Below are 143,611 nucleotides of genomic sequence, written 5' to 3' on the forward strand. Positions count from 1 at the left end.
GTGTTCACTTAATACATTTACGGCACTGTGATACCACTTGGAACACTCATGGCTCCCCCAATAAATTCAAACTACAGCTCCCAGAATTCTTTGGGGGAAGCCGTGAGCCATGACTGTTCAAAGAGGTATCATAGTCCTTTAAATGTATGGTGTGAAATGTGGCCACAGAATGATCGGAGCTTGAGGTAAAGCAACAAATTGTGTCCTCCCCCGGGGGCCAGTCAAATTATTTTGGCACCTTGGACAGAAAATCCAACATGTGCCCCTCTGTAGCAGTAAAAATGCACTAATATGAAACTTCAATAGTAGCCATTTGCTCCCCTTTCAATGAAGCCCAAATCAGGAGATACATTATAGTGGATTGAGAGACTAGAACTGGGACTGCCATTCAATCTTCATTCAGCTGTGAAGCTTCCTGCGTTGACCTTGGGCAAGTCAGCCTAACCTACTTCACAGGGTTGTTGTTGGGATAAAATGGAAGACAGGCAAACTACCTGCTCCTTGGAGGAAACGTGGCAGGGGAAGCAAAGTAACTTGCAAAGAAGAAAAAGAAAAGGAAACTTGCATTTCACTATGAAAGCTTTGGAATAAGGGTGATGCATCTGCTGGCAATGTATTAGCACCATCTGTGGGTACATAAAGACTCTTTGAACTCCTAAAAAAGCCACATTCAAAACCAGAAGCGGAAACATTCAAATCACACACAAAAGAGAAAGGCTAAGGAGCAAAGAGTCTCCCTTCTCCTCTTCAACCAGCAGGGCGTTCTGGATTGATCACATTCAAGTTATTTGGTTTTCTAGTTTGGGAAAGACTTTCTAAATATAATTGTTATTATTGTTTTGTTTTGTTTGGCAGCCTGCTGCAATCTGAGGCAACAAAGAGACAGGAATGTGCAAACAAAGGAGGCAAGATCGGAGAGAGAGATTCTGCCACACCCATCAAAGAAAGTTCAGGTTCTACAATCTCTCTGGCTCTGTACACCAGATGGGAAACTAAAATAATAATAATAATCAGAGACTCTAGACAGGGTGGCCAATCTTTTACCCAGTCTCCTCCTGACATAACAACAACAAATATTTATTACACTCCACCTATCTGCCTAGGTTGCTCCAGCCACTCTGAGTGGCTTCCAGCAAAAATACAGAGAGAAAGAGGGTGGGGGAACATGGACAGCAATCTACTTTGAGTTAAATAGGGCAGTCAAAGCAGAGAACAGTGCAAATTTGCAGAAGTACAATTGCTTCTAAGCAAATGAGCAAATGGCATCAGGAGAGTACTGAAACTGGAAGAGGAGGAGTCCTTTGAAGCACCTCCTACAGCACCAGGACCCATAGAGCCGGAGCCAGGGTCCCGGTGGATGCCTGACCCTGGACCAGAGGAACTGAGTGCCCCCCACAATTACTCCTCAGTCCACCTAGGCAGGGAAGGCACCAGCCAGAAGGCCCTGGAATGCAGGACAAGTGACCTTTCTTGACAAGTGCCCAGAGGGTTGGCTCCCCAGGGCACAGCCTAGGAGAGGTAAATTGAAGGCAGGGACTCAGAAGGGACTGGTTTGCTTCTGACCTTTGGAGCTCTCCGTGGTGCTGCAACCACAAACTCCTTCCTCTGTGCGCTCCTAGGGAACATCAATCAGAAAAGGGCAGCAGCATGTATGAAGTTATGGAAGATATTATTCTTTTATCATTTGTTACCATTATTCTATAATATGGATCTATATTTAACTGATGCTGGAAGCCGCCGTGCAGCAAAGACTGGACAGCTTTAAAATACGATGAGACAGATTCATGGAGGAGAAGGACTGTTGGCTAACAGTGATATCTTCACCACCAGAGGCAGTAGGCCCACATCCACATCCTACATGCAAAGCACGTGGTTCCCCACAAAGAATCATGAGAAATGTAGTTTGTTAAGGGTGCTGGGAATTGAAGCTCTGTGAGGGGTAAACCGCAGTTCCCAGGGTTGTAAGTCATGGGCTTCAAACAGATGGTGTGGGAGTGACCTTGCCAGTTGCTCAGGGAACGTGGAAAGTGCTGTTGCCCTCAGGTGCTGCTGGTGGTCTTCTCAGAGGCATCATGTTTGGTCCCTGTGGGAACAGGATGCTGGACTAGATGGGCCTGTGGTTTGCTCCAGTGGGAGTCGTTCTTGGGTCTTTAAAGCCAGGGTATTAATGTTTGGGACGCGGGTGGCGCTGTGGGTAAAACCTCAGTGCCTAGGGCTTGCCGATCGCATGGTCGGCGGTTCAAATCCCCGTGGCGAGGTGAGCTCCCGTCTCTTGGTCCCAGCTCCTGCCCACCTAGCAGTTCGAAAGCACCCTTAAGTGCAAGTAGATAAATAGGTACCACTTTATAGCGGGAAGGTAAACGGCGTTTCCGTGTGCTGCGCTGGTGCTGGCTCGCCAGATCAGCTTCGTCACGCTAGCCACGTGACCCGGAAGTGTCTCCAGACAGCGCTGGCCCCCGGCCTCTTAAGTGAGATGGGCGCACAACCCTAGAGTCTGACACGACTGGCCCATACTTTACCTTTACCTATTAATGTTTTGAGTAAATTATATAAATAAATAATCTGCTGCTGCCTGTTGGGATGGGAGGGATGGCAGTGAGCCCCAGAGGGAGTGCCAGACTGGCCATGATCCCACTAGCAAAAGCCCAATGGCCCAACCTTGCAACCGCCTCAGCCTCCGCAGCAAAACCACCCACATTGGGAGGGAGGCTTCACCCTGCACCCCCACTGTTATGGCCAGATGCTGCCTCTTGACAGTATTCACTGAGGTGAGATTCTGCCATTCCCATCTAGGGGTTTGTAGAATTTGGGGGCTGGTTGCTGAACTGATAAAGCTTTCTCTCTGGAATGCTTCATGACTTCACCCAGGAATGAGAGTGAGAAGTCCCAGCTTCCACTCAGACCATAAATCAGGGAGAACCACAGTCACTGGTTGTGCAAAGCTACGAGGAAGGAAATGTAGAGAATTAACCCCAGAGGCATCTGCTAGAGATCTTCTCCGGGGAGGGATGTCTCAGTGAAAACTATTTCATGCACACCTGAGGGCTGAAACTGATGCAAGTCTGGAGGTCCGTGATCAGAGCTCCCTTCCTGGCCTCCAGTTAAAGCAGCGTGTGGGTTGCAGGGGCTCAGTATCAGAGCACTGGGGAAGGGAGCATTTCACCCCAGAACTTGATGAAGGGTGGAATAGAAGGGTGGTGTCCACCTAAGTTAAGAGTAGACTCAATGATATCAGTTGACTTGCTTACAAGGCTACCCTAAATCCATGAAATGAAACAAACAAAACAACCCATGCCCTCACCCTGGCTCCCTGATCAAAATTGCCCCTCTGAAGCTGATATTATACGCACAGCAGATTTTAAAAAGTATGGCACCATACAGGTATTTGCCAGGCTAGCAGCAGATTCTGGGAGGGAGGTTTCGATGATCAGGGAAATAATGTGGTTGGTGGGGTTATTTATTTACTCACTTCATTTATATAGCCGCCCCATAATTAAATCACAAGCAAACAGCTCCCTTCCACCAACTGCCTTGACCCAAATAAATGGTGGGGGGGTGTCTGGGGGGAAATTAAGGGAACTGTGCCTTGTTTTTGTCTCTAAGACAAAATGTAAGTGTATTGTAAATGTATTGACCTCAAAATGTAAAGCATAAATGTGATGGACCAATGCTTGAAGAAGTTTGTACCATACAGGTTCACTCATCCAGCACTCAAGACTGGTGGGCTGCCACTGAATGAGAGGGAGAAACTTTGTGATGGCTGATGTGTAATGTAGGAAAGAGTTTAACACCAAGATAGATGTGACGATTAACCAGAAAATGGTGAATAACTGGTCATACCTGCTGAACTCAAATGACAAATTACCAAGTGGTCATGTAGAGAAAATATTTTTGAATCTTGAAGAGGACAGCCCTGCAGTCATGCAGATATATGATATGGAATAGCCTAATGCTTGTTTTGACGTATAAAGTAAGTTCAAGGGCATATACACTTTAGTTCTTTTTGAATTACTGTATCTGATGGTGCTGTGTTCCAGGCTTCTGTGCAAACAAAGAACTAAGAGCAGACTTCAGCACTGTTGTGGAATGTGCATGGTCAGTGATACATTGCCGTGTAAGCAGAGCAATTTCACCATATAAAGACACTCTGGGAGCAACTAGGGCAAACGCTCCTCACCACTTGGGACAACGCTGCCATCTTGCTAAGTGATTTACTGCACAATGCTATGCATGTCTACTCATAAATAAGTCCATTGAGTTCAATGGGATTCACTCCTAGGAAACTGTATATGCTTGCATCCCTAATATACAACATGGTAAGTTGCCATTTGGGGAATGATTATGAGTATCATTTGAAAACAAACATGGTGGGGGAGGGGGTATGCTAGAAGTTTATAAAATTACAGTTGTGCCTCAGAAGTTGAACAGAATCTGTTCCAGAAGTCCGTTTGACTTCCAAAATGTTCGGAAACCAAGGCGTGGCTTCCGATTGGTTGCAGGAAGCTCCTGCAGCCAATTGGAAGCCGCGGAAGCGTTTGGGAGCCAAAACATTCAACTTGCGAAGTGTTCAACTTCCAAGGTATGACTGTACAGTATAGAGAGAAGACCATTTTCTGCTTCTCTCATAATAATATAGCCCAATGAAGATCATAGGCAATAGATTCAGGACAGACCAAAAAAAGCACTTCCTCCTGTATCACATGGTTAATTTGGGGAGCTCATTACTGCAAGATGGATTGGTGGCAGATTTGAGAGAGAGAGAGAGATTTCCTGGAACTGGAATGAGCAATTGGATGATGGACTCAAGGGCATCCTGATCAAATTTGCAGATGACACCAAACTGGGAGGGGTGGCTAACACCCCAGAGGACAGGATCACACTTCAAAACGACCTTGACAGATTAGAGAACTGGGCAAAAACAAACAAGATGAATTTTAACAGGGAGAAATGTAAAGTATTGCACTTGGGCAAAAAAAATGAGAGGCACAAATACAAGATGGGTGACACCTGGCTTGAGAGCAGTACATGTGAAAAGGATCTAGGAGTCTTGGTTGACCACAAACTTGACATGAGCCAACAGTGTGACGCGGCAGCTAAAAAAGCCAATGCAATTCTGGGCTGCATCAATAGGAGTATAGCATCTAGATCAAGGGAAGTAATAGTGCCACTGTATTCTGCTCTGGTCAGACCACACCTGGAGTACTGTGTCCAGTTCTGGGCACCACAATTCAAGAGGGACACTGACAAACTGGAACGTGTCCAGAGGAGGGCAACCAAAATGGTCAAAGGCCTGGAAACGATGCCTTATGAGGAACGGCTAAGGGAGCTGGGCATGTTTAGCCTGCAGAAGAGGAGGTTAAGGGGTGATATGATAGCCATGTTCAAATATATAAAAGGATGTCACATAGAGGAGGGAGAAAGGTTGTTTTCTGCTGCTCCAGAGAAGCGGACACGGAGCAATGGATCCAAACTACAAGAAAGAAGATTCCACCTAAACATTCGGAAGAACTTCCTGACAGTAAGAGCTGTTCGACAGTGGAATTTGCTGCCAAGGAGTGTGGTGGAGTCTCCTCCTTTGGAGGTCTTTAAGCAGAGGCTTGACAACCATATGTCAGGAGTGCTCTGATGGTGTTTCCTGCTTGGCAGGGGGTTGGACTCGATGGCCCTTGTGGTCTCTTCCAACTCTATGATTCTATGATTCTATGAATCTCTTATTTCCGCTTGAGAGCTGCTTTCCCTCATGGCTAACCTGCTAGAGGCCACATGACAATAGAAAGCAGGGCCAAAGCAAAGTGGCCAGCACTCCCACACACAACCACACACAAGCATATAAACATCCATTTATTCACATCCACTCCCATTTATTCATTTCACTCACCATACACACATTTTCAGACTGACTTCCCAGCTGCAATATCCAGGAAGATTCTGCCATCTTCCCATGGAGCAATTAGGCTTGGGGAGACGGAAGCCTATCCCACTGAAAACTACAATGACCCATCATGTACCACACACAGAATGCCTCTAAATGCCGGCTGCTAAATGCCTCTAAATGCCGCCCTGATTGTGAGCTTCCCAAGGGCACCTGGCTGGGCTGTTGTTGGAAAAGAGCTGCTGGATAAACGGCAAGGCAATTCTCGTGGCCTTTTAAGAAGAGAACAAATATAACAAAACAATACAGTTCTGGGCACTTTCCATTATTTGTGCTGTCCAGAAACAAGAGGTCAAGCCTTATTCTTTACATTGCTTGTGGACACACCCCAGAATACTATGCATTATTCTGAGCAACTCTTTGACCTCTCCGAAACCTGTAGGGCTATCCAAAAGAAGAACAGCTTAACATGCATTTTTAAACGCTCAAGGGATGAGAAGATCAAGAAACAAATCTGTCCGGTTGCACAAAGGAGCTGACCAGGGAGAGAGAGATTGCAAATATTTGCAGTATAAACACTCAGAAAGGAGTGGAGCTGGCCGTGATGGGTGTGGTGAGGGAAGTGGTGGAGAAGATCTGTGATGAGACTGCAAAATCCAGCAGGGGAGAGCAAAGTAGACCATCTCACAATAAAGAGAGGAATGCGGCAGCAGGATATTATCCTAGCTGCAGAAGGCAGTGCGGGTTACTACTGAGGGCAAAGAGCCTGATACCAGGCAAGGTTCCCATACAGCTGAAGTGAGGAGCCTGTGGCCCTCTAAATCAGAGTTCCCCATGTTTTGGGACTACAATTCCTTGACCACTGGTCCTGCTAGCTAAGGGTGATGGGAGTTGTAGTCCAAAAACAGCTAGAGACCCAAGGTTGGGAAACCCTGCTCTACATCCTCAAACCATTTCAGGCCCAGAAACCGCCTTTAATCCAAATATGGATTTGGGGACCCATTTCTTTTAAAAATCTGAACAAACACCTATTTTAGGACATGGAGAACTTATGGCCTACCATATGTTGCTGGACTACAATTCTCATCATGTCTTGCCTGCGGCTAAATGGAACTGTCTGCAAGGAAGAGGATAAGTGGACACTATAGGGATCTAAAAATGGTAGCACTCAGAAATTGGGAGTGGGGGAGAGAAGCCAAGGTCTTAACCTTGTCGTACTTTAACCCACACTACACCTCAAAAAAGTGTCACATTGGAACTTGCCAGCAAATCATATATTCTGGTTTTGGGGCTCAACAAATCCTGGGAGTGGCAAGCTCCCAATGGAAAGTAATTGTCCCTCTTTAGGTATGTATTTACAATATTGATCTTGCTTGCCTATTCATCTTCAGAGGCCACTAGCATGGAATGCTCTGCACAGTAGTGTGACACACCTATTGCTATGACTTGTATTGCTCGACCTTTTGGCTTTACTTGGCTTAGAAATGCACACATACATTTTCCACTCCCCTTCTAATCTCTGTACTCAGGAGATATATATGTATATGTACACTCGCCAGGACCTGCATCAACAAGCAGTATTCTCAGGGAGCTGCTGGTGGAAGCCCCAGTGTGCCAGAGGAACCTGCCACTGACATCTGCAGCCCCTGCCATTCAAAGTCCCCACACGCCTTGGAGAGAGGCAACCTCAGATGCATTGTGGGAAATTTAAAATGGCAGGCGGCTTGCAGCAAGCTGGCACAAATCACAGCACTGCCCCTACTGATTCCTCCATCACCACCAGGTAAGGACACCAACATTGGAGAGGGCCAATAATATAAGGGGAACATTGGGGGGGGGGGTTAACTTAGAACCAGCCCTACTGTCCATTAGGACAACCACTTCATGCATCAGGCAAAGAGGAGTCTGGCCCATGGAAGCTGGCCTGGTATGTTAAACTTACAGGAACATAGGAAGCTGGTCCCCCTAGCTCCGTACTGTCTGCAAGGGCTCTCCTAGGTTTCAGGCAGGGGTCACTCTCCCAGCCCAACCCAGCAATTGAACCTGGAACCTTCTACACACAAAGCAGATTCTCTGCTCCTGAGCCCTTCCCAAAGATTTGTGTAATTTAAAATCCCCCTGATTTGTTTCCACTCCCTCCCGTATGAACTTCTGAGATCTTCAGGAGACTTTTCGCACTTGTCGTGTGAAGTTCAGGGCGCAAGGACGTGTGCAGAGGCCTCCTCAGTGATGGGACCCAGATTGCTTTGGCTCTACTTTCCTCCTGTAGCAGAGTTTCCAGGCAGAAGGTAAAGACCACTCCTCTGGACTGTGCTTTTTAGTGGTATTGGGTGCTGCCCTTAAATTTTTCTCATTTTGTTGTTCTCTAGCGCTGGACAATTTTGTATGTTTTGATGCTGTTGTGATTATTATTCTTGCTCTGTTTTCTTGATTGGTTGGGCTTTATTTTTGTACGTTACTAGGGGTTGTTGACCCTGCTTGCTCCATTTGCCAACTCTGACAACCACTCCCCACTCCTCCCCCCCCAGCCACCCACTCCGACTGGAGTGCAAGTCCACACCCAGGCGCACACAAAATTAAGGCCCCATTCACAAACCCTCGTTTCAGCTCTAGTCCCTTTCTATGGGGCACACCCTCAAGGTGAGTTCTCCCATCTAGTTTGTCATAACTGATAAGCTTATCAGCTTCTGCTTCCTGTGTTGGTTCTCATGGTTGAGCACCTTATGCAATATAGAGCCGTGCTGTGCTCAGTCTCTAAAAGGAGAGGCAAAAGGTCTAAAATGTGGAGGCAAGGAAGGGGTAGTTCACTATCGGCCCTCCAGATGATGTTGGACAAAAAATTCCATTGACTCCAGCCAGGGAAGACGGGGGCTGTGCCTCAGCCTAAATTACCTTGCAAGGTTGTTGTGAGGAGATGAGGAGGAGGAGGAGAACCATGTACACGAAGGTTACCAGATTTTTTTCAATGAATCCGGGGACATTTTTCAACTTCAATGGATTTTGTATGGGGACTGGTTTGTAAATCCAGGGACTGTCCCCAGCAAACGGGGACGTCTGGTAACCTTAATGTACACCACCTTGAACTCCTTAGAGGAAAGGTGGGATTCAAATGCAATAATAAATGAAAATAAGTAAATAAATGTATGAAAATGTCTTTGATGACTTGATGGTGAGGGGAAAGCATTCTGCACACACTCAGATGATAACTTTTCTTCCTCATTGCTTCATGTGTCTCAGTTCTTGCATCCCCAAGAAGAAAACCAGTTCTACCCCAGCCAGGTCACCTTGGAGAGGGCTTAGCAAATCTGAGGGGTTTTCGTTTGCTTGCTTGCTTGCTTGCTTATTATCGTTGTCAAGTGAGCTCAGTGCAGATTACAGCAATAAATACTCAAAAAGAATCAGAAAATTGTGAAACCACAATATCGTCAGTCAGTTGCCTATCACAGGGCAATCTCTGAGTGACTTGCAACCCAGTCGAAAAACTTACAAAAAACTTACAACCGATGAAAATGGGAACAATCAAATCTATACATAAAACACCAGCCTCCAAATTATAACAATGGTTTTGCTGCCAATTCCTGTCCTTCTCCTGAGTAGCACATCCTCACCCCAGCCCAAGACATTTTGGCACCCAAACTGAGAAATCTAATGCCTGCCCACTTTGTGTTAAGAAGATGAAGAGAATGATACTGTTACAAGCAAGCTAATATCTAACGGGACCTCAGGAGTTCCAATGCATATCCTGGGTTGGTTCCCTTTGAATGCGATCACTGGTGACTTATGGCATTTGGGTAATATGTTAATTAAATTTATACTCCACCCTTCCTCCCAAAGGAGCCCAGGGTGTTCCCCACCTCTGGTGTATATAAACCTTATATTAGAAGTTTTACATACACCAGGGGTGGGGAACCTGTCACCCTTCAGATGTTGCTGGACTTCATCTCCCATCATCCCTAACCATTGGCCAAGCTGGCCGAGGCTAATGGGAGCTGGAGTCCACCAACACCTGAAGGACCACAGATGCCTCACTCCTGATTTACACATATATACAGGCTGAGCATAAGATGGGGGTCCGCAGTATTCACTCCAAAAGATATTGCTCCCCTGGTTGTCTTCCCTGCTAATCTGACATTCAACTGCCCATGGCTCCTAGAGGGCAATGAGCTAATTTGGTTTCTTTTTCTTTTAATTAAAAGCCCATATTCCACACATACCTTGGGAGTCCCTCGATTATGCAAGAAAAACCCCTACTTTGCCTGGGAGTGGCCCTGTTTGAAGGCTCACCATAGGGCCTCAAGGTTTGCTGTTTGAGGGAGGACATGGTAAATAAATACTGCTGCAAAACCTGGAGGTGATGCTTCTGCCTGTCATTTTGAACTGATGGACCTAATACCTCCTCCACAGAAGAGATCAAAGAGACAGCTGAGGAGGTAACCAAGCCCTGGAGCAGGAATGGGCTGGAGTTTGCAATCAGCCCAGAAGCGCCTTGTAAAGCGACCTCACGGTGCACCCACAATGATCCCTGAAGATGAGACCTGAGTGGCTCACCCCTGCGTGCAGCTTCCAAGGAACTGGGTGTATTGGCCTCTGACCTTTTGTACTCCAGGGACAATTGGCAGTGTTGTCCCTACAAAAGGTGAACAGAGCGGGGGGGAGGAGATGTGGGTGTGTCGGTGTAGGGCCATGCCTCTCCATTTGATGCCTTTGTGATAAACCAGGAATGCGGTGGGCCCCATGGCAGACCAAAGGTGTGGGCTTCCTGCTTAACTGGAGGGCCAGCAGGATTGTACGTGCGCACAGCACAGCCTCCTGCTTATCAGCATGTTGCTCCTCAGGGCAGGACAGAGGGTGGGACCACACCGCTTGGAGCGCTTCCTTCCTTCAAACAGCTACATTCCGCAGGTGTGGTGTGGCAGCCCACAGAAGTAAGGAAAAAAATGTGCCAAGTGAGCAAGGAGCCCAAAAACTTCTAGAGGGTCACAGATCCCCATCCCTGCTCTAGAGAAAGATACTTGGGACTCTCTCTCTCACTGACACCTGACAGCAAAACTGCAAAGGCATTAGTGGTACCTCAGATGAACCTGCAACTCAGAGTCTGTGTGGCCCTTAGCTTAATTTTATGTGGCCCTCAAACTTATTTTCAAGGGGATGAAGAGAGCCAGAGGGAGAGGCCAAAGGCACAGGGGAAAGAAAGGGAGAACCTGTGGGGGGGAGCCAAAACACATGGAAGGCTAGCAGGAGGAAGAAGCCCCCTGCAAGTCCACCCCCCAGCAGCATAGGGAGGCAAGAGGGGAGACAGAAACAAAGTGGGAGAAAGCAAGAAAAAGACCCACTATTGGCTCTGGTTCCACCCAATGCTGTTATATATCACCATTTTGATACACATGAATTTTAACACAGGGCTGGCCTACATTATGCAGACCCAGCATACACACCGAACATTTAACAGGTTTGGCTTTCCCCAAAGAATCCTGGGAACTGTAGTTTCCTCCTTCTCACAGAACTTCAGTTCCCAGCACCCTTAACAAACTACTGTTCCCAGGATTCTTGAGGGAAAGTCATGCGCTTTAAATGTATGGCGGCTGCTCCATGCAGTAGAGGCTGGTGGGCAAGGAGCAACTGTGAGGTGTTGGAGGCAGTGGCATAGCGTGGGGGGTGCAGGGGGGCCGGCCGCACCGGGCGCAACATCTGGGGGTTAGGGTTAGGGGGCACAAATTCATGGGTTAGGGGGCGCAAATTACTTGCCTTGCCCCGGGTGCTGACAACCCACGCTACGCCACTGGTTGGAGGGCAGAGCTGTGTCTGCCCCATGGCCTGCCCTTTATCCCTCAAGCTTGCCAGATACCCTCAAGTGTGGTGGAGGATGCTATTCCATCACCAGCATTGAAGGAAGATTTTACTGCTGTCCCAGGCAGGGCTTTGTGTTTGGCTTCAGGCCCCTGTCAATACTAGAAACATCCCAAAATGTGCCTCTTGCTAGGAGCCCTGCCTGATACTGACTCAGGCCCATGTTCTCTCCAGCCCTGAAGTCTTAGATCTTTTGTCTGAAGATGCCAGAGATTAAACCAAGGATGTAAAAAGGTGTGCTCTGTCCCTGAGCTGTGGGGCAGAGTTCTTGAGAAAAGTTAAGTATTGGCCACAGCATTGCTCAACAGGTCTCCTTTTCACAAAGGTAGATTGAGCTAAACAGGCAAGTTGGTGAAGGCGATGACTGCTCCGCATATACTTTGGCAGGACTAGGGATTTTGTTTACATTTTAATGAGCAACCGTCTAATTTGCACTTCACGAAGTGAAACAGGTATCTTTTGAAATTCACACTTCTCCAAATTTTACGATGTAGTTCTCAAAGCAAATGCTATGTACAAAATGCATACATATGAGGTGGGGGAACATGCCTAAAAACACAAATATATTCATGAAAATAACATACAAAAAAGTATTCTATTAGGGGAAACTGCTTGCAAAAATGTATCTGTTGGACAAAGCTGCATATGACTACAGTGGTACCTCGGGTTACATACGCTTCAGGTTACAGACTCTGCTAACCCAGAAATAGTGCTTCAGGTTAAGAACTTTGCTTCAGGATGAGAACAGAAATTGTGCTCCGTCGGCACGGCAGCAGCAGGAGGCCCCATTAGCTAAAGTGGTGCTTCAGATTAAGAACAGTTTCAGGTTAAGAACAGACCTCCGGAATGAATTAAGTACTTAACCCACGGTACCACTGTACATGCTTATTAGGAGGAATCTGCACTAAAATGCTGATGAAAAATCATGAGGATTTTTGGAGAACTGAATTTAATAATGGGGGGAAATGAGAAAGACAGAGAACTGGAATGGACAGATTGGCCCATTCTCCGTGACAACTGATCTGCGTGCCACCACTTGGGGGGGGGGGGCAGAGAGAGCCTTGAGAAGCCAGATACAGGGGTCCTCATTGCCAACATCTGACACAATCAGTTAACTTCCCTGCTGTTAACCAATTTTATGGCTATGGCCTTTATTTAATGACGGTATGGGGTTCCCCAGATTAAAAGACACCAGTAGAGTTATCTATTGTTTGGGGAATCCTCTTAAACACACTGAATCAACTATTCACTACAATGTTATCAGAAGAGAATACATTTCCACTAGGGATCAGCTGTAAGTAGATCCCCCCCTCCCATCTCAATCTTTGACTAATGAATTTTCTACATTGTTTAAAACTCTCAGGCCTCATTTGTAGGGAAATTATTTCCCCATTGTGGAGCCACATCACTGATTTAGACTGGATTTGCTGAGAGCTTGGCTGAGGTCAGCACTGAAATGACAACCGTATCTGTATGTCAAGTAAATCTCACAATGGTTTACAAGAACATTAAGAGCTGCAGCAAACGGAAGGTTAATAATCCATCCTGTTTCTACCCTTCTCAGAATAAGGACAGGGTTTTGTGTTTCCCCATCTTCAAGGTTTGTGCTCAACCACTTTCTTCTTTTTGGATATACCTTGCTGTCTTCCAGAGGCATGATCAGAGAGGTGAGATAGCATGTGGAACATTTTCCTCATGAAGCAAGACTTGCAAGGTTGCAGCTAGTAGTTTTGAGTAGGCATGATAAAGGTTTGTAAAATTACTAGTCACCTGCACAAGTTGGCTAGTGAAAAATATGCAATGGTACCTCAGGTTAAGAACTTACCGTATTTTTCGCTCTATAAGACGCACCAGACCACAAGACGCACCTAGTTTTTGGAGGAGGAAAACAAGAAAAAAAATATTCTGAATCCCAGAAGCCAGAACAGCAAGAGGGATCGCTGCGCAGAGAAAACAGCAATCCCTCTTGCTGTTCTGGCTTCTGGGATAGCTGCGCAGCTTGCATTCGCTCCATAAGATGCACACACATTTCCCCTTACTTTTTAGGAGGGAAAAAGTGAGTCTTATAGAGGAAAAAATACGGTAATTCGTTCTGGAGGTCCATTCTTAACCTGAAACTGTTCTTAACCTGAGGTACCACTTTAGCTAATGGGTCCTGCCGCGCCGCTGGAGCACGATTTCTGTTCCTCATCCTGAAGCAAAGTTCTTAACCCAAGGTACTATTTCTGGGTTAGCGGAGTCTATAACCTGAAGCGTCTGTAACCCGAGGTACCACTGTACCTCTCACATACCTCTCACAATGTCCTGCCCACTTATGCCTAGCTACCCATTTGGCAGACCTTGGGAGAATCTTCCTTCCCAATTTCTCTTCCGATTGCACAACAAAAATGGCCGGCAAGTATTGAAGCCAAGAGGCAGGATCAACCATCCTCCTATTGGTCACCCATAGTCATCATTGGCCTAACATTTGGGTCAGCTATTAAGACCGACTAATAGTTAAACTTGTCTTGTCTACACTAGTAGCTTCCCAGGGATAGAGAACTTGTGGCGCTGATGTTATCAGACTACAGTTCCCATGATCCTGGACCACATGCTGGCTTGGGCTTTGGGGAGTTGGAGTCCAAGGACATCTGGAGAGACTCAGGTAGCCAATGGGTAGTAGTGACCAATGCATAGTAGTAAAGTGGTTCTTTATTGAGGGACTGCAAACCAACATTGCTTCTGGCCTCTCTGTTAATACTGATACCATTCAAAAAAGAGACTTGTGCATATGATGCTGCTTAAACAAAGTCAGGCCACTGAGTCATCTGCTCTCCTCCAAGAGCTTAGGTAAGGGTCTTTCCTTATTTTACCTTTACTTAAATAAATATTCAAAGCTTTAAATAATTTAAATTCCCTTGGCGCCTTCAATCCCCCCCCCCCTTCCGCTGGTTGCACAGAACCTTCTTTTCTTACAATGCCCAAAGAATAACATTTTTTTCCTATTTGATAAGGAATCAGCAACAGTGGTCCTTGGGGCAAATCTGGTCCATAGATTCTTTACCTCTCTCCACCCACATCCCATTTACCAAGAGTAGGATGTGGGGGAGGAATTACATATAGAAGAAGAGTTTGGATTTGATATCCCGCTTTATCACTATCCAAAGGAGTCTCAAAGCGGCTAACATTCTCCTTTCCCTTCCTCCCCCACAACAAACACTCGGTGAGGTGAGTGGGGCTGAGAGACTTCAGAGAAGTGTGACTAGCCCAAGGTCACCCAGCAGCTGCAGGTGGAGGAGCAGAGACGCAAAACCGGTTCACCAGATTACGAGACTGCCGCTCTTAACCACTACACCACACTGGCTCTCACTGGCTCTCATTTATATGAATGGGACCTGACAGCAGCCCATTTTAAAGAAGCATATGATTGGAGTCTTTTCTCAAATACGGTTGCCAACTGACCAGGAAAAAAGATGGACCACCCTACTCCTGTACCTTTAAGAACAGCCTGAGCTACAGTAATTGGCAGCTGAAGCTTTTTGCAACATGGAGATACATTCTATTGCCTGCAGGTGAAGCTGTTTGTTAATGCACAGGTGTAGAAGGGACAGGTAAAAATAGTCCATGGCAAAAAGAATTCCTATCCAGGGCATTAGGTGCACCAACAGGTTGACATGCATTAAAGAACTAGAAGCAAAACACACAAAACCTAGAGGGCACGGACAATATAATCCTGTGCGATGCTGAGTATATGTAATGGTTCTGGTAGGTAACAAGAGCATTTCTTAGCCAAAAGCATGAAAATAGGTTTGTTACACAAGAAAATACTGAACTGGGTACGTAGCAGAAAATTAAGACAATTCACTGGCTTAACAGAGACAGGTATGTTGTCAATGGCCCACTTAAGATCATTAGTTGTGATGTGTTATGGCTTTGTGCAGTGCCATAAATTCAGGAGCAATTATAAGGCCTCTCTCAATCTGTACATTCAGTCCTCATTGGAATCTATAACAGTGGGCAGCTGAAGTTTCCAGTCAGAGAAACTCCCCATTCAAGTTCTCATAGGCTGACATGCCACAATGGAAGAGCCAATGAGAAAGTTCCACAAGGCAAAAAGAGTCAGGGAGTTTAAGGGGGGGGGTAGGGAGAAAATAGCAAACTACCATCAAAATGGCACTCTTTCTGGGACAGTGCTTGCCCCAGTGGCTGCCCATGTATGCAGATATCTGGCTATGGGCACCTCCAGATTATCAGCATTTTGCAGAAGGGATTCAAGCACATACCGGGAAATTTAATTAATGCAATTAAAGTGGATTAAAGTGCTCTGCCACCCTAGCATGACAAGTGCACTTTCTTGGAAAAAGGGACTCCCAACACAGTCTCCCAACAAACGGACCAGAAGAAATGCTCGACAAAGGCCAGATATAATCTAACCTCCACATAAACTTTGTACAAGCAAGTGGGGAAGAATGCACAATATATATGTCCACTGGACGGGCCCCTTGACTGCTGGATGGAATCCCCACATTCAGAGGCAGCACACCTTTGAACATCAGGTGATGGGGACAATGATGGGGCAGGGAGATGCTCTCCTACTGTGCTCACAGGCTACCCAGAAGCATTTGGCTAGCTGCCACTGGACCAGAAACAAGCAAACTTGAACCAACTAATCCATAGCTTAAAAAGGAGGTGGAAAGAACCACCGGGAAAGCATTGTAGAAGACCAGTTTGTTGTTGTTGGGGGGGGGGAAGAATGACCTTAAGTCCTTTGAACTTTACAGTTCCTTCTTAAGGGTACTATAATAGAAGCAAACAACTGTACACATTATTTTAAAAAAAAACTACTGGCATCTCCTAATCATAGACAGTGCTAAGGGATAGTACTTCTCCACGTGCATATCGTTAAACTATGGAACTCCCTCCCACAGGAGGCAGTGAAGGCCACCAACTTAGAGGGCTTTAAAAGAAGACTAGGCCAATTCATGGCTCCCAGCCAGGATGGCTCTGCTCTGCCCCCACAGCTGGAGGAGGCAATTCTTCTGAGTACCAGTCACTGGAAACCACAGGACGGGGGAGGGCTCTGGTGCTCGGATCCTGCTTGTAGGTTTCCCACTGGCATCTGGTTGGCCAGGGTGAGAGCAGGATGCTGGCCTGGAGGGGCCACTGGCCTGATCCTGCAGGTTCCTCTCATGTCTTTGTCTTAGCTTTGCCAGCCCAGCATTCTCCAGTTGCTTCGGATTACAACTCGCATCAGCCCCAAGCAGGCTGCCTGGAGTCCCCCCCCTGCTGCCCCGCCCATCTCCTCCTCTCCCTCTGCCCTGGTAGCCCTACCATGAGCTTAGGTGGCCTTGGGCTCCTTCCAGAGAAAGGGCAGTATTGAAAATGTAATAAATGGGAATAATGTTTTACATATGGCAGTGTTTGAAGGGCAATCTGATCCAAGACCGGTTCAAAAATAAAGAAACCTGTAAAGATCAAGGGAAAGATCAGTTGTGTGGCATTTGCATTTGCCCATCAACAGTTAGCATTGCACCTGGAGAGAAGGCTGAGCAGGCCTATAATATTTATTCATTCATTCATTCATTCATTCATACCCCATCCATCTGGCTGGGTTTCCCCAGCCACTCTGGGCAGCTTCCAACAAAAGATAAAAAATAGAATTAAACATCAAACATTAAAAACTTCCCTGAACAGGGCTGCCCTCAGGTGTCTTCTAAATGTCAGATAGTTGTTTATCTCTTTGACATCTGATGGGAGGGCGTTCCACAGGGCAGGTGCCACCACCGAGAAGGCCCTCTGCCTGGTTCCCTGTAGCTTTGCTTTTCACAATGAGGGAACCACCAGAAGGCCCTCGGCGCTGGACCTCAGCATCCAGGCAGAACAGAGTGGGTGGAGAAGCTCCTTCAGGTATACTGAGCTGAGGCTGTTTAGGGCTTTAAAGCTCAGCACCAACACTTTGAATTGTGCTCGGAAACGGCCTACACAGCATCTAGCCACAGTCTTCCCAACTATAATTTTACTTAATTATAGTAATTGTTCCTAAAAAGGTTTTATCAATCTGTACCTTCTTTGGTCCTCCTTTTTGAAGATGCCCAGGTGAAAGTCCCACCATGGCTGGGCAGAGTGAATGCGGGCTTGAGGGGTCTACTTACGGTATCCTGCTCACGGGTCCACGAAGGCCTGAAGCCCTCCTTGGGAAAAGCACTCTGCGTGTGCTCAAAGGAGTTAGTTCACATTCTTTTTCTGTATTAACTGAGCTGCAGTATAGAATGCAGGATTTGTCCTCAAAATTAGGTACTGGGAGATGCATCTGAGTGAATCTGCGGAGATGAGAGTTGAACCAAAATGGGAAATATAGTGGTACCTCTACTTACGAGCACCTCTGGTTATGTATCCTTCAGGATACGCGCACAGCAAACCCGGAAGTATTTTCCTGGGTTTCGTTGTGCACACATGTGCAAAAGTGCTCTACCGTGTCACGCGCATGCACGGAACAGGCACCTCTGGTTGCAAAAACCTCAGGATCCTACTGGAGCTCCAGAACAGACCCCGTCTGCAACCGGAGGCACCACTGTAACTGTTTTGAGTTACATAGACTCTATGGAGGGATTTGGAGGAGGCTTGAAGATGTGTGACCTCAGCCTTCACAACTGAATTTGCTGTACTAACAAGAGGGGGGAAATCTTGCTTCACCACCAAGTCAGGTCTGCTGATGAAGAATCTACAACAGCCTCCTCCAACCTGCTGCCCTCCAAAGGTTCTACCTTCCATCACAGCCAGCATGGTCAATGGTTGGGGATGATGGGAGTTGTAATAACAACAACAACAATAATAATATTTTTTATTTTTACCCCGCCCTCCCCAGCCAAGGCCGGGCTCAGGGCTGCTAACAAGCAATAATAAAAACAAGTTGAATGAATGCAACTTAAAAACAAGATTAAAATACAAAAATTAAAATATTGAAACATTAAAATATTAAAATGTAGCTTCATCACAGGACGAGAAAGGAAAAGAAAAAAGAAAGAGGGGGAGGGAATCAAATTGGCTCCAAGCCAAAGGCCAGGCAGAACAACTCTGTCTTAAAGGCCCTGTGAAAAGAAATCAGATCCTGCAGGGCCCTGGTCTCATGAGGCAGAGCGTTCCACCAGGCCGGAGCCAGAGTTGAAAAGGCCCTGGCTCTGGTTGAAGCTAATCTGACTTCCCTAGGGCCCAGGACCACTAGGTATTTATGGACCTTGAGGCTCTCTGTGGGGCATACCGGGAGAGGTGGCCTCGTAGATACAAGGGTCCTAGGCCGTGAAGGGCTTTAAAGGTCAAAACCAGCACCTTAAATCTGACCCTGTACTGCACCGGGAGCACTGGGTGAATCTGCTCCCATGGCAGAGACCCCGTGAGGAGCCTCGCTGCAGCATTCTGCACCCGCTGGAGTTTCTTGGACAGCTTCAAGGGCAGCCCCGCCTAGAGCGGATTACAGTAGTCAAGCCTGGAGGTGACCATCGCATGGATCACTGTTGTAGAACAAACAGCTGAAGACCACTCAGTGAGAAAGCCTTTGGGAGGACACCAGGTGGCAGGTCTGGTGGTTTAATGCTAAAGAAACCAACACAGGAGAGCACAGGGTGTTTCTGGGCAGAAACGCCCTTACAAAGTCCAACGTACCTTTAGGGTTATGAAATCCATGCTGCCTCGTGGGGCTCTGATAATGCTGGAGGAAGCAGCCAGACCTAGCCCCACCCTCACCCACAGCAAAGGCTTTTACAGGATTGTGAAATGTTGCCACAAGGTATCACCACAGATCCTTCCAAAACAGCAATTCCTCCCTTTTTAGGGTCATGGATCAGCGGTAGAGCACCAGTCTTGTGTGCAGAAGGTCCCTGGTTCAAGCCCCAGCGTCTCTGGGTGGGGCTGGGGGTGACCTGGGGGTGAAACCCTGGAGAGCTGCTGCCAGTCAGTGCAGATAGTACTAAGCTAGATAGACCAATGGTCTAATAAGCTATAAAGGAGCTTTTTGTGTGTGTGTATGGCTTAGTTGAGATTCCTGCACTGCAGGGGGTTGGACTAGATGACCCTCAGGGTCCCTTCCCATTGTATGATCCTATGTTCCTTCCATCCTTCTTTTCTTCCCTGCCTACCCTGATGTGGCCCAAAGGAAAGCAGAGCCAGATGTTTGGCACCAGCCTGGCAGAAGGAGCTGCTGGAAAGAGGTGAACAAGGCGCCTTCCAACCGCCTTAGGGACTCCACTCTGGATTCGGGTAGGATTTACTCCTTAGCTGCAGATACCTAACCAGGTCTACTCAGAAGCATGTCCTACTGCATTTAATGAGGCTTACTACCCGGTAAGCAAGGCTAAACCAGGAGCTGAATCTGAGGAGACACCTTCGGACCACTAAATAAATGCAGCTCCATTAACTATGAGCCCTGAACTTTGGGACCCCCTCCAAACCTTTTGTAGGGCAAATCCCACGTTTTGTAGGGCCCCCCATATGGGTAATTGACACTCAGAGTGGGGGTCATAGGTATCCCCCAGAAACCCAACATTGTCCCATTCACTCCAAACTTGTGTCAAAGTTTTGTAGCAAAAACCCTGCACTCTGCAGGTCGGAGCCAACTTCTGGGGCTGAGGGGTCTTCAGTCCCCCAATAAAACATTTGAGGGGGCAGGCCCCCCAAAGTTGATGGGCATTGCCATTCAAATGGTGTGCGTGCAGCGTGGCATGTGATATGCCCCCTCCAATATTTTATTCAGGTTGGCACCCGTGGTAGATCCTCCCCCCCCCAAAAAAAAACCCTGAGTAATTGATACTACGTCCCCCCAGTTTGATGGATCAATTATTCAGCGGGTGGTCCTACAAAACGCGGTCTTCGCCCTACGAAAGGTTTGGAGGGTGTCCCAAATTTCGGGCTTCGTAAGTTTTGGAGCGGGAGTAAGGAGGCGGAGGAGTAAGGGACGCTTCTGAACACCTTGCAAAACGCATTGGGTTTGCAGCAAGAAGCCCTTGGATGCGATGGCCGAAGTCTTTCGAAGGCGCGGACACACCGCGGTGCCTTCCTGAGAAAACCGGAGTGGTCGCGCCGTCGCTCCTCCTTGGAAGCGAATTGGGGGCGTCGGTTCCCGGCCGCCCCTTCCGCGCGGCGCCCGCCGGAGGTGGGGCGTGTGGGCGCCGGCCAGGCCCGCCCTCGCGGCCGCCGGCACTATAAAGCGCGACGGGAGGCGGGCGCCGCCGTTCGCCCCTTGCAGCCCGCAGCGCAGTCGGCCTCCTCTTGCCCCGTCGCACCGCCGCCATGAGTTACTCCAAGTCCAGCGTCTACTCCAGCTCGTTCCGGCCCGTCGGGGGTTCGGTGCGATTCGGGCCGGTGGCCAGTGCGGCCAGCGTCTACGCCGGGGCCGGCGGCTCGGGCTCGAGGATCTCCGTCTCGCGGTCGTCCAGCCTGGGCTCCAGCTACGTCGGGGGCGGCGGCGGCGGCGGCTATGGAGGCAGCGGCTTCTCGCTCTCCCTCTCGGGCTCCGGCGTGGTCCACAACGAGAAGGAGACCATGCAGGACCTGAACGACCGCCTGGCCAGCTACCTGGAGAAGGTGCGCAGCCTGGAGGCCGAGAACCGCCGGCTGGAGATCCAGATCCGAGAGCACCTGGAGAAGAAAGGGCCCAGCACCCGCGACTGGAGCCGCTACTTCGAGCTCATCGAGGACCTGAAGAATCAGGTGAGCGGAGGGGCGCCGAGAGCAGCCTGCCTCCGGTACCGGAGAGGCCGGGGGCTCCGAGCGTAGGTGCGGGCTGAGAACCCCTCGCCGCCCTTCATCCCCGCCAAGGCCACAGCCCTTGAGCCAAGTTTACAGCGAGGAGTTTTGCAAAACTAAAAGATGCAAGCTTAGTAGCTCAGTAGAAAACGGCAATGAAGGAGTAGTTAAAAGTAGCCGGAACAGGTCCGGGGGTGGGAGGCACCTTGCACTTTCTTCTCCGTACATAACATAACTTTATATGTCCCAGAGCTGAGCTCCAACCTTGAAAAGAATGTAGGGTTTAAACCCAGTCGGTGTCAGGTTCAGAGAAGGTCAAGGAGACGAAGTCAGTGCCTCTCCAGAACTGACATCGTTTGATCCCCATTAGAATTTGCCCTTTGCACATGCATCTTCCCGGCCCGTACAGTAATGGATCTTTGCTCCATGGAATATAGAAGCCCCGCTTTGTCTGATGTGGCCAGAGGCCATTAGCTTTCGGCTTCAGCTCCCTCCCACTAGCTTACGGTGTTTTCTTTAGACAGCCACTAAGAGGCTGCCTAGTGTTAACCACAAACTGTGTTGCCAGATTTTCAAACCATCCCTGAAACTCAGCTTTTAACAGTGGTTTGATATACCAAGAGAGAGCAAACCACAGAGAGAAACCGTATCCCCTGCTAATTCGTGCATATCAAGCCACTGTTAAAGGCATAGCTACAGAAACTATTTGAAAAGTTGGCAACCCAAACGGCAAAAAAACCCACATTGGCACAGATTGATGGTGGAGAAGAGAGAATGCCTGGAACTTAGCCGATAGTTTTTGCTCTGGGTTCAGCAAGTCTGAAATGATAATCACTAATTTGCTTCCGTTCATGAGGTCAGCAGTGCTATTCAGGATTTCATAAGCATCCACCAAAGTATTTATTTTCTACTAATTCAACTGGTAGCTTCCCTTGAAACCTCTCTGTATCCCAAGCCCCACCTTCTTGTTCATATACCAGGTATGCCAGGTGCAAAAACAGTTAACCATTTTGGGTTTTTTCTTTAAAAAAAATGAGAATATTATTGTATGGAATATATAGGGAAGCTATTGTATGTATCAGTCTTGGTATGAACCAGAGCTCAGCAGCCCTTGAAACCAGGTTGTCATAATAGCAGAAAGGGTGCTTTGGGGCATGTGAGGATTGCCCTTCTTGTCCCCAAGTATACTCAGTCAATATGTGTAGGTCTTTGGATAGGATTTAAAATTCCAATAACTTGAGTGTGGTACCATGGAAGTGTGAGTTCCAGTGATTTTAATTTTTGAAATTAATCCTTGGATAGGAGAACACACCTCTACATCAGGAAAGCACTCCATTCCCAGTGGTATCCTGTTACGGGTCTAGATTTGCTGCTCTTGTATTCTGTTTAACTGCTTCCTGACAGTTCCAACAGGTGAAGTGTTTCCAATAATGTAGCTTCACGTTTTGAATTTCTGCACAGGACCCATATGGAAGCAGGAGGTCCAGGGAAGGTAGCAGAGAACCCATACAAAGAGGCAGAAAACCACTCCACTTGCTCCTATCATAAACCTAGCTCTTGTTCCTTCCTAAGAGTTTCATGACCAGGAGTGATTCCTGGTTCAGTAGCTGCATGTGCATACACAGGTCAATCATGAACCAGACTATGGGCTAATCATTGCCACATTAGCGATTGCAGGCAGCTGCAGCCCCTCCTTTCCAAGAAGGTTGGGTGTGTGGGATTCACTCTCTCCCCCTAATTCATTCCTGTAAACCCCATTGTCTTTCTGTCTGTGGGGCTAGAGTTATCCACTTCTTTTCCTCTGCCTATACTCCCTTGCACTGAGATCAGTTGTGCACTACATAGAAAGCAACTGAAGCTTTTCTTCTAACATGGAGAAGCAAGAACAGAGGGACAGGGAAAGTCTACAGAAATCCAGGCAGTTGTGCATCTGTAAAGGCACAAAAAGCTTATTAAGGAGGGAGGAAAGAAACAGGTAACCAGTAGTAAGAGTCAGTCTGGCTTACTCAGGAGGAAAAGACACTCTAACCTCCCCCCCCCCAATACAAGTCAAACAATTTATATTTAGTCATAGGTCATAACAAGGAAGTACTATGCTGCCAAAGAAGATGGCTCAATAAAAAATACCAGGGGAGGGGAACTTGTGACCCTCCAGCTGTTGCCAGAATACAGATCCTATCATCGCTTGCCATTGGCCATGCTGGCTGGCTGGGAGTCCAGCAACAGCATCCGGAGGAGACAGTGCTGTACAAAGTGAACAAGTAATTAATATCTCATGTTTTACTGCCACTGCGAGAAAAGGCATCGAATCCTAGGATTGTAGTGTTGGAAGGGACCATGAGGGTCATCTAGTCCAACCCCTGGCAGTGCAGGAACCTTTTTGCCCAACCTGGGGCTGGAACCCACAACCCTGAAATCAAGAGTCTCATGCTTGACTGACTAAGCTACCAAGGTCGATACACATTTTTCAAACACGAAACAGGTTTAGGGTCTAAGGCTCTAGTTAAAACTGCCCTGGTTCTAGTTAAAACTGAGAGCTGAGGCTCCACTCCAAAAATGAGGACTTGAATGTGACACGGACAAGAAGCCACCTCAGTCGGTTTCTGTGCCTTTTACAGGGGTGGCCAAATGCAATAGAGGACAGAGCTCCTGTGCCTTTTAAAACACCAGTTAGAAGGAGGAATTGCCTGTGCCCCATATAGTTAAAGCATGTTGTTTCCCCCAAAGAATCCTTCACAGAATTACGATTCCCAGCCCCCTTAAGCTACAATTCCCAGGATTTTTGGGGGGGAGCTTTAAATGCATGGTGTCTACACAGCCTTAGTAGGTGTAGTTTGTCATGCAGGCAGTACACCATCTGAAATTCCCATTTTAAACTACAGCTTGGGAGCAGTTTACTTGCCCACCCGCCCCATATGCCTGCCTTGCCTCTTCAATGTGCAAAGCATGCCCTCCTGCTAGTACCACACATAGGATATACACTCCAAGTCTGTGGGGAGTGGCACTTTCAGTGTGGCAACACCTGTTTGTGCTGTGTTGTCTAGCACTTGCGAATCCTTTGAATAAGCAGTGTATAGATAAGGGGAGCACTGAAATGTACAGATCTTGTTCTGGTCCCCACCGCTGCATGAACGTGTAAAATCCACATGCAAAGCTTCATCCTAACATGTACACATAGCAGTGGGTGAAAAGGCTTCTGAACCTTTCAATTTCCTTCATGCCCTGTGACTTCTGGGAAACTGGAACCTTGTGAGGCGGGAAACCAACACCCAGAGGCTATAGCAGTTGGGTTCAAAGGACAATTGGGTGCTGGGAAGAATGACTGAGGGTAGATTAATTATTAAAAAAATATGTTTGTTCTCGTGAGTCATGTATAGTCAATCAGCAAACAAAGTGTGCACACAAAAGGATAACAGTGGAAACTACTTTAGCACCTGGTGAGAGCAGGTGAATGGGACAAAAGGGAAAGGGGCTGGGTTAGAGGCCACAGGTGCAGGTGCAGAAGATGAAAGAGGTGCAGGGAAGGTCTCCTGGGAAAGCTCAAGGGGGAGGGATGCATTTCCAGAAGCAATGCCCCTTCCCCAAAACACAAGGAGAAAGTTTCCTTAAAAAAACAAAATCCAAACCAGGCTTCTATGCCAGGCATGGGCAGCATTTGCATTTGTGAGGCCACCATGGGACACTTGCAGCCTTACATGTTCTCCAGGCAGCTGCTGACAGGATGGTGGTGAAACCAGAGCACATTTAAGTCCCTCATCGTTTACACCTTAAGGTATGGTTGCCTGGAGCACACCCAATGGCCAGAGAGCTTATCCTCACAACCTTCCCTGTTACCTGTTCCTGCTAAGAACAAAGGGCTTCTTTAAACAAGCAGGATTTCCTACAGAGAAGCAGCAGGGCCATTTTCACATGAGAGGCAGAGAGGGAAAGGCCAAGAGTCACTGAATTTAAAGCATCAGTCACAGAACTGCAGTGAAGTAGAATCTATGCTTTGGGGATCCATCAACATCCAAGATTACAGGTGGGGCAGGATTGCATCGTGTTGGGAAGGCAAGGAAACCGTTTTCTCCTTGTGCTTCTACTTGCAAAGGAAAGAAGGTGGTTGTCTCACCCGCTTTCTTAACTTGAGAGGTGTCCCTTTAAGAATCTCTCCTCCTCTTGTTGCCTTGGGAACTGGGAAGGTGAATTGCACCTGTGTTGGCTTAAGCAAACAATAGGATCTGTGTAGGCTGGCAGGAAATCAGTAGATTCAGGTTGCATTAGCCTTCACTAGACCAGAAACAAAGAGGAAGTTGGCAGTCCTTGGCATAAGGTTGGGGAAATAATTTTTGAGTGACACCAACTTACTCCAAGATCAGTTGGCTTAAGGATGAGGGTTGCCAACTTTTATTTCAGCCCCTGCTCCTCTTCCTTTGAACAGCACCCCAGTTTGCAGATGTTAGCAGGTGATGCTTGCCTTGATGATGAAACTTGAAAGTTTATTCGGCTCAAGCTGCTGTTGGAGGAGCAATGACTGGTTGTGCCCTTTTTTATGGACAGTTGACAACTCTTCTAAAGGCTGGTAAATGTCTTTCACACACTACATTAATTACTAAGTTTTGTGCTTCTTTTCTGTCCTCAGATCTTTGACCAGACAGTGGATAACGCTCGCATTGTTCTGCAGATTGACAATGCCAGGTTGGCTGCTGATGACTTCCGCGTAAAGTGAGTGGATTTTCTTCTTGTTGGTCCTGTTTGGTCCTGGGATCCCTCCAAAGGTCCATCTCTGTAGAACATGAGACTCAGGGTTATGGGTTCAAGTCCCACATTGGGCAAAATATTGCTGCATTGCAGGGAGTTGGACTAGATGACCCCCGTGTTCCCTTCCTTCTATGATTTTATCATTTTGGGACCTTAGAGCCATCTTTCCCAACACCTTTCCCCAGATGTTGGTCTACAATTTTCATCATCCAAATTCAGTAAGGTCAATGGTCAGGGATAAGATGAATTGTGGTCCCACATCCGGGGACCCAAGGCTGAGAAAGACTGCCTTGGGGTGTAAAGTATCACTATCTCTATATGTGTGTCATTTCATATTTTTATGTTGTAAACTGCCCTGTGATCTTTGGATGAAGGGCAGTATATTAATTTAATTAATGATGATGGTGTCCGTAGTTAGAGCAAAAACAGCAGCCTCTAACTCTTCTTTTTCCGTGGGGCGGTAGGCATGTATAAAGCCTACAGATATCAGAAAGGGAGGAACACAAAGGCCAGTGGGTCTCCTCCATCCCTGCCTACGTGATGTTGTGCAGGACTCTGGTTTGCTTCCAGAGCACCTTGCATTCAATCTCAATGAGTCCTGGTTCCAGTGGTAATTTCTGTCTCCAGTGGAATGAGGCCATTTGAGTGGCGAGCAATATCAGGCAGATGGGGGTCACCTGCTAGGCCCTTTCTATGCGTTCCCTCTTAACCGTCCATAGCTGCCAAAAAACAGAGTGGAGGGCATTTAAGTGGGGAAGGCCTAAATCCATACAGTCGTTGGATGACACTGGGGTTTTAATGGCTAGGCATAAACTCATTCACTGGGCTGAGAAGACTTTGGGTAATCCTGTAAAGTCAGGGTTTAAAGGAACCAGGCACTGAGTGGGTGGGAGAACTGTTGTTGGACTCCCACCCCGCCAGCCCCCAAAAGCATAACCAATGTTCTCGATGGGCACTGTAATCCAGCAATATTTGGAAGGCCCCACTCCTGACCCACAAGTATTCCAGAGTGCTTTAAAAAAAAATCTGTAAATTTTGTGCCAAGAATAGATTAATCCCCCAACCTGCATATGTTATGCACATTCAACAAATTTGCACAATTTCTCTCAATTCTGCAAAATTTGTTCACTATTTTATTTAGCATTTTGCATGCATGAATTTATTCTGGTTTTGCTAATCCCAGAAGAGGGACAAGGAGCAGTATAAAGCACCAAAGATCCACCCTTAACCAATGGAGATCTTACCCAGCAACCTCTTTGGCCTCTAAACTGTCAGCAGGCATTACATGTTTTCAAGCGTATGTTTAGAGTCAATAAGGGCTAGAAACTTCAAAATAAAAATCAGGAAGCCGAATTCTTCATTCACCTGCACTTTTTGTGCATTTACCTAGAATCATTCATGGCATGTGCACACCCCTGCTTCTTACACTCTGAATTAATCCCCCCATCACCAGTGTGCACATCTGTTTGCAAACTGATTATTGTGAAGACCTCATTCCTTCTTCCCTGTCACCCAGGTTTGAGGCTGAGCTGGCCATTCGTCAGTCTGTGGAGAGTGACATTAATGGCCTCCGCAAAGTCATTGATGATACCAATATGAGCCGCCTTCAGCTGGAAGGTGACATTGAGGCCCTCAAAGAAGAACTGATCTTCCTGAAGAAGAACCACCAAGATGTAAGTCTCTACTGTGGTCACTGGTCAGAGACAAGATGGAGTTGGCAGCAGCAATAGTTTGATGGGAGATACTGACTGGGGCCTGTCATGAATGGAATCAATGGCTTTGCACATTTGGGACACACAGCAGCTTCAGAGTTTGTGCTCATTTTATGCCTCCTCTTCCCTTGCTAGGAAGTCAATGCGCTACAGTCCCAGATTGCCAACTCAGGACTGACAGTAGAAGTAGATGCTCCCAAGTCACAGGATCTGGGCAAGATAATGGCTGAAATCCGGGCACAGTATGACACCTTGGCTCAGAAGAACCTTGAGGATTTGGACAAGTACTGGAGCCAGCAGGTGAGCAGAATAACTTTTGCAGCTTGATCCTGACATGCCCCCATAGCATTTCAGGGTTTTTACAATAAGAGAGAGGTTACTGTCCTCATGAAGAATAATGTTTCTTCCCACCTTTCCATTAGATCACTGAGAGCACCGTCATGATCACCCAGAATACCAAGGAGATTGAGACGGGCCGTGCTACTGTCACCGAGTTGCGCCGCAACGTCCAAACACTGGAAATTGAGCTGGAGTCTCTGCGCAACCTGGTATGATCTTCACCTATCATTCCAAATATTGCAGGGGTAGGGAGCCTCAGTCCAGGCAGCTATGTGGCCCTTTGGACCTCTCTGCCTGGCTCTTGGGAATCTGCCCAGACCAAGCCCCCTCACCTTGCCCTCCTCTAGTGATATTTACCAGGCTGGAATGTGTGATAATAGCTGTTCCTTGCCTGGATGGCGGTGGGGGTGGGTGTCTGGCCAAACCCCCAGATGTGACCACCTTGGAAGTTGCCCAGAAAGGAATATGGCCTTTGGGCTGAAAGGGGCCCCCGTTCCTGAGCATGGTAATATAGTAATGTAGCGCTTGCTTGTTTGTGGTGCCTTGTTAGTGTTTTAAGTTCTGTATTGAGAGAGAGGCACTCTGCATGGAATTATTTCGTAAAGCAAAGGTGCAGCCTGTTCCTGAAACGGAGGCAATATATGGAGTGTATGGGATGGAAATACCACCTAAGAACAATCAAAGTGTTGTTGGCTTAGCAAGCAATGACCCTGATCCCCAATCCTGTCCCCTTTTTTATTCTCTCTACAGAAAGCCAACCTGGAAGGAAACCTCCTTGAAGTAGAGAGCCGCTACGGCATGCAGATGGAGCACCTCAATGGGCTATTGCTGCGGACCGAGGCTGAACTGGCACAGATGCGGAGCGATGTCCAGCGCCAGGCAGAGGAATATCAGGCTCTGCTGAACATCAAAGACAAGCTGGAGGCTGAGATCAATACCTACAGAACCCTGCTGGAGGGCGGAGATGAGTTCAAGTGAGCTTTTCATTCTTTCATCTTTCTGGGGCAAAAACACAGGACTGGTCATCTAGGCTCTCCCAAGCTAGACACAGATGTTCTATAGATGACCATAGCTCTGGTGTATGTGGCCCTTTCCCTGCTCTTTCTCTGTAAGCTCTGGAACATCATTTCCCAATCTTGGAGGGGAAACTGCTTCTAGTCACAATGGCTATATGCTACCTTCGGGATCAGAAACACACACCCCTCGATGCCTCCAGCTGCCAGGCATGGGGGAACAATGGCAGGAGAGGGCTATTGTACTCTGTCTTGCTTTTGGGCTTCCTGTAGGTACCTGGTTGGCCAATGAGGATGAGAGAGGATGCTGGACTTGATAAGCCTTGGGTCTGCTTCAGCAGGGCTCTTAATGTTCTTTTAAAGTGTGTGTCTTGGCTGAATTAGGATAGAAGGTGTGATGCTCACTAATGCCAGAGGAGATTTACTTTTACAGTACTTAAGAGTAGACCTGTTAAGTGGAAGCCACAGGTCTGTCTTAGCAACTTGAGATGAACCTTGTGCACAGTTCTATATTAAGTTCAAGGACATCCTTTCATGATGGACAAATTCTAGACTCCCAAGTACACTTGCCGAAATGGATTGTTACTGGTCCTGGCCTTGCGACCCCCTAGGCCCATGAGGCTTCAGGTTGGGCTGCTTAAACCACCTTAAGTTGGCTTAAGATGACTGGATTTCCCCAGGAGGTAACAAGGAACTGGCAGCAGTGTCTCATGTTCATTGTCGGTGTCTTCTGTCTCTCTTCAGCCTGAAAGATGCATTACTGGAAAGCACCATGCAAACTACTCAGAAGATCCACACCACCAAGATCATCGATGGCAAGGTGGTGTCGGAGACGAGCGAAAGCAAAGTGATGAAGCGTTGATCCCACCTGCTGTGTGACAAGGATTGTCACCCGGTGCAGCTAACGTTGCACACCTTTTGTTCCAGAGCTGGAGGGTTCCGGGGAGGGACTGGGATGGGTCTTAATGGAATTCAATAAAGAAATGTTATTAAAAGAAGTGGTGTGGTTTGTATGCCTATTTGTCTATTTTGCAGAGCCCCCTCCCTCCCTCGGTCCTGACCCTGGGAATCCTCCTGCAAGTGGCTTCCGTATTCAGTGGCTTTGCACATGGTGTGCCTTGGAACAGGACACCCCTGTGCCTTGCAGTGGATACCGAGGCATGTTCTAAGATGCTCACTCTGGTGCCTGTTGGGCTTTTTGCCACTTGTGAGACAGAAAATGCATCTTAACACAAATGGATTTTCTAGAATAAGGGGAAATCTGGTTTAAATGTTTAAAGAATGACCATGACAATGCATGGATGCACGCCATAAGTTTCTGCAGCCCATAAAAGCTTATGTTGTAATAAGCAATCTACAGCAGCCGCATTAAGTGACCCTTGGTTGCCAGCACGCCCAGGAAGGCAGCGTCAGGCCCTCTGATGAATGGAATATCGGTTTACTTACTGGGAGCATAACACTCCTTTGCAAATATTTGTTTGCAGGGAGAGGGCCATTTCCAGGAAAGGGATCCAGCCATAAAAGATTGTGCAACTTGCCTGCCAAGCCCCTACCTTTGAGGCTGCCCCACCCAAGGAAGCTGAAGTGTTACCCACCCCTGTTCATTAATTACTAGGGGATTTCTATAGCAAGAGAGACGGGGACCCAAGTCCTGGGTCTTGTGCTGAACCTTGGCTCGCCTGTCCTTCACCCCTTATAAAAAACCAACCACTATATAGTACTGCAAAGTGAAGTGTTGAGACTCCAGACAACCACCATTTTAATTTATTCCCAAACCTATGTTTTAAGAAACTCTTTCATGTCACAGGCCTGTGTCCCAAGTGCTTTAAGTACTGTTAGGAATTTGTGGGCTGGGGGGAAGTCCTGGGCACCAGAGAACACTTAGCAGTGTAAAAATCCAGGCTGAATCTGCTCCCTGCAAGGAACTGCTTGGGGAGAAGAACCACCATGTAGTACAAAGGAAGGTAATGGCCCATTGGCACAAACAGTACCTCCTCCCATGAGGGGCTGGTGAGCAGAGACAAAAGCCAGGTTTAGGCTTTCCGTGTTCCATAATGGAAGCTGGGAGGAGGGGGGGCAGGTTACAAGGGGTGTGATGTCACACAGGAAAAAGGTGTCCTTTTAAAACTGAAGTTTGGAGGAAAGTGCAGAGACTGGGAGCATGGCTGGCTTCTGGTCTGGACCCAAGCTTGCTGAAGTTCAGGGAGAACCAACAAGAGACACTCGGGGAGTAATGTTCTGCGCTTCCACCATCAAAAATCAGATGTAAATCAACCATATTTCTTAAAAACACTGCAGACTCATTCCAAACCCTGGTTTCCCAGATAATGCTTCAACATGCAAACCACTATACCAACACTGGCTCCTGGGTGTGTCATCTTCAGTCTTGGAAGAAATGGTACTTCACAAGTTCTCAGGTATTGGATTCTTACAGAAATCTACAATCTATAGGCAATCAATGCCCCAAGGCATAGAGCTGAATCATTTGCTAGGAATGGACAATATTGCTGTTAGTCAGCCCCTCTAACATTACCCTTGTATTCCTCAGCATCAAGGGCAACAGCTTTTCCTGCATGAGTTCACTGTATGGAATGTTTTTGAAACAAGGTGGACTTTGAATTTTATTGTCGGGAATGGAGGGACTATCTGGAGAAATGTGTATGTTGGCAGAGTGTCCGATTACTGCGAAATGTGCAAGGCTCAGGCAGACTCTTGCCAAATAGGGAATTGGGTGCCCCAAGCGTCCAAGGTAGAGGGAGGAGCTTGAAGCCAGTTGGACAGAACAGAGATCACCCTACAGCTGTGTGTGTGTGACAACAAAAGAAAATCACCTGGGAGATAGCCTTGAGTAGAGAAGATTAGTAACTCAGATTGCCATAGAAAATGCATATATAAGCAAAAGCCCCTTGTTGCTGCCTTATCTTTAAATACAAGCCTGGGGCTGTTTGCAACTCAGACACAGATAAGAGGAAGTCTGTGTGGAGAAATGGATTAACTCCCACCCCTTGGATGTCTTTGGGTAACTTGTTAGTTCATCTCACTACAAAAAACAGCCCAACCCAGAGATCTGAACCTGCAGCAGTGGAGCACATTGTGCAACTGTGCTTGCTTGGGGACCCAACAGATGGCTAGCACTATCAGTGTGGCTCCACAAGTCACCTATTTTGTGACATGTTCTCCCTCTGTCCTCCAAGAGGTGACTGATGCTTACAGCAGCTCACTGGTGCTGCATGTCCAGTCCTGATTCAGTGATAAAAAGCTCAAAAAAACCTCATATAGTTCAGAAAAGCTAATAATAATAATAATAATAATAATAATAATAATAATAATAATAATAATTTTATACCCCGCCCTCCCCAGCCAGGGCTGGGGAGCCTGTGGCCCTCCAGATACTGTTGGACTCTCATCAGCCCAACCAGCAAGGCCAGTGGTTAGGGATGGTGGGAGTTGGACTCTGGCAACTGCTAGAGGGCCACAGCTTCCCCACAACTGGCTTTCACCATAATAAATGTGTTCCATAGCACTCTAATCGTTTTATCTTGTTCTGTAACAGACTAGGGCCTCACCCACACTTCCACTTGCCCTATCCTTTCTAGGTGTGGGTCCAAAAGGTTTTGCCTTTGCTCCACTGCTTTCTCCTGGAAAACCAACCTTTTAGCACTAAATTGGAGCAAACATTAATCCAGAGAAAACGCAGTTGACCTTTGCTCCAACTCAGGCATAAAGGTCGGCTTTTCTGGGGGAAAGTAACGGGACAAACAGAAGTGAGGATCAGACCTAATATTGCCCACCCTACACTGAAGAATAATATTTGTTTGACTTAATGGCTTCTCTATGCTACAAAAGACACAAAGATCATTGCATCTGAGTGTGGGGGGAAATTATTGCCCTGGGAGCCCGCTAAATAATTTAACCTGGCTCTCTTGACGCCTTCCTTCTGAGTTCTGCATTTTTGGGAGGATAAATTTTGTAGAAGGGGCTGCTACCAGGCACACACATGCCAAGGGCCAAAGGATTACTTAAACAAAGCAATCTTTGTGGAGATACAACTAATATCCCTTAGATAAAGTTTCACCGCTCTTCACTGGCTCCAGGAACCTTTAGCAGTGCACATTCTGGACACTATTTGGAGATTAGAATGACCTTGGAGGATAATGACACAACCCTTTAACAACCAACTCATACTTGGGGCCCATCCAGACTCTGGCTTTGTACAGCCCCGGGGCCAGCCCAGAGGCTTCGGGGAGCTAAGCAGTCGACCCCGGAAGCTTCAACAACTCACACCCACATGCTTCTTTTTCTCTGAAAATCTGTGTCAATATTTAAAAGGACGGGTCTACCATTATCACATATAACAGGGATGGGGAACCTGTGGCCCTTCAGATGTTGTTGGACTACAACTACCATCATCCAGTGCCAGATTTAGGGTGGTGCAGACACTTACCCCACACAGGGCTCTGAACCAAGGAGGCGCAAAACTGAGAAGATCCATAATTGAGAAGATCCATTTGGAAGTGCCAAATTTTGGCCTCGCACAGGGTGCCATGGTCATCCCTGGCCACTTGCCATCCTGGCTGCAGCTGAAGGGAATGGAATTCAACAACAGGTGGTGTCATATACCTTGGGTCCAAGCCTTTCTTATGAGCGATCTGACACATACATGAATGGCTGCAATACAGATTTAACAAGGCAGAAAATTAAGGCCCATGGAGGAAGACAGATTTGCAATTCTACTTCAATGGACACACACTTTTTCTGTCACCTGTGTGTTCTGTTTAAAGAACAACATTGTTTGGTTCTGCGTTGCCACAGGGTCTTGTATTCCTTACATTTGGCACACTGGAAAAAGTACAGTTGGTACCTCCCTGAGCAGTAGCTTTAGGAGGGGTTGCTGCACTAATGGGTCAGGTTAGTAAGCCCAACCCGATAGCCCAGCAACACCCTCCTGAAATTAATCTCTGCCACATCACCTGGAGAGGAGCAACCAACTCTCAATTCTATGACTCTTGCTGACCTTCACAGCAGCATAAGCCTCACGTTTGGAGAGAGTTAATGCTAATCAGCTCAGCCAGGTGACTGTCACAAATATTCTGATTGTAATCAACACAATTTCCAAGGGATGCCCGTGTGCCCTTGGGCTGGCCGAGGGGGAAGGGGAGAGCACTGCTGCCACCCCCCACCCCATCAGCCTTTCCCTTGGGCTCGGGAGAACAAGGGAGCTGCAGAGGCAGCTTTCCTGGCAGCAACCCAGCACCGCTTTGCCGGAGCTTCACTCCCAAGCCAAGCCTGACCTGGGGTGGGAGAGGAGGAGAAGTGGCGGCAGCATCGCCCTACCAATCAGCCCAATGGGATTGAACGGGAGGGCGTTTGCCTGCCCTGCTGCATCTTGCTCACGTCGCCTTCTGTGCCTGCCCACCTGCAGCGCCAGGGAGACACACTCCACTGCTGTTGCCAGCACTGCTGAGAGTGCTTGTTTGTTTTTTAAGGGAAACCTGGGGCAGGTGTCATCTGTAGGCTCTGCTATAGTGCTGGTGCCCTAACAGCACTACAGCACCACATGAGCAGCTTGCAAATGAACACTGCTATGCCTCTGCATATGGAGGACATTTATATGGTTATAGGATCTGGGTGCCAGAGAACCCATAATTCTTGGATTTAGTAAGTTAGAATTAATCACGATTTGACTAAACTGGGCCACACATGGAAACCCTGCATTTAGTTTATGGATGGGGGTCATGGAAGAACAAAGGTGACCCACCATTAACCTTTTAAGTAGGCCATTGACAGAGACTTTTTGGGCTCACAGAAAATGGGAGAGCCCCACCCTGTGGTGGGAGATTGTGGAGAGAAAAGGCCAGAATTTAATTTCAGGAGGGACAGAATGGAAGTGGCTGATGTGGTAAGCAAGCAGGAAAAAAGTGTCACTTTTGCAAGCTGGAGAGGGGGCCCAGAGGAGGAGGCAGACAGTCTGTTTTATGCTGCAGAGAGGATCAGACACATTTGGGTTTTCTTGGAATCTAAGGCTGCAGCAATGGGAGAAACAGGACACTCTTGGGATCTGAATGCCCTCTCCACCCAGACACAGGTTGTATATACAGTATGTGGTAGTAAATCATATAGGGACATGGGTGCCACAGAGCCTAGGGCTTGCCGATCAGAAGGTTGGTGGTTCGAATCCCCACAACGGGGTGAGCTCCCGTTGTTCGGTCCCAACTCCTGCCAACCTAGCAGTTTGAAAGCTCGTCAAGTGCAAGTAGATAAATAGGTACCGCTCCGGGGGGAAGGTAAACGGTGTTTCCGTGCGCTGCTCTGGTTCGCCAGAAGCGGCTTAGTCCTGCTGGCCGCATGACCCAGAAGCTGTCTGCGGACAAACACCGGCTCCCTCAACCTATAGAATGAGATGAGCGCGCAACCCCAGAGTCGTCCACGACTGGACCAAATGGTCAGGGGTACCTTTACCTTTTAAGTAAATCATATACCACAAAGACAACACAGACTCCGCTGTGTTTCATTGTCCCAAAAGAGAACACACCTGGAAAGCACGCCTACAACTCATGGAATCATGCCCTGCTTGTGGAGATTGGGGTGGTGTGTAACAATATGATGAATAAGGATCACGCCCCTCTGCTCAGGGAAGGGCCCAGTGGTGGCGTATGTGCTTTGCACGCAGAAGGTCCCAGGTTCAACCCCTGGCGTCTGCAGGAAGGTCTCTGTCTGAAACCCTGGAGGGTCACAGACTTTGCTGAGCTAGATGGACTAATGGTCTAGCTTAGTATAAGGCATCTTCCTATGTTCCTAAAGATGCTTGACATTTGCAGAAGCTACAGAGTGTGTATGTAGATGGGAGTTCTTAAAAATGGGAGCGAGAACTGCAAATGTAATCCAACAGGGCAAAACTGGCAAAGGCAACCAGACAGGAGCAGCAACATGTTGCTGCCCTCTCGTGTCAGATTAAGCACTGCAGTGGCCATTTCAGAACCAGGTGAGCACACAGACTTCTCTGTAGTCACTTTCTCCAGTTAGGAAAAGAGACCTGTCTGTGTCTCCTCTTAGTGCTAAAAGTACTGCTAGATTCAGCAGGGCTAGCACTATATTCTGCCCTAGACAATTGCCTAGGGTGGGGAGAAGGAAGCTTTGGCTCAGGAGCAGAAGCAGGGCCGACCCACCCATAGGGCAAAGTGAGACAACTGCCTCAAACGACAGAATCTGCAGGGGCAGAAGATCTCAATGTAGATTTTCCCTGGTGCCATTTTGGGGTCCGCCTGAGGTGTCAAAATGTCTTGGGCCAGCCCTGTGCAGGAGGATCTCTTTGCCATCGTGCCTTCTCCACCATGACAGCTATTGTGTACTCCTGTGTTGCAACGTTCTGGAAGAGAGAATGCAATCCTCTCCTTTGCTTCAGCTTTGTCACTGTCACTCCCTGATGCATGGCATTGTGGACAGTTCCGGAGTGACTCAGTAGGAAATGCCCAAACTGTGGAACAGCTCAGGATTAATCTGAAGTGCCATTCCAAGCAGCTGCAAGACCCACTGCAGGTATTCGTAGTTCTAAACTTCAGTGCGTAGACAGAGCATGACCAAATCTAACACTCTGTTTGTTTGACCAATACATCTTCCTGACCCGTAAAGAACCATTTCACAATAGTCTGGAGACCGAAGCACCGAGAGTTCCTATTGTTTTACACTGCTTCAATGTCAAAGTGACAGGATGACCTCAGATTGCAGAGCTATAAGCAGCCTCTGGGTGCAGCAGCTGGATCATGAAGTATGTGCTCTATTTATTTATTATTTTCCAGCATAGTGCCCCACCCCCATCTCATAAAAACACTAACAATCAAAAAGCAGCGGCACAGATATGTAAAAGCACAATCCGCTTTAAATAAATAAAACAAATTAGAAATGCTGTCCACTCAGGAATAAGGGCTGTATCCAGTGCTACTCCTACTCAGAGTAGGACCCATTGAAAGTCCAGAAAACAAACAAACAAAGCGAGTTTCCCTAGGAATATAATTCAACAACAGTATTAAATATAAATATAATATCTAAATAAGACAATACACAATGGAGGCCAAACACAAACAGGATATTTTTCAATGCTAGGTAAAGGTAAAGGTACCCCCGCCCGTACGGGCCAGTCGTGACCGACTCTAGGGTTGCGAGCTCATCTCACTCAAGAGGCCGGGAGCCGTCGCCGTCCGAAGACACTTCCGGGTCACGTGGCCAGCGTGACGAAGCTGCTCTGGCGAGCCAGCACCAGTGCCGCACACAGAAACGCTGTTTACCTTCCCGCTATAAAGCGGTACCTATTTATCTACTTGCACTTAGGGGTGCTTTCGAACTGCTAGGTGGGCAGGAGCTGGGACCGAACGACGGGAGCTCACCCCGCCGTGGGGATTCGAACCACCGACCTTACAATCAGCAAGTCCTAGGCACTGAGGTTTTACCCACAGCGCCACCCGCGTCCCATTCCCCCCCCCCCAATGCTACTGTTTCCTAATTTGTTAGATAGATAATAATATGCTCACAATAAAATTAGAAACATGCATAATATTTGCTGTATTACCTTCCAGGTATTCAACACATTATATATTATTATATCATTATATATTATTATGTATTATTATATACATGGTTTTCAAATGCAATGCTAGACAGAGCTACAGAGTTCACAGCTTTATTTGGGTCCAGAAAACTGCCTTCAGCAGGTTGGTTTTGTGTCTCTAATTTGTATTACACTGCTTATTCCTCAAGTATTTCAGAGTTGTAAGATGATGGACCCCTGCCTTCTTTTCCTGTTTGAACACAAAATGAATTTGTGCCATGTGACCAAGGTGTTGCTTCTACATTGTCCTTTTATTAATTAATTTATTGCATCTATTCTCATGAAAATCCCGAAGTGGTTTAACAACAGAGACATATATAAAAATCAACTTCAAATCCAGTACAGTTACAGATTGGGATAAAACTCTCCACTTAAAAAGCTTGTTGAAAAAGGAAGGTCTTCGATAGGCACTGAAAAGACAATTGAGACAGCACCTGTCTTCAAAGAATAGGTACCACCACACAAACAGCCCAATTGGTATATCTTCAGTAAACTGTCTCCTGCAGAGTATTGTGATCTGTAGAGTATATAAGAAGTGAGAGGATCTTTTCTGTGTGATCTTTTCGGTTAGCTCCTTTTAAACCCAGTTATGGTAATTGTTTAGTTATAGGAGTTTTGGTATGAACCCTATTAGCTCTTTATTTTTAAGTTCTTAGTTTTGTTTTTTGTATTAATTTGGCATCGTATTTTTCTACTTCTTGAAAATTGCTTCCCAAAATAAAATTACTGTTGGATATGCCCATCCTATAAACCACTGAGCCTTTGGGGCTTGCCAATTAGCAGGTTAGCGGTTTGAATCTGTGCGACAGGGTGCACTCCCATTGCTCTGTCCCAGCTCTTGCCAACCTAGCAGTTTGAAAGCATGCCAGTGCAAGTAGCTAAATAGGTACTGCTATGACGGGAAGGTAAACAGTGTTTCTGTGCCCTCTGGCTTCCATCACGGTATCCCATTGCACCAAAAGCGGTTTAGTCATGCTGGCAACATGACCCCATAGTCGCCTGAACTGTTCAGAGGTCCTTTATCTTTACCTTACTATGCACCTTTATCGGTGCAGCTTCTCCAGAAGAAAGGGGGCTGAGTTCCATTTATATAGGGTAACTTAACTGCTGTGTTATATCACCAGCAAACAAATTTTATTGAATTATTTCCACCTTTAGGAGGTTTTTTATACTTCATGTGATTTTGCATGTATTCATATCAATGTTCACATTTAAGATCAGAATCTCATACATTTTTGTTATGCCCACCTCCTAATCTATATTTCATGTAATTTTGATGTTTCTCCTTCAGATGTATTTGTTTCTTCAGTTATTATTTGCTGAAATAGTGTCAGCTGCCTATTTGCCTGAACTCTGCTTTCTAAGCCCATGTACCAATTTTTTTCTCTAAGGGCAGACAATCACATCAGAAGGCAATGATTTCTATGGATGTATCACTTTCAGAAGCATATGTCCATTTCATTCATGCATTGATTAAACTATGATTTTTCTCCCCTCCACATGTATAAGAATTTCCTTAAGAATAATGAAGACTCTCATCAGACTTGCATAGCTTTGCCGGCTGCCCCATAAGTGGAGTATAGGATTCCTCTACCCATTTAGAGACAATTGGCTTGTATTGTGCTCAGCTCCAATTTAGAGGCTTTTCTGGAAGGCTGAACAAACTTCTATAGTTGTTGGCTTGTGAGGAAGATAGTTGTGCTAGTTATGAATTTTATGCCTAGAACTGTGGATGTCATTGCTGACACAGTTCCTGATTGGTGGGCTATGGCAGTGCTTCCAAAGGCACAGAGCAGGGTGTATGTGCCATTTACACAGCATATTTTTATTTTCTGACTGTTTCCCCCCACCCTTCCCAGGCTGAGCACTTACTGAATTCAGCATCCGTTCAGTGGCGTATCTCCAGCCCCAGTATAATGTCAATATCGGATTGCTTTTATCCTTGATCTGTTTTCTTATTACCTTGGTTTATATTCTATAGAATTGTTTTATGTTGTATTTCATCTTTCTGTTGTGTTTTATATTGTATTTTAACCACTTTGAATACCACTGTGTAGATAGATGGCATAAAAATTAAATAATGCAACATTTTCCAGGAAGGGTTCGTGTTTTCTAGCTAGCACCTGTAACACATTGTCCCATTACTGCTTTTGGGGGAGATTAGGTTTCTAGAAGTGAAATAACTGGGACCGGGATGGGAGTCCTGTGCTACCCCAGATGTTGTTTGACTCCAGTTCCCATAAGCCTCAGCCAAGAGTCAGTGATGATGGGAGTTGTTGTCCAACAACATCTGGAGGAGAACAGACTCCCCATCCCTTATCTTGTGGGTTCCGAGAGATACTGTATTGGCTGTAGCTGCACACATATGCAGAGACAGATACGCAGGTACAAAACGCAGATTCCCATCCGCTCTCACTAAGGTTGTCGGATCTTAAGACTTTGCTGGCAGAGAGCTGGAGCAGATCTTGATGAGGCAGAGATGAGGCACAGTAGCCTCTTGCAGGGGGAAAGAGGCTGACAGGCTGACTGTTTATCTGGGTGGACCCTGATAATGCATGAGTATTATCCCTTGCTTCTGGACACCAACCTTAAGATCATGCAAATTCATCCTTTCCAGCCTAGTGCCTTTCAGATATTCTGTACTACAATTCTCACTGGCCCCAGTCTGTACACTGCTTGAGAAAAGGCTCCTCTTCCCCTCCAGGTCTGTGGAGGCTGCTCTGCTTTTTTATCACTAGCAACACAGGGACGACCATCTTTTCCCCACCACATAGCTAATCTATTTAGCAGCTCTCATGCTGTTGATTAAAGCTGAAAGAACTGAGATAGTTGTGGTTCCTGCATTGCAGGGGGTTGTACTAGATGACCGTTGGGGTACCTTCCAACCCTACAATCGTATGATTCTATTAAATTTATGTGGCACAAAATAGGAAGTGGGCAACACAAATTACATAAAACAACATAAAAATTCAACATTTCCTCCACTTTTAAAAATAACTTTTCCAAATATGGCAGGGGAGGCTTGAGTTTTCAACAAGAGCCCTGAAACTTAGCAGAGAACTTTACAGAACATTAAAAAAAATTAAAAACCTCCCACTGGCACTGAAGACAAAATCAGCACATCATCAGCGAGAAAGTTTCCCCCCACCCTGCAGGCTAGTTTTCTACTTGCAAGGTGCCACTGCTACTTCCCTCATCTTGAATGTGGAAATTGCGGGGGTCTGGGGGGGGGGGCCTCACCAGCACCAACGAAGCGTATCCTTTGAAATGTGTTTGGGGGAGGGGAGGGCTATTATGTACTTTGTTGTTTTTATGTTGTGAGCTGCTCTGAGATCTTTCGGTGAAAGGTGGTATACAAATTTAACAATAATAACAATAATTCTTCAACAAGTAAAACAAACTAGATACTGGGATCCCAGAGGACCCCGAGGGTCGAGTCCGACCCCCTGCCTTGGTCGCGAGGCGCAGCAGAGGTGGGTCCGCAGGCGTGGCCCACCGTGCCAGTAAAGCCGAACTCGGGCCGCCTCCGCCCCCCCCCCATCTCAAGGCGCCGCCGACGGCGGGGCTCGAACTTTCCGCCTCGCCTCCGCTCGACGTGACTCCCCTTTCCCTCGCGCTTGCGCCGACCGCGCCGCCTCCCCGCCCCCCCCCCGCCGGCTTCCCTTTTTCGGACCCGCCCCGCTCGGAAGGAGGCGGCGCCTCTCTCGCTATAATCACGTGACGGCCGCATCCGGGCCCTTTCGCCTTCTCTCCCTCGTCCCAACATGGCGGCCTCAGGTGAGCGGCGGTCGCGGGGCGCGTGGGCCTCCGGGTCCGGGCAGGCCGGTCGGCGGCGCCGGGCTCGGCCTCCCTCCCGAGCCGGGAGCGGGGCGGCGGGAGCGGGGAGCGCGTCCCCCCACAAAGCGCCTCTCGCCCTCCAGCCGCCCCAGGACCTGAGCGGGCGCGCGGCTTCCAACCAGGCGGCCTCGCGCAGCTCCCGCGCCGGCCCGTGGGGGGGGCGGGGGGGGCGCGGGCGGCACTCGGAGCTCCGTCGGGGAGGGGGCGGGGGGGGCGGCGGCAGATGGCACCTTCTTGGGCCGCGTCCCAGTGCGCAGGCGTGGCGGCGGGCGAGGTGGGGCAGGGCGGACCTGGGCGGCGCCCACGTGGGTGCTGCTTGGCTGACTCGCCGCCGCCCGGGCTGGCGGGGCGGGGCGGGCGGGCGGAGGCTGCGGGGAGCTGGTCGGCCGGCGCTTGCCCGCCCCGCTCCGCCTCCCTCGCCGCCGCCCCCGCCGCGGGTGGCATTCAGGGCCCCCACGCACCCGCCCCCTTTCTCCCCGCCTGCCCGCCTTCTCCCCCACCCGGGAAGGAATTAGCAAAGCCGAGAGGTGAATCCGGAAGCCCTCCTGGACCCCGAGCTGCCCTGATGGCCTGGGCGGGTGGGGGAAGGACTGTCGTCTCACTCTCGGCCCTGCTTTGTAATCCGGGGAGGGGGCTGAGAAAACCAGCCAGGGCGCCTCGGAGGGCTGCTGTCGCGGTTGCTGAGACTCCTGTGGACGTGCAAAGGGCTGCGCTCTCTCCACGAGGGAGAGAAGTTTTCCATGCACGTTCACGGCCCCTGATCTTACTTGCCTAGTATGGTTGCCTTCTTGCCTCCTACCTTTCTGTTATCTGTCCCAAGATGGCCTTCCTATTTACGCCATTGCAGGATACTCTAGGGAAGTGTCCAGGCTGTTCTTTGTTATCTCTCTTATAACACCTGGTGTATTGGGCTGTGTACCTTTTGTGTGGGTTTGGGCCAGTCATTTTGCCACTTGGTTTCCTAGTTCCCTTCCTTCACACGCCACCAGTCTTGAAAAGATTGACTTTGTCTATAGGTGCAGCAGGATGAGGTGGTAGAATGACCTTCATAATGGAAAGGGGATCATATAAAATCCTCCTCTATAAACACCCCCAAGTAGAAAATGAGCACAGTGTACAATCAGGCTGGACTAGAAACACTGACTGATATGCTAGTGTCTTCCTTACATGGGGGAATATTCAGAAATGGCTTTCCTTGTCTCTAGTCTGGAGCGATGCAGCCCAATCTACCATTTAATTCTCCTGCATGTATGCTATGAGTTGCAGGCTATTTCTCAAATATAAAATTTACCCATCAAATGTCTGGAATGCTGGGTCTGTTGCGGCCTGACTCCTGCTGCTTGCATAGCTTTGTCTTTGCTGGAAGAAACAGGAACAGTTGGGTCTACAGGGTACTACTTACCATGCTTTCTGTATGCATTACTGCTTTAACATAAAATGAGGCTTCTCTTCTTCTTTGCACACTACTTCCCTATTTTGATGGGGACATAGCACATTGCCATCTGTGTAGAAGATGCTTGTAATGGATCATGGTGTGTCTTCCTGTTGGAGAGTTAATTTTATTTCTGTGTGTTGATAGTCTGCCAAGCTCTAGTGTAACACTTCCAATTTGTGTCTTGGATAATGGAAAATACATCTGCCTAAGATCCACCTCAGAATGAAGTTGATGGGCTTTGGATAGGTTATTTATTTGACTCTGAAAGGCACCTCTTTGTTCCCTCCATCGCCAGCTAACAGGATTGCTGTTTGTGCTTTTCATAAGGTGCAACTCTTCCATATAAGGGATATGTGGTGACACTCATAGCTGTGTTCCATAGAACTGTGTTCTGCAGGCAGATCTCTCACCTGTACTATATTCCCTACATCTGCACATTAAAAAAGATTGTTTTCGGTTACATTTAGTAAGTCCTTACAAGATGACAATGAAGCTGATTTTTAAATATATAATTTTATTTCTAAATTTCTAAGTTCACAAATCGATACATACTTTTCAAATATTATTGAGAATATTAGATTGTTCTGCCCCCAGACTGGTATTTGAAAAACAGAGTAGCTCTCAGTAATACAGAAACTGGGCATCATTCATTCCGCAGTATCCTGTCCCAAGAGTTCCCTAGGAGACAACATCCAGAGGGCAACAGGTTCCCCATCCTTGGTGTTTAGGTTCTCATTACATGTTGAGCTTACCTCCCACACTACACTTTTTCAGCCCAGTTGCTTGACTTTGGCGGGGGGGGGGCATAGAGTATCCCTTGTTTACTTTATTCCAACATTCCACTTTCTTAGCTCCTGGAGTGGTTTCCGCTGCTGAAAATGGAAGCTCGAGGACTGCTCAAGGTGAGGAGGATTTTTGTATTTCATGCTTTTCTTTTGACCTTCCTTTGGAGTGCCAAGATAATGTGGCATATTTTTAATCTCTGAATATGGTTCGCATAACAGCACAAGGGATCCCTAAGAATTAGGGAGGAGCACTGCAGCATCTTCCATACAAAACAAAGTGTGAAGGTTTCTTGTGTAAGTGTTCTTTGTGTCTGTCTGCTTGGGTGATAAGTTCTTTGTGTCTGTTTAGATGTTGTGGGTCGATCTCTGCCAGGCATGACTTTTTCCCAGTGGTTTAGTATGGTGGCTGACTTCCATATGCCTTTGAAATGCACCAGACTGCACCAAATAGCTGCACTAAAAATACTAAAGTGAAAAATGGGAGGGCACACCTTCTGTATCTTGTTAGCTGGATACTATAGTATTGCAGTTAACCAGACATAATTCCATTACATTTCTACTTTGAGACATTTGCTGCCAGAAATGAAACACCTCTGTCATAATGGATGGTCTTTGCAGAGATCAGGCATTCTGTTGTTTGACTCATAATGGTAGGACAAACCATTGCAAATACTTTGAGAAGCACATCCTAAATACTAGAGGGGTTTTTTCCTGTGGGCTGGATTCAGCAAACCTGGTGCACTTCTGAAAGCCAGCACTAGTGTAATGAGCTTTCCCCCGCTTGCCCCAAATCTCCTGGAGGGTTGGGAGAACTCCCAGAACAGCATGCGATGGGAAAGGGGGGGGGGATCATTCAGCCTGGCAAGCAAAAATGCTTGTATGAGCACGGCATTGAATTCTATTCTCTCCATAAGTCTGAGTCCACTGTAAAACTGATTGGGGGTTTTAGCACCTAGGGGACTTAAAAGGGGGCTGAACCACATACACAATTTTTTAAAAAGTCTTAGCTGGAATGATGGCTTTAAATAATTTACCTTCTTGCCAAATTTTTGAAACTACTGTTTACACAACTGTGAATCTTTTGCATCTTGCGTAGACACAGTGGGCTGTGCAAGAAAACACAGCAGAGGTCATAGGTCAGTGCAGTGTATATTATTCAATCTAGTAAGTTTGGCGAGCTTCCTTCACTTGCAGTCTTCATTGAAAAGAGAGCTAACCCATTTCCTCTTTTTTTTAAAAAAGGTAGATATTCTTTTGTCATACTGCATTGGCATAGTGCATTTATTCATTAGATTTTTTAAAGTTTATATTTATTGTCAGGCCTTTGTATAAGGGTTGATTATATATCCTTGTGTTAGCCTTTGAACAATCCTGCAAATTGGGTTAGGCTGAGAGATGGTGACTTGCTCAAAGAATCCTTATGAGCATATATTTTGTGCCTCTGATGATAAACTTGATAAGCAGTTCCATAAAGCTGTGTTATGATAGGACAAGAAGATTGTATTTCAACAGCAAGTTCTCTGTGGCTGCTGCTGCCGCCTCAGCTAAGTTACAGGAATTGTATCTATTCTTGACAGTAGCTTTTAGGTCTTAATTTTTGACCCAGTTCTTTAGAACAAGAGATGCCATGAAAACAGCCTTGCAGGTTTGAACAATATGGGCATAATGGGGTCTTGTTTGGCAAAACGGGGGGGCCTATAATATAGGCAGGGACTGGTGTTGGGTTATGGATACCCTATACCAGCAAGAAGAACTGTTTTCAGCCATGTGGGGGTTATTCAGTATTTTTCTTGATCTTTGACAGGGTTGGTGATATAAGATCAAGCAACACTGTGTATCTTTGCAGTGTGACTTTGCTGTACTGCTTGCTCTCTCTGAGTTGTCAGCCATTTGATGCAAACTGAGCCTGCAGGTTTTGAGTCCAGTGCTTGCTTGTTATCATTGCATTTGTTGTCACTGAGAAAGTGATACAGATAGCCCCTTTTAAGAGTGCCATGCCATCGGGGACAAAAGAAAGTGGAAATGGCTGCATGTGAAGGATCTAGTTTGTTAAAAATGCAGTTAGTAGGCTGCCTGCTTCTGACCAACTAAATTTTTAAATAATTCCTAAGCTGATTGATAGTTCAGTGTTCAGTACTCTGTATGTGTTTGTCCTTACCAGCCTGAACTTCAACACTCCAAAAGGGCTTACTCTAATATTTTGTTAAGGAAACTGGCAGGTTGTTGGTTTTTTTAAATGGCATTTTCATTGCATTCAGTTTTGTAAGTGACTGAGCATCTAAGGCTGCTAATTTTATATTTCAAATAGTTATGCCAATAAAAAAAATGCAACACTGAAAGGTTTGCAGCCTCATCATCTGTCCTCTGAGTTGCAAAGCAAGGAGTCGCCTTAAACCAGAAGATGTGCAACATGGATTGTTAACAGATAGTATTAACTGGAACCACACCACAGTTTGAAACATTATGAACTGGGCAAGTGTCTTAGTTGTATTTTGGATGTGCAAAAGTAAAAGTGAGCTGCTGATACAGATGGTAGTGACATTTGTCTAGGACAAAGGCTTCATATCTTATGCCCAGTAAACTTTATATGTTTGATCTTTGTAAGAAGGTAATTATTACACTTCAATTTATGTTTTTAAATTATTGTACTGATATCATTAAGCTGCTGCAGGAGCCTCTGGACATTGCTGGATAGAAATTTGAGTCAATAAAAACGAGCTTCTACTGATGCCCCATGACAGTTTACAGCAGGCATAGGCAAACTCAGCCCTCCAGATGTTTTGGGACTACAACTCCCACCATCCCTGACCACTGGTCCTGTTAGCTAGGGATGATGGAAGTTGTACAGTAGACGCTCGGGTTGTGAACGTGATCCGTGCGGGATGCATGTCCGCAACCCGCAGTGGCGCATCTGTGCACACGCAGGTTGCGATTTGGCGCTTCTGCGCACGCGCAACTGCCAAAACCCAGAAGTAACCCATTCCGGTACTTCCGGGTTTCGGCAGTCCGCAATCCGAAAAAACGCAACATGAAGTGCCTGTAACCCAAAGTATGACTGTAGTCCCAAAACATCTGGAATGCCGAGTTTGCATATGCCTGGTTTACAGGTTGGGCTTTGAGATTATTACTGTGCAGTATGATGAGCAAAGCACAGTGGAAGGTCTTTCCTGCCTTTCACTGAAATAGATCTTGTCTGATCACATCATTTGGGGAGTGCCCCTAGGGCCCATGCAGCAGTTTTGGCTCCTATTTAAACTTGATTTATCTGCAGTGGATATGACAGTGCTTTATGTTAATTAGGGTAGGAGGAGAGTTGTGGGTGTGAAGGTTTTGTGGTTTAAATGTTAAAACGACTGGGAAATAAAGCCAAGAGAAAGGTGTATTGTTAACAAGATTAAGTTGGGGTCCTGTATGTAATTCCTTTTACATTGGCCTTTGGGGTTCCAGTCTCAAAAGAGCCTGGAGAAGATACTCTTATGAAGACTGTGAACTGAAAGGACCACAGTTGTATTTTTGAATATTCCTATCCCAAAGGTGGAGCTATATGTTGGAGCCTTTGGACAGCAATGCAGAAAGTCCTATTTTTATTGCATCCTACAAAGAGGTTTCCAAGCTACACAGTTGACAGTACAGTGGTGATTGTGTAGAAAAGTGACCAAGACTACATCAAGAACTAGGATTGCCTATTTCAAATATTGCCTTTCTATGAGCAAGCGATTAATTTTGACCCTCCCTACCCCACCAGTTTTTTGAAAAATAGGAACATTCTTTACAAGATTGTTGTAAGGATGTGCTGTATTTGAACACTAAATGCATTTGTGTGTAAATATTGTGTATTAAACTGGAGTCCAGTTTTAGTATATAGGCTGTACAATTCTCTCATACTGGACATGGATAATCTCCTTGCCCAGTACCTACTTGAAGGGTTAGCAACTTTCTAGGCTCTCATGAAGTCTTTCCCAGCCCTGCTGTTTGTGATACTTGATGACTGTGATTAAAACAGGAGCCTCACATATGCACAGAGATGCACACAGCTTTTCCTCTTTCTAACGGGACTTTTTACAATGAGGGTTCCACTCACAGGCATGTTGATCTCATTGGAATACCAGTCTCTTCTAGTCACTGGGAAATGGAGAGTCTGTTTGGGAAGCTCAAAAAACATACTTCTCCAAAGCACAACGATGATGAGACTAAGGTTCCCTCACTGTAAGTAGGCAAAGCAGCCTATGTTTGAAGGGTACTTTTTATATATTCTGACAACCTTGCCATGAAGTCACAATGTGATGACATAATTGAAATTATCACAATGTGGAGGCAGATAAACATGACCCTGTAACTTTACTGTAGGATTTGCACTCTTAATAAGAGAGGGGAGGGAGCAAATATTTTAAAACCATGCCGTTTATCTTTGGTCAAGTATTGGCCAATTACTATGCAGGTTGCAGAAGAAAGTAAGTAAATTAAATGGGTGTCCGTAGCTCGAAAGCATTAGGTGTTTTCAGTCCATAGCAGTGGGTCCATTTCCCATACCCATGCCCTTCACACAGGGAGTAGGATTCTCTGCTTGCTGGTGGTGTAGGAGACAGGATCCAGCCCTAGTCGAATCTGTAGTCTTCTTGAAACAGTATTGAATGTGGTATATAATGAATCACCCTATCAGCAGTGAATCATAATGCTTCAATGTTGCTTCTTCACCAATTACTGTTGGTAATTGCAGTGGAAATACCCAGCTTCTTGGTCTTCAGGGCTGCAGCTTTAACGCAACCATAAATGCAGAGTTGAAGATGCTTGTTTTTGTTCTCCATAATTCTTTCCAAGATAGACTGTTTCTGGCAGGGGGGAGTTCATGAGTGCTATATAGACACACTTGTTTTACTCCAGGACAAAGGTTTAAGGAATGCAGAGCAGTCAGTGATAAGTTGCCAAGATGTGAGTAGTAAGTGGCTGTTCAGAACATCACTTGGCATTAGTATGAGTGAGGATAGACATCATCATAAGTCATGGAAATTCATATACCAGGTTATGTCCTCCCAATTTTTTTTCCAAATTATGCAGTATTATTTTGTTTTTATGGCTGATAAGTTTTAACAATATGTTCATTATTGTAAGCCACCCAGAGAACTTTGTTTTTGGACAGTATATAAATGTTAAGTAAATGAAAGGACAGCGAAAATTGATGAATCAAGGGTTGTGCAAAATTTGCTTACATTGGTGCAATAGTAGCTGATAAAATAGAGCTGCTGTGTAAATATTAGGAGAGTTGTTTCAGTCTTCTGTTATTCATCCCCCCTCTCTCCTGCTAGCAGCCTGGGAATGTTTTTGGGGCATGGTCCGATACAGCCTGCTGGAGCTTCTCAATTAGTTCTTGCTGGGACTGTTAAAGGTCTCTCCCCCCCCCCCCAAGAGCTCCGTATAGAACTGCCTGTATATAGACAATGATAGTAAAATTTAAAAGGCCTAAAGTTAGATGATCCACAAAACACAAGTGCTGTCACTGGAGAAGTGCTTTTGCTGGTGGGTCAGCTCCATAAACAAAATGTTGGGCTTGTTTATTAGAGACCCAAGTTCAAAACTTTACTTCTCTCAGTAAATATTGTGGCTGTTGCACACATCATGTTTTTTGGTATGTAACACTGGTGTGAATATTACTGATAGGTGATGAAAAGACTGCAGTTTATAAATGTGACATTGCCCTCTAGTTTTCCTGCAGTGGAGGAGAGGTAGGAAGATGTGAGCAGAGATCATGTGAGCGGGCCACGCAGTCTCTCCCCACTTCCTCCCACCCAGCTCCATAGCAGATTGCTTCTTTTTGCAAACTGCAGGGGACTTGCCAACCTGGTCTACCCTTATTCAACCCTTATTCTGAATAGAGTCCCTGCCCTTCTCTAGTGCTGGGAGACAAATAGAAGCAGTGTACAAGGTCAAAGAGAATGTATGGCAGAGCCTTGTCTCCACCATCACCACCTACCTAGGAAAGGCAGGTGTAGGGGCTTGCTGTTGCAGTAGTACTAAGCTCCAGGTGTCCTAGGAGCATAAGATCACAGGCAAGAATCCCCCCTTTGGGGTGGGTAGGAAAGGCTTCTGGCAAGCAAGGATTGTTGCATGGCCACCAAGGCCAGCTAAGGCTTACAAATCCTTGCTTATAAAGAATTAAACTGACTTTGCCCACCGTTCCTCCCTCTCCCCCAATTTTAGCTCCTTACTCTTTCCCCCTCTCAGTATGTTTTATACTCCAGCCAAGGACAGCATAATCCTACTACGGCCCAGTTAGTCACCTGTTCTAAGGGGGAGTTTGTGCTTCTAAGGAACAGAAAGTGCATTACTCTTCCAAGAAGTAGGAAACACTGTGTGCCCCTTTTACATTGGAAAGGATGTTCCCTAAAGACATTTCTGTGGCCTCAATAGTATCAGTTATTCCAGATCCTCCTTTCTTCTGGAGGCTGTTCTCTGCTTACAAGTGTGCTTTCTAGCAGCACTGTATGAGCCAACAACTTTGGTGTGTAATATTTAACAGCATTTCAGATAGGATAATCAAGCTCAAAAACAAGACTTTCTTCCCTAATAATAATAATAATTTTAAAAAGCATTTAGGGTAGCATTTTTCTCTGTTTCAAATTCTGACAGCTCATAGTAAATACCCTCCCATTCTGTCTGTCTGACACATAAGATAAAGGGCAGACTTCCAAGAATAAAGAATTGGGTGCTTCTAGGATAGAAGGTTATCTGCTCTGTGTGTAGGCTGTTTTCTACCATTGTTAGGAAGCACTGGTTCCTTTGCCAGGGCTTTAAGGTTTCCACCTAAGATCTAGAAATAGGTTGAATTCTTGTGTTCCTTTTTGACATGGTAAAAGCCCAAAGGCGTTCTGTAGAATTTTAGTTTTTATTAGTCTTCATGACATTTCAAAACTGGAATTTTCTGTGGAGCACATTTGACACAAATAGTGATCCTGTGATAGATGTTGACTCATGGTGATTATTCCACATATAAAAATTGGTGTGGCCATACAATCTGAGAAATGAGATTTTTATTCATCTATGAAAGTACATGATAAAACTCTTGTGTTACACTTCCTTACCTTTAACAGGGTTTGCTTAATGCTACATTTAAGGTCCATTTAAACCACGTAGGTTGGATAGCAAGCTTCTAAGGGTTCCTACTGTTTTTTAAACCCTCAGCTGGCATCTTTGAATGTTAATTCCAGCATTCTGTGTATTGAGTAGACGACTTTTGCTAGATTCCCTTGTAAGCAAAACCACAATATAATTTTTGCTGTGCCATCAAAATATATAACAGTTAAGGTGAACAAAGTGGCAGTTGTGTTCTTTGTGTTTAGGATTTTAACATTTGGTGTTGACTGTTTTTCTATTATACGTTCTATTATGCAGCATTCTTTATCATTGGGGATCCCCAGTAACTAGGGCAGTTCTCTTGAGTTTTACTGGAGGCAGAAACTCCCCCAGTGTGGAATAAGAGACCTCCCACAAGTTAAGTACAATTGACAGAGAACTATGAAGAGGAGTCTTATATAGAGCTCTGAGTATTATCACTGGCCAACAGTTCTCTTCTCTGGTTTGTGGATTCGTGGAGGCTTGTTGGGTATACAGAGTTCTCCCTGATGTTTACCTCATTTGTAAAGCCCATTGTGTGACTTGGCTTAAGCTGAGTAGGGAGTGAGCTTCTGGCTCAGCAGGTCATCTGGACCCAAGATGACTTCTCTCTGTCCTGATCCCGTTTCTGGGCCATGCTGCTAGCTTCTTTCCTTTGTTAAATGTTGCTCCTCTGAACACCAAAAAGGAAGCAGTGGTGTCCTGCCTATGAAATTCTCTCCTAATGAAATGCCTCTCTGCAAACACTTTCCTTTTTTTACAATGCAGAATACCAATATTTTCTTAGCTTACCAAGAACTCATTACAAACTGCTATCTATGGATAGAATAACTTAGAACACTATCACAACAAGAAAATGATGGGGAATGAAGCTGTACAACACTTTATTTTCTACTGATTTTGAAATTGAATCTGTTTGAATTCAAGTGTATGTTTTGGTTGTGCTGAAATGTGTGATTGGGTGTTGCTGTGGAAAAGTGGATTTGTAACACAATGTCTTCCTGTCTTAATGGCAGTTCCTACCGTCTTTTAAGATTGGTTGGTTTGGTTGCTTGTGTTCAAATCGGCATTGTGTATGCAAGTAAGCGGTAAAGGACAATAGCAGTTTCCAACGTTTTGAAGTGGCTTTTGTATCACTTTTTCTATTTCTTACAGCTAAGAAGAAGAACAAGAAGGGGAAGACCCTGACTCTGACAGACTTTCTAGCAGAGGATGGCGGTGGTGCTCCCACCTTTGTTCCAAAACCAGTTAGCTGGGCAGATGAGACAGACGATCTGGAAGGAGATGGTAAGATAAGACATAATAATGGTGTTTGGTTCGGGGGGGGGGTTGCTTTGCTTCTGCTGAACAGTTTCTAGGTGTCAGTGAGAAAACATCCTGGAGTTTCTTCTAATCTTGACTTTTCAGCTATTATCTCTTTCCTCCAAACTGGTGTCATACACTTGTTGTTGGACTGCAGTCAGTCCCAGTCAGCATTCTTAATAGTCAAGGATGATGGTGGGTTGCTGTCCTATATCTGAAGGGTACCATATTGGGGAAGGCCAATACTAGCAGTTTCTTGTTCTCTGCTGCATTTTTATAATGAATTTTGGGTAAGTAGTTATTTTGTTTTATTAGAGAAAACAAAATAAGTGTCAACTAGGACAGCTATGGAAATCTCCAGCCATGATAAGAAGCCAAAATTTATGTCCAAAGGGTGGGGTCTTATCTCTGCTGTCATGCTTAGCTTTGGGGGTGCTTGGAGCACAATGAAGCTAATACAATTTCAGAGTTAAGGTACCATATTCCTCCCCAGTACTGAGTCCTTCTGAAGCTATCAGAAGCCCCTCCCCATTTCTAATTTGGTGGGCTTTTGGTGTGTATGCAATGACATTAAGCAGTGTGTCTTCCTAAGAAATACAGCCCATGGAATCTTTATGAGCATGCAGGACTGTCACTTGGCTTCAGTCACATAGAGAGTGGCATTCAGGGTGGGCCCTGTATTATGTAGCCTGAGGTTGCAAAAGATTGAAGTGTTGCTGCAGCATCTTTCCCTGCACATGGAGACACTGGTTCATTTAGAATACCTCTTTGTGATCACCTCTCCAAGGTGTTGGAGAGTCATCACAGCCCTCAGCTACACACCTTGAAGTGAACATTTGTCAGCAGTCATTGCAAGTGCTACTAATATGGAGTTGTTCTTTAGAACAGCTGGCTGCTTTTTTGCAGCCATTTCCCCTACATTCTCTTTGAGTGGATGGTTTGGAACCAATTCCTTGTGTTTCTGTGAGTTAGAATGTGGGAAATTGCTTATGAAGTGGCATGGCATTTTTATTAGGCTGTTGTTTGCTTGGAAAAATGAATCCCATTTGGGGTGGTTTGTGGAGGTGGTGCTCTTGTCTAATAGTGACCAGTCCCTATAAGTCTCCAATACTTTCCTCGCTGCCCACAAGTCAAATGGAGGCTGAACATTCTTTGCTGTTCATTGTAAATGCTCTGTGTGTTTGCTAATGTGTAACGCTTTTCCCTCCTAGTTTCTACCACCTGGCATAGCAACGATGACGATGTGTACCGAGCCCCTCCAATTGACCGTTCCATCCTGCCTACTGCACCTCGGGCAGCTCGGGAGCCCAATATTGACAGAAGCCGTCTCCCAAAGTCCCCCCCCTACACTGCCTTTCTGGGAAACCTGCCCTATGATGTGTCAGAAGAGTCCATCAAGGACTTCTTCAGAGGGCTTAATGTGAGTATTTCACGGGTAGCTTTAAGGTTCACGGTCTGGTAGGGCCACGTGGAATCCAGAAGAAAGCATTCAATAAGAATCCAGGTATTTTTTGTGTCACCTTGAGAGGATAGCAGCATTATCTTAAGCTGTGTGAAAATGGTAATGTCAAGAGAAATTCCGCACATGCCTTGTCTTTAAAGATGATGTTTCTGATATGAAACTCCACAGGAGTTTCCCTAGCAGCTGGTAGAAATCCCAGGCCTCTTTGATGAAGTGAAGAGCGCTTTATAAAGTGAGAAGAATGATCTGGATTTTTATATTGTTTCTAGCTTCTCAATACCTTACAGTTTGGAAGGCAGCAACAGACCCAACTCTACTATTTTCAAATAGCTTTATGCTACATAAACCTATCAATTGTAAAGAGTAGTTTTCTGCTTCTGGTTAGCCCAAAGCAGGCAGCCACCCCTTAAAATAGTTTCATGCAGTTTGCTGAGTGGGTGATTGGTCAGGGGTCTTGTGTCCAAACATCTGGCAGGTACAGGCATAGATCAGAAATATAGTGGATTCGGTTCCAGGCCAGCACAATAAAGCAAGTCACACAATTTTTGGGATATCCCAGTACATATCAAAGTTATGTTTATAGTGTAGTCTATTAAGCCACCCCACCCCAGTTGCAGGGGCAGAAAGAGAAAAACCTGTCTCCAGCCTGCTCCACTCCCATGGCTAGAAGGGGGGGGGTGGCGCCAGTACTGGGGGGTTTCCTTCCCCTGGAAGTCTCCAGGCTTCCTGCAGCTGCACCCACATTCTTGTAAGGAGCAATATCTGCAAAGTGCAATAAAGCAAAGGCATGCCTGTCTAAACCACAGAGCCTAGGGCTTGCTGATCAGAAGGTTGGCGGTTTGAATCCCCGTTTTGGGGTGAGCTCCCGTTGTTCGGTCCCAGCTCCTGCCCACCTAGCAGTTTGAAAGCACATCAAAGTGCAAGTAGATAAATAGGTACCGCTCCGGCAGGAAGGTAAACGGCGTTTCCGTGCGCTGCTCTGGTTCCCCAGAAGCGGCTTACTCATGCTGGCCACATGACCCGGAAGCTGTACGCTGGCTCCTTCGGCCAGTAAAGCGAGATGAGCGCCACAACCCCAGAGTCGACCACGACTGGACCTAATGGTCAGGGGTACCTTTACCTTTTATGCCTTTAAAAAAAATTATGGAGATAGATATCATTTGTGCACCTGAGGATGTACCAGCAAGAACCACTCTACCTTCAAGGAACTTAGACTGTGTGTGTTTATTTTTCTGTCCTGATGCCAGAGTAGTAGTGACACTGTGCTTCAAGAGTCTGGCTCTCCTCTCTCCCCCACTTGAACAGAATTAGATTGGAAGGAGGCAAAGCCGGAACAGTAAATTGTGAAGAGATGCAACAGGCAGCTCTTGTGAGATGTGCTCAGGACTCATGTGAACTGCTATTTCACACAGCACATGAGGGTTTCTCTTGTCACATGGTTTGGGAATTGTACCTCTAGTGATTTAGCATGCTGGAAGGACAGATCACAATTCCCAGCAGACAAGCCTCTTGTTATGAAATGCTGTACATAGCTTGGGGCTTAAAAAGAAACAAGACAGGTGTGATGAAACTGCATTTGATGTTGGAAGGAACTTCCTGTACAATAAAAGAAAGCATCATTGATCTTCTTTGTTGTTACATCTATCTTGAGTCAAGCTCCAAGAAAGATCTAACTGTCCTGTGGTGGTCAAAAACTGAAGAAGATTCTTCCCTGCTAACCATTAATCTAAATATATATTTGGTAGCTTTGATAGCAATGAATGTGCAGTGTAAATAGAAATGTATAAGCTTCAAGTGATCTGCTGGTGGGTTCCAATCTACCTTCTGAGTACTCCTGATCTAGAATAAAGTTAGCATCTTTTTAAGCCGTCTTTATTGAAATCAGGATGGTTAAGACTGCAGTCCTGTATACACTTAGCTGGGGTTAAGGCCCATTTAACTTGATGGGAGGAGCCTGAGGAAGCATGCATAATAGTGTGCTGTAAAAGGTGTGTTCCTCCAGTGTTTCATTATCATCTTATAAGGGAAGCAGAAATAATAATTGGTGTTAGTAATGCGTGTGTAGAATCAAAGAGTAGGATAATCGTTCTGTTGGTGTGAAACACCAGAGTATATTATGTGGTCTGATTTAAGAGTGAAAATCTATCACCTGCGTCCACTCCTGCCTTTCTCTTTTCAAGTGCCCTTATTGCTATTACTAATTTTTAAAGGTTTTTTTCTAACTGCTTTGAGGGGGTTTTCTTACTATCAGCAGTATATAAGTTTTATGAAATAACATTGTTTGCTTGTGTTTTTCTGTACATACAAGCACCATATAGTGGAAAGGTAGGACACACATTTAACAAACAAATGAGTAAAGCCCAAGGACATTTATCCTGGATTTCAATTGCTTGCGAGTTATGCAAGTTTGTATTTTATAAAGGCCACCCTAAGGGTGAAGGGTGGCATGAAAATGTATTTAAATAAGTGCAGTGGGTGGAGCACGGCACCTGGAGACAACCACTGCATCTTCTTTGTAGGAAGATGGTTACTTAAAATATTTCCCCCTCTCACTCAACTGCAGATAAGTGCTGTTCGTTTACCACGGGAGCCTAGTAATCCAGAGAGGTTGAAAGGATTTGGATATGCTGAGTTTGAAGACCTGGACTCCATGCTCCGTGCTTTGAGCCTCAATGAAGAGGTGAGTTGAAATCTGCCAGGAAACGTAGTCATATCCCTTGGCTTGATGTAGCCCAGCCTCTGGGGTGGAGAGAAAATTCAAAGGAGCCAAACTCTTGAAAACTTGATTGAAGTAATGATGCATAGAAAGTGCTTCACTTTGCAGGTATATCTGTGTCTGGATTAGAGAGGAAAGAATCATTGAAAGAGATAACCTGTAACAGGATCTGGTGCATTTCTGTCAGCTGATGTGAAACTCTCAGGGCACAAAAGGCAGTATGTTTCTAAAAATAACCAGAGGATGAAGGCAGATTATGCAGGCTGCCCAACCATGTTGCTGCTTGCAAACCTATCCACATACAATTAAGTACGCTTCCAGTGTGTTTCCAAGCACAATTCAGAGTGTTGGTGCTGACCTTTAAAGCCCTAAATGGACTCAGTTCAGTATACCTGAAGGAGCGTCTCCACCTGCATTGCTCAGCCCAGACACTGAGGTCCCCATCCGAGAGTCTTCTGCTGTTGTTTGATCATTAAACGCAATAATTTGAGCTAAAAGACTGTTTTCAGGGGATTAACCCTTTGCAGGAGTTGGCAAGGATCTGGATTGCCAGAGTAAGGTTTCTTAAGGCTCTAGAGTTGCACTCCCTAGAAATTTTATTTTCCTAATAATGTTTGCAGACTGCAAGTTTAAGGGCAGGAAACCTGTTCATCTTAGGCAAATCCCAGTTACTCAGGATTTCCTCAGGATGCACAGAGGATTCCAACGTGTTTTTGGAATAATGCATGCTTTATTTGGAAGCAGTGCTGGAAATAAAGTATCTTAATAGGGAGGTACCTTAGAGACACAGGTGGCCCTGTGGTCTAAACCACTGAGCCCCTTGGGCTTGCCGATTGAAAGGTTGGTGGTTTGAATTCGCACAACAGTGGTGAGCTCCTGTTGCTCTGTCCCAGCTTCTGCCAACCTGGCAGTTCAAAAGCATACCAGTGCAAGTAGATAAATAGGCACCGCTGTGGCGGGAAGGGTAAACGGCATTTCCGTGCACTCTGGCTTCCATCATGGTGTTCTGTTGCGCCAGAAGCTGTTTAGTCATGCTGGCCACATGATCCAGAAAGCTGTTTGTAGACAAATGCTGGCTCCCTTGGCCTGAAGCGAGATGAGTGCCACAACCCCATAGCCTTTGACTGGACTCTACCATCCATGGGTCCTTTACCTTACCTTACGCTACCTCATGTATTATTATATATTTATTTTGGTAAAAATTGACTGCTTCAGAAGATGCATGGTGTACATCTGAAATGGACTGCCTTTTATTATCTCCAATTGGCTTCTGAGAAGTTGGATGGAGCCAAATGCAGCCACATTGATTCTGAACACATTGATATCCAGCAGTTCAAGTTAGGCACTTTTAGAATAGTAACCTTTCATAATTTTAGAAGCTGGGACAGTGCCTGTTAACCTCAGTCTCCAACAATGGGCTCAGTAATCCCCCCCTTCTATCTTCCTCCTAGTGACATGAAAACAATCTATAGTAAAATGGCAAAGATCACTTCAATGAATGAAAGCAAAATCAGATAAAATTAGCCATGTTTTAGAAGTTGGGTCCCCCCCCCAATTTTGTATCTTCAGGGCAGTTTGTTGAAGTACTTAAGGACAACAGTGATCTGTCCTGTTCTGATTGGCATGGCTCAAGTCTCAAGCAACTTGGGTCAAGAAACTGGACTCCGTTTTCTCAGACAAGCCAGATAAAAAGTGTTAACTATCGTGCAGCAAAAAGCATTTTCAGATGGTTGTTCTCCTGCCTTAGCTATTTTAAGTAGATTATTCTGGCCATCTCAGATACTTGGCAAGTGATCCTGCTTCTGAAGTCTAGACAATGCCACCTGAAGGCATCCAAACCATTTTTCTGCCTCAACAATTTTTTTTTGCAAAGGGCAAAGCTATAATAGGTACAGGAAAGTAAATCTGTAAACTGTTAAGGGAATTTGTGACAGCTTGGAAGCTTAAAATAAGCAATTATATTTGTTGCTGCAGATATTGAGGGTGCAGTGGGGAGGGAGGGAGGGAGAGGAAGTTGCACTGTACAAGCAGAAATCTGGTATACAAACAGAAGCACCGGATACACTCTTTGATGAAGAAGCTCTTGATACCCTGTGTCAACCTATTTCCAACCCTGGAGACTTTTTGTGGGCCATAAACATAATATTCTCTAGTCGTGTGAAAGACAGAGTGAAAGGTCCGGGCCTTGGTTTGATTGAGTTTAACTCCATCAGGCATCTTAAAACTCAATGACCCTTCACATTAGAGAGAACACATGAACGATGTTACTCTTAGATGCACCCTGTTTCCATGTTGAATCCCAGTGCATTGGCACAAGTGAAGTTCTACAATTGTACATTGGGAACCTGAGTGATAAGAGTCCAGTGGGCATTGGTTTTTTATTTGCTGGAATGCTCTCCCCAGGAAGGCATCCCTGCTTCCATCATTACATACCTGGGGATGCCAGGCAAAAACATTTCTTTTCTGCCAGGTCTTTGGCTTTTAGTAATCTGTGGCCTCTTTTAGTGGGTGAGGTGTTTTAATCTTGCCTTTTAAAAATATGAATGTCTCAGAAGTTTCTTTTTTATGCTAAGTCACTTTTAGTCAGTTTAATAAATAACAATTCTGCTAGCATCCTTTTTTCCATGTGTTAAAGTGATTGGCGCATCCATTTACAAAGCAATTCTACATGCGTTGGTCAGATATAACCTTGAACTTGCTGTACATCTTCTAAAAAATTTGGGCTTTAAAATGCTAATGTTCCACTGTATGTTCAGTCTCTAGGGAACAGGAGAATACGAGTGGATATTGCTGATCAAGCTCAGGATAAAGGTAAGTGCTGTGGCTTTGTGAAAAGTGATCATCTTGTACCAGTTAAATTTTATACACAAATGCTGGAAAATAAAGCTGTGAAACTACCAAGTTCGCCCCACTTCACTAGCAAGTCTTTTCTGTGTAAGGATGAAATTGACGAGGAGAGCTAAAGGCCTTATGAACTTTACCTTCACAGTACTGGACCTGCTTTTGACTTGATCTTGTTGGGTTCAACAGTGCAAATGGCAAAAGGTACCTAGTAAATTCAGAATTAGCACTGTGGGTTTCCATTTCCTTAAGTGCCTCTCCTGCCCAGTGGCTGAGGGTACAGAAGGTGTGAGCTACAGGATTCCACAGAGCGCATTGAACCAGCATCCTGCTCCCTCTTACCTACACACTGTGATCTTGCCAGAGGTCACGTTTATTGCTCCGGCAGAGAAATTATTAGTGTATCTTTTTTTTCTTTAATAACATTTATATGCCACTTGGTTGTAATAAAACCTCAAAGTGGTTGACAAAAAAATTTCATTACAATTACCCATAAAAGACAGTTTAAAAACAGGTATTTTAAAACTAAAATCAACAATAAACTAAAAACAGATTAAAACACATGTAACTTCTAGGTGTCTGGAGAGGCTTGCCTAAGCAAAAATGTTTTAAGGAGGTGCTGGAAGGAATACAGCAAAGGCACCTGCCTGATATCAATAAGGGAGTTCCAAAGTTTAGGTGCTTTTACTTTCCTCTGTCCAGACGTCTGAATCCATGAAACTGGATGTGCCATTTAACTGTTGGGTTGCTTTTCCTTTCTTTTGCAGATAGGGATGATCGCTCTTTTGGTAGAGATCGTGATCGCAACCGGGATTCAGAGAGATTTGAAACTGACTGGAGGGCCCGTCCTGCCACGGATAACTTTGATGACCCCCCTCCCCGCAGGGGCGAGGATAGCTTTGGAGACCGTGAGTTCATCACCAGTTGCCTGCTGGGCTAACTACCATTTTCCTTGCCCTCTTCTAATTTTCCTGCACGCTCCTGAGTTGCTGAAGCCCTTCCTTTATATTCTGTTCATACAAGAGTCGCTTTCCTCCCTATGCTCCCTACACAGGATTCTAGACTGAATACTAGCCAGTTACTACAAAAAGTTAGCAGGGAATTACGCACACTGAGGAAGGGCTGTGGCTCTAGGGCGAAGCCTCTGCTTTCCACGCAGAAGGTCCCAGGTTCATTCCCTTGTATCTCTAGGTAGTGCTGGCTGTGTCCCGAGTCGGAAGCCTTGGGAGAGCCACTACCAGTCAGGCAGACAATACTGACCAGTGGTTTGACAGTGTAAGCAGCTTCCTATGTTCTGGGCTTCTGGAGTCTTATCCCGTACCTATGTTCCCATCGATGCCAAATACACAACGGAAGATTTCTAGCAGTTATTTCATTGTACAGTGGTACCTTGCTTCTCAAATTCAATCCGTTCTGGAAGTCCGTTTCAAAACCAAAGTGTTCCAAAACCAAGGCACGCTTTCCCATAGAAAGTAATGCAGAACAGATTAATCTGTTCCAGACTTTTTTAAACAACCCCTAAAACAGCAATTTAACATGAATTTTACTATCTTAACGAGACCATTGATCCATAAAATGAAAGCAATAATCAATAAAATAAATAAGAAAGTATTGTAGATTATAAAAAAATAATTAAAAAAAAATTCTTACCTGCACTGATGATAGTCATTGTTTGGACGGGGGGCTTTTATCCATTTCTGCAGTCACAATCAGTCAGTCAGTCAGTCAGTAGCTGGACTGGGTTCCACACAGTCACAAAAACAAAAACGCAAAATAAATAGCAAAAACAAAAGTGTCAAACTTAATCCATTCTGGAAGTCCGTTTGACTTCCGAAATGTTTGAAAACCAAGGTGCAGCTTCTGATTGGTGCAGGTGCCCCGGAAACAATAGCCGACAGCCGCATCAGACATTTGGTTTCCGAAAAATGTTCGAAAACTGGAACACCAAAGAAAACCGGCTGCGCTGAAAACAATGGAAGGACGGGGGGCAGGGCAGCTCAGATGCTGAAATTATGGAATTTTCGTACCAATGGAAAAGAGAATTTATGTAAAGTATGGCTAAGATATCAGAGACCATCAGTACCAGATTGGATCACTATAAGAACACGGCGGAAGAACCGGAAACAAGAAGAATAGATGCAGGAGAGACCCTCTGGCATACGACACAAGGGAATGTTTGTAAGCCGGTGGGGGGGGGGGCTAACTGAAAATCCAGAAGGAAAGAGCAGGGGAATATGAAGGGCAGCATACACAGAAAATATTTGAGGAAGTACTGTATTGGTAAAATCACCAATGTTAAGACAGGAGGAGCTGAAACTGGAAATTGGTAGCAGCTTCTTGGCCTTAATTGGTAGCAGCTTCTTGAGAAGCTTTAAATATGAGTACAGACAGGAATTAGAGAAATTTGGGTGAAATCACAACTGTGGAGACAGAGAGAAATTTGGAAGGAAGGAGGGCTGAAATGGGGAATTGTCCTAATGGGAAGCCTCTCTCAGAGGAGATTTAAATATGCCAAAGTAAGAAAAAAAAAGAATGGGTAACAGTCTGGAAAATGGTTTTTATTTAGGGGCCAGCAGTTGTAAATAAATTGGGACATCAGCAGACATGTATTAAATCAGGCACAGGCAAACTCCGGCCCTCCAGATGTTAGGGACTACAATTCCCATCTTCCCTGACCACTGGTCCTGTTAGCTAGGGATGATGGGAATTGTAGTCCCAAACATCTGGAGGGCCGGAGTTTGCCTGTGCCTTGATTAAATGCTTGCAAAAAGCAACAGTTAGGATAATTTTAAAAGGGGAAATAGCATGAAAGCATAGGTGTGTAATGTATAAAGTGGTCTGAATGTTCAAAATATCTGTGCTGTATACCACAAGTTTAATTGTTTAGTAGTTGGAAATTTGGGTAAAGGGATCTGGAATGTAAGATGATTTGGTTTATTTGAAGAACCAGAAGAGGGGGTGGAGGAAAGTCTGGGGATTTGGGGGGCGGGGTAAAAATGTGTTCTTTTAAATTATTTTAAAATGTTAATGAGAAATGTGTGGGGTAATCTAGTATTGATACAATGTGGCATATATTTGATTTTTTTAAAATTGAAAACTAATAAAATTATTATTATTATTATTATTATTATTATTATTATTATTATTATTATAAAAAAGAAAACCGGAACACTTACTTCGGGCTTTTTGGCGTTTGGGAACCAAGGTACCACTGTCCACGTCTCGTGTTAGTCAACCAAGCTGGCTTGGTTCTCAAAATGCAGTCATTTGTTGCTCCAAATGTTGCATGATTTCTGTTCATGTTTTTACAGCATAACAGAGACTGTAAAATGGAGTCCTAGCTGCACAAGTGCATTGAAGGCTAATCCCTGTTTTCCTTGTTCTCTTTCAGACTGAAATGCGGAAGACCCATTTCAGTCTGAAATGGGGATGAACTCAGCAGGTTCATATCATGAGCTGAAGACATGGAGGCATGTCAGACATTTATGCTTCATGACTGTAAAGCATGCATTCAACAGGCTACTTTTTTGAGAAAGGAATGCCTTAATCAGAAGACAAATACATCTGAAATCTTCTTGTCTAACAGTCTGGAGAATTAGAGTATGGCAGCTGTGAAATTGCAATCAGTGTTTTCACTGCTATTTTTTTGAAGCAAAAAAACTTGAGTTATATGTAATTCTGTGATTGCCTAACCTCATGTATACCTAGGAGGTAGCTTTATAAACAGTTTGCTTATAGTTCAGAAGATACATAGTTCATGTATGTTGAGATTCCTGCATTTCAGGGGGTTAGACTAGAGGACCCTTGGGTTCGTTTCCAGCTCTACAGTTCTGTGATTTCCTGTAAATTGCCCGCCTCCTTTTGAGAAAAGCACATTTCCTCTACTATTCTCCTGCTTAGAATAAAGACTTTTTATCATGGTGGTGATAATTTTCTAGGGGTACTTCAATACCTGCTTTTTCGTCACATTTTCTACTGTGAACCTTCTGGGTGCAGTGGAATATATATGTAAATACTTCTTTACAGCACAAGGCAATACAATGTTTCAATAATAAATAGTTCTGTGACCCAGCACTATGGTAGTCACGTGCTGGAAGATGCCTAAAGCCTGCCCCCTGAATCTCCCCCAGCTGTGCCAAACGTTTTCTGAAAGTCATTGCTCTGTGTCTATCTTGTACATGCTATAGCCTTTTCCCCCTGCTTTAGGGTATCGAGACCGTGATCGTTACGATTCGGATCGGTACCGTGATGGTCCCCGAAGAGAGATGGATCGGTTTGGAGGCAGAGATCGTTACGATGACCGTAGAGACTACGATAGAGGAGGTACTGTGGGTCACAGACTTCGTTGTGGGTCTGGGGTTTGAGATGCTTACAGGAGGCATCACTTAATATAAACATTTACTTACATTGCAGCATTGGCTAGGTAATACAGCTCCCACATTCCCCTGCTATCGATGCAGCATTTTAGGCACACAATCCATTTTATGTATAGTCAGTGTGGTCTGAATGGCTTTTCTCTCTTGAAGGTGAAAATACTTGGAAGTTGGGATATGGAATATAGAGCACTGCTGCAGTTTCTTTTCTCAAAGGCTTAAAAAGATTTTGCTTTTGTGTTTCAAGATCAGTGATTGCTCTAGTGGAAAGACATTTTGATTGTCCTCCCTGCTTGGTCTACGAATACCTCTTGCATCTTGCACACACCTTGATACCTGCAGCACTCTTATTATTTGTGCAGTTTTTAACAATTATATTGGTTGTGGAGATGTAGTAAATGAGGCGAAGTTACAGTTTTGGGTTCCTTTCCAACCAGTCATTCTTCTCTGGTTTCTTTTGTTGCTGTGGTCTGTTTTCCTTCCAGGCTGAGTGATCTTGTAATTAGGAGTGGTGCTTTTGTACAATTGTGCATGACTTGAGTCCCTACTAGTTAGCATTTTCCAGCTGTGTTAATTAAGCATTTTTTGGCCATGTTTTGAACTGAAGTGGGAGGTATTTTCTTCAGATGCCAAATAGGGCTTTAGAGCGTGCCCTTGAAACTGTACATGAAATCCTCCTGAAACTGGCTTGATCTAACATTGTGTGCCATGTTTGGAGACTACTTAATCAGGGACTGTGTGCCTCTGTATATGTAACCTCAGGGAAACATTTTAATAGCTGCATATGTTGGAGGGGTATAGGGGTGTGTGAATGTACATACAGACTCTGAGGTCTGCTGTCTGTTCTGACTCGCCTGTGAGCCCTCTGGGGTGCTGTCCTCAGAAATAATGGTCTCCATGTTGTGCAAGATTAAACCACTGAACTTCCTTTTCCTGTAGGTTTCGACTCTAGGTCAGGCAGTGGTAGAAGAGCCTTTGGCAGCGGATACCGTCGGGACGATGATTATAGGGGTGGTGGTGACCGCTATGAGGACCGTTACGAGAGGCGAGATGATCGAATGGATAGGTGGAGCAGCTCGCGGGATGACTATAGCAGGGATGACAGCCGGCGGGATGATAGAGGTATGCTCGGTGTTTGCTCAGAAGCAAAGAAATGAGGAACTGCTGTCATTGTTTGTTGTGTATTGCTGCAGATTATTCTGTTCTCCCTTATTCCTTGTGGTATTCTGAATTTAACCCTAGGCCATGGTGGTGATTGCCTCTTGCCCTATCCCAGTGCATATGTTATGTTGCCAGATCCATCAGACACGGTTAAGAAAGATTTATTATGTAGCCTAGCCATTTCTGAGAACTGGGTGACCCACCTTTTGTAGGAGGTTTGTCTAATGCGGTGTTTCCCAACCGGTGTTCCGCGGCACACTAGTGTGCCGTGAGACGTTGGCTGGTGTGCCGTGGGAGGGAGGCGGGCGAGTCGGGCGGCGAGAGGCGGGGCTGCGGCGGCGAGGATCCGTGTCGAGCCGGGGGCGGCTCCGCGGTGGTGGTGCCGAGGTTTCTCTCTCCATTCTCCCCTCACACACACACACACAGGAAATAACACAGGATCAGCTGACAGGACCCGGCCAATGGGGCGGCGGCGGGGCAGCGCGCGCAAAAGGGAGGAGCGCGAGACAGCGGACGAGGAGGAGGCCGGCATGTCCGGGCAGCAGCAGCAACAACAGCAGCAGCAACTCCCGGCGACGGCTCCTCAAGCCCCGGGCAACCCTACTCCCTCACCGGCCTCGGCCGCCCTCCTGCTCCACCCGCCGCCGGCCCCCTCGGCCCCGCCGCCGCCCCCTCCTCCGCCCGCTATCGCCACCACCACCACAACAGCCGCCGCCGCCTCAGCTGCCGCCGTCCCTCAGTCCCTCGCTCTGCTGCCTCCTCCCCCCCCCACCCCCAAAGCTTGGAGGTTCCCCGGCAAGGGGGAGGGGGAAAAATTGAAAACTTTCACTTTCGTGCGTCCCTCCCGGCGTGACGCTGCGCGCTGACGTCACGGGGCTGTAATGGTGGTGTGCCGCGAGATTTTTTTCATCTAACAAGTGTGCCTTTGCCCAAAAAAGGTTGGGAAACAATGATTCATTGTCCCCTGTTGGGCATGGGTCCTTTTCTGACTCTTCCTTGTTTCCAAGATCTCCTTATGTGGCCTAAATGCCACATACCATTCAGCCTTTAATCCCCACCTCCTTATCTAAATAAGACAACCATATGAATTTTTCACAATTCTCCTGCCTCTTGGTTTTTGCCTAATCCTGAATCCAGTGGCTTTGCTTTTTTCATTTTGCTTTTTCTGAACTGTTCTGCTTTTTCCCAATTCCTGTTCTTTTTCTCTTAGGTCCCACTCAGAGGCCTAAACTGAACCTGAAGCCTCGGAGCGCACCCAAGGAGGAAGATACATCTGTAGCTCCTGCTACCCAGTCTAGCCGCGCAGCCTCCATCTTTGGGGGGGCCAAGCCTGTGGACACAGCTGCAAGAGAGCGTGAAGTAGAAGAGAGGCTACAGAAGGAGCAAGAGAAGCTGCAGCGCCAGCTGGAAGATGATAAGCCCAGGCTAGAGCGACGGCCCCGGGAGCGGTAAGTGACAGAAAAGGAGCAGGAGCGGCACGCAATCCAGTAGAGAAACTGCTTGGGTTAATCTGCAAAGCACCACTTGGTGTGTCACAGGCTCAAGCTGGTGATCTGTGCAAAAGGTGCCATAGATATGCCTGCAGTTCCTCTGATGCTGCAGAACACTCCTAGAGTTGCTTCATGCTGAAGATGGTGAGCGGTGACATTCCATTAACTGCCTTGGTAGGTAGGTTCATGGCATTACAGGGCACTTTTTGGGGGGCAGCTATCTGCGTAAGCCCAGAGAATGAATGCTAGGCTAGCACCAGGCTTGCCCGAGTTGCTGTATCCCAAACTGTGTCACTGCCGCACGACAAGCAGCCACACTAGCCTAATGACAGGTGGCTGCAAGGCCAAATCACATTACATATAATCCCCTAGCAAAAAAAAGTCTTAAGTTTTATTTAACACATATAATTTGAGCAGTTAAGAAACATCTCTAACTGCTTCTGAGCTTTGTTTCAAACCTGAACATAGGAATGCATCATGTTGAGGGTTGCTTCCTATTCCCATTGTCCAGAACCTTTTCACTTCTGGGGTCCAGGGATTGAAACTGGGCCTCCACAGGCAAAGCCTTGCACTCTAGTTGTCATAGCTCAGTTGTAAAGTCTTCCCTGTGGGCAGTGTGATCCAATGCTCCATTCTCCAAAGAGTCCCTTTTCTTCTCCCCAAAAATGAGTTCCTTTAGGAATCTTCCTCTGAAAGGATATCTCTTTGAAACTGTGATGTATTCCATCTCGGAAAACTTGAGGAGGGTATCTTCTTGTGGTCTTTCATCTGGGCATTGATCAACTCTACATTTGCTTAAGTTCTGCAGTACTGCAGCGTCAGCTGCTCCCTGACCAGTGACTGAATCAGTAAGCTCAACATCAGAAGACTCAAACCCCAGACAAACATAGCAGACCACCCCACCTGGTCTCCACTAAAGGGCTGATTTGAGCAGTACTGTGGATTGAAAAGTGCTAATGGCACAATTGTCTCAGTTTGATTTAACCACCTTGTTTTTATTTATTTTTTTGTAGAGTTGTGTATACTTGTTTTTTATCCAGTGCCCCACATTTACAGTTTGTGAGCCTTGCTTCTCTGTATATGTTCTAGACACCCCAGCTGGCGTAGCGAAGATAACCAAGAGCGGTCACGGACAGGGAGTGAGTCTTCACAGACTGGCAGTACAACTCCTTCTGTGGGGACAGGCCCAACAGGAAGAAGTAAGTTGTCTTTGGGATATCATTCACTTAACCCTGAGTTGTATCATCCTATTTCTGGAAAGCCCCATAACTTTCCTGGATTATAGCACATATTTCAGTTGGGAAGCTTCAGTTGAGTCACATGGCAAGCCTTTGTGTATAGATTTGAGAATATGGGGCTTCTTAGTTCTTCGTAATGGAAGTTGTCCATAACCTACCAACAGATCCACTAAATTGCTAATCAGCAGGGAAGCTAGCAGCTTAATATGGTGGTACCATATTGGCCCGAATATAAGCCACACCTGCAAAATTATGGGGGGGGAGAGACAATACCCCAATATAAGCCACTCCCTTCAAATTCCGCAAGCACTTACACCCGTTCCGTTTTACCATGTCTGTTTCAGCAGTGCTATCATAAAAGCCAATTTTTGTAAGGTCATGAATTTAAGCCACACTTAAAATTTGGAAAAAAGTGAGGCTTATATTCAGACCAATATGGTACTTACAAGCAGTCGACTCTGTTGGGACAAATATTTGCCCCTCTGGTTGTTGGTAAGCAGTTGGATTGCATGTGGTTGGTGTTGCTAGTCATGTAAATTGCCTGTTACCAATAGGTAGAGTTTATACAATAGACTTCCTAACAGAGTCTACAATGACTGGGTGGAAGGGGCTGGCAGGGAGTGGACTAGCTTGGACACGGCTGCTTGACTGTGTCTCCGGGGGCAGCACCCACTGCCTCCTGCTCTGGCCTTAGATTTTCCCTAGGGAAGGGTCAGTGGGGAAGGAAGGATGCAGGCTTGGCCTCCACTGTGCAACAGCACTTGGAATGCCCTCGCAGCTGTGCAGTGTGAGCAGCAGGGGACCATTGGATTTCACAGCTGCCAAACAATCCCCAACCGCCCTCTCAGCTTTGGAGATGGTTGGGATCACTGCACAACTGAGAGCAGTCCCTGCCCACCTCTGCAGTTGGGAGTAACGCTCATCATTATCATGCCATTTGGAAGGCAGCACCACACCTTGCACAGAGAGACTTGTTGAAGCCATCTTTTTAGGTTTTGGTTTGTTGTTGGGGTTTTTTAAAAAAACCTTAGATGCTCACTACCCAGATTCCTATTTGGCGGGAATTTTCATTCAACTCTTTGCTAAGGGAAAACACAATGCTTCTGCTTTCATGTACAATTGACAAATGCTGGCTTTGGTCTGAGCCTATGGGCCAATTTGACTAGATTGGGCTCTGCTGTAAACTGAGATGTATTTTAACAATTGTTTGTTTTCCTAGCCAAAGCAGCCATCAAAAGGTGTTGACAGTGTTGGGGGAGTTGCATGTTAAAAACCTTGAGGCCCAAACTAAACATTTTTTTGTAGGGATAGCACAGTCGTGGGTGGGTGGGTGAGAGAGCTCAATCATAGCAATGGTACTGGAGGAAGATGATGTAACTCATTCCCATGAAACATTTTTCACTATCAGAATCACTTCCCTGCTTGCTTTCTCTCATGTAGGCAAAACAAGGGGATTTCAGCTGGTGGGAGGGGTGCTGTGTTGGGGTGTGTGTGTGTGTGTGTGTGTGTGTGTGTAGGAGAGAGAGAGAGATTCCTCAACCTGCATATAGACTGGACATAGCAACACTGGACTAAACTGCAAGATTGTCATGCCTCACGCACACACCTCATGCATGCCCACTTGCACTCACACACGATAGAGCATAAACCTGTAACTGGGCAATAGCATATCTACCCCCAATCAGTTACATTAGAAACCTGGGTGTTTCTGTTGCTTCCTATGAGCAATTGATCACTTCTGCCCCAGGAAAGACAAAAAGACTGACATGCAAACCAACCAGGAAGTCTCTTCATCAAACAATGGAATTGTCAGCCCAGATCCTTTTCACAGGTCTGTGATTGTATTGTGGATTAAGCACATGGCCCAGTTTAGGCTTGTTCTGTGATCTTCTGCTCTGTAAACTCACTGGGTGTTTTTGGTGGTTTGTATTGGTAAAGCATGCCATCTAGCCCAGAATCACTGGGGAATGGTCCAGGAAAAAAGTGCTTTCCATCATACAGCCGGGGTGTGTGTGCATATCTTCTTAGCCCATGTTGTATTGTATCCTGCACTTCCAGCCTCACGAAGGAGGGAGAGTGAGAAATCATTGGAAAATGAAAGCAGCAGCAAAGAGGATGAAGGTCTGTCTCCCACTTCCAAGACTCCCAGGGAAGAGAAGCTTCCTCTGAAGGTGATGCCAGCGCCTCCGCCAAAAGAAAATGCCTGGGTGAAGCGCAGCAGCAACTCTCACCCGGCCCGCTCACAGAGCTCCGACTCAGACCAGCATTCCCCTACAAGGTGAAGGCCTCTGGCAGGGCTGCCCTTTTCAGCCAAGGCCTTAATTTGCAGGAGGGCTGGGAAGCATGTAGGCTGCATGGTACCACGCTAAGGCGTAATAGAATCCCAAATTATGTTGTTTTAAAATGCATAAAACGTGACAGCAAAATGTTAGGGATGTGGGCAAGGTGGGTGCAATGGAAACCAAAGTAAGCTTTGGTTCACTAGGGTAGGTTTTATTCGGAACTCGTGATTTTGAAGTGGGGATTTATTTTCTTTCCTATTGTGTTGCTGGGGATTGAAAGAGCTGTGGTTCTGTAACGCTGGGTAGTGGGTGACCCTGCTCACCTGTCAGGATTAAGGGAGATGAATATCTGGTCCTCTAGCCAGACAGCCCCCCCCCCCAGCTTAAAAGCTAGCTTCATTATGGATAGGAAACATTAAAATGCAACAATGCTAAATAAATAAGTAAAATTACTAAATAATATAGCTGCAAGTTCTTGGCAATAATTTTTAATGATTTCTATACAATTTCACACACATTTTACTTACCAAGCGAAACTAAATTATATTAATTTAAACAAAATAACAGAATTCCCAGGTCATGTTACAATTTTTTGGCACCCCTCATTTTAAGGAATTTGAAAGTTGAAAAATTCAGCAAACCTGAATGTGACGTGGAGTTACAGTAGCAACTTCCATGTGTACAGTATGCACAAAGCATCAACGCTGCTTTCCTGTGTTCTTTGTTGCAGCGGCAGCCAGGCTATGCCACCCCTGCCTTCAGAAGATGGAGTGCCCTCCAAGAACGCCCCAAGGAAAGGTAAGGCTCGGGTGTGGAAACTTACCTGTGGCCCTTTGGGGCAAAGAGAGAGAGCCCTGGGGATTGAGGATTGGCTGTGTGCAGCTGTTGTGCCTGGCAATACACATGCATTCTTTGTTACTTCCTGTCTGTTGGATGTACACTGCTTTGAGGAAATGGCTCTTGTGGCTGGCAGCTGCGTTTATTTTTATTATTTTATTATCAATTGCACATACGGAGCAGGGTTCAAAATTCAAAATATCTACTTCGTAGCTATTCCAAGAAAAAGATATATCTGCTCCCTGTTCACTAAGAAGTCGTGAAAGTTCCCAGTGTCATGGCTTATCGCTTGCAGGTGTAGTTCGTAGATTTATTTTCTAACTTGCCAGGAGAGGGCAGCAGAGTCCAGTGAGGAGACACCTTAAATTCAGTCTGGGGAACTTCTCTGTCTGGATCCTGGTTTCAGTAATCTGCCACATGTTCAGTTGTTGATGGTTTGACTGGCGAATGACAAGCGGCATCTTCCCACTTCTCCTGCCCAATGTAATAGAAACTTGTAATACAGTCCTTAGGTGTGTTTACTTGGAAGTAAGTCCCGCTGTGTTCAGTGGGGCTTACATCCAGGTAAATGTGTATTTATTCCCTTCTTGCTGAAGGCAAGGTAGGTTCTGTGGTCAGGATGATCACAAGTTGATAAGAAAATTGACACAGTATACTTGGAAGTTCAACTTGATAATGGAGTAACACAGAAAACTGTGGTGACCCTAAAATTCAGGGAGGCAACCCAAGTCAAGAGGACTCACATTTCCTAATTACAGAGTAGGGAAGTCCACACAATCTTCCACATTTTTAGGAGGAGAAAAAATGAAGAGCAAGAGGGTGGAAAACAAACCTTAAGGCTGGTACTTTGTTGCAAGCAGTAGTAAATTTCATTGAAATTAAACTTGCTTAGTGTTAGGTAGGGCTGGGCGAGATCTGGTTTTCAACATCACAATATTTTGATATATCACAATGTCTGAAATAAGGCTGGAGCTATGCAGAGGAGAAGCGTGGTAATTTCCTGGCAATTCCTAATACTTAAGGGTCTTACTCTAAAACTGATAATTTTTTACTTACCTTTAATTTATTATTGTTAAAACTGTTATGAAATTTTACTTCTTGATAGCATGCTTCAATGAAACCATTTAAGATTTCTGGAGACTATATTATTGCAGTTTTGTGGGCATATTTAAAATTTATGGAAGTGATAGATCATCTGATTCCTTACTCCAAGGTCCCAGTGGAATTCCAGGCATGTGTAAGCCTCATTGAGTTCAACTAAACCTCCTTTCCTGGGAGTGAGCCCCATTGAATTCAGTAGGGCTTGCTTGTGAGTAGACACACATTTGCTTGCACTGCTTACCAACAACACCCTCCCCATCATTCTCACCCCACACAACAACTACCCAATCTCCCATTTCAGCATAAGGAGGCCACTGATAAATCTTCCCCCCTCTGTTCCCCACAGAATGGCCCCCCAAAAGCCCCCACCCACCTCTGAGAACCTCATGGCATCTGGGAGAAAATGCACATGGAGCAGCCCCCCCTCTCCCCCCCCCCCGGGGCTTTGCTGTTTCAGAGAATACGGGAAAGTGAAGTTTTAAGCTTCCCTGGCAGGATACATCACACAGAATACTTGCATCACCTGTAGGATGATCACAGAATTGGAAGGGACCTCTGAGGGCCAGCCATCCTCTCCCATAGGAGAGCATAAGGCAGCAGAGGCCTCATGTCTGTGAGCTACTACGACAGGCAACATGTAGCTCACAGACAGAGAAGGAAAGAAAGAGCTGGGGCTGGCTTTAAGGGCTATGCGCTTTTTTTAAAATTCTTGAGCTAGAACCTCATGTCTCAGAAAAGCAAGGGGAGGCATCATCGCACACACCTTGACACACACACTGAGGTGGGGAAAGGGACAGGGCACGATTCCCCCCCTACTCTGAAGTAAATAACCCCTGTTAATGGGAGAAAGGAACTCAGAGCAAGAAGCTACCTACCAGCCTGGCACCTTTTATTACACACTTTGAGCAGGAGCCTCATAGCATCTGAGGAGCTTGCTGCCTGGCATGCTGTTCAGTGCTGCCTGCTCTTGCGATTGGCTATGGCTACAGGATTAGGGGAAGAGCTGAAGCAGAGACTGTTTTGCACAGCGGAGCTGAGGCAGAGACGGTTCTGCAGGGATTGTGATATTTGCATTAGCCAGCCAGACGCCTGCTCTTGTGGTTGGCTGTGGCTGTGGCTGCAGGGGGTAGGGGAGAATTAAGGAGGGCATGCAACGCAGTGCTTTAAAATCACAGGCAGGGAGGTCATTCCCAGCGATTGCCCCTCACAGTGGCTTGGCTGTGGAGTGATGATGTGGGCAGGTGGAGCAACCGGGAGGAGGGAGGCAGCCCATCTGCAAAGGAAGCAAGGTGCAAGCAGGCAGGTGAGCACCTTCCCAGGCTTCCTCTGGAACTAGTGCAGGCTCAAAAATGTTACCGCAATAAGCTCTTCAAACCAGTTTCAAATTATTTATTGATGTATCACACAGCCCTACTGTTAGGGTACTAGTAACCTGGGTGGGCTAACTTGACATCTCATTGCTGAAATTTTTTCAAGATGGAATAACAGGAGATTTGTCTCGACTTACTTTAGGTGATGAAAACCGACCTGATGAAGGGAAGGAGAGTGTTCCAAAGGGCCGAAGTGGAAATTCTGGGTGTGGTCCTGGAGATGGAGGCAGCAGAGACCATTGGCAAGACTCAGATAGGTATAGTTGTCTTCACATCCTCATGCTCTGACTCGAAACCTTGTGCAGGCAGTGAGCAGCTAAGGGTGTGCTGGAGATCCACTATAAGCTGATACAAAACAGCTGGAGGCTGGAACACCCGACTGCAGTTTGCTGTCTGTGGCACACAGAGCTCTGGGTTGTCCAGACTCAACTGCATAGGGCTGGAGTGTGGGTTGCACCTGATGGGTTGAGTATGGAGCAAATGGCTCTCACTGCCATTATTCTATGTGTGTAAACCTTGTACTTTGGTCACCTTATTAATGTGGTAGCAGTTTTCTTTTTCAGGAAAGAGAGTAGTGAGCATGACTCAAGACCTGCATCTGAGCCAAAGAAATTTGAAGAGAACCCTACCCCCGTAAGTGCTGAATCTGTTGCTTGCAGCAATGATTGTCAAATGCTGGTGTAATTAGACAGCAGCTCTCTGTCATTCAGTGTGCCAGAATGTAACGGGATTCCCTTAGGACTTTACTCAGTTAATTGTGGATTCAACTAACTGATTATAATTCTGTAACTAAAATATCCTTGTGCTACATTCAGACTTCTTGCTGAGAAGCTTTTACAGCACTGGTACCCATAGTTGCTTCCTATTACTGGCTCTGAAAAGTGGGGAGAAGGGAATATAGGCTTCACCAATTGATAGAGGATAGAGGATACTCTGCTGATAGAATAGGAGGCACACGAATGTCACAGAAAGCCAAGCATCTGTTTTCTGAATCCTCAGCTGGAAGTAGAAGTGCCAAAATCCCAAGTTTGTACTCTTGTAAAGCAGATAGTTGTGTTTTGTTTATATTCTCAAACTGTGCTCATTGGTTTTTTGTTTGTTAATTGGAGGATGGACTAATAATAAAAAATAAAGTTTGCCACAGGCAGAACAAAGACCAGATCAAGAAATTTGCCCTGGAAGTGCACGCAAAGAATCTTGGCCACAAAGCCCACTTCACAAGGGGAGCATGGAGCTTGTTTTTCCTTTTTCCTTCATTGCAACCTTGAGAAACAGTGATCAGCCCAAAGGTTGCCCAGTGTGGTTTCAAATTCAGGTCCCCCAGTCTGCCATTTTTATCTGCCATGCCTTGGTGGTACACCTCTAGGTTGTGGTCTGAATTCAGTCAGGCTGTTTTCCTCAGACCACACCCACCTGGCTGGTCCAGCTGCTTCTGCAACCTGATCCCTGCAGAGAGCAGGAATGAACTATTCCTGCATTGGCTGATTTCATTCCTGATTGGTCACTGTGTTCTCCCACTCTGACAGCCCAGCTTTGACAGGTGGGCGATCTCATCCACCTGCAAAAGCTGGCTCTCAAGGTGGGGGAAATAAAGATCTGGGCCAAAAAGATTTCCCACCCTGCATCCTGCCTTTTATCTGCCCAGAATGTAGCCATTCCACCCTTCTCTAATGTCTGTGTTACACCATCCCAGGAACACCTGATACCCACAGCCCTATGTATAAAACTTGTCACAGGATGGCTTTCAGTGTCTCAGTGTCCAGTTTTGAGTGCTGTTTTAACACCCACTTCCCTCCCTCTCTTGCAGAAATTTAGCTGTGCTAGCAAGTATGCTGCTTTGTCAGTGGATGGTGACGATGAAGCAGAGGGGGATGAGTACGCTGATTAAATTCTCCAGCCCCTCCATGCCGTCTCCTTACCGGTTGCCACCCAGGAATATTCGGCAAGCAAAACCAAACCTTTATTCAGACAAGACAGAAAAATAAAAGCCTACAAGTCAACATCTCCTTGGAGAGACCTTTCTTAAACCTTTCTTTAAAAAAATATATGAAAAAGTGATACAGTTTCTCTTGCATGCTGCTGCAGCCTTTAAAGTATTGAACTAACTGGAGAAATCCTTGCAAAAAAAGGTATAGCAAGAGAGAAAATGGCAGGTGTCTTTTTAAAAAAAGGAATAGGCCCAGTGTGTGTCTTGAGTGTGACTTCATGCAGCTTCCAATCACGTCCAGAGCCCCAGGTCCTTCCCATTAAAAGAGAGGTTAGCACTTGAGCAGGCCAGGTGCGTATTAGTTGAGCACAGTGGGGACATGGACAGCTAAGATCTGTCTCCTCCTTTTGCCAGGTTGGTTGACGTCTGCAGTGTAAGCTTCAAACGAACTTGAAAGCATTTTAGTGCATTGGGAAAAGGAGGAGAGCAGTCTTGCCTTGATGGCTGGGGGAAGAGATGAGAGATGGCTTTTCAAGGCAGAGAGTTGGCATCTCTACACAAGTAATCCCTGAGGTTTAAATTAGAAACCTCGCCCTGGTGGTGGTGGTGTCCCCCTCTGAAATCCATCAGGTTTGGGGAAGCCCCAGGCAACACTAAGGCTGAGTAGCAAACCTTTGCTACCAAAGGAATCTTCTCAGAAGCCTCAGAGCTGATCCTGGGGTTGTACCCTTGCCTGTCCCCAACAATAAAGGCTGCTGACAGTTGGCTTCTATGTTGAAAGCCACTTTCCACATAGTTTGGCCAAATGGTGCAAAGACTCTCTGTGTTAGTGGTCACCAGGACCATGCAGTGCTGGTGTGGAAAGTGTGCCTTGCATATGAACCATGCAGAAAGTAACTTTTTGTGTGTCAAGGTGCTCCACCATATGGAATCAGTTTTTGGTAACCTCCCTGAAGGAGGTTGCAATATATATGAAGGAGCCATTGGATTTATGGGAATCATTAGTTGAAAGAGCAATTTCTGGAGACTATAAAGTTTTCTTGAATTCCCCCCTTCCTATCCCTTCCTCTTCTGCCCCCTTTTAATCACGGAGGTACCACCACAACCACTCTCACAAATTTAAATAGCACCCGTTTTAAACTTGGGCACTGTTTAAAGGTGGCAAGAGTCATTGAAAGTTTGACTGAGCATCATGTGACTGTTCCAAGTTCCTTCCTCACTTTTGGGCAAGTAGGTACACAGCATGACTGGCAAACTTCCTTCAGCCCTTACGAAAAGGGTTTACTTTTAGTCCCCTAAATTTTTTTTTAAAGCTTCCTTCGCCAACACCCAGCACCATCAGACACAGAGACAAGCAATCTCTTCCATTTCTTCCAGTAGTCTTGGTCCTTTCATTCTTCTTCCTTGAACTAATTAATGGGTAGGGCAAGTGGGAATTAAATCCACACAGTGGAACTGAAGCAGCACAAGGTTTTACTAGCCAACTCTCAGCAGCCTGATTTACATGGTGGCTGCAGAGGAGGATCTGGCTAGCTTTGGGGAGGTGTGCGTGTGCTCACCAGGGAGCTGCCAGTTTTTATCTAGTTGGGGAGGAGAACAGTGTGATTTTCCTCTTGAAGCAATTCTGGCTGAGTCAAATACAGGATTTGGCGTGTTGTAAAGCCTGCCGTGGTTGGTGTCTTGTTTCAGTAAATTTTAGCTACAATTTAAAGCAGTCCTTTGAAATATACAGAGTAGTGGCACATCCTATGGGCAGGATATAAAGGAATGGGAGGGGAGACCCTGCTGAGTGCAGATAATTGATTTGAAATGCAATATTGCTTTGACTGTGTGAAATGCTGGGGGGAGGGGCTATATTTGAGGTAAAGTGCTAATTTGCATACCCCAGAAGCATTTTCTACCCTCCCTTCTCTCTCTCTCTCTCTCCTATTCTCTCTCTTTATCTCTCTCTGCGCTATCAGGACAGGTTCACAAATGGATTGAGGTGCATTTTACACATTCTGAAGACATGTAAAATTTGTACAAAATATCTTCTATGAAAATGATTTGTAATCTGTGTGGACTTACTGGGAGATGTCTTTTATTATGTAAAATTTTCCCTCCTCCCCCCTTCTTGGTTTTTTGTTTTTCTCCAAATAAAACTAATCTTTAAAATAATCCTTCAGCACGAGATTACTTTGCCAGTGGTGTCTCTTCTCCATCAGGACATGGATGTTGCTCTCAAATACATAGAACTAGTAGGGAGTGCCATCTTGATTCAAAATGGTGGACACCAACGTGCCCCCAGAATCTTGCTCAATCTTCTGGGGCACACAGAGGGCTCCAGGGGAGCAAAGCCCCACTGAAGGCTGGTAGTGCCTTCTGTCTGCACACACAGGATCTGACACAACCCAGAGACTTGCTGATGCAAAGAGATGTAATTGTAGATTTCATAAGTTATGTCACTGATTCTCCTTCTAAGATCTCTAGAGGGTAGGCTATATCCTTTCATAAATACAATACAAATAATTTGGGAAGGGTGAGTGAAGCCAAGGCCCGTGATCTCTGCAGCCCTTAAAAGTGGCCCCTGTTGAGATCCCATTGCTGCCCACATTTCTGGCTCAATGGTTAACTACAGAAAACTGGATCTGTCAAGATTCAAGTTCTCTGGCTTCCCAAGTCCTTTGGTTTGGACTAAAAGCAATTGACTTGTTCACTTACTTGACAGGAGGGCTGGGGACGGGGAGAGGAACTGAGCCTTGGTTCTTTTCCGTCTATTTCTGAAATCAAAATTATCTTTCTTCGCTTTCACAATTGCGTCTCTGTGCCTGCTTCCCTGTGCTTGGATTGGTAGTGCAATGCTTTAGCCAATTCCAGTTCCCTCCCTCCTGCCAAAGAAGCAGGGGGTGCGATCAAGCTTGGTTTTATAAACAGCAGGAGAACACAGTGCCCTTTTCATTGTGCATCCTCCCCACATAAGGCATCCAAAGACAGATAGTCATTGAGACAGCATCTGGTATACCACCACCTCCTGCACTTGATAAATGTCCCAAGTGCCTTGTGAAGTCCAGGCTGGCTTCCAGGCATGGAACTTACCTTACTTCAACTCACTAGAACCCCAAGCAGTTGGATTCTGCCTTGCAGAGCTGGGAGTCCCTTGCTGTTGGCTGCTTCCACCACTCTTGTGTCCATCAGAGCAGCAAGGCTTTGTGCAGTATGGATGCCTCCTCTCTCTGCTAGTAATCTGGAGGGTGACCCAAGATTATTTTGGAGCTGGAGGGAGGAAATCCAAACACACCCTTCCCCTCTCCTTCATGCTTAATCTCCCGCACATACGCCACTGAGCACAAACAAAAATGAGCCAGAGCTAAAGAGGAAAAGGATGAATGCTCAGTAAGCCCATTACAAGGCCAGTGGTCTACATTCTCAGGGAAGAAAGAAGAACCTGCTCAGAGGTGCCAAATAGAATAAAATATTGGGGTGGGATGTAACAGGGTGCACCCACATCATTTGAATGGCAATGCCCTTCAACTTTGGGGGAGTCTCTGCCTCCTCAGATATTTTATTGTGGGGTCCAAAGGGACCTTGACCCCCTAGGAGTTGGCTCCTCTGGCCCTGCCTGATTAGACCAAAGGCCCTTCTGGTCTCACAGTGGCCAAGCAGATGTTCCTGAGAAGCCTCATCAGGAGGTTTCTCTCTGTTGCTGTTCGTCTCCACTGGTCGGTTTTCAGAGGCATCTTCCCCCTCTGATCCTGGGGCTTCCAAGGGCAGGGAGGTGCACAGCCCCCAGGGAGGAGGGCTTGACTTTACAAACACCCTACCCACTCCTTTCCGCTGGGACCAGAGCAGCCAGTGGGCTGGAGGTAGTTTGCCCACCCACAGCCCCCCTGCAGAGCTGAGTCACATGTACTTCCGTCATCCTTGCTGGGCAGTAATCAGCACCAGATTTTCTCCATTAAGACCCTTTCAAAGGCTGGACATCATCTCCCTCCCCACCTCCACCAGTCAAAACCACTTCCAAAGAGGAGGAAGAGTCTCCAGCAGCTTTTATTTACTGCAGCTGGGGGGTTTCGAAACCTTTCATAAACATAGCTGTAAAGGTTATGGTGCCTCTGGTTGTCTACAAAGCCCACCCTGGGTGAAAATGAGGCAAGAGAGGGAGAGGGTCCCAGTAACAAGAGAGCTGCAGGATCAGATCAAATCTGTTTCCAACAGTGGCTACCAGAGGCTTTGCAGATGAGTGAAATGCTGGCAGGGTTTCTTTGTCTCTTTTAAACCTTTTTGGAATTGGTGTGTTTGTATACAATGGATGCTCCTTGGTTCCAGTTGGGGCTGCCGGGATAGAAGGCAGAGAGGCCAAGAGTAGGTGGCTCCAGAGCTAATGCCAGGCTGGCAGAAGCACCCCCTGGACTGGTCCTAAGAAAAAAAGCAGGTTGGGGGCACTAGTTGAGGGCACAGTGACGCTAGTGGGGCAGTGCCCCATTCAGCCTCCTTAGATTGATTGGGGGTGTGTGTGAGAGGAAGAGTGTGACAATGTGATCTGAAGAGAGAATGTAGATAGTAACTGAACTAGGTGAATCAATGGACTGACCTGCTATGTACACACCACACATTTAAAGCAAAACAGTACTGGGAACTGTAGTTTGCCCTGCATGGAACTATAATTCCCAGAACTACAACTCTCCATTTTATTTTATTTTATTAAACTTTTTTTTAATTCGAAAATAAAACAACACATATTATCCCGAAACATATCATCCTTATTTTTCCCCCCATTTTTCCTCCCTCCCCCCACCCTCCCAAACAAAACCCACCCATCCCCACCCCCCGACTTCCCTCAGTTCCAGTCATTGATTTCTCTAAGAATGCTGTTTTCTGCATGTTACACAGTTGTATAGATCCTCAAACTAGCTGATTATCATCAATAAAAAAGTTTGTGAATGTTTATTCAAAGCCAGCCAAGGAGTCCAGTTCGCTTTGTTGCGTCTTCAAATATTTTGTAAAGGGTTCCCATTCATCTTTAAAGTCACAGTTATCCTTGTCCCGTAGCTTATATGTCAATTTTGCCAGTTCGAGGCTCCTCACGGGGTCTCTGCCATGGGAGCATATTCACCCAGTGCTTTTCCAGCTGCACCGGCTCCCATTGGAGTACAGGGTCAGATTTAAGGTGCTGCTTTTGAACTTTAAAGCGCTTCACGGCCTAGGACCCTCGTACCTATGGGACCGCGTCTCCCGGTATGCCCCACGGAGAGCCTCAAGGTCCATAAACAGCAACACCCTAGTGGTCCCGGGCCCTAAGGAGGTTAGATTGGCTTCAACCAGAGCCAGGTCCTTTTCAACTCTGGCTCCGGGCTGGTGGAACGCTCTGCCTCATGAGACCAGGGCCCTGCAGGATCTGATCTCTTTTCACAGGGCCTGTAAGACAGAGTTGTCTGCCTGGCCTTTGGCTTGGAGCCAATTTGATTCCCTCCCTCTCTTTCTTTTTTCTTTTCCTTCTCCTCCTGCAATGAGGCTACATTTTAATATTTTAATGTTTCAATATTTTAATGTTGTATTTTAATTTTGTTTTTAAGTTGTAATCATTCAACTTGTTTTTATTATTGCTTGTTAGCAGCCCTGAGCCTGGCCTTGGCTGGAGGGGGCGGGGTATAAATAATAATAATAATATTTATTATTATTATTATTATTATTATTATTATTATTATTATTATGCATAGTCCATCAATTTTTCTTGCCATGATTCTTTAGTTGGGGTTTCTTCAGTCTTCCATCCTTGTGCTATTAGAACTCATGCGGCCGTTGTCACATACGGCTGACAACAACTACAATTCTCCATTTTCTTTGCAGGAAGGCATGTGCTTTAAATGTAAGGTGCTTATACAGCTTGAAAGGCAGCTTCCTACATTCTTGCTTAAGATGGCAACCCTGGGTAACAGAACGGCCTTGCAATTACAGTGATTGCAGCAAGTCTTGGGCAGCGAGGTCACACGGAGGCGGCCTTGGCGCTAACCCACCATTGCAAAAAACCTTTTGACATCTTCCTTTGCAAGCCCTCTCTTATTTATTCTGGCTCTTGGAAGGTAGGATTGAGCCAGCAGTGGTGAAGCTCTCACTGTGTGGCTGTGAGTCATGCTGTTGTCTTACACACAGGAACATCTCCATCGGCTTGGCAGAACCTTGCCCAGTGATGGGAGCAAAGCTGTCAACTTTTCCCTTTTCTTGCGAGGAATCCTATTCGGAATAAGGGAATTTCCCTTAAAAAAGGGAAAACGTTGCGAGCTATGGATGGGAGGCAATCTAATTTAAATGGGCACTTGGGCTCTTCCAGGTACCTGGAGAACAAGTAACTAACACACACACACACACACACACACACACACACACGAGGGACATGGGGAGGTTCAGATTTCATTTGCCTGGCAGTAGCAGAGAATGTGGATGGAGCAGAGCGAGAAGGAGGAGGCTGTGGGAGGTCTGACAATTAGAACAATTAATTGTCCCTCTAAAGGGGGCCAGAATTTTAAAGAATATTTGGCTAAATATTCTAATATAAGATAAAGAGAAATTTATTGGAAGTAATAATTAGGCTTAGGGGTAGAATAAGAATACGTTGTTAATAAGCATTAAGGATTAAAATATTAATAAAGGAGAAGAAGTTAGTAAATGAAAGAAGTTAATATTATTAGAGATATGAATTTGGAGAACTGCTAAACAGGAGATTTAATGAAATTCAGTTAGAGGGGATTCGAGGAAGTCAGTTATCAATGAAATGAAATTAGGATTTGGAAGTAAAAAATTCTTTTTTGTGTGTGTTTTCTATGTTGTTTTTCTGTATTGTAATGTTTTCCTTTTTTCTTGTTTTTTTCTATGTGATAAATGTGAGAATCAATTAAAAAAAAATTTGGGGGGGGAAATAAAGAGGGCCAGGCATTGTTACTGGATCCCTCTTTGGAAGGTACACCACAAAATGAGGACTGCTACTGAGAAACAAGCAGATATGCCCTTGGACTTCTCCATACTGGAGATTACTGTGTGTGTGCAACCAGGAGTGGACTTTGGTAACATGGCATCCTGAGTGAGGGCAAAAGTTGACACACACACCCACACCCAAATATTTTCACAATGATTCCCTTTGGTACAGTTGTTTTTAGGGATCTTCTTATAAACCATATAAATATCATTTATTTTTTAATATATATATATATTGATTTGTGCCCCTTCAGCTTGGTGCCCTGTGCGTGGGACGGAGTGTGTGAGAGAGATGACAGGAAAACAGTGTGTTTAGCAAGGGGGGGGGGGAGACAGGGATCCATCTTGGGCAGACTGGCTGAAGGCAGGCTGGGAGAGATGCCTTGGACTCCAGCACTGCGCTGCCATTGGGAACAAACCCTTCTTGAGATGACCATGCTTTAAGATCTGGACTTCCTCCATCTAAACGCAGGTGTAAATATGTGAATGAATCCTATTTCTTTATGCCATGGCAGCACCCGCCGTGCATTCAATTCTCCAAAGGAGCAGAGACTCTGGTTGAAGGCCAAGACCCCTGGAACCCCATGCAAGGCTTGGCAAGTTGGCAGGGATTGGGGTGGCCAGAAACAATACTGACAGTTGGGGAGGTGCCCACAGAATCATAGAACAGGAAAGGGATCTCAACCATGGCCTAGTTAATTCTGCTGATGAGTGGTACAGCATCCCTGATAGTGTCCATCTGCTTTAGGACCTCTAAGAAAGGAGACTCCAGGATCGCCCAAAGCCATCTGTTCCACTTGCAACCCGACAACCTGCTTCTTGAGCATCCAACCTGATTTGTTCTCAGGGAAGTTAGGCAAGTGTCATCCTACACTTTCTAGTGCACTGTCCTATCAGTTTCTTCACTGCAAAAAGTCCACTGCCATTGCGCAACCTAAGCTTGTTGGTATGCAGTTCAATCCCACTCAAAAGCAGTGACAGCCTGAAAGCGTCCACACTGTCAGGAAGTTCTTCCTAATGTTTAGTCTAAAGCCTTGAAACCTGAAGCCTTTGGTTTGGGTCTTACCCTCTGGAGCAAGAGAAAACAAATTTGCTCCATCCATCTATGTGACAGCCCTTCAGGTCATTAACTGCTGTGCCCCCTTAACCTGACTTTTTTCGTGCATTACTCAACTGTCACTCCGGCTAATCTTTCTCTACTTCCTGAAGTTTCTGCCTGGGCTTGACAGCCAGGCACTCCCAACCTATGTTTCCCTTCAGATGATCCCTCCCACCTCTCTTCTGCCAGCTTTTATGGGCTCAGGGCCTGGATTCCTGTGCTCTTACTCCTCTACAGCTACCTGCCAAAACCTTTGGCCCAGGGAAGTTGGCACAATAGCACCGGGTATGTTGTTAGACTATTACAATGCGTTGTCCTGGAAATTAATCAAGTCAAATGAATTTTCCATTGACGTTGCAAATCCACACTCTGGTCAAAACACTTAATGGGAAGGGAGAGAACAGCCCTCTATCTCTGCCCTGTCAGGGTGGCGACTGCAAGGCAGTGGTGAGGCCATCCCAGATGGTGCTAGACTACAGCTGTCCTCATCGCTGAGCAGTGATCATGCAGGCTGGGACTGGTGACAGAACATCTGAAGGGCCAGAGAGGTGAGCCATCTCTGTCTTAAAACACGCCCCCCCATCTCAACACCTGGCATCTATTATTATGCAAGAGTGAAAATAAAACTAACTCAAACTTGACTTTACAGCAGTGGGGGCTACCTGCCCTCCTGCATATGGTGTTGGACCAGCCTCAGGGATGATGGGAGCTGTAGTCCAGCAACATATGAAGAGCCAAAATTAGACACCCTGAGAAAGCTCCACCAGCTGACTGGTGCAGTTCTTGCTGCAATGAAGGGCACAAGAACAATCTGCCTTTAGGTCAGTTGGCAACCCTACTCTTTATTGTGTCTCAGTCTTCCTGTACTAGTCAAAACGCACACACAAAGGGTTTGGGGTTTTTTTAGGCTTGTTGAATGGCTTGTTGCCAAAGGTGGAGTATCTAGCTGGCTAAAAAAGCAAACCCAAACAAAGAAAGTCTCTTGCATTTGAAGCCTTTTGTGCATCCTGAAAGGAAAATTTCTGCCAGCTGGGCCTTCCTGCCTGCTGGGCTTCCGTATGCCCTTCTCCTGCTACCCCTTGTGTGAAGCTGCATTCTGCAAAGCAAGGGAGAACTGGGACTGAGAGGGAGGTCTGACAGCCATTGCGGGGCCTCCACAGAGGCTCCCCGTGAGCAGCAAACAGGCTGGCTCCCTCCAGCGCAGCAGCGAAGGCCACAAGGCTGGCTTTGTGGCTCCTTGTCGGCATGAATCCCAGCAAGGAGACAAACCTGTGGCCCCAGTTTTCCTTCCCATGCTTTTCTGCTTCTCAGAGACCCCAGAGAGCAGCCAAAATCAGCAACTGGAACCTACTTGCTTATATATATAGAGAGAGAGCTTCCTGTGGGGAAGGAAGGAAGGATTCGTCTGTGTTGTGGCCCTGAAGTGCTGCTCTCTGAAAGGCTGCTGGCTGCTGATTCTGCAGATCAGGGAGCAATAAATTCACTGCTCCCTGTTTGCAGAATCAGACACCCCCACCCCCAGACTTTGCGCATGCACATCAGTGTAGACTGGCGCATTAGGGCACATGGGGCAGCGTCCCACAAAGCTTTGCTCTCAGCCAGCCTCCACCTGCCTGCCTGCTTCCTCACAATCAGTTTAGGGTCAGCACTGCCTGTCAGCCTCGTCAGTCTCCAGCTATGTGCACATCATGTATTTAAAGCACACACACAGAGAGAGAAATAATAATGGGAACTGTAGCTAGGTAAAGGTGCTGGGAAGTGTCGCCCCATGAGGAGTAAACTACAGTTTTCAGGATTCTTTGGAAAAGTCATGCACTTTAAATATATGGTGTGTACACTGCTTGTGTTGTTTTTGTTGAATTCAGCTGGGAGGAGGACAAAACCAGAATTAGCTAGCTCTGCCTGCCATTGGCTCTGACACCACCTGATCGTAGTCTCCCTGCCAGGGAACTCTGGATGCTGGGATTCTTCTATGAGAAACCCTTAGGCTATGCAGGGTCACAACCTAAGGGTACCTCATAGTCTCAATATCCAAGACCTTGTATGACCCAAGATGCTGTGGAATCCTTTGCAATGCACAGAGCCATCCAGAAAGCCGTTCCTCTGAAGCAGGCAAGTTGAATGGAAGACTTGAAAACAATTGGTCTAAAGTAAAGGCGGGGAACTTGTGGTGGTGCTGCTGGTGCTATTTGACAACAATTCCTATCAGTCCTGTGCAAGGCCACAGTTTTCCCATCCCTGGCATAGATGTTGCAAATCAGTTTGGAATATTTCCTGAAATTTCCTGCAGCGTCAGGAGGGATCAAGCATGGTTTTCCAAAAGCCACCGATAAACAAACAACCACTGAGTTGAGCAAAGTTGATTCGGTGTGAGCTTGGCTGCCCTTCTCCTGTTGTGGAGCAGTTTGCTATTCCAGCTGGATGAAACAACCAAACAAAATCACATGACTCCAGATGTGACTGCGTTAATGAAGACAACAGGGCAAAGAGCCATGGGATTCTTTGGGGCAGATTTAGAAATATGTGCTGAGAACTATGCAACCAGAATGTTCTGCAAAATCCTCTGTAAACAGTTTGCCAGAAACGGCCTATTTTTAAGGGTGAACTCTGGACGATCTTGAACTTGAGACCCGGCTCCATGATGAGACCCATCTCCTCCCTTCCTGTCTCACCATGGCACCAGCAGTGACTTTGGGATTGGTTCAGCAGTTCTGAATCTTATTTGTTGCCTTGTTTTCTCTTCTTTGAGGTTAGGCGGTGACTGTAAAGGCAAGCGCTTCCCCCCGCCCCTTGTGCAATGACAATAAACAGACGGACGCCTGGAACTTGGTAATAAGTTTCTATCCTTAATGGCCAGGCCAGCCGCTATCCGCCTGGCAGACAGCAAATTTTAATAATCTGATTGGGAAGCTATTCTGCTTGTTGTCAATATCCGTTTCATGTGGGCAATGTCCCACAAGACGCGGACACTGCCGAGTGAAGTAACATTATTTTGGTCTCAGATATGACCTTCAAAGTAGGTAGTTTATTTCAAAATATAACCTGAATTGAATCCACCCCACACCGTCGCTGACCCCTAGCGATAGGGCAAGTCTTGCTCTGCTGGCAGCTTTGGCCCTCAGTGACATGCAGCCCATCAAGAAAGAGGTGGTCTCAGGAGCCCCTCTTGAGGGTGGCCAGGGCCACTGCGTGGCTGACTCACCTCCTTTCATTCTGATTTTTTAATCGTTTCCCCCCCATTCAGGCTCAGCCTGAGTGTTTGTGATAAAATTCTATGAGTGCCAATTTATCTCTTACACTTCAGACCAAATGGCATATCGTGTATGGAGTCTTTGTTGGAGGCTTCCCTGACTGCTACTCCCCAATTCCTTTGTTCCAACTGCTGAGCACCTTGTTTTTCTTTGATTGCTTTTTGCCACTCACTTTACAAGTCTGATGCATGAATTTGCATGCACAATTCCCCCAACAGTGCACTCACATGTGTGGGCCTGATCACAACCCCTCACATGCACAGCCAATTGTCAAATGGGCGCTGGTGCAAGTTCTTCCAGCACCTGCAACTCAAAATTGGGGGATTTCAGGTCTGTGTGCAGCTGCCTGAAGGTAGCTAGAAAGTAGCTTAAGTGTAGAAGGTGGAGTACAGCTCACAAAATCTGAGACCCTCTCTGGTGCAAATTAAATCCAGGTTACAATGGCCTTCTGAGTGTGCCTTTGTAATACATTTTGAGCATCCTGTTTTTACTGGTAAACCCCCACTCACCTCCAACCTCAAAGGGCAACCATATCTTCCACCCAGCACATCACTTGGGGTGTCATTTCTTTCTACACCTGGGAGACCATATTTGCTCTGCTCTGGACTATATCATGCCATTTTTATGCTTAGGAGGAAAAAAAAAAACCCTGTAAAGGAGGAGAAAGGGGAGAATGGCATGTCAGGAGGAAGACTGGGAATCCAATGAAGATCAGGATAGAAGCAATGAAGCAAGGGAGGATGAGGATCCAGGAAACAAGCAATTTTATAGCTATGAGAGCAGTATGGTACCAGTCCTCAAGAGTTGTTAGATTCTGGGGCTTGGGGAAAATGAATCAAACCCAGAGAGGTAAATAGCTCTCACACTGTGTGGGTGGGTGTGTGGGTGTGTGAGTGCACATTAAACAAATACTACTGGCAAATATATCTAGTTGGCTCCAAGTAATGCCCTGTAATTGAACTGTTGTTGAACTGACACTGCCATAAGTCCCCTGCCCCGCATTATATTGTGGTAGACTGCTTATGGATTCTTTTTTTTTAACATTAAACATTCATAAATTGAATGAACGAACGAACGAACGAATGAATAACAACCTCAGAGCAGGCTGGGGAATGCTGGCATGCTAGATATAAGCACTGCCTGTTTGTCTCTGGTCTTTGCTGCCATTGCTTTGAGCTGCTCTTAGAAAGAACCTGCTCTCCTTTTGCAAAGCTGCCTTACAGCTCCACCCTTCTCTGTTCTGGGTTGTGTGGGTGGCTAATCCCCGAAGTGCTCTGCTCATCTTTCTTTGGCACCTGACTCAGCCCTTAATCCTTTTGGTGCTGTAACCTGGGGTCATTTTTCTTGCCACACCTCTTCACCCAGAGTGAGCTGGCCATTCCCAGGGTAGGTTTGTTACACATCCTGACCTTCTATATCTTCTTCTGTATCTTTGATAACTGCAAAGCTGTCAAGTGTGGCTATGTTTTGTATCAGATGGGCAAAGCTGTGTCTGGCAGAAGTTCCCCTTCTGTGCAAGGCTTAAAAGATACAAGGCTTCTGTGGACCTGGACTTGGCAACTTTCATATTAAAATACAGTGGTACCTCTGGTTATGTACTTAATTCGTTCTGGAGGTCCGTACTATTTCTGGGTTAGCGGAGTCTGTGACCTGAAGCGTCTGTAACCCAAGGTACCACTGTACTTACTTTTTTCCTATATGATGCGTGCACCCAGAAGGCTTCTTCTTCTGTTGTAGGTGATTTTGTGCTCAGTTACAAGCCAGAAAGTGGGAAGCAGGGAAGTTGCACCTTCAACAGGGCAGAAGTTGGCACCTGCCATGCTTGGGCAGCTGCTGCCCACCACTCATCACCCTGGCAGGGCCTGCTGCCGAGGTCTGTGCTGTGGTTGCTTCCAGAGGACTTATTTATTGAGCAGCCATCCCTGATTTATTTGCAGAGAGGCGAGTTGCTGCTGGCTAGTTAGTAAGCACTCATTTTGCTCTGGTTGCAGGGAGGTTATATGATGTTGGGTCAATGCTATTGTTATCCCACACTTTCCATTGCACTTTCCCTATAATGCACTTTCCCTAATGTCTTGGGGGGGGGGAGCAGGTTTCTTTGGAGCAGAAGAGCACTAAATCCACTCCAATTTCACAACCTGAATTTACTAGGCATGTGATTGAATCTCACCCCCCAAAAAAAAACAGTACCTGTCTGGAAGTGCCGGAAGCCTCTCGATCTGTTCTTCACCCTGCCTAGTGCTCTAAGCAGCACCTGGAAGGTGGGTCTAGGTGTCATTCCATTTCCCACAATGCCTCTGCTGTTGTGTCGCTCTGAGGAAGTGTGAGTAATTGTATGCACCCTGCCCTGGGACCTTGTGATCAAGGGCGGGTTATAAATTCACACAAGAAATAAGCTTAAAATTAATATGCCAGCTCTCAGCTGCAGTTGCAGTCAATCTGCACTGCTTCTCTGGGCTCCCTTGAATACAGACCTGGCCCAGGTCTAAGGCATTCCCTCCTCCTCCATTTGTTAAACTTTTAGTATCTTGCATTTAAATTTCATTTGCAGCGTGCTGCATTGTTTGGATGCTCCATTTGACTGTGTGGTCCGTCCCGTGTCATGTCTGGCGATACAACTAAGTGCATGGATCCGATCACAACCGCTCATGTGCACACTGTTTGTTGAAGAGAAACTAATGGTATACATTTTCATGGGCATGAGTGTGCACATGCACAAGCTCCCCTAATGCCACCAAAGCCCATAATCAGGTCAACGCTGCTAGCTTTGCAAGTGAACAGTTGGTACTATTGATTTCCGTTGTTGAGTAGGTAGCCTCAGACTAGCAAGCACCTCCCCTCCAAGCCTAATGCTCCTCCTCCCCCTCCTGCCTGCATTGTTGCCTGCCAGTCCAGGTGGTTACCTGCCCCTAATTACTTGCCTGGGTGGGAATCTTCCTGGGAAGCAGCAGGTTTGTGGGAAGGGCCATAGCTAAGTGGTAGAGCACCTGCTTTGCATCCAGAAGGTCCCAGGCTCAATCCCAGGTAAGGCTGAGAGGGATCCCTGCCTAGAGAGCCCCTGCCAGTCAAGGCTCATCCACACTGACTTTTCCTCTGCACATTCCAGGCACAGTAGTCCATACTTTATAGCTTCATGTCTGAGCCCTATTTTCTTTGTTCCACAGCTTTCCCTGCGAAAACCCGCTCTTTATCACCCAATAGGAGATACCTCAGTTGGTAGAGCATGAGACTCTGAATCTCTGGGTTGTGGGTTCAAGCCCTACGTTGGGCAAAAGATTCCTGTACTGCAGGGGTTGGACTAGATGACCCTAGGGGCAGTGGCGCAGCTTCATGCTCCGGCACCAGGGGACGGAGAGCAGGCGGGGGTGGGGCTGCCATGCGTCCCGGGGGTGGGGCACGCCACCTGCAGGGGTGTGGCGCCCAGCGCAGGAGGGGGGCAGCTGCAATGGCACCCAGCTGGGATCGCGCTGCCCCTGCACTCCTCTTCCTCCGCCAGTGCTTAGGGGTACAATTCTGCAATCCATGGAAAACCTAAATTGCCATTTGTTGCACTTCAGCTTTAAGGAGCAGGTTTTTGCAAGTAAAGTTCAGAGGTGAAAGAAAGGGTGCTTGGACACAAAGCTTTGAAGCATGAGCCTGTACCTGGAAAGTGTGGGGCAAAAGGTCAGCGTGGATAAGCCCTCAGTGTAGACAATACTGGTCTAGATTAACTAATAGTATGACTTGGTATAAGGCAGCTTCCTATTTTCCCACATCTCCCTCTCTGCTGAACATCTGATCCCCTAAACTTGGACTATCTGAACACATCCTGAACCACCTGCAGCATTTGGCAGAGCTCTTTGCAAATAGCTGTATAGCTGTGCATGTCAGCTCCATTGTCAGAACCCCCAGCCCTTGAACAGCTGTGCTGTGCCCTGTGGGATGCTGCTGCTTCCTCCTTCCAGTCAGTAAGAATTTGTCACTTGCAAGCCTGGGGGTGCCTTTGTTTGTAATGGTAATGAATACCTGCCTTCCCCCTTATTGCTAGGAAAATGGTGGGAGGACAGGAAGGATGTCTTTGGATAACATGCTTTTAAATGCAGTATTAACTTTGGCTGAATTTAATTAACACCCAGTGATATCCACTTGTAGATTCCATGATGTGCATCTCACAGGTTGCTTTCCAAATTTCCCCATCCCCCAAATTAAAACCGGAGGCACATCTCATTCTTATGTTCAAAGTTAGTGTGTCTGGGAGCTGAGTTTCTGCATAAATTGCTGTTCTGGGGCATACCTCAGACGGCAATCAGTCTGCTGTGCCTCTCTCTGTCTGGAGCAATTGATTGATCTAGTCCAGGGGTAGGCAACCTACGGCTCGGGGGCCGAATGCAGCTCAATCGCTTTCTCAATCCGGCCCGTGGACAGTGCAGGAATCAGCATGTTTTTACATGAATAGAATGTGTCCTTTTATTTAAAATGCACCTCTGGGTTATTTGTGGGGCATAAGAATTCGTTCATTCCCCCCTCCCACAAAAAAATATAGTCCAGCCCTCCGCATGGACTGAGGGACGGTGGGCCGGCCCATGGCTGAAAAAGGTTGCTGACTCCTGATCTAGTCACATCTGATGCAGAGACAGAGGAGAATTATTCTCCATCCCTCCACCAGAGGCTCATTGCAAGAAGGTATGGCCAGAGAGCACGGGTGAATCACGCAGGGAGGCAGCCGGCCCCCTCCTCCTCACAGAAGCCAAAGTTCAGTTAAAGAATAAATTAATTTCTAGCTGTGCAAAAGTATGCCCACATCACTCATCTAGCCCCATCTGTGTGCTATGTTTTGAGTGACTTGTTTTTGTCTGGAATCGTAAATCCTAAGAGCGAGCTCAGTTCTTCAAGTGCTGCTTCTTATGCAGCCGAAACACCCAAGCAGGAGTTACTGGCAGACTAGGAAAGAGTTCCAAGGTTTGGAGAACTCTAATCATACTCATCCTAAGGCTGGGGAATCTCCCAAACAGCCCAGTGTAAACTGAACACACTTGGTGGCCACAGGAGGCTGGCAGGCTATTGGAGGGAGGATGGAACGGGGGAAAGATTATTATGGCAGGCTGGCTGGAGCCCTAAACAAGGGCACTCACACTGCAACATTTTGTTACAGGTCCTACTTGTGCTTATCATTAGCAAGGGAAAGGCACATCCACGGTACATGAGCAGAGTAAGAGAAAGCCTGGCAAAGAGAGACAGGAAGTTCACTCCAGGTATGGTTGCACATGCATATATTCCTGTTTAGGAAGTGGAAACCCAACTGCTGCTGCTGCTTTTTCCTCCCCCTCTTGAGACGCAGGCCCTGAAGCTGCTGACCCAGAGCACCAAAAGCTGGAAGGAAGCAGGATACAGATCTGGCTGAATGGTACACATGTCTCTTTGTTACTCCAAAACTGCTCTGGAGGGATTTTCCAGGGGATAATATGTTTCCAATTATCCCGTTACGCTCTTTGGAGTGCATGTGTTCTGACAAGGCATCCTCCCCATTTCCAACAATATGTCATCTCCCCCTGCGTTTCCCTCTCCGTGTTATTCCCTGAAAAGGTTATGACCTTCTTCTCTGTATGTGCGTGCACACACACACACACACACACACACACACACACACACGGCATACTAATCTACCTACATCTCAGGGGGCTCCACTTTGCCACCTGTTTACAGGGCCAGTTTTGCAAACTCACACAGCTTCATGTGGCATGGCTGAGTTTGCTCTGGCACTGAGCTAAATATTATTAAGACTGTGTGTGTGTATGTGTGTGCGAGAGATGGAGAGCAAGGGGGTGGAAAGAGTGGGACAGGGAGGAGGAGTTTGTAAGGCAAGGCAGTTCCAAAGATCCAGAGAAGGGGGGGAAATACCCACAACTTTTGCCGAAGAAAGAGAGAGAGGAAGCAGAAAGGATCGTATGGGCTGGGAAGGAGGGTCCGATTGTTGGGGAACGGATTGCTGCTCTGCACCCCGGGGGAGCCCAAGAAGCGCCACAAGAATGCAGTTGACCAAGGTGTGTTACCTAACTCTCTCTCTCTTTCTCTTTCTCTGCACAGGCAAGCATGGAATTACAGGCTGCGTCATCTCATTAAAATTATTCAGCCAGAGACGCTGGCTGTTTTGTGGCATACGATGGCAAGGGGCGTGAATGTATGAGTGTCTTGATGTGTTTGTGTTTGACTTTCTGGCTAGAAGCATGGATGGAATGGATTCATCTCCAAAGTTTCATAGAGACTAGAAGCTGGGACACTTTTGTCTCTGTGCAATGCAGTCTATTCCGTTCCCTGCTTCTGCCTCCTTGCTTCTTGTATTCATTTACGCCTCTCTCTTTTTGCTGTTCCTGAATCAGGGTGTGTTAGTAAACAGTTCCTAAGAGAGCTTTAGCCAGAGTGACTGAGCCCTTACAATGGCTGTGATTGTGCTTCTGCTAGAAAAAAGCACTTAGCAGTTCCTGGCAGGGTGGGTGGAAGGGAAAAGGCGCACATCGGTGCTAGTGTCCATGTGCCGGCCGTTTTATGTGCATGTGCACTAGAGTCAGTTTTCATCCCACTCCCACATAGTTTTAACTTCCAGAGGCCCAACTTGAGCCTGAGGCTGAAATCCTCAAGAGTGTAAGTCTTGCTGGAATAAATGGGACTTATGCTCAAAGTAAACTTGCCTAGAATTACATTGTGTGTATACCCTGTGTATAAGACACTCCTTATTTTTAGGGACATGGGACGCGGGTGGCGCTGTGGGCTAAAGCCTCAACGCCTAGGGCTTGCCGATCGAAAGGTCGGCGGTTCGAATCCCCGCGGCGGGGTGCGCTCCCGCTGCTCGGTCCCAGCGCCTGCCCACCTAGCAGTTCGAAAGCACCCCCGGGTGCAAGTAGATAAATAGGTACCGCTTACCAGCGGGAAGGTAAACGGCGTTCCGTGTGCGGCTCTGGCTCGCCAGAGCAGCGATGTCACGCTGGCCACGTGACCCGGAAGTGTCCCCGGACAGCGCTGGCCCCCGGCCAATAGATGTGAGATGGGCGCACAAACCCCAAAGTCTGTCAAGACTGGCCCGTTCGGGCAGGGGTACCTTTACCTTTACCTTTATTTTTAGGGACACCAATTTAAGAAAATAGGGGGGAGATTGCCCAGTGTATAAGATGACCCACAGTTTTTCACATAATTTTAAAGTAAAAGCTAGTCTTATACACGGAAAGATATGGTATATATGATATGTATGCATGCAAATAAATAGTTAGAAAGGCATCCCCGGAGGCTAAGTGGGAGCTCTGTATTCTGCTCTTCTCAGAGTGGGTTGTTTGGACAACTGTTCTCAGTTGTGGACACCACACTTCAGAAAGTCCATTGCCTCCAGAGGTTGATGTTGATCACAGGGGCATGGAAACCTATGAGGTATGGTTGAAAGAGCTGGATATGTTTTAGTGTGGAAAAGAGCAGATTAAGGGGAGGTGTGATAACTGTCTTTGAATATCTGAAGGGCTGTCACATAGAAGATGAAGCAGGCTTGCTTTCAAGAACAGGGTGAAAGCAGCAGAGTTTGTGGAGCAGACTTGCCTCAGGAGGTGAGGGTGAGCTCTCCACAGCTGGAGGGGCTCAAGCAAAGCCTGGACAGCTGTCTGCCAGGGATGACACAGTTGAGCAGGGTCCCCTTCCAATTCTAACATGCTGTGGCAGCGCTTCACAAGGAAGAGGTCCGAGGAAAGAAGGACTGGTAAATGAGAACAAGCGGGTTGTATGAGAATCCCTCCCTACCCTGCCCCACAACCCACCCCCTCACCCCAGAATTACAGTATAGTGGTCCACTCACTGCATCTGACAGGAGAGGACAGCTCTCTTGCTTTGAGAGAACAGCTGAATCTGCCACTGTGTCCCAGGCGTGTGAAACGAGGTTTCTGGTCTAAAGACACTCTTTTTAAAGATCATTGCAGACACCTTTAGGAATGACAGGGGCTAAGCTTTCCTTAGCTGTGCACAGTCTTGACCCATTAAGAAGTAACTGTGCAGCAACTGCAGTTTCCCTTAAAAAAACAAAAAACTTTTTGCTGTTGCATGTGGTGATGGGGAGCATCTTGCAGCAGTTGGCAGCCAGTGGCTACTGTTCTGCTGCCCCACAGCATTAAAACTGGTAAGACCAAGGCAGTATCCCACACCATACATTTACAACACACTTAAAACGTATTTCCCTCCCTCCCTCAAAAAGAATCCTGGGAAGTGCCGATTAAGAGCGCTGGGAATTGTAGCTCTGAGGGGTAACTACAGTTCCCATGATTCTTATTGGTGGGAATGTGCTTTAGATGCACCACCGTGTGTAGGCAACTTCTGGTAAGATTAAAATACACTAAAAGCTGAGTGGAATACAAATGCCACAACCAATTCATTTAGAAAATTGCAGAGAAAGGGACCAAATTTCTCTGGCTTGATTCTTAATTTTTGGTCTTAAAAAAAAATAATGTTCCGCTATTTTGAACTTTGATGCAGAAATAGAGTAAATTATTTTAAGAGCTGGCATTCCTGTAACCCAGGGTGGTGAACACCAGCCTCAAGGGCCAAATCTGGCCTTAGGAGAAATATGTATGAAAATGTGTATGAATTTCCATCCAGACTTTTTTTTTTTAATTGCATGTATCTTTGTTACATTTCTAAACCTAGGATTAAAAAAACGAGAAATTGAGAGAAATAAAAATTGAGACACTGGCCATCCCTCCCTGACACTGTAAAGCTCATCAGACTCAATAGGACTTATTTTTTAGAAGACCCCTGGAAGAGATTGCACTATATTACAGAGCAAATGAAGAGCCTTCATGATGGGCAATAAACAGAGGGGAGGGCAGGCAGGAGCTTAGCAGTGATCTTCAAGGTGAGAATTTAAGGTTTTCAAGCACGCAAGAGTGTCTGCTCAGCTGTGAAATGTGGGAGGCTATGTAACTGGTAATAGGCTTACAGGCAGGCAGGCATCCCAGGAGTTTCCTTAAGGGTGGGTCACAAGGCCACTGAGATTGCTGAGCGCAAGCAGCCCAGTTGCAAGTCTAGCTTCTCTGACCCCTTTTTATTCAGGTCCAGCCCAAGGCCAGCCTGAGGAAGAGCAGCAAATCCCTCCCCCCTCTTTGTATAGTACATAAGGTGGATCAACTTATTTTATCACCTGAAGCAGAAAAATCTCACAAGCACCTTCTGTCTCTGGCGGTAGAACAAACCCAAGTGATTTAAAAAAAAAACCACTTACTGTCTTTCCATGACTTCACAAATCCACTACCCAGAGGCAACAGCCTTTCTTGGCCCCTGCTTCTGGGGCTGGAAGCAGTGCAGGGTGGATAGGAGCCAGTAAGGAGGTGCTGGGGGGGGGACTACTTACATATCATGTATTAAAAACACACCCACCCACCCAAGAATCCCAGGATCTGCAGTTTGCTAAGGGCATTAGGAATTGTAGCTCTGGGGGGGGGGTACACAGCAGTGCCCAGGATTATTTTGCCAGGGTGGGTGTGTTGTGTGCTTTAAACTGTATGCAGAGAGATATTTAAGGCATGTAACACCAAGATGTCTTACCTGTGTTTATAAAACAGTGAGCAGTTTATGCTGGAGATGTAAAATACTCAGTGCTGACTTCTTACATATTTTTGGACCAAATAAGGAAGCTTTGGATTGATGTTATTAAAGGAATTGAAACAAGTACGGGACATATATTACCAATGGACCCACTAGCAATTTTGTTTGATTATATTAAAGATATAGGACCAATGGTTGGTAGAGAGATGGCCCTTTACTTATTGACTGCAGCCTGTATAGCTATTCCTTATAACTGGAATAAATTTGATCCCCAACCCTGGATGACTGACTGGCTAAAGTTTGGCATATAGCTTCCATGGCTAAACTAACTAAAATGATTCAAGGTCAAAGTGGGTAGACAAAAGTATGACAATTTTCTTTAAAAATAGGCTGATGCAACAAGGTACAAGAAAACCTAAATCCACATGCTTTGATGGGAATATTGTGAGATTCTGATGTATGGATTTAGCAAGGTTTCTGGAATAGTAGGATGAGAGTCACCTAATTAACCCCGTCAGCAGAAGCCTCTCCCCACACTCATGAAATTGGCTCCAGAGGGTGGAGACAGAAGGAACAGCAGCATGCTTGTGCAGATGGAATATTTGTAATAGTGCCACATTGAATTCAACCCATGGTTAGCGTTTACCTTGTTTAAATGTACTCAATTTTTTTCAAAATTATTATTAAGTGTTTCTCCCCACCCACCTTTGCTTGCACACTGTTAAATACAAAAAATCTGCCCTCAAGAGATACAGAGGAAGAGCAATTCTGCTGTCAGGGCAGGCAAATAAATGGCTTGTCAGACCAGAGCCTCTCTTTCAGCATTTACATTTTCTTGCCTCCTTTCCTGAACTGGATGGGTGTTATTTTCTCTGCCATCCCTCCCCACCCATCTTGCTTGCTATAGAAGCCCCTCTCTCTCCCTTCCTTCCTTCCTTGCTGTTCCTCTGTGCTTGTTGGCTTAGTCCAATTCAGAGGACGTTCTTTGCATTTTTTGAGGTTAAAACTTCTAGTGGGGGGGATTTTTTTGGACAGAGCAAGGGCAGCAAGTTGGGTATGAGCACAGCTCAGAAAGATTGGCTCAAGTGGCGAAAAAACAAACCAACCCACAGGCGCCTAATCCATGTGAATGAGGAACAGAAGGAGCCTCTGGAGGGGCTGATTGGCAAGGGAAAGAGAGTTTTTGAGAAGATCGGTGTAGGGATCAGTCACTGTGGCTATTGAAGAGCATAATAGCATAAAGCAGCTTTCTCCCAGCGTGGTGTTGTTGGACTCCAACTCCCATCAGCCCCTGCCATAAGAATATAAAATGTGCCCTGGTGAATCCAGCCAATGGGCCATCTAGTCTAGCATCCTATTCTCACAGCGGCCAACCAGGTTCCTGTGGGAAACCCACAGGCAGACCTGAGCGCAAGAGTCCTCTCCCCTCAGACAGTTTCCAGTCCTGCTTCCAGCTGTGGAGGCAGAGCATGGTCCTTGTGGTTAGTAGCTGTTGATGGCTTTACCCTCCATGAGCCCATCTCATGGTTGGTGGCCTCCCATGTGAGCAAGTTCCATGGTTTAACTGTGCTGTGTGAAGAAGGACTCTTGCATTCTGGAGTTAGAGGAGGAGACTTTGACACAGAGAAGCATCCTAATGCCACATGGAACATCTTGTCTTGTCCTGACAATTCTGCGTCACTTTGTGGATTGCTTACATTGTAATATGATTCTCCCGAGTCGGCTGGACAGGGGCTACTACCATTTTATAGTTCCCAGAACTCCATCTGGGTAGTTAGCAAAGCAGTGGGATATGCGCGTGCATTTGGCATTTCCTCTCTTTAATCCTTTCTGTCACCCACACACCCAGACTTGCGTGCTCTGTTTGCTGCCTGCCTTGTGGGATTCTGACTTTTCATGCTAATAGGTTTTTGGTTACATAGCAGAGACGTGGTTACTCAGTTCTGGTATATGATGTCATTTATGACTTGCCTCCTGCTTTAATTAAAAAGACCTGGGGGAATAAATATATGACCTCATTATCAAGATGGGACATTTGAAGTTTTCAAAGAGTCTAGATGAGTAGCTGTTTTTATTTGTGCCATGATCTACTAATGGCCCCATAGGAATCAGGCATACCACTCTACGGAGCAGAAAGCCTAGGCACCTCCCTTCAGAAGAAGGGCCATAGCTCAGTGGCGGAGCACCTGTTCTACAGGCAGATAGTCCCAGGTTCAATCACCAGCACCTCCAGGTGGGACAGAGAAACAACCCTGCCTGAAACACTGGAGAGCTGCTGTCAGTCAGTGCAGACAACACTCAGATCAAAAGACCCATGAGATTGGGCAAATTCCTATGTTCCTGTGCAGTCATTGCTCTGCTGCGAACTGCACCTTGATTTCATTCAGACTTGGTTTTATCAACCAAAGGGCCCTTATGCAGCAGGGGTGGGGAGCCTTTGACTCTCCGCAGATGTTGGACTCCATCAGCACACCACACAACTGTCCTGTTTTAAGTGGGACATCCCAGAATTACAGAAGCAGCCCCGGCTTCTGATTGTATCCCGGGGTGTCCTGTTTTGGCTCCCATGCTCTGACACACGTTTTTGGTCTCACTCTCTCACCTTGTGCTTGCGTGCCACTCCCTTCCTCTTCCTACTTCTGTGCCAGCTTCCAGAAGTACAATGGTGGGGGGCGGGCAGTCATGGGGGGGGAGTGAGAGGGGATGGGGCCTCCATCAAGGTCATGTCCCAATTAGCCTCACCGGGATGTTGGAGGGTATGCACCAGCCCCAGCTGATGGGCTCTTACTGCTGGTCTGGAGCAGCCAAGGGGAGAAAAGGAGGAGGCTGGGCTACTTTAAAGGGTGTGGTGTACTGTAATTTCACTGTGTTGTGCCATCTTGGACACTTTGAAATTGTTTGATTAAGAGACTTTCAGAAGTCTTGAGACCTCCTTCTTATTGACTGCCTGAGCCCAAGCAATATAACATTTGCTGAAATACTCTTTATTTTGCTATGTATGCTATCTCTGCTGCTTCTCTGCAAGAAACTACCTTTATTTTGTAAGAGTTTTTTCCTAGAGACTAGCGGAACACCTCTGTCTAGACTCAGGGGAGTTCCGAGGCGGGGCCAGGGGGGCTGTCCAACCCGGGTGCCATTCCAAAGGAGGGGTGACAAATGATCGGCGGCACCTCCGGGGCACGCATCACTCACCGGGGTGCTTGCCATGCCCCCTGGGAAACGCACCATGCTCCCTGGGACGAGCGCCACTCTGGGTACCAGAGCAGGTCGCTCTGCCTCTGTCTAGACTGCTTGCTAACATGCTAAGCTGCATCAAGAACCCTTTTTCAAGAAAGTGAAGGGAGCCAAGCACCTTGAGTGGAGAAGGCAGGGGAGTCCCGGGCCTTAAAACAGTTCACAAAATGGTGCTTGCAAGATGCTAAAGCTGGAAATGAGAGGTCGTATTCCTGGAGGGACTGTGTGTGTGTGTGTGTGTGTGTGTGCGCGCACACACACACACCAAAAACAGTAAAAAGGGGAGAATAGTTTTTTGTTTTTGTTTTTTTAAAAAAAAAACCTTTACATCAAAGGCTGAGAACCATATGTTGTTGGACTCCAACTCTCATCAGCCTCAGCCAGCATAACCAGTGATCAAGGATGATGAGGTCTGTGTAGTCAAGCAACATCTGAAGGGCCATAAGTCTCCCATCCCTGTCAACCCAGAGGCTCTGTTTTTACAGAAAAACTGCACTGGCAGCCCTATTTAATTAAAAGGGTTGCTTGTGTGTCTGTGTGTGTGTGTGTGTATACATATACTGCAGGTGACTCTTTATTTGTATGCTAATTGATTATAAAGAATGCAAACCTGAAATCCTTCAGCTGTCATGTACTATGCTGGGCATTTGCAAGTGCAGCAATTGCATGTTGATTGCCCTTTTAAAAGACAAAGTCCAGCAACTGGAGGAACGTGTAGCTACGCTCCAAAGAATTAGAGAGCTGGAGCTCTTCTTGGAAGCAACAGAGCACACCGTCCCCACCAAGGAGGAGACAGGGGACTCCCCTGAGAAGGAGGCTTGTTCACCAACACAGGAGCCAGATATATGGAGAAACGTGACTCAAAGAAGTAGGAGGCCCAGGGTTCACTCTGATTGTTTAGAAATACACAATCGCTTTGAGGTCCTCTCCCCTAGCATGGAAGACGAAGAGCAGACTCCATTTGAGGATCTCTCCCTCATTACAGTCGATCAGGTATATGAAGACGAGCAGCAAAGTCAGTCCTCAGGGAATGTGCAGGTGACCTTGGAACGGACAGCTCACGGAAGAACCCCGACCAAACCCAAGAGGAGGCGTGTAGTGGTGATAGGGGATTCCCTACTGAGGGGAACAGAAGCAGTGATCTGTGGGCCTGACAAGATGTCTCGGGAAGTGTGCTGTCTCCCCGGGGCTAAGATCCAAGATGTAACTGAACGACTGCAAGGAATCATAAAACCCACTGACGAATACCCCTTCCTCTTGGTTCATGTGGGAACCAATGACACTGCAAGCAATAGCCTCCAGAAGATCAAAAGAGACTACGAGGCTCTCGGCAGGAAATTGAAGCAACTAAATGCACAAATTGTCATCTCGTCTGTCCTCCCAGTTGAACGACGCGGCCCAGGGAGAGAGGGGAAAATAGTGGAAGTGAACAGCTGGCTTCGCAAATGGTGTAAACAGGAACGGTTTGGATTCTTAGATCACGGACTGCAGTTTCTTGAAGATGGACTTCTGGCAAGTGATGGGCTGCACCTCACAACGGTTGGGAGAAATGTTTTTGCCAAAAATCTCAGAAACCTCATCAGGAGGGCTTTAAACTGACTAATGTGGGGGAGGGAGACAGTGCTCCTGAAGGTAGGAGTCTATCAATTAATGAAGATGATCATCCAAATGTCATAGACCAAATGGAGCAAACAGCACGCGGACCTAGTGGTGGGAGGAAAAAATCCTTAAATAAGAGACACGGGGGAATGATTAATGGACTTCAATGTCTCTACACTAATGCGCAAAGCATGGGAAATAAACAAGATGAGCTTGAGCTCTTGGTACAGCAAACTAAATATGACATAATAGGCATCACTGAAACCTGGTGGGATAAGTCCCACGATTGGAATGTAATAATGGGGGGATACAATCTATTTCAGAGAAACAGACCAGACAAGAAAGGAGGAGGAGTGGCGTTATATGTCAGGGATGTGTATACCTGTGAAGAGATCCAAGATTTAGAACCTCAAAGCCAAAGTGAGAGCATTTGGGTCAAAATTAAGGGAGAGAAGAATAACAGAGACCTCATTGTGGGAGTTTACTATAGATCCCCAAGCCAAACGGAGGACATAGATGATGCCTTCCTGGAACAGATGGCCAAGCATGCAAAAGGAAGGGAGATAGTAGTAATGGGGGACTTCAATTACCCGGATATTTGTTGGACGTCAAACTCAGCCAAGAGCATAAGGTCAAACAGATTCCTCACTGGCCTGGCAGACAACTTCATTGTCCAGAAAGTGGGAGAAGCAACAAGAGGAACAGCCATTTTAGATCTGGTCCTAACCAATGTTGATGACCTGGTTAGTGGGGTAGATGTGGAAGGATCATTAGGCGCGAGTGATCATGCTCTTCTGAAGTTTACTATACAGCGGAAAGGAGCAGCCAAGCATACTAGGACTCAATTTCTTGACTTTAAGAAAGCCGACTTCATAAAACTTAGGGAAGTGCTGGGTGAGATCCCATGGACAGCAATACTAAAAGGAAAGGGAGTTCATGATGGCTGGGAGTTTGTTAAGAGCGAGATAGTAAAAGCACAACGACAGGCAATACCAATGAGACGGAAACGTGGAAGGTGCCTAAAGAAGCCAGGGTGGCTATCTAAAGAACTTTTAACTGAATTAAGATTAAAAAAGGATGTGTACAAAAAATGGAAAAGGGGGGAAACCACCAAAGAGGAATTCAAACAAATAGCCAGCACGTGTAGACACAAAGTCAGAAAAGCTAAAGCACAGAATGAACTCAGGCTTGCTAGAGAGGTTAAAAGCAACAAAAAAGGCTTTTATGGGTATGTTCGTAGCAAAAGGAAGAACAAAGAAACAGTGGGGTCACTCAGAGGAGAAGATGGTGAAATGCAAACAGGGGACACAGAAAGGGCTGAACTCCTCAATGCCTTCTTTGCCTCAGTCTTCTCCGATAAAGAAAACAATGCCCGACCTGAAGAATTTGGAGCAAATGATTCAGCAAAGGAAACACAGCCCAGAATAACTAAGGAGATAGTACAAGAATATTTGGCTAGTTTAGATGTATTCAAGTCTCCAGGGCCAGATGAACTGCATCCAAGAGTATTAAAAGAACTGGCAGATGTGATCTCAGAACCACTGGCAGTCATCTTTGAGAATTCCTGGAGAACAGGCGAAGTCCCGGCAGACTGGAGGAGGGCAAATGTTGTCCCTATTTTCAAAAAGGGGAAAAGAGAGGACCCAAATAATTACCGCCCAGTCAGTCTGACATCAATACCAGGGAAGATTCTGGAACAGATCATTAAGCAAACAGTCTGTGAGCACCTAGAAAGGAATGCTGTGATCACCAATAGTCAGCATGGATTTCTGAAAAATAAGTCATGTCAGACTAACCTGATCTCGTTTTTTGACAGAATTACAAGCCTGGTAGATGAAGGGAACGCAGTGGATGTAGCCTACCTTGATTTCAGCAAGGCATTTGACAAGGTGCCCCATGATATTCTTGTAAAGAAGCTGGTAAAATGCGGTCTTGACTATGCTACCACTCAGTGGATTTGTAACTGGCTGACTGCCCGAACCCAAAGGGTGCTCATCAATGGTTCCTCTTCATCCTGGAGAAGAGTGACTAGTGGGGTGCCACAGGGTTCTGTCTTGGGCCCGGTCTTATTCAACATCTTTATCAACGACTTGGATGATGGACTCAAGGGCATCCTGATCAAATTTGCAGATGACACCAAACTGGGAGGGGTGGCTAACACCCCAGAGGACAGGATCACACTTCAAAACGACCTTGACAGATTAGAGAACTGGGCCAAAACAAACAAGATGAATTTTAACAGGGAGAAATGTAAAGTATTGCACTTGGGCAAAAAAAATGAGAGGCACAAATACAAGATGGGTGACACCTGGCTTGAGAGCAGTACATGTGAAAAGGATCTAGGAGTCTTGGTTGACCACAAACTTGACATGAGCCAACAGTGTGACGCGGCAGCTAAAAAAGCCAATGCAATTCTGGGCTGCATCAATAGGAGTATAGCATCTAGATCAAGGGAAGTAATAGTGCCACTGTATTCTGCTCTGGTCAGACCACACCTGGAGTACTGTGTCCAGTTCTGGGCACCACAATTCAAGAAGGACACTGACAAACTGGAACGTGTCCAGAGGAGGGCAACCAAAATGGTCAAAGGCCTGGAAACGATGCCTTATGAGGAACGGCTAAGGGAGCTGGGCATGTTTAGCCTGGAGAAGAGGAGGTTAAGGGGTGATATGATAGCCATGTTCAAATATATAAAAGGATGTCACATAGAGGAGGGAGAAAGGTTGTTTTCTGCTGCTCCAGAGAAGCGGACACGGAGCAATGGATCCAAACTACAAGAAAGAAGATTCCACCTAAACATTCGGAAGAACTTCCTGACAGTAAGAGCTGTTCGACAGTGGAATTTGCTGCCAAGGAGTGTGGTGGAGTCTCCTACTTTGGAGGTCTTTAAGCAGAGGCTTGACAACCATATGTCAGGAGTGCTCTGATGGTGTTTCCTGCTTGGCAGGGGGTTGGACTCGATGGCCCTTGTGGTCTCTTCCAACTCTATGATTCTATGATTCTATGATTCTATGAAGTGGGAGAATTGTGTGCACCCATCCAAAAGCAACTTTATCTTACACAAAGAATGGGGTTTTTTATATATATACCAGGTATCTAGTTGCCAAAGAAGCCTCCTTTGGGTAGAACTGGATACATTTTGTGTAAGATTTTTAGGAATATTTAATAGTGGACCTCAGTTCAGGATGGGTTTCCTTTTCCCCCCCCAAAATCATGAGATGTCATAAGGTTGTCATGTGAGTGACAGGTGGGCAGCACCCATAGCTCAAATTCGACCTGTGATGCCAATCCTGATAAGGATCTGTCCCATGGAGCCAAAAAGGTACCCGCCCCTGTCCTGGCTCTTGTGAGTTACTTCCGGGGCTGCTTACGCTCTTGTGTTGAATCCAGCTAAGTCATTGCGTAATGGAGCAACTTCTGCAAGTGCAGTGGAGCTTTGCCCTCCTCCTCCCCCTCGTGTTCTTATACAATTTAGGAACTTTCACCATTTTGGAACTAACCTAAATTTTGCTTGCCTGTGTCTTCTGAATGCTGTATGGAAAAGCACATGAAACCATTTTTAACCTACAAAACATGTAGTCTTTTTCTATGCTAAAGGAAGAGGAGAACTTTGGAAGAAACTCACAAGTGCATATTTTAAAGATTTAATAGCCTGCATTTCCATGCTTTACTTGGCTGCATGTTTTGTGATTTTAAATCTCTGCTGGGGTTCTCTCACCAAAGAGTACTTGCTCCAAACCTGGATCATCCATGGAATTCTCCTTTCTATATTTTAATTTTTCTTTACCAACCAACACTGAGGAGAGGAAGGGGCAGCTCCATTGAGCTCATGGAAGTTGTTCTGTACATGCAGTGATTTAATTAGATACAACCCCATGATTTTCTGAAAAATAATATTTTTAGGGTCACCGAATTCTACAATAAAATCTGGCCTCCTGTATACGTTATGCAAGTTAAGCAAAGCCACATGATCCACAGCAACTGTACCTGTTGACCTGAGGCAGTTGTTAACATAGTCTGTAATAAGAAGATTAGACAACTTCATAGTGGATAAGGTGATCTGTGATTACAAGTTGTGATGGCTCTATGACGCCTCCGAGAGCAGAGGCAGTGTGCCAGTGAATACCAGTTGCTGAGGAAAAACAGCGCGAGAGGGCTCCGTTGCTCTCGTGGCCCACCTGTGCGCAGCCCACCAGGGGAAATGCCGTATTTTTCGCTCCCTAAGACACACTTTTCCCCTCCTAAAAGGTAAGAGAAAATGTGTGTGCATCTTATGGAGCGAATGCAGAGGGGAGGCAGGCAGGAAAAGCCCCCAAGAGCCGCACACAAGCTCCGCTCTTGGGGGCTTTTCCCAAGGAGGGAGAAGGGACTGACTGGCCGCGTCAGTCCCTTCTTCCCTCCTTGTAGAAAAGCCTGCAGGAGCCGCGCGCTCCTTAAAGGGTGCTGCTTTAGCTGTGCACAGCTAAAGCAGCCAGGACAGCGAGCGGGATCCCACTGGCTTTGCTCTTTGGGGCTGGGGTGGGGGGGGGAATAATATATTTTTTTCTTGATTTCCCCCTCTAAAAACTAGGTGCGCCTTATGGAGCGAAAAATACGGTAAGGTGCCTGCTAGATGGACCCTTGGTCTGGTCATGGAAACTCAGTCTTTTGTGTTAATGAGAAACTCTGGAAAGGTAAATGCTGTTCTTAGCTGTATGATTTTAAAGCTGTACTATTAGGTCTAACATAGCCAAACTAAGGGGCTAATGGAGAGGGAAGCTGTGTGTGTGTGTGTGTGTGTGTGAGAGAGAGAGAGAGAGAGAGAGAGAGAGAGAGAGAGAGAGAGAGAGAGAGAGAAGAGCAATTTGATTCCAAGGGAGCCTCTCAGGACCTGGACTGCTGCACTCATTTTCCCAGTCTCATTTGTCTGAAGTAGAAAAGGAGAAATTGGAAATGGAATTCCTGAGGCCTTGTTTCTTATTGGAATTCAGTCGTGATGAGCAGCTCAAAAACCCTCCCAAACGCCAAACTGCTGCTGCAACCCCCTGCCTGAGACAATGGAAAAAACTGCAATCCGCACGGCTTGGACTGTAGCCCTTGACTGGGAGTGAGTGAACCAAGCGAAAGGTTTGCCTGTCCCTGCTGTGAGACGTCTCCGTCAGCCAAACTAGGAGTCATCCAGTCCTTGATTCCTCAGTTCAAGGAACCAGCCCCCCCCCCAAGCCTCTGGCCATGGATCTTGGCCTTTACCCAGGGAGGAGTTACGGAGCACGGACACATTTAAAACATGTGGCTCTCCCCAAAGTACCCTGGGAAATGTAGTTCATCCCTTACAGAGCTACTATCCTTGGCACCATAAACAAACGTCAGTTCCCAGGATTCAGGAGGGGAAGGGCAAAGTCATGCGCCTTAAATATGCCTTAAATGTACGGTGTGTGTACGGCAAAATGTACGGCAACACCTTCTCTGGAGGATTAAGATTCTTCTGAAGTTGTGCAGGGGCCCCTCTGAACACCGAGGGGCCCCAGCCCCTTCCAAGAAAGGTTGGGGGCCGGGCCCAGGGCCTCATCAGGGTCAGAGAGCAGAGCAGAAGAAAAGCAAATGAACATGAACATGTTGAAGGCTTGAATTCCCGAAGGCTAAGGGTCCTGTTCCTAGAGTCAGTGTGGTGTGGAGCACAGAGTGCTGGACTTAGGGCTAAACTAGGCATTTCTATGTATACCTGGACCTGGTAATGAAAGCACTTCTAGCTTTCCACCTCATTGCTTGTGGAAAATCTACCTGGTGGCCTGACTCTGCAACAGTCAATATGTTTCCTTCCTATCCCTGCTTCTCCTTATTTATTTATTTATTTATTTAATCTTTACATTTCTATCCCACCTTTCCTCCCAGGAGCTCCGGGTGGTGTATATAGTTATCTCCCCTCCCCATTTTATTCTCACAACAGCCCTTTGAGGTACTTTAAGCCAAGAGATGGTGACTGGTCTTTGTCCGGCCAGCCCAGGACATTTTGGCACCTGAGGCAAACCACAGCATGGTGGTCCCCTTCTCACTCGGGAAGAAACAGGGAGTGAAGACCCACACCAGGAACAAAAGAAAAACAAAGATCTGCTTCGGATCCTGCCTCCTGAGGTGGTCACTTTACCTTGCCTCATGGGATCAGTTCATGTTCTGGAATCTAGACATTGCTGAGGGTAGACACAAATTTACTGGGTGGTGTTTGGTTCAGCCTTTGGTCTGGGGAGACTGAGCTTTAGCAGGGTTAGCCTATAACATTTGGCTGCCTGAGGCGAAGGAAAAGATGGCTCCTCTCTCCATTCCACATACAGAAGTGGACCCTACTGGCAGCTGAATCTTACTTCAACAGTGGCAGTGGGGCACCACCTCTGATGCTCCCGAGGGCCAAGGGCTAGCTCTGAGAAGACAAGGCACACACCGCTCTGTTCGGCCCCTCAGCATATGCCACCTGAGGCATCTGTCTCATTCTGCTCAATGGCAGGGCCGGCCCTCAGCTTCAGATCCCTGCTTGGCATCGGTGGCCCTTGCCCAGATCTCACAGGCTGACAAACCATAGGTTATCCAGCAGAGAACATGCTGTGTGCCCACATGCTTCCTCCTCATCTCATCCTTCACACACCTGGCTGCAGCGCTTCTACCTGGCTTCTTAGGCCATAGTTGCCCGTGGCCCCATTCCCTGTCTTAAAGCCGTCTGCGGTTTTTCCAGTTTTATATCCAGAAGTTCAAAATGTGTGCCGTGTTAGTCTTTTTCTTAGCACCTCTGAGTTTCAGCAGCTATAGAAGGGCTTTTTGTAGATTGTATGTGTCTTGACAAGAGTTGGTGAGGCCTCTTTAATGGTTTGGTGCTTAAGGAAAGATGGTGTTGAGTCAAGGAAGGAGAGATATCGTTGAGGAATCACAACATAAGTAAATTCTTCACATTCTCATGAAAAATTGTAGAAATATAATTTCAGGTTCACATTCAGGCTATGATGCCTGCTCACCCAGCTGCAGAATGATCTGCCTGAGAAGACTGGGAATAATCTGAGGAGAAGTCTAGGCCAGGGGTCAGCAACCTAAGGCCCATGGGCCGGAAGTGGCCCATGGAGGTCGTTTGACCGGCCCACGAGCTGCCCCCAAACTGAGAGGCCTGCTTGCGCGCTGTGCTAAACCTGCGCAGCACAGCGCGGGGACTCGCTTCCGCGATGCCAAAAATCACATCTGTGCAGATGCCAAAAATCGTGGGCACGATCCAGCCCATGGAGGGATCTCTGCGGAACTGATCCGGCCCAGGCAAGATAAACCTTGCTGACCCCTGGTCTAGGCAGTGTCATAAGACCTCTCAGGATGCAAGTCCCTGTTGCTTCCCTAGCATGCTGAGTAAAAAGCAGTAATTGTTACCTTGCCCTGACAGAAAGGGTAATCTTTAATACAGTGGTACCTCGTGTTATGTACCATCCTCCTTATGAATGCTTTGGGTTACGCACTCCGCTAACCCGGAAGTAGATGCCCCTTGTTGTGAACTTTGCCCCAGGATGCGAGCAGAAATCGCACTCCTACGGCATGTCAGCAGCGGGAGGTGCCATGAGCAAAAGTGCGCCTCATGTTACAAGTGGTTTCCGGTTACGAATGGACCTCTGGAACAGATTAAGTACATAACAGTACTGCTGTTTCAGTTCAGTATGGGAATATGGGATAGTCCCAATTAACAGTAGAACACTAGAGCAAAAGTGTCTGAAATATCATGCCGTAGTACATTTCAGGGCTCCTCCAGATGACCTGTTTATTGAGCATTTATCTTGATTTACTTCCACAAGCATATTTGGCTTCAGGTTAAATTATATCCTGTCTTTATTGAGCATTGATCCTGATTTGCTGGCACAAAGTTTATTTATGTGGTGTGGAGGTTAGATTATATCCTGTCCTTATTTGATTTGTTGGTGGGTAGGGGTTGTTATATGAGAATGAACATTCTGATTTGCATGCGGGGTGTTTATACATCTTCCCATTAATCATGTCTTCATTCTACAATTTTCAAGAGATTAAAGCACTCAGTCACTTAGCACAACCAACCTATTTTTAAAGCAAACAGACTTTTTGTGGCTAGGAAAGAAATGGCAAAATGCACCAAAAAGTCTAGGATGAACAAAGGATTAATGGGAAGACTCCACAAGCAAATCAGGATGAATGCAGGATGAATCCTCATTGTCTTTGTAAACAAATGAAAGCAAAGGCTCAGTGTAGACTGGGAATAGTCTAACTACCACATAATCTTTGGGATGAATACTGAATGAACAGGTTGTCTGAAGTGGCCCTAAATATCCCAGCGTGTGTTTGAATTCCTTCCTGCCAAAGACTGAGTTCAGAGCTGCCCTTAGCCTTCAAGGAGACACAAGACTCTTTGTGTTTTTCAAATGGAAAGTCCACGGCTCATCAGTATTACATCCAGTCCAGATGCATTGACATCATAGATGGGAGGGATAGGAGGATAAGGATGGGCCACTGAGAAAACTATCCTGCTCACCCTTTGACCTCCCCTCAGCTGGCAGAGTTTTATGACAGAGTAAAGGTAAAGGGACCCCTGACCATTAGGTCCAGTCGTGACCGAATCTGGGGTTGCGGCACTCATCTCGCTTTATTGGCTGAGGGAGCCAGCGTACAGCTTCCGAGTCATGTGGCCAGCATGACTAAGCCGCTTCTGGCGAACCAGAGCAGCGCATGGGAACGCTGTTTACCTTCCCACTGGAAGGTATTTATCTACCTATTTATCTACTTGCACTTTGACATGGTTTTGAACTGTTAGGTTGGCAGGAGCAGGGACCGTGCAATGGGAGCTCACCCCGTTTTGAACCACGACCTTCCGATTGGCAAGCCCTAGGCTCTGTGGTACTAAACATATATACTTGCAATTATTATTTACTTCTGATAAAGCATTGTTATTTGTTTGCCTCACTCTTCCTTCAGAAGGCAGTAAAGTCACTGATCCTTCATCTGTCTCTATCTTATCATACTCATTAAGTTCTGGTGTGTATCTCATTCCAAATCCTCGAGAGAGATTCTGAACTATCAGGAGAATATTTCAATTCATTGACTCTTATTGCTTAACCAATTGTCCTGGGCTATTAACATGTTTTTTCTAGTTAAGTTTTTATCAGCATCCTTAACACCTTCTTTCCTATGTGGTTTACATAAATTATTTACAATGTTTTTAGCTCTTCCTGGAAAAGAGGGTAAATCGGGCTAACAAGAAATAAAGATTAAATCTAAAAAAACATACATGATGATTCATGGTTAGCTATATACAAAGGAATTTCGTCTCTTCCTGTCAAGCACTTCAGGTCATTGCAATCAGTGTCCCAAGACCAATAAGCTTTCTAAACAAAACATTCCCTTTTCAGGCTATTACATGCAATAGTCACCATTTGCAAAACAAAAGGCAACATTTAGTCTTTTATACGAAGCTTTCTGTGCCACTCTCCTGTGTGCACTTGTTCACAGGATAGACATTCTTCTCCACAGCTCACAAACACAATTCAGAATTTCGTTGGCCATGGTTCCTTCCTGGTCCTCAGTTAATAAGGTTGTTTGCTGAGATAAATAGAGTTTTATTATGGCAGGGCCAGGAATGTGTGTTGGACCATCAGAGCTACATTTCAAAGAAATGAAAAAACCTGTTTCACCTAAGACTGACATTAGCTAATATGGACCAGTGGTTAATCAGGGTGCTGGACTTAAGACCAGGGAGGCCTGGGTTCAAATCCCGACTCTTGTGATTAAGGGTCACTGAGTGACCTGGGTCAGTCACTCTCTGCCACTTCACCGTGCAGGATTGTTGTGGTGATAAAATGGGGGCGGGGGACACATGTATCTCTGAGGAGGGGGGTTATGCCTGTAATAAATTTATAAATAATTTTTCATTTTTCCAGTAGTCCAAACACCTACACTCAAACATTCTTGCTGAATTAAGAACACATTTCCCAATACAGATGAAATATCCTCTCTTGGCACAAGGAAACTGCCTTCCTTGGACTTCCACTCACTAAGATAACGATAACCTCTTTGTGGCCAATTTTATTGCCAGCCTCTTAAAAAGGTACTTTCCCCACTAAAGCAGCAGTCCTAACGTGTCTACTCAGAAGTAAATGCCATTGAATAAAGCTAAGGGAAAACCTAACAACATGGTAGCAGGGCCTGATTTAGATGGAGAGCGGCCCTCGGCTACTCCACTTGTGAGGCCCCTCCCAACCCCCCACCCTCACGACTAGAAGAACGTGGAAGAGTGTTATAAGCAAAACTGAATGAAGCCAAGGATGATGATGGGCATTTAAAATTCTGCAATTCACATCATAAAACTTCATCAAAATTTGTTTGTCTAAGTTTGTCACTTTCAGTGTACAGAATGCTCAGTGCGGACAACCTCACTTGAGACATTGTAGCCCTTAATTCATTTTTAATTCTTTTAGGTCTTGAAAAACTCCTCTCTCCTGGGCAGTTAGTGACCATAAGACTAAGAAATAGCTGCAAGATTGCTTCCACATTAGGAAAGGCCATCTGAATTTTTTCCTTGTATATAATTTGATAAAGGTCTGTATGAGACAGAGAGTGCTCTGCTGTAAGCCTACGGCTTTGTGTCACGTACAGGTGAAAGTGCAAAAGTTCATCACTAAGTTTCAGGTCAATATCTTCTGGGTATGCTTCCATCAACAGTTCAACACGTGGCTTAATTTCTTGCTTAGATGCTGTCAAAGTAGCAAGAATGGCAAACAATTGTGCAACATCACTGTACACAGTACTTCTTTTTAAATTGGCTTCAAGTGCATCTAATATAGGAATAAAGGATTTTATTCTAAACCCACCGTATCTCTTTGATAGCGCATCTAAGGCATCAGGTGCACTTCTGTCATTTCTTTCCCATTCCCTCACTCTTTTGTCTCCTTGTTTTGTAGTTGACATTTGGCAAGGTGGCTTTTGTCTCCCTGCTTATTTAACTTATATGCAGAATTCACCATGCGAAAGGCTGGGCTGGATGAATCCCAAGCCGGAATTAAGATTGCCGGAAGAAACATCAACAACCTCAGATATGCAGATGACACAACCTTGATGGCAGAAAGTGAAGAGGAATTAAAGAACCTTTTAATGAGGGTGAAAGAGGAGAGCGCAAAATATGGTCTGAAGCTCAACATCAAAAAAACGAAGATCATGGCCACTGGTCCCATCACCTCCTGGCAAATAGATGGGGAAGAAATGGAGGCAGTGAGAGATTTTACTTTCTTGGGCTCCATGATCAGTGCAGATGGTGACAGCAGTCACGAAATTAAAAGACGCCTGCTCCTTGGGAGAAAGGCGATGGCAAACCTAGACAACATCTTAAAAAGCAGAGACATCACCTTGCCAACAAAGGTCCGTATAGTAAAAGCCATGGTTTTCCCAGTAGTGATGTATGGAAGTGAGAGCTGGACCATAAAGAAGGCTGATCGCCGAAGAATTGATGCTTTTGAATTATGGTGCTGGAGGAGACTCTTGAGAGTCCCATGGACTGCAAGAAGATCAAACCTCTCCATTCTGAAGGAAATCAGCCCTGAGCGCTCACTGGAAGGACAGATCGTGAAGCTGAGGCTCCAAGACTTTGGCCACCTCATGAGAAGAGAAGACTCACTTGAAAAGACCCTGATGTTGGGAAAGATGGAGGGCACAAGGAGAAGGGGACGACAGAGAATGAGATGGTTGGATGGTGTTCTTGAAGCTACCAGCATGAGTTTGACCAAACTGCGGGAGGCAGTGGAGGACAGAAGTGCCTGGCGTGCTCTGGTCCATGGGGTCACGAAGAGTCGGACACGACTAAACGACTAAACAACAACAACAAGCACAGCTAAGGGTGCTTCCTGGCAACCTATTTATTGCACATTCATCCTAATTTATTTGGAGGGAGATTAGATGGCCTGGGTTATTTAACTGGCAGTGGCAAGAGTCAGTCCAGCACAGTCAGTCATTAAGTCTCACTCTCGGGCTCCTGGATGCAATTAGTCCTGCTCTAGTTAACTCCCTCTTGAACACAAGCCTAGCTGCATCCCTCATGTGTGGGTGGGTGTTTTTTGGCATTTTCATTAAAAAAAGCTCAACAGTTTTGGGGTCTTCCTAAAGATAGCTCTTTTGGGGGGGTGCGTTTTTTACTTATTTAGCCTAATGACTGTTGGGAAGGAAGTTATTAGATGCTCAAGCAGCAGAGCAGAGGCAAAGCTGCTGCAGCAGATTGCATAGGCTTACCTGCAGGAAGGAGCCCCAGCTCACTAGTGTGAGCTGGGCAAGCTTCCAGTGCTCTTCTGTTGTCAAGGATGCTTATGAGCTGGATATTTTTGGAGGTCCTACAGAGCCCAGGAGAGAATACATACAACACACACATAGAAAGCGGTTGTGTTGCAGGGGGACAAAGGCGCAAAATATAAGCTCCAGATTTGCAAATACAAGACTTATTGTGCATCTAAATAACTATTCACATGGTATAAAATGGGTAAAAGAAACAAGACTATGCTCAGAGGCATACAAGACTTCAGTCCTAAACTCATTTGCGGTGGTACCTCTGGTTACGAACTTAATCTATTCCGGAGGTCCGTTTGTAACCGGAAACAGCTCGCAACATGAGACGCGCTTCCGCTAATGGTGCCTCCCACTGCTGCCGTGCCAAAGTTCACAACAAGGGGCATCTACTTCCGGGTTAGCGGAACGCATAACCCAAGGAATTCGTAAGGAGGACAGTTTGCAACACGAGGTACCACTGTACTAGAAAATGATCCCTACTGAACTGAGGCTGCACTTCAGCTATCAAATCTGAAGCAGCTTCATGCTCTTGTACACAACCGCTTTGCTCTTCCTTTCGCACATGCAGAGAAACAAGTCAGGAAGACATGCTTAACCATGGTTTCCTGTTGCCTCTGAACTCGGAACTAGGGTTAATGGCTTCCAAACAAGTCAAAATATGGTTGGCTTCTGTTTTTTGGCTCATTTGGAAGCCATTACCGTAACCTTTGTTAGCGATCTGCACATAAAGGGAAGTTCTGGTTAACTGGAACATCCTTTTTAAAAATAAATAAATTGCATTTTCTATTTGACATAAACAAGCAAATTAAAAACATAAGGTAAACGTTTAATTCCTTTTGACTTCCCTTCCCCTATTGTGGATCATAACATAATGATTTCCCCCTCTGCATCTCTTTCATAACTCTATTCTTATAAATCCTTTATCATTCCATAGTTCAATTTTTTGCTACAAGTTTTCTGTCAATTCTACTGATGTGTGTAATTGTTTACAATAGTTTTTCAAATAAATTATTAATTTTCCCCTTTCTTTATGAAAGACCTCCTCTTCCCAGTTTCTGATTCTTCCTGTAACTTTTGCTATCTCAGCATAGTTCATCAGTTTAATCTGCCACTGCTCCTTGGTTGAAGTTGTACCATCTTTCCATTTCTGGGCTAGCAGAATCTGTGCAGCAGTGGTTGTGTACATAAATAGTTCCATCTGGTCCTTCGGGATCTCTGGTCCTATAATACCTAAAAGAAAAGCTTCTGGTTTCTTAGGAAAAGTTATTGTCAATGTTTTTTTTCAATTCATTATATATACCGTATTTTTCGCTCTATAACACGCACCTGACCATAACACGCACGTAGTTTTTAGAGGAGGAAAATCCGTAGGCATGCCACCCGTAGGCATTTCCTCCATAACACGCACAGACATTTCCCCTTACTTTCTAGGAGGAAAAAAGTGAGTGTTATGGTGCAAAAAATACAGTAATTTCCCAGAATTCTTTTATCATCTTACATGACCACCACATATGATAAAAAGTACCCTCTTTTTCTTTATATTTCCAGCATGTTTTGGACTTTGATTTATACATCTTAGCTAATTTTCCAGGAGTTAAATACCAACAATACATCATTTTCATACACTTCAAAGTGTAACATGCTGTAAATTTTCATCCTGTTGTCCATAGTCTCTCCCACACTGCTAATTCAATGTTATAACCAAAATCTTTGGCCTAGTGGATCATAACTGATTTGACCTGTTCATCTTTTGTTTGCCACTCTAATAAAAGTTTATATATTTTTTAAGCTAACTTGATTTTATTTTCTAACAATTCTCTTTCGAACTAGGAGGCTTTATTTTAAAAACTCTTCTTTTTGACCAACTTAAACACTTCATTAAGTTGGTAATATTGCAACCAATCTGTTACTAATTTCCTTGTATCTTCAAACCTCCTTAGTTTTAAATCCTGATCTGCTTCATTTAATAATTATTTATAAGTTGTCCAATCATTTATCATAGTCCTTTTTTCACCGATATTGCTTCAAGTGGAGAGAGCCACCATGGTGTTTTGTGTTCCAATATATTTTTGTATTTATCCCATACTTCATACTCTGGTTTCCTTATAACATGGTTCAGAAAAGCTTTATGAACTTTAATCTTGTCATACCACAAATAGGTGTGCCAGCCAAATCTGTTATCGTGTCCTTCAAGATTTAATATGGAACCATTTCCCAGCTATATCCATTCCTTTAACCAGCAAAGAGAAGATGCCTCAAAATATAATTTCAGATGTGGTAAGGAGAATCCACCTCTTTCTTTGCTATCAGTCAATAATTTATACTTTATTCTTGGTTTCTTTCCCTGTCAGATAAATCTAGTGATATCTTTTTACCATTCTTTAAAGCATCTTGTATTGCTGATCACTAATAGTGTTTGAAACAAAAATAACATTTTTGGTAGCACATTCATTTTTATCACAGATATCCTCCCCATAAATGACAAGTTCTTCCCTAAATTTATAGGCTCTTCTTAACCTCTCTCCAAACTTTCACAGAATTGTCTTTTAAAATATTTATATTCCTCAGTGTTAAACACATTCCTAAATATTTAATTTTCTTTTCAATCATTAATCCTATTGATAATTGTAGATCGTTTTTTATCTGGCAATTCATATTTTTCACCATAATTTTTGTCAAGTTTGAAACCTGTTTTCTTTCTGAATTCGGAAATTTGTTCTAAAACCCTTGGGACACTGACCATAGGTTCCTCTACCACTATCATCACATCATTGGCAAATGCCTTGAGTTTATATGCTCTCTGCCCCACTGTTATCCCTTTGATCTCTTCATCAGATCTATTTCTTCTAGCCAGAACCTCCAACACCAATATAAACAATAATGGTGACAGGAGGCAGCCTTGTCTTGTCCCCTTAGTTATTTTAAATTTTCCTGTTGAGACATTATTCACTATCAGCACAGCATGTTGATTAGAATAAATTGCCTCAATTGCTTTCAAGAATATATCTCCACAATTCATCTTTTCTAAAGTTTTTGTCATAAAAGTCCATGAAATGTTATTGAAAGCCTTCTCTGTGGCTTCCTGATTTGTTTCCCTGCTCAAGCAATGGGAGGAACAAAGTGCTGATTGTTGAACAAGGTTTGCTGACCTGGCAAGATCTAAACAGGCAGGAGATCTTCGGTCATGATTCGTGATAAATAGCCCAATGGAGTCATCAACTCCTTATGTGGTGGCAGTGGGAGGCAAGTGCATTGTTGGGGACTGGTAGGAATGAGAGTTAAAAAAAAAAGGATGGTATTATAAAGCCTGTATATATATCTATGGTGTGGGCACATCTGGAATGCTGCTTCCAGTTCTGTTGTTGGTTCTCAGTGAGGTCTAGCATGCTGCATAGACAACTTTTTACATGAGGCACCTCCTCCTGCCACGCCACACAGCAGGCAGGCATGCTTATCTGTGAGGTAGGAGGAGACAAAGGGTGCTTCAGGTTGGAGTCAACCACTTCCCCACAAAACTGGGCTTTTAACAGAAAGCGACAGGGAAACTGGAGTGGAAAGGGTGTGGCAGCACTTGCTTTGAAGCAAAGTCATCCAAGCTGTCCACAAATAAATCAGGATGAATACTCAATAAACAGGTCATCTGGAAGCACCTGTAAAGAACCCCCCAAACCTCGTGTCCCTGCCACTTCCTTGCCCTTCTTTTTTATATATTAAAAATACCCTCTTTTTGGGTGTGGAGATCTGTCATCCCTAAACCTCTGACTGTTCTCATACCTACCTTCCCTCCCTTTTACTTCAAGGGATAGCACAGATTAAAGTTCCCTAAGAAAGCCGCCCTTTAAAAAATGGAAAACAAAAATCCCTGCTATTAATTAATTAATAAATTAATTGTGCCAGTCAATCAACCCAACGAACCAGTCATAAATGATACTGACAGTGCAGCCAAACCACTCCAATTCTTCCTCTCCAGAGAGTTTAATCTCCCTCTTCTGGACAGAATTTTATAGGCGTAGCCAAAATATTGTCCTCTTGCCAGGATGAGACAGCATGGGGGGGGGTGGAGAGAGGCCCCAGCAGACCCATTTTTGCTGTTTAAAGCATGTGCCTGTCATGCAGTGCTTTTTTTTCTAGAAAAGAGGTGCAGGAACTCCCACTTTTATTGACGGACAACCCTAAGTTCTTGAGCTTTTTTTAGGCGGGAGCCAAAGCCAGGAGTGGTAGCCGTGCCACTAAACAGCTGCCAGTAAGCTACAAAGGTGAAAAAAGCCCTGCTGGCCTATCATCACAGCATACGCACCAGCTCAGTATTGTGAAGGAAGAGGTAGCATTTTATTGAGAGTGGGGAGAACTTTGTTGCTTTGGCGCGGTACAGTGGTACCTCTAGTTACAAACTTAATTCGTTCCGGAGGTCCGTTCTTAACCTGAAACTGTTCTTAACTAGAGCATAGTTGTCAACGTTTCCCTTTTTAAAAGGGTTCTCATCCTGGGGCAAAGTTCTCAACTCGAGGTAACTCTTCCAGGTTAGTGGAGTTTGTAACCTGAAGTGTTTGTAACTCGAGGTACCACTGTATTTGTATATATCTTTCTTCATCAACATTTCCTACCTAGCAATTTTCCCTACCAGAATAAGCATTCCCTCCAGGCCAGCCATGTACACATTAGAGACTTGAAACACATCAAATTCACCCCTCCTTTCCCTGCTGTGTTTCACAGCTCACTCTTATGTTGCTGTACAGTCCAGGAAGGGGGCGGGGGGGGGATGGCTGCACATGTGCAATGGCTGTCTCAAATGTACACACCTCAGCCTAACTTCCATTTCCGAACTGGATACAGTGGTGTCGGGGGGGGGGCAGGAGGCCAGGGCCCCAGATGCAGAATCTTGGGGGGCACTAACCATGTGCACGCAAGCACCCACCCATCAGCTGATGGGTGCTGGGTGACCGCAGCACCCACCCCACTCCTGCCCGCCAGCTACAGGCAGGTGCCCATATGCTGGGTGGGGGCAGGGTGCGGAGGGTGAAAAGCAATCTCTGCACCCCAGCAATGGCAAGGTCTTGGGGAGTGCAGAGGGTGCTCTTCAACTTCTGTGCTCCCACAGTATATGGCTGGCTCCAGACTGCCCCTGTTTTACATGAAGGAGCCAAGTGCATACTGGAAATTTAGGTTTCTGCATTTAAAGCAAATTAACATTTGCTGTTGCCCTTGCACAACAAATCAACTTTCTTATTTCAAAACAAACAACTTTTTGCAGTTTTCAATGTGATGTAGAAAAAACCTGCTCCTTTTCGCTTATGGGGTATCCAAGAGCCGTATAGAGTCCCTATCAGTCAGAGAAAATAACAGAGGCCAACCAGAGAATATTGAGAAGCAAAGCAGCCAGCAAGCCTGATCTTTATTAAACTGTTGCAACAGGGTCCTCACGCACCACGTGCTGGAGGGAGGAGGAACCCAGAACAATGGTGTGCAAGCCCTTATGTAGACTTTTGAAACTGCCCACCCTGTAGCTCAGGACCACCCCCCAAAACATCATACTGTACATACATCACAGGAGGAGGTGGGCTACAGCAGAAATAGATTATAGGGGGTGGTCTACAACAGAAATCCTGTCTGGCAGGATACTGATAATGGTCACTTGATTGCTTTACCTGGGCAGCCTGGCCATTCCTTTTGCAATGCTAAATGCTTAGTTCCTGAATCCAGGTCACAGGCTCACCCTATTCATACACAAAGATGCCCTAAAGCAGGGGTCGGCAACCCGCGGCTCCGGAGCCGCATGCGGCTCTTTTACACCTTTGCCGCGGCTCCGCAGATCCTCGGGGACCCTGAGCAGAAAAGCAGAAGCGCCAGAAAGAGTAGGGGGATGGAGCTGGGCAGCCGAGCCGGGCAAAGGAAGGCAGCGGCGGCAGCGGAGCTTGAGAGGCGGCGGCTGCTGGGATGGAGGAGGAAGTGGCAGCGGCTGGAGAAGGGCTGCTGCTGCTTCTGCCGCCGGAGGGAAGTTCTGCCAGGCGGCTTCATGGCTCATAGCTTCCCCCGGGGTAGGGCGGGCGGTGGCGGCGAGGGGGACACCTCGTCTGGAGGACGGTGAGGAAGCAGCCGAGCAGCTCACGGCGGCGCCTCTTCCCTCATGGTGCAGGGAGCGAGGAAGAAGAGGAGGAGGGCGGTGGCAAGAAGGCGCGCCAGGGCGCGCTCCCTTTCGCCGTCGCGCAGTCCGCCCTGCCCTCAGGCCCCGCGCGCCGTGTGACGTCGAGAGCCGCCCACCCAGGCCACGCTCTCCTCAGCCCCGCGCGCAAGGCACCTGAGGCAAGGGAAAGAGAGCGCGCGCGCGCGCTCGAGGGAACTGGCAGGGCGGGGTTTTGTGGGGGGGTGGCGGTGGTGCTTCGGGATCCTTTTCTGTGCCTTGCTTCTCAGTGGCCGCCGAGTTGAGGGAGAGCACCTGAGGGGAACCACAAAATGGGCCCGCCCTCCCTGTCTGGAAGGGGTGAATTATGAGAAATGATGAGAAAGTTGCACCAGCAGAAGGAATGGATATGTGCTGTTAGTAAAAAGAGAGGGAGATGAACTGCAGGGAGGGACAGACACTTTTCTATGTATTAATTTGTATAATGCCCTCTATGCACATTTGCAAAAAATGGATATGAGAGGTACCATACCCCTCTTTGCTATCTGAAATAGACTCAGGGAAAAGAGAGAGAATGGGAGAAGGGGAAGAATGTGTGGTTATTTACATTTGGCTTGTTTTGCGGCTCCCAGTTTTTTTCCCCCTTTGGAAATGGGTCCAAGTGGCTCTTTTTGTCTTAAAGGTTGCAGACCCCTGCCCTAAAGACAGGTAAGCACAAGACAATGGAGAGGCTTTCCCATTTCCTTTCTCCTTGCAGAGAAACATTTGGGAGAGTCAAAATGGTTTCAGGATTGCTCTCCTGCACTATTTCAGACATGTGGTTTATATACAGTGGTGCCCCGCAAGACGAACGCCTCGGAAGACGAAAAACTCGCTAGACGAAGGAGTTTTTCGTTTTCTTAGCCGCTTCGCAAGACGCATTTCCCTATGGGCTTGCTTCACAAAACGAAGCTTGCCCCGCAAGCTCCGGGGATAGCGGGGAAGCACAGCGCGTCTTCCCTGCTGTCCCCGGACCTCTTTTGAAGCAAGGGGCGGTGGGGAGAAGATCGCTTCTCCCCGTTGCCAGCCCCGCAATCTCTGGGGACAGAGGGGAAGGCGCGTGCGCCTTCCCCTCTCTCCCCGGACCCCTTTTGAACCAAGGGGCGGCAACGGGGAGAAGCGATTCTCCCCGCTGCCCCTTCCCTTGCTTTAAAACAGGTCCGGGGACAGAGGGGAAGGCGCTTGGCGCTTCCCCTCTGTCCCCGGACGGTCTCCATAGGAACGCATTGATTGATTTTCTTTTTTTTAATATAAAATATTTTATTCAATTTTCAAACATAGAGTAGAGAATCACATAGCAAACATATCAACAAACAATATTAAAAAGATAAGAAAAGAAAAAAGAAAAAAAGAAAAATACAACTGTTCATAATATTTTTATATAACTAACTGGACTTCCTCACATCTCCCTGCCCTGCATTCTCTATAATAAAGATACCAGCAAATTATTACCTTGTTTCAATTCTTATTTTATACCTCTCAAATATTATACTTCTAATCTTAAATTAATTTGACAATTAGTTGAAACTTAAGTTGAACATAATATTGTTTTAAGTTTCGACCTTTTCTTGCATATCACTTAATTTTCTAAATCTTTCAGACGAGTTGCTGGAACCATGCTTTTCTAAGTCATGCAATTTCTTAACATTCATACAATTTGTATTGTTTTTGTAAATAGTCTTTAAACTTTTTCCAATCCTCCATTGTTTCTTCTCCCAAATCTCGGATTCTGCCAGTCATTTCAGCCAGTTCCATATAGTCCATCAGTTGTGTCTGCCACTCTTCCAGTGTGGGCAAATCTTGTGTCTTCCAGTACTTTGCGATAAGTATTCTTGCTGCTGTGGTTGCATACATGAAAAAAGTTCTGTCCTTCTTTAACACTTTCTGGCCGACAATGCCCAAGAGGAAAGCCTCTGGTTTCTTAGTGAAGGTATATTTAAACACCTTTTTTAACTCATTGTAAATCATTTCCCAGAAGGCCTTCACTCTTGGACAGGTCCACCAGAGGTGAAAGAATGTCCCTTCAGCCACCTTACATTTCCAACATTTGTTATCAGCTAGGTGATATATTTTTGCAAGTTTGACTGGGGTCATGTACCACCTATATATCATTTTCATAATATTTTCCTTCAGGGCATTACATGCCGTGAATTTCATTGATTGATTTTCAATGCATTCCTATGGGAAACCGTGCTTCGCAAGACGAAAAACTCGCAAGAAGAAAAAACTTGCGGAACGAATTAATTTCGTCTTGCGAGGCACCACTGTACTTTTCTATGTGTTTGCATTGTAAATTTATGAACATTTAATTTATATATTTGAAATCTTACGTTCTTTTAACAATTGCATTTCCCCATTGGTTTGCAAAGTGTGGGATGAACAAATGACTAATGGGAAGATTTGTGAAGGCCTCACAAGCAAATCAGGGTGAATGCAAAACTAATGTTGATTTTCATATAACTGTGCTGCTATAAAGAAAGCAGAACCAGTGAAGACCAGGCAGACTCCAACCACCATGTGCACTTTGCATAAGCAAATCAGGATGAATGCTGAATGAACAGGTCATCTGGATCAGGGGGAACAGGGCAGTAAGACAAGCCCCACCAGATCAGACCAAAGAAACAGCTCAGTCAGTAGAGTATGAGGCTCTTGATCTCAGGTCAGGCATTGGGTGAGAGATTCCTGCATTGCAAGGGGTGGACTACATGACCCTCATGGTCCCTTCCAACTCTACAATTCTATGATTCTAAGTCCAGCATCCTGCTGTCACAGGGGCAACCAGATGACCATGGGAAACCCACCACTGCAACCCCCAGCAACTGGAACTTGTGCATAGTTCCTGCGGTGCAGTTTCCACTCCCACCCCACTTATTTCCCCCCTTCCCCTTTCCCGTTAAGAGGCCTGGGAAAGAAATAAGTGACTGCCCCAAGCCCCTAGGAGCCATTGTCTGCTTGGGGGGTCCTGGAATCACACAGGGCTAGGAGACATCTATGCGAGACAGTTGGAAGCTGCCAAAATATCCCCCCTTCCTCCTCCTTCTCCTATCACAAGGGAACAGCCAGAGGTTAACTCTCCATTCACCCAAATAGCTGTGTTAACCCTTTAGCAGCCAGCAGCATCCCCATCACCAGACTCTGTGCATTTAGTAAAAGGTTGTGGTTTAAGGAGGGTAAGAGTCAATTCAAATGTGGATTAAAATCTTCTTCAGCCACCACCAAAGATTAACTGGGAAGGGTAACAAGCAGAAAACATTGGGACTCTTGATCTTTTGAAGTGCCCCCCCCCCCCCGTAGCTAGCCGGCCACACAGAATCGATGCTCTCCTCTCTCTTTAAGAATGCACTTGAAGGCAGATTTCCCCTTCCACTCCATAACCACAGCCAGCAGAAGGTTTGCCTTAGGCCCAAATGGGCAGGGTGGCAACCAATGGTCCGTTTAAATGAGAAGCTATTAGTTAGAGGAGAGTGGGAGGCAGAGGAGGGAGGGAGGGTGGGTGCAGGGAAAGACTTAATTCTGCCCTCCTCCAGTTTCCCTTCTCCAAGTTGCTCCCCCCCCCCACTGCACAGTGGGAATATGGGCATAGCCAGGATTTATGTTGGGGGGGGGGCAGGCTTAACTAACTCAGTTTAGTATTTTTATTTATTTACTTGATCTTAGGGGAGCAGCTGCCCCTTCTGGCTATGCCCATGGGTGGGAAGTCATTGGCAGTGCAGTTTGGGGTGGGGCAGAGCAGACTGGGGAAGGGTTAAGCACTCTTCCACTTCAGCCTCATGCATTAATTCTGCCCCCCTCCACACACACACACCTAAGCAGCTTTCAAAGCATAAAAGGGAGCATCTGGCTGCAGATGAAGAGATAATGGAAGATATCATTTCATTTGCTCTCACAAAGCTTACACTGTGGTTAGAAAGTACCCAGTCTTTACTGAGCATTTGTTCTGATTTGTTTATGAGCCAATTATATGACTATGAGCATACATCCTGATTTGCTTATGGGGCATTTATACATCTTCCCATTAATAATCCATACATTCCAAACTTTTCAATGCATTTTTGTGTCACTTTCCAAGTCTCAAAAAGTCATTCTTTTAAAAAGTCAATTTGTTGTGCTAGAGAGACAGGACACTTTAAGCCACTTAAAATGCACAATCCTAAAGTTCTGGTTTGTGCTTGAATCCTTCCTGCAAAATAGTGGCATGTATCAGGTCTTCTCAGACAGAAACAGCTCAACATTTCAAATTAACTGCTCAGTCCTATTGCTGATCAGATAGCTTGTTAACACTACAGGATGAATAGCTGATGTTTCATCAGTGGGAGCTAATGACAGGCGATATTCTCTCTCCAGCTTTTTGAATGTGATGCTCTAGGAAAAGGGAATCTTTTTGGTTCCACAGTGACAAATATTTATCAGGATCTGCCTTAAGGGTCAAATTTGACAGATGGGTGAGTCCACTCACCTGTTAATCATATGATGTCACAAATGATGCCAGGGGATTTGGTGCTTTGAAGTCCCAAAGCTGGGGAAGGCTGGCAGGTCAAGACTGAGAGGCTGATGATTCTGCAGGGACTGGTTAGCGGCTTAAATCTGTGAATGTTTGTAACAGTTTTTGACAGTTCCTTACAGTGCCTCTTGTGGTTGGTGGCGGCTGTCTGTGGTGTTGTGGTTTTTATCCCTGTTTGCCACTGTACTGTCATTTGCTGCTTGTGCACTACAAGCTGAGTTTATGGCCAATCAAACTTCATTCTGGATGTGGGAACCTGCACATAGCTACTGTTTGGTAGATACTGGGGGTGGTGTGTAGCCTTTGTAACAATACATTACACTGATGATGATGTTATAAGACTTTCTATTCTCAATGCCCAAGACTGGAGAGTAGAAAGTGGGGGAGCTGTCTATATATTTGTGCTCCCATGTTTTAGTGCAAAAGCAGCATGACATCACTACATCTTATTTTTTAAAGAAGCAGACTACAGCTATAAGGTGCAACCCCAGACACCCCCTACGACTAATGATCTTCCATCACCCCCGAGCCCCCCCCCCCACTGCCTGAACCAGTAATGCACTGCCACTCCAAAGCTATTGTGTTCATCATTGCAGAAATGGCTACAAAGCTGGATGGCAAATGCTGTGCAATGCAGCAGCCTGGTAGTATTGTCATCTGGATAATAACTGAGTTGGAGAAACGACAGGCATTCCAGAGAAGACAGCTAGCACCGAAAAAGCGTTCTCTTCCAGCGTCATTTATTCCCAGTGCAGTTTGGTACCTGGCCAGAAGGTGGCGAGCTCTGATTTCCACAAAGGCATTCATGATCTCTCACAGCAGCTGTGAGAGGATTCCCTACCTACCCCTTTGGCCATGTTCAACACTAGAAGTTAATTGAGATGAATAGACTCAATATACATTGATATTTGAGAGGGGCGTTTGTGAAGAAGGGGCAGTATTCTTTCTGTTATAAGCAAATGAAGAGAGTACTGTACTCTTCACCTAGGAGAATGTAGCAAAAACATGGAATTTACTGTATTACCATCATGGTATAAACCAGTGATGGCGAATCATTTAGAAACCGAGTGCCCAAACTGCAACCCAAAACCCATTTATTTGTTGCAAAGTGCCAACACGGCAATTTAACCTGTATATCTCATTTTTTGTGTGTGTTTCACGTTTCTTCTTTAGGACTGCTGTTGTAATAAATAACCCTTCATAAAAGTTATTGCATTACATTCTTCATTAAATTATCTTTCCATTGATATATAATTTTATGGTATAACTCAGTGCTTTTTTTCTTAAAAAATTTAGGGGTACTCTCATTTTGACTCAAGAAAATCACCACCGGGGGAAAATACAGTTCAAATTGGGAAAAATAAATGTAGTGAATTTCTTCTCCCGTTAAATTCACAAAATATTTAGGGGTATGCGTCCCCCTGTGTCCCCACAGTAAAAAAACACTGGTATTACTCCCAAACAAAGTGGTGTTATGGGCCATCACACCTCAGAAATACATTTTTTTCCAGCAGGTTCCATAATTTTGGCCACTAGTGTACACTGGAGGGCTGTACTAAGAGCCACCCTCTTCCAATTTTTAATTTGAGATAGTAATGATTGTCTGCATGTGCACATACAAATAAATAAACCCAGGCAGATGGACGGGGTATAATTATTATTATTATTATTATTATTATTATTATTATTATTATTATTATTATATTTTGCCGTTTCTTCAGCTGCCATTTGATCGCAGCCTCTACGGAATGAATTCCTCTGTTGGCTTCTGCGGGAAGCCCAGCAAACATTCAAACCCAGCAGCCCAGTTTTAGGTTGCCGTCTTTATATGCTTACTGACATGGGGGCTAAGCCTTGCTGAACTCAAGGCAGCTTACTCCAGAGTAGGAAAAACAGACTGGCGGGAGGCCCTGGCGCATCAGAAGTCATGCCTGCTCAGCCCCTCGCTCGCCCCCCAGGCCCTGGTGCAGCAGGCTTTGGACGGCACATGCGAGGCCTCCTCTCCTCCTCCTCCTCCCCCACCCCCTGCTGGGGCGATGGCGCACGTGCCCACAGAGAGGACTCTGAGTGCCCTCTCTGGCACGCGTGCCATAGGTTTGCCACCACTGGTATGGACACATGATTTGGGCTTTTTCATGCATCATGGAATTGTAGAATACCCACACCAGAAATTGGCACTGGGAACAAAATTCAGCATCTTGGGAATCTAGTTTGATTTTAAATGAAAAACGTTTCTGGTCCTTATTGAATTTGTCATAAATTTGTAGTGAAACCTGAAGGCAGAGCAGTAGTAGGAGAAGATTATTAACATTTTCAGTGGTCAGGGTAAGGCTCCAGGGCCATGTGTAGCTCATTGCACCTCTGCATGACTAATTATTCAAAGCAAACAAGTGCCTGCAAATGTGCTTATGCCACAAAATTCTGCAGGCTTCAGTAATTGTCTTTCCTTGACACACAATTTCAATTTCTTTTTGAAGACCTTGTTAAACATAGGGGAAGTTTTTAATCCAGTTCATAACCCACACTATGTGTGAGAGAAGTCCTGTAACTATGTTAAACAAACCCTCCCTTGCTCCTATTTCTTTATCAGCAGAAGATATTTTAAAGAAACCCCCACTATATTTATATAATAACTAATCCCTTCCAAGTGATTTGAAAGCAGATGAGAAAGCCAACATCACACCGCTAAAATGAGCCGGATTTTGTTTCTAAACAAGAAAATCAGCAGCATAACATCTTTGTTTACCTTTGTGCTATGAAAAGCCTCCTTGTCTAATGTCTGCAGATCAGGATGCTGTGAGAGGTACCAGAGCAGGCGGGGCTTGTTCTTTCTATCCGGTGGCAATACTACAGGTATAGGAAGAAGGGGAGGAAAAACTCAGCGCTCCAGTCTATCTGGGAGCCCCAATGTGAATGGATACTCCCAGTGGTTAGTGACTGATGTTGAAAAGAAAGCACTCTGCACCCACTCCTAAGAAGAGCTCTGCTGGATCCGGCCAGTGGCCCATTTAGTCCAGCATCCAGTCCAGTTCTCACAGCGGCCAAGCAGGTGCCCCAGGGGGAAACCCACAAGCAGCAGCTGAGCACAAAAGCACTCTCCCCCCCCCCCCAGAAACACTTCTGTCCATTCATATTGAGCCATGATGCTGAAACTGAAAGCAGTCCCTAGATCCATTCCCTGGTCCAAATGAAGCCCTGATGTCCCTTTAAAAGCAATAATAATAATAATAATTGAGCTGGCATGCTGGTCGCTATAAGAACGCAGTATATGAACATAGAAAATCAACAAGATGAGCAAGGCCAGAGGCAGCTTTCTCTTGAGCCTTGCAGTTGGGACCAGTTGTTGACAAGAGCTGTGACTTAGCCTTCTCCTTCCTGACAGTGCTCAGGCCTTCAGCTTCCTGGATCAGCTGGTTCTGGACTAAGGATTCAGGAAAGGAGGGGAGGATTCTGCCAAGGGCCGGAGCCCAGGGGAGGAAAAGGGTGTGGGTCTCCCGAGTGCTATCAGCACTTCCTTTGCCTGAGGACAAGAGGCCAGGCTGAGGATTGGAAGGCCACTTGGGAGTCATCGTAAGCACTAGGCATGTTGCACTGGTAGTGCAGTAGTGAAGGGTCCACATCTGTCGAGGTGGCAGAGAATTCAATGCAGGTAGATAGGAGATGGGTGGGAAAGGACTTGCTCATTCACAAATACAAATGGAGCAGACAGGAGAGAGAGAGACCTGTTAGACACCAAATATGTGTACACACCAAATATTTAAAGTGCATTCAAAGCACCTACATACCCACACCAAGAATCCTGGGAGCTGCAGATTGCCCCACATAGTGCTACAATTCCCATCATCCTTAATAAACCTCAGTTCCCAGGATTCTTTGGAGGGGGGTGTTTTAGAAGTTAGCTAAATCCAGGATCTGATTAAAAGCTGCTGAGGCTGTGCACCAGTGATTATTTGGGGGAGACCTTACCGTATGCTGTAAAACCTTTCAGTTTTGTGGAATTTTAATGGGCCCAACCAGGACTTCTGCTACTTTTAAAAAAACACCAAGAGCATTGCTCAAGGCTGGCTGGCAGGCTACAGAATACCACAGGGAGGCTGCTTTTAAGTTGCCCCAGCAGGCTCCATTTTAGCACAAGGGAAGCTGTTCAGTGTGCAATTACTCATTGTGCAGCAGGAGAAATTTTCCTTATGTCAGCACCAAAGTCCCCAAACACAGACTATGGCAACCCTGGTGGGGTCCATTAAAATACTCCATGGATGTGCCACACTTCTGTGGATGCTGTTGGATTTTTTGTTTTTTTAAATGGAACCTAGAAACTGTATTATACTGTGTCTGGCCATTGGTCCATCCAGCCCAGTATTGTCTACACGGACTGGCAGAAGCTCTCCCAGATTTCCAACAGGGTTTCTCTCCCAGCCCAAACTAGAGAGGCCTAGGATTGAACCTAAGACCTTCTGCATGGAAAGTGGATGCTATTCTATATGCAATTGCTTGTGCCCTACTTGTTTTTATTTGGCTACTGTTATTTGAGAGGAATTTGTGACTGTAGGTAATGTAAAATGAGAAGCATGACCATTCGTTCTCAACAGCTGAATTTGTCACCTTTGGCTTTGCATATGGGAGACCTGGGTTCAAACAGCTGCTTATCCCTGAGAACTCATTGGGCAGCCTTGGATCAATAACAATAAAAATTAAGCATTTCCACAACTAAATCTTAACCCCAACCAAAACCTCTACACCCAGCAGCCTCTAAGCATTCTGGTTAGCTGGTCTTGCAGGACTCACAGCAAAGCTGATCTCTGGACGCTTAAGCTCTAGCAGCAGCTAGTCAGTGAGGTCCCCGCCCTCCCAAACCAGGTGGAAACAGATGGGCAACCCAGGGAACGAGTCTTGCAGGACTTACAGCAAAGAAGGTCTTTCTGTGTACCGTATTGCGTTAGATACACCAAGCTGGTCTGATTCAATAAAAGGCGGCTTCTTATGTTCCCCATCTGAAGCCTCAACCTGTCACCATTCAGACATGTGTGCATGCTGCCTATCACCCTTTCATTCCGCTTCATGCCTATAGGGTCACCAGAGCCTTGGGGAGGGGAGGCGGTAGAGAGTAGATGGGCTCTTCTCTTACCTTTGAGAGCTCCTTGATTCCCAATAATTAATAAGGTTGGCCTCATTGGCAGAGTGAAAGTTTTAACGCAGAGTGGGGGAACCTCTGGTCCTCAGATATTGCTGAACTACATCTCCCATCCACCCAAGCCAGTATGTGTCCTAGGTAAGGCCGATGGGAGTTGTAGTCCAACAACATCTAGCCGGCCAAGGGCTCAGCACTCCTGTTTCAAAGCATGAAGAACAGTATTATCACTTCCTAATTGCTATAGCTCATGCAGCTGGTAAAAGTGCCAGACATGACATGGTCCAATTCAAAACCAGGCAATTTTTCTTGTAGCAAGGGGTTGGTATGCCCTCTGTACTGAAAACTGAACCTTTTGCACTAATGTTATCCAAACTGCCCAGAAAACCAAATCATTTAACCTGTATAGATTTGACAGACTAGCATCTATTTGATAGTTTTGGACAACTTCTTCAGTTTTTGCTCCACCGACTCTTCTCCCAGGTCTCGGATTCTGCCAGTCATTTCTGCCAATTCCATATAGTCCATCACCTTCATCTGCCATTCTTCCAAAGTGGGTAGATCTTGTGTCTTCCAATACTTTGCAATAAGTATTCTTGCTGCTGTTGTGGCGTACATAAAGAAAGTTCTGTCCTTCTTTGGCACCAATTGGCCGACAGTGCCCAGAAGAAAGGCCTCTGGTTTCTTCAAGAAGGTATATTTAAATACCTTTTTCAGTTAATTATATATCATTTCCCAGAAAGCCTTAATCCTTGGACACGTCCACCAAAGGTGAAATAATGTACCTTCCGTTTCTTTACATTTCCAGCATTTATTATCGGGCAAATGATAGATTTTTGCAAGCTTGACTGGGGTCATGTACCACCTGTATATCATTTTCATAATATTCTCTCTTAAGGCATTACATGCCGTAAACTTCATACCTGTGGTCCATAACTGTTCCTAGTCAGCAAACATAATATTATGTCCAACATCTTGTGCCCATTTAATCATAACAGATTTCACCGTTTCATCCTGAGTATTCCCTTTCAACAGCAAGTTATACATTTTTGACAAATTCTTAGTTTTGGGTTCTAGCAGTTCTGTTTCTAGTTTTGATTTTTCCACCTGGAAGCCAATTTTCTTATCCAAATTATATGCCTCCATTATCTGATAATAATGAAACCAATCTCTCACTTTGTTTTTTAATTTATAGAAACTCTGCAATTTCAATTTGTCTCCTTCTTGTTCCAAAATTTCCCAATATTTCGGCCATTTGGCCTCCATATTGAGCTTTTTCTGAGCCTTCGCTTCCATCGGTGACAACCACCTTGGGGTTTTATTTTCAAATAGGTCCTTATAACTTATCCAAACATTAAACAATGCTTTCCTGACAATATGATTTTTAAATGCTTTATGAGCTTTGACCTTATCATACCATAAATATGCATGCCATCCAAATACGTCGTTAAAACCTTCTAAATCCAAAATGTCTGTATTTTCAAGGAGTAGCCATTCTTTCAACCAGCAAAAAGCTGCTGATTCATAATAAAGTTTAAAGTCTGGCAGGGCAAATCCACCTCTTTCCTTTGCATCAGTTAATATCTTAAATTTTATTCTAGGCTTCTTGCCCTGCCAGACAAATCTAGAGATATCTCTCTGCCACTTCTTGAAACAGTCCATCTTGTCCACAATTTGCAATGTCTGAAACAAAAACAACATTCTAGGCAATACATTCATTTTTATCGCAGCAATACGACCCAACAATGAAAGCTTCAAATTTGACCAAATTTCTAAATCTTTTTTCACTTCCGTCCAACATTTTTCATAATTATCTTTAAATAAGTTCCTGGATCCACCCTGCTTCAGAAGCTAGCAGGCCTGTCCTAAATTATAACCATGTAGGCAATCTCCCTAACCTGGCCCCCACATGGGTTAAATTGACTGGGAGCTTAGATCCTACCAAAGCCACTCAAAAAATAATAATCAGGGTTCAGCCTTGAAATGAGCAAGCAAAGTAATAAAAATGCAGAGTGCTTTGCAGAATGTATGAAGTGCCTTTTCCTTCTACATTGAACAAGCCCAGTCAGACCCACCCATCCGGGATAAAGCAGTTAGAGAAGAGTGATTTCCAGACATGGTCAGCCCCCCTTCACCCCCAGACCCTTCTGCTTGGTTAACGGAATCGGCATGGTTCATTTGTGCGTTATATGGGCCGCTGCTACACTGACTGACCCAGGGCTATGAACTCTCCCTGCTTTCTGCAGCAGCTGTTGACTCGCAGAGCTGATTTCCCACTCTTTCTTCCTCTCTCCCCTCCCTTTCGACGAGATTTCATACTTTCAGCAGGAAACGCAGTTTGGGGGTGGTCATCATTCCCTGCATTAGGAGGGTAGGGAAAAGGGGCTGGGAAAAATCTCAGAGAGGGAGGGAGGGAGGAAGGAAGGAAGGGAGGGAAGGAAGGGAGAAAAGGGAGGGTGTGTTTCTGCTCAGGCTCAAGAGACACTCAGGTTTCTTTACTGCAAGGAAGTTTGCAGCTCCCTTCTCTCCCAGTAAGAATCGGGCAGAGGGGTTTTAGATGGAGGCCAGCTCAGGGGCTGCCACCAGTTTTGCAGCGCATTGAGATGCCAGCCCCAAATCAGACACCATCAGAATCCATGAAGGTAAGCTGGGAACTTTTCCCCTTCCTTTCCCTTACTGCTTGTGACACCGGGTTAGGGGGAGCAGCTTCTTGCAAATGGGATCCAATGGCTGGAAACACAATTTTCTCCCAGTTTTTTTAAGGCTGTGGCGGAGACACAGGATTGCTACGAGAGTGGGGGCCTGGATGGACCAAATAGGCTTCAAAGGCAGCCACAGAAAAGGGGAAGATGTGCAGACGGGAGCTTTGATGGGATGCTGGCCTTTTGGAAGGGGTTGCTTCCGACTTCACTAGACAGCTTGGAGATGGGGCTTTTGAAGGATGGCTTGTAATAGTTTACAAACAAAATATGCTTTAGCTATTATGCAGTGGCCAGCCAGGAAGCACATGAGCAGGCCAGGAAGGCAACAGTCTCTCCTCCACCCCCGCCGCCATGTTGTTTTCGCCCCCAATGTCTGATGTTCAGAACATGGAAGTTTCACTTATCAGCTGTCCATGACTAACAACCTGGGATGCACCTATGAATAAAATGGGAGTGGGTGGAGCTCAGCCTTGGCAGGGAAGGCAGCCCTCTGAGCTTTTCTGTCTAGCCCTCTGGGCCACAGGCTCTTTCCCTGGGCTCCTCTCCCAGGCAGCTCCCCTCCCCAAGCCTATTCTGCACCCTTAGGGAGTGCTTTTTGACTCGGAAGCGTCCACAAACTCTGCTTGCCTGGATGGAGAGGGGTGTGTATTCAGAAACCTCTGACTTTTGTGTGGCTGGAAGGTGTTATGTACTGAAGTTCTCACCCTGGGCCAGCAGGGGGATACTGTAGATAGTTATGCAAATAAGGGATCGAAAGTGACGTTCAGTGATTGGATAGTTTTAGAAAGTTGTTACAGTAACGTTGTACTGGAGCTCTATATAAGCAGGCTGACTGAACCCTTCAGTTCAGTTCTGTCCTGGCCTGTGAATAAACAAGAGCTGTTTGAAGAATTGCTGTGTCGTCTGATATGTTCACCCACAACTTAACAGAAGGTACAGTGGTACTTCTGGTTAATACTTACAGTGGTGCCTCGCAAGACGAAATTAATCCGTTCCGCGAGTCTCTTCGTCTTGCGGTTTTTTCGTCTTGCGAAGCACGGATATTAGCGGCTTAGTGGCTATTAGCGGCTTAGTGGCTATTAGTGGCTTAGTGGCTTTAAGAAAAAGGAAACAAACTCGCAAGAACTCGCAAGACGTTTCGTCTTGCGAAGTAAGCCCATAGGGAAATTTGTCTTGCGAAGCGACTCAAAAAACGGAAAACCCTTTCGTCTAGCAAGTTTTTCGTCTTGCAAGGCATTCGTCTTGCGGGGCACCACTGTAATTCATTCCGGAGGTCCATTCTTAACCTGAAACTGTTCTTAACCTGAAACACCACTTTAGCTAATGGGGCCTCCTGCTGCTGCCGCGCCGCTGGAACATGATTTCTGTTCTCATCCTGAAGCAAAGTTCTTAACCCGAGGTGCTATTTCTGGATTAGCGGAGTCTGTTACCTGAAGCGTCTGTAACCTGAAGTGTTTGTAACCTGAGGTACCACTGTAGTCACATCCATTGCTTGGCCCACTTTCTCCTCTGGCCGCTCCCACCACAGGCATGTACTTCCCTAAGCCAAGGTCGCCTATGTGGAAGTGTGGCTGATAAAGGTTGTGCTGATAAAGGTTCCCCACCCCCTTAAAAAAACTATAAGATGATAAAGGGGTACAAAGTGTGAAATAATGTGTGACCATGAGTATTTGGCAAATGAACAAATGACTAAGCTGGACTATGTTTGTGTGTCTCCCCATGATAGGGGATTTTGCAGTTTCCAAAATATTGTACCAGATTAGCTTCCACTAAGGGAGGATCCAATATCCAGTGCAATTTTGACACTTTAAGAGGGCTGCCAACTGAACATGGCCTTGGGTAAGGCGCCAGTGGCTGTGCACATGCTATACATTTAAAACACATGCCCCCCCACAAAGGATCATGGGAACTGTACCAGTCAGAGACTACAATTCCTGGATTCTTGGCAGGGAGGAAAATAGAGCAGCTCCCTATATCATCCATGTATTCTTGCCCTGTACAGTGGTACCTCGGGTTACAAACACCTCGAGTTACAAACACCTCCGGTTACAGACTCCACTAACCCAGAAGTAGTACCCCCGGTTAAGAACTTTGCCCCTGGATGAGAACAGAAGTTGTGCGGCGGCAGCAGGAGGCCTGATTAGCTAAAGTGGTACCTCAGGTTAAGAATGGTTTCAGGTTAAGAACGGACCTCTGGAATGAATTAAGTTCTTAACCCGAGGTACCACTGTATATGGCCAGAATTGCGAGGGGTTGCTTGAAACTTCAGTCTTTGCTCAATACTGATCTGAACCACCCAGGAGACGGCATTGCTTAAGACGCCAACAAGAATGTGTGTCTTGCATCACAATAAATTAATCCTGCTGATCAAATAACGGTGCATATTTATTGAGTTGTTGCCTCCTGCTTCATTAGGAAAGACAGTTTACAAAGTCCTGAGCCGCAGCCACCAGTCTTGGCTTGTATGATTGGAAGGGAACAGCTTTCACTGTTCAGTCCCCCTATGAAGCCCTATCATTTCCTTCTTGCCTCAGCAGATATGCTGAAACCCAAGCTGGTCTAGTTTCACTTTTGTTTAAAACGATATTATTATTTTTTAAACGATATAATAATAATAATAATAAAAAATTTTATTTATATCCCGCCCTCCCCAGCCGAAGCCGGGCTCAGGGCGGCTAACAACAATCAAATGGTTCAACATTGTAAAACATTTCATTATAAAATTAATTAAATCAAATTAAAATCAAATTAATGGCAACCATCAAGCAAATTTTTGTGCAGGTTGCCAGAGGAGGGGGTCAGGCTGCGCCCTGACAAAAGGCCTGGTGGAACAGCTCTGTCTTGCAGGCCCTGCGGAAAGATGTCAGGTCCTGCAGGGCCCTAGTCTCTTGTGACAGAGCGTTCCACCAGATTGGAACCGCGGCCGAGAAGGCCCTGGCTCTAGTTGAGGCCAGCCTAACCTCTCTGAGGCCTGGGTTCTTTAAATATGACTATTTAGCAGCCCTGTTTGCGTAAGAGTGGCACCGTGTTGCTGTTTTTGTATCTCTCTGCCAAGAATTTTTTAAAAGGTGATTCCCAAGATTCTCTGGCACTCCAACATGACCAAGAAACAAAACTCATATGGGTGACGGAGCCACGCTGAGCAGGTAGTCTAGGCAGATCCACATCATGCATTTGAAGCACATCCCCCAAAGAATTCTGGGGACTGTAGGGTGCTGGGAATTGTAGTTGTGAAAGGGGGAAACTATAGTCCCAAACTTTTGGGGGAGAAATTGTGCGCTTAAGCATTTGTTGTGAATTAGCCTCTACTAGGCTTGATCCTCACATAGTTGTAGTTTTGTCCCCTGCTTTGTTATGAATGAACTGGTTCCTCTGTTATCACAATATCCTGTCTGCAGAAGCTAGGCCACTCCAGGCTGGAGGGAGTGGGTGGACTTGCAATGCATTGCCCCAAGTACACACCATCACTTTCTGACATATAAATGATTGGCTGCCATGCTCTCTTTGATGTGCTTGCACGACAGTATCACCATGAGAGCAAACCCTGCCACCCATCCCTGACAGTGGGAAGCCTGGATCTCATGGCACAGGACCCTCCCAAGGGGTGCTGTTCAGTGGAGGAGTATACAATTATGCATGGTGGGCAGATGTGGATATAAAAGGTCCCCCCCCCTTGTGTTTCTAGAACTCGGGGACATCCAATGAAGCTGAAAGGTTGGAAGATTCAGGGCACACAAAATTAAGCACTTTTTCACGCACCTTGTACTATGGAACTTGCTCCCCGAAAGAAGTGCTGTACTGATTGCACCAACTTGAATGGCTTTAAAAGAGAATTAGACAAATCCATGGAAGAAAAGGCTATCAGTGACTGCTAGCCGTGCTGGCATGCTCTCCTTCCACTGTCAGAGCCTGTATGCCTCTGAATACCAGTTGCTGGGAAGTGCATGAGGGGAGAGGACTGTGCTTGTGGGTTTCCTGCAGACATCTGGTTGGCCTCTGTGAGAACAGGATACTGGACTAGATGGGCCTTTGGCCTAATCCAGGAGCACTCTTCCTACGTTCTTATGTGTCTGAGTATACATACCCTGCAAACATCCTTGAAAAACTGGGACATCTCATTTCCCCCTGCGAGAGCATGGCAGCCATTTTGGGCACTGTGATATTGTGCAATCGTGATAAGCGCTTTTGGGGGGGCTGTGATCTTGTGTGGCACCCCAAACACATGTTTTTGGGTGCTGTGAGGGCATGACCCCCAAAAAAGCGTGTCTTTGGAGCACAGATGAGAAGACGCACTGTTATGTACTGAAGTTCTCACCCTGGGCCAGCAGGGGGATACTGTAGATAGCAAATGCAGATAAGATGCAAATAAGGGATCAAAAGTGACGTTCAGTGATTGGATAGTTTTAGAAAATTGTTAGAGTTACATTGTACTGGAGCTCTATATAAGCAGGCTGACTGAACCCTTCAGTTCAGTTCTGTTCTGGCCTGTGAATAAACAAGAGCTGTTTGAAGAATCGCTGTGTCGTCTGCTATGTCTACCCACTATTTAACACACATGTTCCAGTTTTAAGACGCAACGTGTTGGAGGGTATGAGTATATAGTACATTTCATCCCAAAAAAGGTCCTGTCTCTACACCACATTGCAATGGTGGGTATTTTGTTACTGATCACTCTCACAGAGAGAGACACACACACAGACAGTGCCAGCTGCTGGCTTCTGTCACTTAATCACGCTGAACTTAAATGTGTGTGCATTTCCAGCATAACCAAATCCACCGATAAGCCAGTGTGTGGCAGAAGAGGCAGCCAGCCAGGCCAAGTGGACCCACTGCTTGCTTTCTCGCCTCAGTGGTGCTTTGGCTCGTGACAACCTTGCCTCCACAGCTGCCGCTCACAGGCCGTGGCTGACTCATCTCTCTGACCTGGCAAGGCCAAGCTAAGAGTAGCAACTGAGTCTCTTGCTCACTGCTTTTGGCCTGCTCACCTGGTCAATTTGCCCTCCCCAGCTGTCAAATAATTAGATGTGCTTTTTATTAGCTCTGAGTAATCCCTAAAACACTCCTTAAAAATGGGAGGAATGCTTTACAAGCTTTTTATAGTGGGTGGCTAATAACACTTTCATTTGAGGGCAGCAGGGAGATGGTGAGTTGACACAAGCGGATCCTGGCATTAACGGTTGGGTAAAAGTTGTAAGCGGTGGTTGTGTATATCAGGGCAGGCAGAAGGCCAGTTGGGATCTGATAGAGATCCACTGATAGATCTCTGGGTGATTTGTAGTAAGAGGTTTTGACTCCCAGTTGCTTCACAGTGGTAGCAACAAAATGACGTTTTCCCCAGCTAATTTATGCTGCTGAAATGAAGACAACTCACTTGTAGCAGACTTTTCTGCAACGGGATAGTGAGCTGCTCAGTCCAGTTTTGCTGCTGAAAACAAATCTCTAGACTCAGACTATGCTCAGAGGCCATCCTGTTTTTCAATTCTAACTGTAATGTCATTTGTACCGGGCTCTCATTAGTAGAGATTGAGGTTCTATTAAAAATAGTGCTGATCCAACAAGATGTGCTATCTGCCCATGACAGTGTGTACAATTTGTGTTGCTATATAAATGTATGTATATGAAATCTGCCTCAAGGTAAGTTCTGCAGCAAGAAAAGCTGGGTGCTGCAGCCTGAATGGCTTGTGCAGATCTGCATATATTTTGCTTATTTTTTGTATAATTTAGTATTGGTTAGTGGTGGGGAAGAGATAAATAAAAAGTTATCACGCTTTGACTGATGGAAAGCCTGCCCAGGATCACCCCCCTCCCTGCACGCGTTTCTAATGGGCCAAAACAAACAAGATGAACTTTAACAGGGAGAAATGTAAAGTATTGCACTTGGGCAAAAAAAAAATGAGAGGCACAAATACAAGATGGGTGACACCTGGCTTGAGAGCAGTACATGTGAAAAGGATCTAGGAGTCTTGGTTGACCACAAACTTGACATGAGCCAACAGTGTGACGCGGCAGCTAAAAAAGCCAAAGCAATTCTGGGCTGCATCAATAGGAGTATAGCATCTAGATCAAAGGAAGTAATAGTGCCACTGTATTCTGCTCTGGTCAGACCTCACCTGGAGTACTGTGTCCAGTTCTGGGCACCACAGTTCAAGAAGGACACTGACAAACTGGAACGTGTCCAGAGGAGGGCAACCAAAATGGTCAAAGGCCTGGAAACGATGCCTTATGAGGAACGGCTAAGGGAGCTGGGCATGTTTAGCCTGGAGAAGAGGAGGTTAAGGGGTGATATGATAGCCATGTTCAAATATATAAAAGGATGTCACATAGAGGAGGGAGAAAGGTTGTTTTCTGCTGCTCCAGAGAAGCGGACACGGAGCAATGGATCCAAACTACAAGAAAGAAGATTCCACCTAAACATTAGGAAGAACTTCCTGACAGTAAGAGCTGTTTGACAGTGGAATTTGCTGCCAAGGAGTGTGGTGGAGCCTCCTGCTTTGGAGGTCTTTAAGCAGAGGCTTGACAACCATATGTCAGGAGTGCTCTGATGGTGTTTCCTGCTTGGCAGGGCGTTGGACTCCATGGCCCTTGTGGTCTCTTCCAACTCTATGATTCTATGATTCTATTCTAATCAGAAACGTGTTTATCAGGTGCTGCCCATCAGCTGCAATCTATAAGGGTTTGTGTTGTTGTTTTTAAAAAAAGAATAAAATAATTCTGTCCTGCAGTAACAAGGAGGCAGGTAAAAGAATCTTAGATGAAGCTGCAGCTGCATTGTCTCCTGCATACCTGTCACATTTAAAGATGGAGTGCAAGACTGTGTTGTTGCCATATGGTAGGGTTGGGGGAACCTGTGGCGCTTCCAGATATTGCTGGACTCCAACTCCCTTCAGCCCCAGCAGACATAGCCAATGAGCAGGGATGATGGGAGTTGTAGTCAGGCTTTCCATCCTTGCAATATTTATTATTTTTAAAATTAAATTTCATATACTGCCCTTCAGCCAAGGGTCACAGGGAGGTTTACAATATAAAAACACAAAAATACAAAATATGGTGATCATGGTTCAGAGGCACTGGTTGCTTCCAGATGTCCTGTTTATTGAGGATTCACCGCAATTAGTTTGCACACAGTTTGGAGGGGAGGTTAGATGATGGTGGCTTTTTATGGAGCATTTGTTCAAATTCCTTTGGTGGGAGATGATACAACATTGAATCAAGCAGAGTGGCTGGGTATAAATAATAAACTTATTATTATTCCTGTCACTTTCCTTATTGCAAAAAGTCCTCTGTTTTTTAGTGTGGGGTGTGTGTCTATTGCGCAAAAGCTCCAAATCCACTTTCATTGTGCAACCTGAGTTTTGTCAGTATATGATGATAGGAATACATGCATACATATATATACATAATTTTATTTGTGCGCCACCTTTCCATAGTTAACACCCATGCTCAAGGTGGCTCACAACAGGAAAAAATTACATATTTACAAACATAACAAAAGTCATTATAAACAATAAATAAAACATTAAAAGTACACAACGAAATTAAACAATTTCCACATAAAACACGATAATATCTAAAATAAAGATACAAAAAAATCAATATCACAAACAGCAACAACCTCCTTCCAAACAACCCACTCCTAAACAATTTCCCATTGATTTGGACTTACTAGTCTTTTGTTACCTAAGGAGGACTCCAGGCGTCTTACATGTAAAAATAAAAGGGAAAGAAAATCAAAAGAGATGAATGTCATAAGCAGATTAACATTTTTGTGATTCCAAACAGCCACTCCCAACAGAACTGAAACCCACCTAAAAAATATTAATATTACTACATTTATATTCCACTTTCCCTCTAAGGTGGCATACAAAAATCTCCCCATCTCATCCTCACAACCCTGTGAGGAAATTAGGCTGAGAGGCAGTGACCCTTCCAAGGGCCCCCAGTGGGCTTCCTGGCCAAGGAGGGATTTGAACCAGGGTCTCCCAAGTCCCAGTCCAGCACTCTGACCAGGACGCCACACTGACTCTCATGGACGCCATCTGGAAGGGCAGTCAGAAAGAGCTGTCAGAGTAGCAGAAGCAAAGATCAAAGGCTGCTGTGGGTCCTACTAGAGGTCAAGTGGTAGAAAAGCAACTCATTTGAAAAGTATTTATTGTGAGTATTTTAAAAAAACTTTTTACAGTGCCTCAACATTGCTATAGCTGTCAAGTCACCAGAGGAGGAAAAGGCAGCATTTGTACAATGCAAAGCCTTTCAATGTAAGACAAGAACTCTTTCAGCCCATGCAGCACGTGAGTTGTCCAAGGAGGAGAGACACATGAAGGACAATGAGCACATTTATTTTAAGGGAAATTTCTATCCCACTTTCCACTCCAGCAGCAGAGATGCTCAAACAGTTCACCGTGTGCAGCAGATATGATCAAAAGAGAAAAAAGAGCAATAAACCCCATCAGTTTAAATAATGAAATAATAACAATTTACCAGACTTTCTAAAAAGCATTAAACAAACTCAGGAGAGGGAAAGTAAGAGACAGTAACGTAAAACAGCAACGGAGTTAAAAGCTTTGCTGGAATCAAATAAGAGGGAGCTCACCTTGTGCTGCGCTTTCCAGGCACAGGGCTGCACCTTTAAGCTCCGGGTCCAAATGATGTTTTTATCTGCCCCCCCCCCAAGAAAACTCATGTTTTACCACTGAATCAGAGCAAATGTCATTCCATAGAAAACCCAATGGCGATTGTCTCCAATTCAGCAGTAAGACATAGGTCTTCCTGGAGAAAGAGCCAGGATACACAACCACACACACAACCAAAACCACAAACCTTTTCAGACATGGAACTTTAAAGCCCTGACCTAGAAATGTGACACAAAAGGCGGTCTGGGTAAGTCCGGAGTCTGGGAATCATGTGTGTGTGACATAGAGAGATACTGTGACAGTCCCTTCTGACCCATGTCCCATTGGTGGGACCCCTGGCATAGCATGGGGCTTCAAGCTTCACCTGCTCTTTCTCTACCACAGCAGGTGATGCCCCAAATGAGCCTGACTCATTTCCCTCTTCACTGGTGGGACAGCTGCTAATTCAGGGGTGGCTTGTTCTGGCCTTTGCGTGAATTTGGAATGCAATCCTTGCTTTGCCACAGACTTGGCTCTGGACCTTGGGCATGGTTAAACTTGGATGTGTTTTTCCTATGGGCTGCGTCATGCTAGAATTTGGGACAAAATATAATTCCGCTATTCTTTTTTTTCTTTCTCTTTTTGCTGGTTGTTATCCAGGGTTGGCTACGAATAACACCCAGAATTTATAGCTCCATTTCAAACTGGTGTTTGTGTGTTTCATTAGGAAACTTGAAAGGAGGAATGGGTAGCACTGGAGCCACATGGACGCAAGCTTCTGGTGTGCCAAGACGGTGCCATTTGGTTATGGAGGTCCGTGGCACTGCACTTCTAAGCAAAAAGTTGTGAATGTCATGGGTGTCCGTCCCCCCAACCTGCCTCTCCCCTGCATTGTGACCACATCATCTGTGCCATACTGGCTACATCCATTTGACCCAGTTCCATGGCAGAAGTTCAGCTTCCTCAAGGCAGCTCTGGTCTGACTCACTTTAACACCCACCCACGGTTGAAGGAGGCCAGCAAAGAGCCTTGGAAACATGGAAAAGGCAGACTCTCTCTTCTCTGGGCAGTGTCTGGTCAACAGTGTTCTGCCCAGAGAGGAAAAACAGAAGGAGAGAACAGAACTCTTTGCTTTCCCAGTGAGGTATTGTAGTAGTTTCTAAAGCAAAACCCCCTCCGTATTATGTGGCCATCGCTTTGCTATATGGGACATTTCCACATGGTCCATAGGTAAACTATGGAATTTGCTGTGATGGCCACCGACTTGGATGGTTTGAAAAGAGACGTAGGCAATTTCATGCTGGATTACCGTATTCTATCAATGGCCTCTAGTCACAATGGCTTTGTTCTACCTCCACCGTCAGAAGTGGAGGGGAATTCTCTTGCCCTCATATCTTGCATAAGGGCTTCCCATCAGAGTATTTGGTTGGCCACGGTGAGAACAAGATGCCAATCCAGCAGGGCTCCTCTTATATTCTTGCTATTTAGCTATCCGTTACTTATGGCTGAAGGTTTTAGTGGCTTACAAGCGTCTCAGCTAAGGTTTATCAAGCAGCATTATCTGGGCCTCTGAGGAGCACGGAATGGTCCCTCTATTGAGAGATCAGAAGAAAAAGAGGCTTTGTGGAGACGAGAGTCAGTGCTGAGGCAACAGGGCTTGGTCTTTGGGACAGCTGGAGTGCATAGGCCTAGCACCTTCTGGACTGTCAGCTGAATCTCCCTTCAGCATTATAAGGGGTATAGTGTAAGTGTTGGGCTAGGGGCACTCCAGCCCTCCCAAGGAGCAAGCCGATGCCTTCAAATCAGAACCTGTTGGATAGTTCCACACTGTGGCTTGCTGGCCTCTGGTTGCATCTGCATCATACATTTAAAATACCTTTCTCCCTCCCCCACCCAAAAATTCATGGGAACTATAATTTGTTATGGGTGCTGGGAGTTGTAGCTCTGTGAGGAGACAACTACAGCTCCCACAATTCTTTGTGCTTTATATGTATGGTGTGCTTAGTAGCCTCTGCCCCTTCTGAGTGCCTCTGCCAGACTCTTTCCTATCCCTGGCTTCAAGGGGTGACCTGGGCTCCTCTGTTTCTCTGCCAGGCCCAGCTGTCCCTCCTTCCCGGTCCATCCTTTTCCATTACCTCCGCGCAAAGGGAAGGAGCTATTGTGTGGCAGGAAACAGCAGCTCCCTGCCTGCCCGCCTGATCTCGCAGCCCAGCCTTGGCTCCGGCCTCATTGTTTCCAGCTCCACATCCTCCTCTTTCACATACTCCCAAGGGCTGAGCTGCTTTGGGAAGCTGGATATAGCAGATCCACTACAGCCACGGATGCCGTGAGTCGGGGCAGACCCTGTCCCTCTCATGTGGATTTGTTCTCAGCAATGCCGACCTGACAGTGTTTCCAAGGCAGTTGTGGGATTAATGTGCCGTCACCATCATCTGTAACCATGAAGCCCCGAAACACCATGGACACTCTTCTGAGAGTGCTGGGAAGAAGAGAGAGCACCCGAGTACCAAGTGGCCGCCGGGTAGGTGTACAACAGAGACGGAGGGTAGGCACTGCAAAGGGAAAAGGCGAGGCAGGGTTTTCTTGCAAGCTGTCCAAAGTCTCTGAGGTCACTTCCAGATGGCCCATTTATTGAGTATTCATCCAGATCTGTTTGCACAAGTTTGCGGGGACTTAGGCTGTGGATACACCATACATTTAAAGCGCATGGCTTCTCCCAATGAATCTTGGGAACTGTAATTTGTTAAAGGTGCTGAGTATTGTAGCTCTGTGAGTCTTTGAGGAAACGTGTTTTCAGGATTCTTTTGGGGAAGTCATGTGCTTTCAGGGTGCTTTAAATGTATGGTGCATACGCTGCCTTGGATTATTTATTGAGCATTCATTATGTTTTTGTTTCTGGAGAGGTTATATGATGTCGCCTCAAGCAATTATTACCACACATTTTTCAGTGTGTTTCGCTATTGCTTTCCTTATTGCAAAAGGTCAAGGTGGGGGGCAGGGTTGTTGCACAAGCATGCCAAGTTGGTTTTAATTGCACAACCTGAATTTGCTGGCATGCCATTGAATTCTACCTCCCAAATAGCGACAGTCTGGAAGCCCCTGTTGTGCATCTGATGAAATAGGCCTGCGAAAGCTCATGGCGGGGTGAATCAGTTAGGGCCAAACAACACATTTTAATAAACTTTTTAAAAAGCATACTTCTTGAAGAAAAAACAGCTTCAGGGTCCCGAGGGGCAAGGCTTCAGCTTTGTGTGGGCACCTGCCCTGCATATCCAGGTAAGGCTTAATCCCCAGCATATCCAGGTAAGACTAGGAGTGTTCCCAGTCTGAAACAGTGTAGACTGTGCTGGATGACCTCGGGTCTGACAGTAAAAACCACCTTCCTCTGTTCCCCGCTCCGGAAGGTGCTCCTGATGTGAGTTGGGGCCCCACACTGG

General features: G+C 45.9%; 3 protein-coding genes and 1 long non-coding RNA gene across 8 annotated transcripts in view; all 4 read left to right on the plus strand.

Moving 5' to 3' along the window:
• The first annotated feature begins 7,314 nt into the window (after positions 1–7,314).
• On the plus strand, positions 7,315–10,222 carry LOC309526311. The gene is made up of 3 exons (XR_014216721.1): positions 7,315–7,655; positions 8,037–8,160; positions 10,069–10,222. It is a non-coding gene; the product is annotated as an uncharacterized lncRNA (long non-coding RNA).
• Positions 10,223–20,918: 10,696 nt separating this feature from the next.
• On the plus strand, positions 20,919–30,238 carry KRT18 (keratin 18). The gene is made up of 7 exons (XM_082213155.1): positions 20,919–21,400; positions 26,058–26,140; positions 27,693–27,849; positions 28,024–28,188; positions 28,311–28,436; positions 28,978–29,201; positions 29,985–30,238. Exons 1-7 carry the CDS (start codon positions 20,981–20,983, stop codon positions 30,100–30,102), a joined length of 1,293 nt encoding a protein of 430 aa, XP_082069281.1. The 5' UTR covers positions 20,919–20,980; the 3' UTR covers positions 30,103–30,238.
• Positions 30,239–41,528: 11,290 nt separating this feature from the next.
• Positions 41,529–77,263, plus strand: EIF4B (eukaryotic translation initiation factor 4B). Of its 2 annotated transcripts, XM_082213720.1 has the most exons (16): positions 41,529–41,619; positions 43,966–44,016; positions 52,162–52,293; positions 53,520–53,728; positions 56,334–56,450; positions 59,243–59,297; positions 60,095–60,235; positions 63,534–63,650; positions 64,640–64,822; positions 66,072–66,309; positions 67,441–67,550; positions 69,648–69,867; positions 70,602–70,669; positions 73,322–73,436; positions 73,743–73,812; positions 74,987–77,263. In XM_082213720.1, the coding sequence occupies exons 1-16, from the start codon at positions 41,607–41,609 to the stop codon at positions 75,065–75,067; spliced, it is 1,920 nt and encodes a 639-aa protein (XP_082069846.1). In that variant the 5' UTR covers positions 41,529–41,606; the 3' UTR covers positions 75,068–77,263. The 2 variants fall into 2 exon arrangements, with proteins under 2 accessions (XP_082069846.1, XP_082069847.1); XM_082213721.1 differs by lacking the exons at positions 41,529–41,619; positions 43,966–44,016 and adding an exon at positions 48,210–48,350.
• Positions 77,264–92,272: 15,009 nt separating this feature from the next.
• Positions 92,273–143,611, plus strand: part of TNS2 (tensin 2) — a 135,241-nt gene continuing 83,902 nt past the window's right edge. For 2 of the 4 annotated variants that reach the window (XM_082207777.1, XM_082207775.1), the window contains exon 1: positions 131,327–131,505. Coding sequence is in view for 3 of the 4 variants with exons in the window: in XM_082207775.1 (XP_082063901.1) it covers positions 131,467–131,505 (39 nt within the window). In the remaining variant the exon portion in view is untranslated. Of the gene's footprint in view, positions 92,425–131,326; positions 131,506–142,306; positions 142,696–143,611 lie in introns of those variants that run through there. The other 2 variants (XM_082207773.1, XM_082207774.1) reach the window with 2 other exon arrangements.

This window comes from Podarcis vaucheri, assembly GCF_965113315.1.
Source record: "Podarcis vaucheri genome assembly, chromosome: 2".
NCBI classification, from domain to species: Eukaryota; Metazoa; Chordata; class Lepidosauria; order Squamata; family Lacertidae; genus Podarcis; species Podarcis vaucheri.

Bases quoted from the DNA above. Each gene is read 5' to 3' on its own strand.
- KRT18 (XM_082213155.1), top strand. From the start codon at position 20,981: ATGAGTTACTCCAAGTCCAGCGTCTACTCCAGCTCGTTCCGGCCCGTC. The intron at 21,401-26,057 runs GTGAGCGGAGGG...TTCTGTCCTCAG, and splicing joins TCGAGGACCTGAAGAATCAG to ATCTTTGACCAGACAGTGGA. The intron at 28,189-28,310 runs GTGAGCAGAATA...CCTTTCCATTAG, and splicing joins ACAAGTACTGGAGCCAGCAG to ATCACTGAGAGCACCGTCAT.
- EIF4B (XM_082213720.1), top strand. The intron at 67,551-69,647 runs GTAAGTTGTCTT...CTGCACTTCCAG, and splicing joins GACAGGCCCAACAGGAAGAA to CCTCACGAAGGAGGGAGAGT. The intron at 73,437-73,742 runs GTATAGTTGTCT...TTTCTTTTTCAG, and splicing joins CATTGGCAAGACTCAGATAG to GAAAGAGAGTAGTGAGCATG.